Source organism: Sminthopsis crassicaudata, chromosome 2 (genome assembly GCF_048593235.1).
Source record: "Sminthopsis crassicaudata isolate SCR6 chromosome 2, ASM4859323v1, whole genome shotgun sequence".
Lineage (NCBI taxonomy): Eukaryota > Metazoa > Chordata > Mammalia > Dasyuromorphia > Dasyuridae > Sminthopsis > Sminthopsis crassicaudata.
This window is the reverse complement of record NC_133618.1, coordinates 271,015,546-271,137,441: the sequence shown is the minus strand read 5'-3', so window position 1 is coordinate 271,137,441 and position 121,896 is coordinate 271,015,546. Positions and strand designations below refer to the sequence as shown.

Below are 121,896 nucleotides of genomic sequence, written 5' to 3'. Positions count from 1 at the left end.
TGACATCACTTCCGGTCACAGGACTCCTCCCTCGGCAGTTGCCGAAGCTGTGAACTCTCGCGACATCTGTTAGCGCGAGATCTGCTGGCTCACCCTGGCTACGTCCTCCTCCTCCCCGCAGCCTTTCGGCAATCTCCGCCAGTCCCAGCCCCAACCAATCTGTAAACCGATAACATTGATCAGGATCACCTCGAACCCCGATCTGCGAGGGGCGTCAGGCGGCGGTAGTGGAGCGCGAGCTGTGCGAAGCGGGTAGCCGTGGCCGTGACGGCTGTCACGGAGCGAGCGGCGGGCAGGGGGCGCGGGAGGGGCGACGACGTGTTGGGCGAGCGGCGGCTCGATTGTTCAGGCCTGGCCATGGCGCCTCTCCTCCCCCCCGCCATGGCTCCCCGTGTCCCAGCTCCGCTCCTCTCAGTGAGTGAAAGTGGCCGCCGCCGCCGCCGGCCCAGCGCCCGCAGCCGCCTCAGCGCCGCCGCCATCTTGGGGTCCCAGGAGCCGCTGAGCGAGGGAGCGAGGAGCGTCCGCGCCCAGCGCATTCACCGAGCCGCGGCCCCAGCGAGCGAGCGGCGGCGCCACCATCGGCGGGGCGACCCCCCCCTCGGCCCCCGCCCGCACTCCACTCACTCCCCCCCCTCCGCCGCCGCCGCGGCTGCGGCGGCGGGGCCCGGCGGCCGGAGGTGAGTCCGCTAGGCGTGGGCAGGCGGCCTGGGGGGCGTAGGCCGCACTGCACCCCCCCTCCGCTGGCAGCTACAGGGCCGCGTCTTAAAGGGGCCGTCGCCCCCAGCCCTGGGGTTTTGGGGAGGGGGGAGAGGATGGGAAGTTAGGAAGGAGGGGCGTGGGCACTTTTGCTGTCTGTGAGACTTCCACACCCGAGACTTTGCCCTTTTCTACCTCCCCCCTTCGGGGACCCGAGGGTCACGCGGTGACCCCGGCGACCGCGAAGGTCCGTGGGGCGCCCACACGTGGGCAGTGTATTGGACCGAGCGCACGTGGGACCCGGTGGGGCGGTGTCGGGCTAACACGTGTGTGGGCGCTAGGGCGGAGGGGGGGGTGCAGCGAATAGGGCTGGAAGAGAGGGTAGGGGGTCCCAGGCGGAGGCGAGCGAAGGGTTCGGATGCCATCCCAATTTAAAGTGGCTTTTTTTTTTCCAGGCCTTGTCATGTGTCACTCCATGAGGGCCCATCGGGACCTGGGCGCGCAGATGGTTGGGACATAGGGTGGGGGGTGGGCTCCGGGATCCCACGTGTGTAGGTTTAGTCGCGAGTGACGCCCCCTCACGTCGTTTAGCCGGATTCGGGGTATCTCTGCAAGTGTCATTGTATTTTGACATTCCTTCCTGTGTTGGCTGGTGAAAACTAAACTACTTCCGTTGTCACTGAGGGTGGAAGCCCCCTACAGTTTAGAAAGGATAGGAGCCCTAGGAGGGGCCCACTTGCTCGGAGCAGTGCTGGCATTCCCTCCTTGTGTCTCGTTTCTAAGTTTGTTTCCTTGTTAAACCCTGGAGTGGGGGGAGGGAAATTTTAGCGTTGACCATATTGATATGGACGACTCTGTGAATGACTTTTATGATTTCCTTCCTCGAGGGAATTTAACCTCCCTTTGACTTGGCAGTTTGTTCTTTGGATTGGAAGTCGTGATTTCTCAAATAACTGAAGCTAAAAATAGAGTTTCTATAGTGCTCTGGACATAAATTAACTCATTTAGTCCTCACTGCCTGGTGAGATAGGCTCTTTATGATCATTCCTATTTTGCATATTGGGATATTGAGTCACAGAGAAATTAAGTGACTTGCTCAGGGACTTAAAATTGGTCTGAGAGAGGATTTGAACTTTGTTCTTATCGACTCTTAACTCCTAACCTCATCTATTAGGCAGTCTGGACTGTTTCTCAGACCTTTTCACACCTACCCAAATAAGAAGCACAGTAGAATTCAAGATCCTCCTTGTTCATTTGTTCATCTTCTGGATTTCAAGCATTTGTTAAGCCCCTTCCACGTGCATGATTCTCTGCTAGTTTTCTGATATATGGAGTCTCCGATAAATTTTATTCTGAATACTCTACAATTTTGCTTTACCATTTACCTCTCTTAGAATCTTCGATGGAACAAAACATTTATTTAGTTGTGTGAACAACTCCTAATTGAAAAACTTCTCTGTAAAATCTTAGGACTGACTAGACATATTCACAATTAATAGATTATTTGGGGTCGAGCCAGGTGAAAACATAATTATAAAAGAGTAGCAAATTTCTCCAAACATAGACTGCACACATGAGATTGTGAACTCATCCTAATCAGCAACCTTTTAGTTTGGTACTGGTAGTAGTGGGCTAGAGAGCTGGCAGAGACATAAGAAATCATCAGTTCTTTGAAACCAGGATCCATGAAGGGCAAAGGCTTCCCCAAGGTCAACCAGCTAGTTAGTGTCTGAGACTGGATTTGGACCCAGATCTTCTTACCTGGGGTCTTAAGGTGGTTGCTGGGTGTGAATAGTGCTAGATTTGGAGTCAGGAAGATTTGAGTTCCTGCCACAGGCACTCATATGATCCTGGGCATCTCCTAATTTTTTTATCTGTTTCCTCATTTGCAAAACAGGAATAATAATACCAATTATTGTACAGAGTTGTAAGGATTGAATGAGATAACAAAGAGCTTTACAAATCGTAAAAAGTCACAGAACTGACTAAACATTCACAATGAATAGATTATTTTGGGAAATATTCACAACTAACAGACTATTAAAATAAATATTGGCTATTTTGATTGACATACTATACTCTCTTGAATGGCTGCAAAGAATCTACAGTCTAGTAGAATACAGAACCTATGTAGACCCTAGCCCACACATAATTTTAAACAAAATATGGAATGGATTCTCAGTACAGAATGATGAGAATAGGCCAGGTCTTTTAGACAAGTATTTCATGGGGAATAATGAAAAATAGTGAAATGGAGAAAAAAATTTTAATGTGGGACAGGAGTTTAGGTTTAACTTTACTTAAAAGAATTAAGAGGCCAACAAATTGAAAAAACATCTTGCAAGGAATTGGTTGTAATGAGAAGTTCTTCAAATAATACCCAATTTACTGGTCTCTTGATGATTAGAAGTGACCAATAGGGAAATACTTGTGTTTCCTTTATAATAGAAGACAACAGTGTATTATGGCATCACAGATACAGAGTTAGAAGAAAACTCAGGCCATCTGGTCCTTGTCCCTGATTTAGAAAATTGTTGTGGGGAAGGGATAAGTGACTTGCTAATGTCAGATAAGCAGTAAACATCAGAGGTAGTATGTGAATTTAGTCATCTGTCTAGGAGCTAGCTGTCATTTGTTGCTCTTGTTATCTTCTGAAGTAGACAGATTAGATAATGGATAAATAACGGGGTCTTATATTGCTAGTTGATAAAAGATAAATAAATCGTTGGAAGAATAGGATATGGGCACTAAGTTGTGAAGGAATATAAGATGTGGAATCATTGACATTTAATAATGTGTGGTGCAATGGACTAACATAGTAACTGACATCCTTGGGGTGTCATGGGGGGACTTCAGAGGCTGTAGAGACTAGTGATTCACTCAAGTCTCTAAAATGTCAGGATTGGAGCAAATGAGCTCCCTTTCTCTCTCTCCCTACCCCTGTCACACACACACACACACACACACACACACACACACACACACACACACACACACACCCTCTCTTTCTCTCTCTCCCTACCCCTGTCACTCAATAAACTTCAGTGGCAATTTATTACCTTTACAATCATATGTAAAATCTACTTTTAGTATTCAGCGCCCTTCATACCCTGATTTTCTACCAGTGTTCAATGTCCAGTATTCAGTGACACTGACCTCCTTGCTCTTCCTCACAGAAGCCATTCCATCTATTGATTCATTGGCTGTCCTCCCTGAAATTCTTTCCTTCAAGTTCCAGCTAAAGTCCCACCTTCTACAGGAAGTATTTCCTGATCCTCCTGAATTCTGATGCCTTCTCTTTGTTGATTATCTTCACCTTGTCATGTATATTTTTTGTCCCTAACTGTTTGTATGTTGTTAGATAGTGAATCTTTTGAGAGCAGATACTATCTTACCTTCTTTGTATCCCCAGCACTTAGCACATTATTTGGCACATGGTGCCAGGTATTGATAAATACTTGTTAATGTTCATTTCTGGATGTTTCCACCCACTCGTAATTAAATCCTTTCTTGTAACAAAGAAAAACAGTTAAGCAATAACAATCTCTACAGTGACTTCATTGGACAATGCTACAATGTTCAACATACCTTTCTTGCCAAGAGAAAATAGGCATATTTCATTATTTGTTTTCTGAGACCAAAATTGATTAATAGTTATTCAGAGTTCTCTGTTTGATATTCTTTTTATTAGACCATTGTATTTATTATTTAGATTGTTCTTTTAGTTGAACTGATTTTTCTCTGCATCAATTTATGCAGAGCTGATGTTTCTCTGAATTCCAAATTTACCATTTTATAGTACATAATAATCTTTCAATTCATATTTCCCAATTTGTTCATTCATTCCCCCAAAGATGGGCAGCACCTACTTTGTTTCCACATCTTTGCTACTACTATGAATATTTTGACATACTCTGGAACTTTCCTGTCTTTTTCTTCCTTGAGGTGTGTACCCAGTAAAGATATATCTGTGCCAAAAGATGTTAATTTAGACAGTTTTTTCTTTCTAGAACAGAGAACTGCTTCATCAACAGTGTATTAATATGTCTTATTTTTCTACTGTTCCTTTAGGTTAATGGCCATTTTTTCTCACCTTTGCCAATTTATTGAGTCTGAAGTGAAATCTCAAAAGTTCCTATAATTTGTACTTCTTTTATTAGTACTTTGGTATGTGCTTTTCTATAGCCATTAATAGTTTGTAGTTCTTGTTTTGAAAACTTTGTTTTACTGATTATCTGGATAAAGCTCTTGGTCTTTTATATTTTAGTAAATTTTCATAAATCCTAGATGTCAGACTTATATTAACAATACTTGCTACAGTGATTTTATTCCTCTCAATCTATATGCACTGACTTTATTTGTGCAAAATGTTTTTTTTTGTTAGGAGATAATGAATTGATGCTTTAAAATCAGAAGACCTTTATTCAAATATTGCCTGTAGTGCTTACAGCCTTTCTGAGTTGGTGTTTCCCCAGCCTCAATTTCCTCTTGTAAAATGAGAGATTTGTTGAAGTAGTTGAACTCTTGAGGTCCAAATTAAGGTGTGAGCGGATGATTTTTCTTATATCACTTGATACTCCCAACCTCCCATCTAGAAAGGCCTCTCTTATAGCAAGGAATAAAAAGGGAGGCAAATTTAATCACATCAGTTTAGCCTGAAAATGTAGTACTCTACATCCATAGCCCTTAACCTTTGAAAAGATAAAGAGAAAATTCTTAACATATAGTTGTGAAAGGTACCATGGAAATTCATTACTTTCTTCTTTACCAGGCAATCTCTGGAGAAGACACCAAACTCTTTTGGGAGTCCTGGGTCAGTAGGAATAACTGCTGAAAAGTTTTCTGTAGCTAACTAAACTAACAGAACAGTGTAAAATATTTGTTACTAGTGTTCCCAAAGTATAATGGTGAGTTTAGGCAAAAAACAAACTATTTTTCAATCAGTTAATAAATATTGATCAAGTGCCAGGCCTTATATTAAGTACTAGGGATAGAAAAAGAAGCAAAAGACAATTTCTGTCTTCTAGGACTTCACAATTTAAGGAGGTGATGATATGGAAACATATTCAAAGCAAGCTACATGTAAGATTAATTAACAGAGGAAAATTTGGAATTAAGAGAGTCAGGGAGGGCTTTCTATATAATGTGAGATTTTGATTGGTATGTAAAGGAAACCAGGGCATTGCCTCTGTGCCTCTGACAAAAACCAGAGAAAATGCCTGGAACCAGGAAATGGAGTGTCTTCTTCATGGATCAATCAAAAGGCCAGTGTCACTAATTTGAAGAACACATGTAAAGTGTAAGATGACTGGAAAGATAGGAGAGGGCTAGATTTGTGAAGGGCTTTGAATAGAGCACTTTTTATTTGTTCCTGGGGATAGTGGGGAACCAGTGGAATTTATTAAGTAGGAGAGTGACATGATCAGATATATACTTTAGGAAAATTATTTTAGTGATTAAATGGAACATGGATTAGAGTGTGGAGAGACTTGAGGTGGCAGATAACACCCCACAGCAGGCTATAGAGTGTGAGGTGGTGAGAGCCTGCACTAAAAAGATGGCAGTATCAGAGGAGAAAAGGGTCTATGTTCAAGAGATGTTGCAAAGATGAAATCGATGGGCCTTAGCAACAGATAGTCTATGGTACTTGGAAGTGAGAAATAGAGTTGCATCTGAGGTTTTAATCCTAAGGAACAGAGAAGATTGCTTTGCTCTCCATAGGAATAGGGAAAGTAAGGAGGTGGGGTAGAGGGAAAGACAACGAATTTTGTTTTATACATACTCAATTTTAACATGTCTTCTGAACTTCAAGGTAAGATTTTTAAAAGTCATTTGGATTTCTGAGGTTGAGGGCCAAGAGATAGATTGAGATAGGTAGAGTTGAGAATCACTGACATATAGATGATAATTAAATCCATGGGAGCCTATGAAATCACCAAGTGAAATAGTGTATACAGAGAGAAGAAGCGGGCCCAAGCTAGAACTCTTAAGAGACAACTGATTAGAAGGTATCATCTGGAGGAGGATCCAACAAATGAGACAGAAAAGTAAGTAAACTTGGTAGGAAAGTGGGGAGAGAATGGGAGTCCATAATACCTAGAGAAAAGAGTATCAAGTAGGAAGGAGTTATCAGAAGTGTCAAAGGCTGCAGAAGAGATCAAGGAGAATGAGGATTATGAAAAGGACTTTGGGTTTGGCAACTGAGAGGTCGTTAGTAACTTTGAAGACTAGAGGTTTTGGTTAGAATACTAAGGTCAGAAGGCAGATTGTAAGGGAATAAGAAGAGAGAGGAGAGAAAGTTGAAGACACCTATTCTAGATGTCTGGTAAGCATTTGTGAGAAAAAGGAATTGTAAATAAAACCAAAACTATAGTTGGGCAAACTAGTTCTGCTTCTATACCTAAACCTACTTCATCTCAGTAAAAACATAATGAATCTGAAGAAGTTTCAAAGACTAATAGCTGAATTTATGGAGTAATTTACAAAGATTTGCCAAATGCTTTGCCAAATGCTTTCTATGAGATAGGTTCTACATACAAGTAGTATCATCCCTATTTTATGGCATTCTCCATATTGAATCAGAAGCAAAAAACATCCTGGTCCTGAAAGAATTTATCTCTTCTATCAGCATTATACAATATGTATCCAGTCAGTCTTTTTTTTTTTTTTTTTTTTTTTTTTTTGGCTGAGGCAATTGGGGTTAAGTGACTTGCCCAGGGTCACACAGCTAGGAAGTGTGAAGTTTCTGAGGCCATATTTGAACTCAGGTCCTCCTGACTACAGAGCTGGTGCTGTATCCACTGCGCCACCTAGCTGCCCCCTAGTCAATCTTAATAAGCATCTGTTAATGTGGTGGACACTGCACTTTGCAGGGATATAGAAACAAGTACTCTCTTGGAGCATACTTTCTTAAAGGGGAAACGCTTTATACATACATAAGTCTATATAGAACAAACACAATATAATGTAAGAAAGAAAGATTTTAGTAGGAACATAAAGGCAGCTAGGTCACACTGGATTAGTAGGCTTGGAATAGGTAGACCTGAGTTCAAATATTGCTTTAAACACTTGACTTTTTGACCCAAGTATAGAAGCATATTTTAGTAAAACCAAAAATATTAATTTTTTTCTTCTAAAGGTCCTTCCAGATTCATAGGAAAAACCCTTCTGAAAAGTTAAATGATGGATCTGGACAAGAGATTTTGTTAGTTACCAAATATTAGACCTTTCCCTTCTTTACCTTAGCTACCTTCAGTGATTGACTTGCTAGCACTCACCCTTCTCTGATGCAGGGTTAAGATAATCAAGATTAGGAAAGAAGTCCCTTTGTTTTAATGGTAGTTATTCAAATAAATGGTATGGTAATTTGGTTACTCAGCTAGTCTAAAAGTTAATTCCAAGCTGTATTTTTACGTACTGTGATTAAATGTTAATCAATAATTTTCTTGGACTTTATCTGAGAGTTCATTTTTCAGATGCCTTGAACTGGCATGAGGGATCTCTCTGCAAACTAGAAATGGGTTGGATATAGATTAATGTTAAATAAAACCATTTCTAGCAGACCCAAACTTACAAACAGTATTCGAGTATAAACAGTATTGGAATACAGTATGATATCTTTTTTCTTCAATATACTTGAGCAAGTATATTTTCCTCTCTCAGACTTAGTTAACAAGTATTTATTAAGTAATTCCTATGTGGCAGGCACTGTGCCAAGCCAAGAAAGCCAAACAAGAATGCCTATTCTCAAGGAGCTCACAGCCTAATTGGGGAGGCAACTTGCATACTACTGTGTACAAACAAGATATACACAGGATAGATTGAAGGTAATCTTAGAGGGAAGGCACTAAGATCAAAGGATACTGGGAAAGGCATCTTGCAGAAGGTAAAACTTTAGCCTAGGCTTTGAAGAAAGCTAGGAGGTAGAGATAAGGAGGGGAAAACCATTCCAGGCATGGGGGACAGCCAATGAAAAAGCTCAATGCAGGAGGTTGAGTGGCTCAGGGGAAGAAGAGGAAGGAAACGAGTATTAATGGATTGCAGAGGATTTATGGGGGGGGTGTAAAGTGAAAGAAAACTAGAAAGGTAGGAAGGGGGCAGGTTACAAAGGGCTTTAAGAGCAAACTGTAGTTTATGTCCTGAAGGTTATAGTAGTAGGAAGACCCTGGAATTTATTGAATGGGGGAAGGGTGACATGATCAGACCTGTACTTTTAGGAAGATAAGTAATATGAAAGGGGGGAATGGATAAAAATTGTAGGGAGTGAAAGTGAGGAGTTAGGAATGACAACTGATTAGAATGTGGGTTACTGTGAGGATGATAGGACTCTCAACTATAATAAAGAAGATAGAGAACAGGAAAGATTTTGAAAGTTGAAAAGTGAGTTCAGTTTTGAACAGGTTGAGTTTAAGATGTCCCATGGTTCTCTATGAATGTAAACATTCATTCATAGACTCTTCTGTTGGATTTTCATTCAGGTCCCTTCCATTAATTTTGGATATTTCCCTAGGTTCTACCCTGGACTTTTCTTCTCTCTCTTTAACATTTCATTTGATATCTTGATCAGTTTCCCTTTTTGCAATTATCACTTTTATGTAGAAGACTCAGATGTACTTGTCCAGCCTTAACCTTTCTGCTGACCTCCAGTCTTGTATCTCCACCTGCCTATTGGACAATTCAAACTGGATAATTGGACAGATAGATCTGAAAGAAGAACTAGGATAGAAAAGTATCATGAAAAGCTAGAAAGAAAAGAGTGTCAAGAGTGATCAGCAATGTCAAAGACTGAAGAGAAATCAAGAAGGCTGAGGATTGGAAAAAAAAGACCTTTAGATCTGGAAGTTAGATCATTAGTGACTTAAAACAAAAACAAAATAATAAAGCTAGATTGTAAAAGAGTTTTTTTTTTTTTTTAATGTCTTTCATTGTCCATTGTAGCCATCAGGTAAGTTGTTCTCCTGGTTCTTCTCACTTTCAATCTTGTTTTATCATTTTATATAATACTTCCCAGGTTTGTGTGAATCCATTTTTTGTGCCTTTTTTTTTTAACAGCATAATAATATTCCGTTATATTTGTGTGCCAAAATTTATTTAATAATTACCCAATTGTCAAGTACCTATTTTGTTTTCCATTTTTTCCTATAACAAAAATGCCATTATGTATATTTTTATGCACTTCCTATTGGTTTGACTTTTACCTCTTGAGAGATGGGGCATATTGCTAGTAGTGGTATCTTTAGGTCAAAGGGTATGAGTAACATTGGGGATATTTGGAATTGCTTTCCAGAATACTCAGTGCAATTCACAACTTCTACCTATGAATTTGTGTTCATAGCTTCCCATAGTTCTTCTATCAATTGTCATTTTTCTTTTTTTTTTTTTCCTTCTTTCTTTCTTTCTTTCTTTCTTTCTTTCTTTCTTTCTTTCTTTCTTTCTTTCTTTCTTTCTTTCTTTCTTTCTTTCTTTCTTTCTTTCTTTCTTTCTTTCTTTTCTTTTCTTTTCTTTTTTTTTATCTTTACTAATCTGATGGATGTGAAAAGTTTTTTTTTTAATTTGTATTTTCTCACTTATTTTTGGAACTTTTTTTATGTAGTTGTTGATACTTTGCATTTTTTCTCCCCCCTCCCCAAGTTTTATACTTTTTTACTATCTTAATAGCTTTTTATTTTTCAAATGCATGCAAAGATAGTTTCTAACATTCAAGGTTTGTAAATTTCTTGTCTTCTATCAACTCTCTACATACTTTGACTATCAGGTATTTGTTAGAGAAATTCACTGATACAGGTTAAGTTTCTTTATGACACAAATATAGTTAACAAAAATTTCAGCATAATAGAAGTATTTCTAAATTAAAGGTACTGTAAGCAAATTAGGAGAATAAGAGATAGTCTGCCTCTCAGGGAGAAATTTATGGCCAAAGAAGAATTAGAGAACATTATGAAATGCAAAATGGATAATTTTGACTGCATTAAATTAAAAAGATTTTGTACAGACAAAACCGATGAAGTCAAGATTAGAAGGGAAGTAGAAAAGCCAGGAAAGAATTTTCACATCCATTGTTTCTGATAAAGATCTCATTTCTAAAATATATAGAGAATTGAGAATTGACTCAAACTTATAAGAACATAAGCCATTCTCCAGTTGATAATTAATCAAAATATGAACAGGAAATTTTCAGATGAAGAAATGGCTATTTCTTGTCATGAAAAAATCCTCTAAGTCACGATTCATCAGGGAAATGCCAATTAAGACAACTCTGAAGTACCACTTCACATGTCTCAGACAGGATAAGGATGATAGAAAAAGATAATGATAAATGTTGAAGGGGATGTGGGAAAACCAGGGACACTGCTACATTGTTGGTAAAGTTGTGAAATGATTCAGCCATTCTGGAAAACAATTTAGAACTATGCCCAAAAGGCTATCAAACTGTGAATACCCCTTGATCCAGCAATACCTCTACTGGATCTTTATCCTAAGAAAATCATAAAAAGGACCTACATGTGTACAAATGTTTGTAGTGGCAAGGAACTGGAAACTGAGTAGATGTCTCTCAATTGGGGAATGGCTGAATAAGTTATGGTATACGAATATAATGGAATATTCTATAAGAAATTACGAGCAGACTGATTTCAGAAAAATCTGAAAAGAATTATATGAACTGATGCTAAATGAAGTGAGCAGAACCAAGAGAACATTGTACACAAAACAAGATGATTATGTGATGATCAGCTGTGTGATTCACTTGGCTCTTTTCAACAACAGGATGATTCAAGAAAATTCTAGTAGATTTGGGATGGAAAAAGCCATCTGTACCCATAGAATTATGGAGATTAGATGTGGATCAAAACCATTAGTATTTTAACCTTTTTCTTATCCCCCACCTCCCCTTTTTTCCCTTTTGATCTGATTTTTCTTGCACAGCATGATGAATGGGGAAATCTGTTTAGAAGAAATGTACATGTTTGACATGTATTGGATTGCTTTCTGTGTGGGGAAAGGAGGGAAAGGAAGAGAGAAAAATTTGAAACACAAAGTTTTGCAAAGATGAATACTGAAAACTATCTTTGCATGTTCTGGGAAAATAATAAACTTTTAAAAAGTAATGACCTACACAATTTGAACTTGGACTGCATTAAGAAATTTTAGTGTGTAGAGCCAAGGGAGTTCTCTTTCTTCTGTATAGGCATACCTCAGTTTCTTGTACTTTGCTTTACTGCATTTCAGAGATCGTGGATTTTTTGATTTTTTAACAAATTGAAGGTTTGTGGCAACCCTGTATTGAAAAAATCACTTGGGGCCATTTTTTTTAACAGCAGATGCTCACTCTGTCTTTGTGTTTTGGAAATTCTCACAATGTTTCAATCTTGTCATCATTATATCTGCTGTGGGGATCTGTGATCAATCTTTGATATTACTATTATTGTTGTTTTGGGGTGCCATGAACCAGGCCCATATAAGATGGGGAACTAACTCGGTGGATAAATGTTGAATTCACCCACAGGACAGTTCTCTGTCTTCTCAGGCCTGCCCTATTCTCTGAGACACAATATTGAAATTATGCCAGTTAATAACCCTACAATGGCCTCTAAGTGTTAGGATGAAAGGGAGAGTCAATTGATGTGGCAGATGTCATTTTTGTCTTATTTTGACAAACTGTCACCTCAACCTTCAGCAATCATCACTCTTATCAAGTCAGCAGCCACTTGCATTGAGGCAAGACCCTCTACCAGCAAAAAGATTATGACTTCCTGAAGGCTCAGGTGATGGCTAATCCATCATCTTTTTTTTTTTTTTTTTTTAACAATAAAGTATTTTTCAATTAAGTACATAACTTTTTTTTTTTTTAAGACATAATACTATTCTGTCCTTAATAGATTATAGTGTGGTGATAAACAGAATTTTTATATGCTCTAGAAAGCCAAAAAAATGTATCACTTTAGTTTGATATTTGCTTTATTGCTGTGGTCTAGAATTGAACTTGTAACATCTTCAAAGTATGCCTGTACTAGCCCTGATCAGACTACATCTATAGTGTTGTAGTTTTTGGGTTTCTTTGGTTTTGTTTGGGTTTTGCCTTTTTTTTTTTTTTTTTTTTTTTTAATGTATTTCTGGTGCCTATTATTAGTTTTGAGTATCCCTTTTTTAAAAGGGTGCTGATACAAATTGAAATGTGTTTAGCAAAAGATAACTCCGATGTTGGTAGTCCTCAGGTTAATGCCATAGGATATTGACTTGAAGGGAATAAAGATGTTTAACTGGAAGAAAAGAAATTTTCTTCCCACCAATTTAATCCAGCTGCTATATTTCCAAGTATATTCAAAATAACTCAGAACTAATTCATACTGTTACAATTAATTCCAAAGATACAAATTCTTTATAAAAATATAGATTTTAAGTGTTGGAAAGGAATTTGGGAACCATCTAGTCCAAACTCTACCTGAAAAAGTTCTCCTGCAACTAATAATCATCCACAGTGAGGAAGAATCTCCTAAGATATTTCACTTTGAGATAGTCCTAATTGTTTGAAAGTTTTTCCTTAAATCAAGTCTAAATTTGTTTGTTTGCAACCTATCTCCCATATGAGAAAAACTTGTTCCTGGAAGGCCAGGCCATGTCCCTGCAAATGGATACCATCAATACTCCTGCTATGAGTAGATCCTGGTCTTCTGCAGTAAGAGCAAAGATAACATTATGGAACTGGATGCAGTCATCTAATTTAGAGAGAAAGAGAAACTCTCATTCTAGGAGATGATGGCCAGTTTGACCTTCTGCAGCCAAAAAGAGGTGTTGATTATTTGTGATGAGCATGAGGCTGTCCTCCAGAACATTTTGAAACACTGACAGAAATATGATCCTGTTTAAAAAGGATTTTCAGGGCATAACAGTATGCCATTCATGCCAAAGCTTACCCTGGATGTGAGACAGTTTTAGACTCATGCAGCAGAATCAGGAGGGCTTTGATATTGTGATTACTGCTTCCTCAGATCCCATGGCTGTTGCCAAGAGCTTGTTCAAGGAGAATCATCAGTGGTTGAAAATAGTGCTCACTCAAATGACCATGTTCTCTGCTTCTGGGTGGGTGCCAGTAGTTGGATCTGATTAATCAGTTCTGTAATTCTGTGTTATATTGTAGTGTCTACTGTATTGTCCCCACCTATGCCAATAGCTTTGTGCTCTACTGAAAGGTCCCAAGCAGTAACCTCTAGGAGCCAATGTAGCAGCTAATACAAAAACAGAGCAAGATGAATCTGAAATTCTTGGACGTTTATCGTGTAGGCTTTATTTTGCCAGAATTTGCTTGCAAGGCCCTGAGCAGTGCCTGAGGATACCAGAATGCCCCCTCCGCTATTCTTAAAAACTTTAAGCTAAAAGCACTCACTTGGGATGCCTCTCTCTATACCTCGGAGGGCACCTGCTCTTCTCCCTTTTTCCCAAAAAAATGGAACCTCATTTGTTTATCATTCCTCTTTATCAAGTGTTATCAAATATTAAGATATTTTCAAGTGCTCCCTGTATTAGTCAAAGCATAGTGCAAGATCTTATCTTTGCCCTGTCAATTGTCTTTAATATTTACACCTTTGTACTGAATGCTCATCTCTTCTAATTGATCTCTCTCTGAACAATGGATTTGTAACTGAAAAACAAAACAAACAAAAAGGTATTTATTGAATATCTAGATCTATGCTAGGGGTGGAATCTTAATTTTTGGTAGGGCTATGTTGGTAAGTGTTTTAATAAAGGGTGGGCAGGATGTATAGCAGGAGGTACTTTTAAGTTTAATCTTTATTAATAATTTCTCCATCATTTTCTTAAGCCTAGAGAATCAGAATAATATATCAAACCCTTGTAGTTAGCTGATTTTGAAAGTGTTAATGCTTACACCGAATAATTTAAGTAGGACCTACCTCCAGGACACACTTGAATATAAGTAGGTAGTTTTTTAAAGGTATGGGTTTAGAGGAATGTTCTAGCAACAATAGTAGTTTTCCCTAATAGAAAAGTCATTAAAAGATATAAGTAGTTCTCAGAAAAGGATAACAGACAATTAAAAACCATATTTTAAAAAGAACTCGTTCTTTTAAAAAGTGCATAGTAGAAGAGTCCCATGGTTTTGCTTAATACCTTTCTCATTGTTGTTGAGGTTTTAGAAAGATGAGTATACTAATATATGGTTGGGTAGAAAGGTAAATTAGCACAGCCATTCCCCAAAAAGTTTGGGAATTATGTAAATAAAATGTATATGGCTGTGCATCCATATCCTTTGACCCAGAGATTCTACTCCTATGCATAATATTCAAAGTGGTAATTAATTGTTAAAATATTTATAGCAGTTTTTATTTTTTTATTTTTTATTTTTTTGGTAGTAGCAAAGGACTGGAAACAAAGATTCCATCAGTTGGAAAATGGCCAAAGAAATGGTAATATATGACTAATTGAATTTTATTGGACTATAAGAAAGATGAAAACAAAGAAACATGGAAATATTTACATAAACTGATTCAAAGTGAAGTAGGCAGTGAAGAAAACATTTTACACAGTGACAATAAATAATGGTTATGGAAAGAACCAAATAAATATTGACAACCACAACTGAAAATTGAAAAACTATAAAAAACAAACTTGGCCCCACTGAAATGATGTAACAATATAGTTCCTCTTCCCCTTCCTGTAGAGGGGGTAAGGGCTACTCAGGTGTGATTTTTGCTGATTTTCCCCTCTCCTCTTTTTTTCTGTTACTATTTTTAGAAAAATTTTTAAAGGATGATTCTTTGGGAAGGAAGAAAGATAGGAATACAAAAGGGAAATGTAAGCATTGTAAAAAGAAATGTTATCATTAAGATTATTTCTTAAAAACTATAGTGCATTACACTATAACATTTTTGCATATGTTCTCTGTTAGTCCCTAAAATAATCCAATAAAGTATTATAAATATTAGAATAATTTTACAGATGAGGAAACTGAAGTTTAAAGAGCCAGTTACTTCCCTAAGATTCACATTTCCTAAATGATAATGATGAGGTGTAACCAAATGTTGAGGTTATAAATGTTAAGGGATACCTAAATAAAATTAAGATTAATTGAGGTCTAGTGGCAGGTTCGGGGTACAGGGAGTCAAATGGAACTCCCCTGCAACCCCTTTGGATTCGGCGCAAGGATACTAAGGTATTAGATAGAGGAAGAAATACCCCAAAAGTGGCGGGACAGAAAGTCTGATTCAAAGCATGGTGCTTGCATGTTTCAACTCTCTGCCAAGAGATGATTCCAGCTTGGCTCTTTTATTTTCTTGAAGGGTCGTAGGGTGGAGCCCAGGTTGATTCCTCGAGGGCCAGAATCCACCAGGTAGGGGTTGGGCTACCTGAGCAGATAGTGGGAGCTGAAAACCCAAGCCAGCTCAGATCCGGTGGGGGCTGGGTACTACCCAAACTCCCTCAGATCCAGATCTCTCCCTTTGGAATACAAAAGGGTGATTTTGACTAGATCTTGTAAATCAAAGGTCAGTCCCAAAGGAAGTTGGAGGTCAGAAAAGTTATCTTAAAGGGGACTACACCCGCATCAATAAGAGCTCAGATTTGAATATTCTGGGTGTGCTTATATCTTTGTCCACCTAAGCAACATTGCCTCACCTTAGAGTACATTTAAAAATTATTAGGGCTGAAATGGACCTTCATAATCTTTTGAGTTAAACCTCCTCTTGATTTTAATTTATGCACTTTGTTGTTATATCCATTCTCAAATATATCTATTCCCTCAACTTAGTGTCCCTAACAAAAATAGGAAGAAGAAAAGAAAAATAAGCAGTTCAGTTAAACCAAAGTACCCATTGACTTTTCTGACAGTGTATACAATACTTCATCAAGATAGGTAAAAGGAAGATACATTTTCTCAACTCACTCTTCTAAGATTAAACTCTTATTATACATTTAGTTTTGTGATGGTTCTTATGTTGTTATAACTAGTAGTCTTTATCTTTCATGTGAGAAGACTAAGGGTCCAGAAACATTAAGAGGATCATAGGTTATAGCTGGAAGGGACCATAAAAGATCATTTAGTTCAACCCCTTCATTTTACAGATTGAACAAATGAAGTCCTAGAAGAAGTGAAGTGACTTGTCTGAGTCTAATAAGATAGTAAATAGCAGCTGTGACTACCATGTGATTGTATCCCTTGTCTGTGTGATTAAAAGCTGAGGATTTTTTAATATATACTCAAACTTCACATATTTGTATGTGGTTTATGTATGTCCTTGGAATAAATGTTCAATATTAGACTAAAAATATAATTAGGAAAAAATAGATTTTCAGTATACCGCCAGATAGTTTTTAAAAGAGTACTTAGATGGTCCACTTTTCTTCAATGTCTGTATTACTATTTTATTCCATCCTAGTTAACACTAATAGATGAGTCATTGTATTGGCATTGATAAACATCCAATATCTGTGGCTTTTTGTGTGTGATAATCAGTACAGTACATTAATGTTAAGTGTCTATTATGTGCTAAGCACTGTAGTCAGTGCTGGGGATACAAATAAAATATATAATCTATCTTCAAGCAGCTTGCAGTCTAAGGTCAATTAAAGTATAACTACAAAAGAAGAAACCTCCAAGAGGAGCCTGATGACCCAGTTGATACATAATTACTTTATTTCAATTCTTTACTGCCACAAGTGCTTATATAATTATTTTGGTATTTATGAGACTTTTCTTTTGATCTTTGTCTTGAAGTACAAGACCAGCAATTTAATCTCTGGATGAAAGGCTATGGATATTTTAGTTACTTTTAAAGCAAAATTACAAAATTTCTTCTACAATAGTAGGTCAGATAAATAGCCCCCCCACCCGTGTGTTATTAATATGCTTCTCCAACATGTACTATTTCCATTTTTTGTCGTCTTTTGCATTTGATGAATGTTTTGGTTTTTATTTCTCTTTTTGATATTAGTGATTTGGGGCAAATTTTCATATAGTTGTCAATATATTTCTGTTATCTATGTGACTTGGATAGAATCTGATTGGAAATCAGATTATTTGAAAGCAGATGATTTTTTTTCCTCCAACTGCCTGGTTGCCTTCTGATCTATTCCTGGGAGGAATGGACAAACGGGAGTTTGAATATTGATTGTCCTTTAGAATCGGTTATTATATTGGTAAGTTTTATTAATGTACATTTTTTTTCCTCTTTTAAAAATTCTTGGTTATTAAGTGATAGCTCAGCAGGTAGGAAAGGGTTGAAAGATATATTCAAAAATAAAATTAATAGGGGCAGCTAGGTGGCGCAGTGGATAGAGCACCAGCTCTGAAGTCAGAAGGACCTGAGTTCAAATTTGGCCTTAGACACTTAACACTTCACACTTCCTAGCTGTGTGACCCTAGGCAAGTCATTTAACCCCAATTGCCTCAGCAAAAAAAAAGAAAAGAAAAATAACACCAATGTTAAGACAAAAACTAGCAGTAATTTTTAAAAAAAGACAAAAGTTAATAAGAAAATATGTAAATGGTGAGAATCATTGTAAAAAATTAAAACATGAGTTTTCCTCATACCTATCAAAAATAAAAAAGAAAATTGATAAAATGGAAATGTTGATGAGGTGTAGAGAGCTAGATACATTATTGGTGGAACTATGAATTGATCTAACTGTTAGGTGAAAAAATTGGAATCATGGAAGAGAAATACATTTTTCATGTTCTTGAGCCAAATATCTCGCCATTATAATCCAATGGTTTAATCCAAGGTTAGTGTTAAAATACTATTGTGTAGTAGCGAAGCAAACTGATAAATAAGTGAAATACAATATTGGTTAGTTGTTTTTTCAATCATATCTGACTTTGTGATCTCATTTGATGTTTTCTTGGCAAAGATCCTGGAGTGGTTTGCAGGTTTCTTTCTCCAGTTCTTTTTACAGGTGAGGAAACTGAGGTTAAGTGACATGCCCGGTGTCACAAAGCCATTTAATATCTGAGACTGGATTTGAGCTCGCAAAGTATTCTAACTTAAGGTCCAGCATTCACTGTCACATTGTTGCTCTTTGAATGGAATATTACTGTGTGGTAAAGAATGATTAAGAAAAATTTAGAGAAAAAACAGGAAGACTTAGTTTGCATCAAGCTGTTTTGCAGTTTTGGTTGAGAATTCTCTATCAAAACAAAATATCAAGAAAAATAAAACAGTTTTTAAGGACATTGAAAATAGTCTTCTGACTTTGTTCATTTAGCTGTAATCTATTTTAATATTCACTTTTAGTATTTTCCCTGCATTCATTTCCTTTCCTCAGTATACCTAGACAGATTTGAGTTCACTAGCAATTAAGGGAATAAGTATTGTTTCTCTCACCTTTGCCACCCTCTTTAAAAAATTTAATCTATTCCTCCTATAGTTGCCTTCTCCTTTCAGCAAAAACAAACCAACAACAATAATAAGATAAATATATTGCATAGTCTGACAAAACAGATTCTTACATTAGATGTGTCCAGAAATTTATCTTTTATTAAAGTATTAAAAGATTAAAGTATAATAGTGAAGATTATGAATCAAGGCTGCCATTTTATGTGCTTTATTTTTAGTTTTTACCAATAACTAGTAATTTATATTTTCAGAATACTTGTCTTAAATCTGTCAAGGATAATAGAGGTATTTGCTGACCAGGGGTTAAGAATGACAAGTTTAGCTCCTAAGGAGCTTATGATATAATAAACATTATATAACAACATAACAAAGACTAAAATTTAGAAAATAATGCTAGTGGAAAGGTGTAAATGATGGCTTCTTGAATTGTGGCTTATACTTTATTCAGCTAATATTGGAAAAACAGAGAAATTCGAACTAAGCCATGTCTGAAAATTTTAGATTCCCTATGTATATGGATATTACTACCTGTCAAACTCTTTTATAGAGATAATATAATAATAAATCCATTTAGATCCCAGTTAGAAAACTCAAATCCATACTGGAAAGTGATTGCTATGCAACAATAGCTAAAGTAGATCTGTAGACAACAAAAAAATACATATTTAAGTTAATATCTGAAAAGATAGGTGGTGTGTTTTTTATATAATTTTTTTTTTGTTTGTGGGTGAACAATTAAAACTAGAGCTACAACTATTTCTTGAAAATGGGATATTTTTATTGATTAAAACACCTCTTCCCCATTTTTCCCCCCATTCAGTTGCCTCATTATTCAAGTTCTTTATTTTGATCCTGGGGGGCAAGAAGACAAATCTTTTATTTTAGAAAAAACAAAGTTACTGCTGTATTAGAACAAAAGTAAAAACTTTAGCAGACTAGAAAGTTCTGATGTTAGTTGTCTGAATATAACTTTCCAGCCCCCTATAATCCCAGCTCCCAAGCCAGTATTCATATTTGTGATTCCCATTTTGTTATTTGCAAACACTAAATAATTTATCACAATGATCTAAGGGGTTCATAATAAAAACCTTTGATGGTTTTTAAACAGTAAATAAATAATGAGTATTGTGTTGGAATCATTGGTCTAAAGTGGGGAAATAAATATTGTTGTGGATGTGATTCTAAGATCACTCATCCTTTTAAATCCATGGTGCATGCTGCTTCTTATTTTAATATTTAAGGAATCTGTAATTTAGTCCAAGTTTCTCTTTTTTACTGATAATACAACTTGATGCCTTTAAAGAGAGTCTTTGTTCTTAGGACCATGAAGGATACACTTGATACAACACTGTACTTAAGCTGTTCCAGTTTGGGAGGATCTATCAGAATTTGTATTTCACTTATATAGCCTTCTTAAGGATCTACATTAAATAAGGCATCAGAGGATTTTTACTGGAGGCCAGTACCATTCACTCACTGCCAGACCCCCCCACCCCCCAAAAAAAATCTCAAAACAGTTACCTTCATATCACTCTTAACTCAAAAACCTTCAATGATAGCACTTTTCTTTTCTTTCTTTTTTTTTTTTTAAGGTCTATCCCTCCCACAATAACTCCCCCTCTGAGACATTTAAAGACAATAAAGTCCTCAATACATAGATACATACAATATATAGATACATAGTTCAGCAACATAACGTTCCCATATTAGCAGTGGCCAGAAATTATGTTTCTTCATTTGAAGTAGCATGTTTAACCTATGTTCTTTTAGATTCATTTCACTGATGAGAGTTCTGAAGTCTTATAAGTTATTTTTCTTTGTAATGTTATCAGTGTATAAATTGTTTTCTTAGTTCTTCTTTTTTCTTTGCATCCATTCATAAAGGGGTCAGACAATTTGCTTGTAAGTCAATTTGCAATACATATTTATTAGCCAATCAAGTATTTATTAATCATCTACCAAGTGCTACACACTATGATAGGCATTGAAGTTATAAATACAGAGAATGAGACCACAAGTATAGCCAATACTCTTCATTCAATGTAATTGTGTTCTATAAAGTTGAGGCAAACACTGAGTTAGTAGTGAATATTAAACCATTACTCCTAAGGGGAAATAAGAGGGCAGGTTCATTTGAGCCTCCAGTTACTACATTTACTTGAGCATTTTCTAGCGTAGCCTTACATACAGATTGGTAAATTTTCTCTTCCTTTTTCTTTTGTTGATTTCATTAACATTGAACTCACGGTCAACAGCCCTATTAACTCTTGCTTGAAGGAAACTTATCTAATACATCTAATCAGAAAGTCACATTACAACCTTCTTGTGCTTAGGAACATTAGAAAATACTTCTGTCTTCAGCTCAGCTTATGGGTTATTTTAAAAAGGGAAATCAACAAAAAGCACAAAAATGTGACACGACTACAAAAAGGTAATTGTTTACAGTATGAGAAATGAAACAAGAAGGCAGAACATTGTCTTGCTTAACTTCCACTGAGAATATGTTGGAAAACTCTGCACGTGTTCCTAAATGAACACCAAAATGCCACAAATATTGATTCTGAAATTGCAAATAAATTTTAGTGAATAGGCAAAGTTGTAAATCTAGAATATTTGAATAAGAAGGAATGACTGTTAATATAAAAATGTAGCATAAATTTGAAATGGATGAATACAAATATCTAAAAAGTTAATGTGAAATAGATTGAAAAGGAGTGCTTAATGTAGAAGATTGTGATAGAGCTTTGTCTTAAAGGAATGAGAGATTCTGTGAAGCAGATGATAAGGGGGGGAGTGCATTTTAGGTATGGAAGACAGCCAGTTCAAAAGCACAGTGATGGGAGATGGAGTGGTTTTGTGTGGTTTTGTGTGTGTAATTAGAAAATCAGTTTGGCTGGATCCCAGGGTGAGCAAGGAATAGTCATATACAATGGAGAAATAGGTTTGGAAGGTCTTTTAAAATTAAACAGGAATTTATATTTGATTCTAGGGACAAAGGGAATACATTGAAATTAATTAGAGGAATGATGTGGTCAGATCTTTATTTAAACCAGAGGTGGGGAACCTTTTTTCTGCCAAGGGCCATTTTGGATGTTTTTAACATCATTCAGGCACCATACAAAATTATCAACTTAGTGAACTGAAGCAGTAGGATGTTGCTGTACCTAGCTTTCAGCTTATCACTTGCAGTTGCCTTGGCAGGGCCCAACCAAATGATTTTGCAGGGCTCATATAGTCCCTTGGCCAGACATTTCCCACACCTGTCTAAGAAGAAATTTTGGGCAGTAGTATATAGAAATAGACTGAGGGCCTAAAACTATTGCAGTATGAATAGAAACAATAGGTCAGATTTTAAAGATAGGAAGGGGAATACAGTAAAATTTTGCAGCTGTTTGGACATGTGGAGAGTGAGAATGAGTTGTGGTTAACGCTGAAGTTGTGAACCTAGAAGATTTAAAGGATGATAGTTTCTTAGACTGAAATAGAGGAATAAAGGGATAATAGAGGATTTCCTAAACATGATGCAGTCTGGATCTTCTGTTTGAAGGAGTTGAGGGGAACAGGATGGAGTTGGAAGCTCTGTCTTTCTTCCTTTCACTGTACTAGCTCCTCACACTGTTTTTTTTAATTCATGTCATAAAGGACAAATGATAAAAATAAATATATATAATTTTAGATTATGGTCTGGTGGTGTTTATAAACCCTTATTGTATGAAGTAATTGCCTTGAATTTCTTCTTTGATGAGGAGAAAAAAGAAGAGAGGAAAAGAAGAAGCTAAGAATTAGGGAGTCCATTGTGAACATAATATTATATGAGTATGACATTAAAGTTTACTGGAAATTTTCTAGTTTGTAGGTTAGCCTTAGAAAACACATTGATTTGAATTTTAGAAATTGAGAGTATCAGTTGTGAAACATCTTAAAAATCATTAACACCAAGAGAACATCTTTGGGGTATTAGCATGCAGCTAATTTAAATTTAATAAAAATTTAGAATTGAAACATTTAACAGGTAATTTTAATGTACTTCCCTCACAACCGTCATGTGATGAATATAATTCAAATATTGTTATTTCAATTTTATTGTTAAGAAAACTGAGGCTGTAAAACAAGTTAATGGTGGTCATCTAGTCAATCAACAAACATAGGTTTTTTTTATTGTGCTTTTTTATGTGCCAGCACTGATAACTTGGTGCCTCGGTATTGTTTTTCTCAATTCTGATACTATACTACCTCTTGACATGATACCTTGAGTATATTTTAGATTAAGTTCTAGACCACAGTAAGATAAAGTGAATCATGTGAATTTTGGGGTTTCCTAGAGCATGTAAAATATTTATCACTATATTGTAACCCCAGGCTGGGGTTAAGTGACTTGCCTAGGGTCACATAGCTAGGAAGTGTTAAGTGTCTGAGATCAGATTTAAACTTGGGTCCTCCTGAATTCAAGGCTGGTGTTCTATTCATTGTGCCACCTACCTGCCCCGGGACGATGTAGTATTAATTAAAATACATTTTATTGCTTTAAAAAATGCTAATCATTATCTGAACTTTCAATAAGTCATAATTTTTTTGGTAGAGGGTCTTGCCTCAGTGCTGGTGATTGCTGACTGGTAAGAGTGATGATTGCTGAAGGTTGGGGTAGCAGTTTGTTAAAATAAGACAAAAATGACATCTGCCACATCAGTTGATTCTCCCTTTCATCCTAACACTTAGAGGCCATTGTAGGGTTGGCCTAATTTCAATATTTTTGTGTCTCAGAGAATTGGGGAGACCTGAGGACAAGTGAGAGAGAATTGTCCAATAGGTGGAGCAGTCAGAACACATTCCATATTTATCCACTGAGTTAACTCCTCATCTTATATGGGCCTGGTTCATGGCTCCCCCAAACAATGACAATAGTAACATTGATCACTGGTCACATATTCCACAGCAGATATAATAATGATGAAAAGTTTGAAATATTGTGAGAATTGCAAAATGTGATACAGACACAGTGTGGGTGCCTGCTGTTGGAAAAATGGCCCTAGTAGACTTCCTCAACACAGGATTGTCACAAACCTTTAGGTTTTTTTTTGTTTGTTTGTTTGTTTTTTTAATGTACTATCTGTGAAGTACAGTAAAATGAAACAAGAAAATGAGGTGTGCCTGATTGCAGGGGAAAAAAATAGTACCTGGTAAGTAGAGATAGTGTGAATGTGAAAAGAAAAGAATGAATTGTATAATTAGAATATTTCATCTTTTATTCATTATCTTCATTTAATAGCTGTGCGATCAGAGACCTCTGTGCATGAGGAGAAATTTGTTCTATGGCCTCGGAGCTGGGTGCCGGGGATGATGGCGGCTGCCCAGAGCTGGCTAAGCCCCTCTATCTTCAGTACCTGGAGAGGGCCCTGCGATTGGACCAGTTCTTGCGACAGACATCAGCCATCTTCAACAGGAATATCTCTAGGTATGCTTATCTAGTTGAGTCAGGATGGATTGCCATCATATCTAGTTTTCTTTTAGACTGTGGTTTATCACTTGTGTTTTAAAATATGTATTTTTTGTTTTAAGCCCCCAGACACTTCTGAGAAGTAATAGTATTTTTAAAGTTAATGTATGACAGAAAAACATGTTAGAAAGAAGCATCTTTATATGTTTTTTGAAGTTGCAAAGCAGTTGTTTTATGCTATCCTTTAGAGACTGAAGAAGAGGCCTGATCTTGACTGTGGTTGGGAGACAGGAGAGGATTCCATTGAAAACCTTTTCTGTGCTTCTAATTGCATTTAACCTCTTGGCTCCTGCTCAGCTTCCTTCTGAAAAGATACAATATCATCATGTTTCTTGTTTAGCATTTTCATTTTTGGTGCTCATTGATGGCATTATTTGTAATAAAATTGCTACTTTATGATTTGTAAAATAAATGGTAAAGTGGATAGAGAATTGGCCTTGAAGACTAGAAGATTTAGATTCTTCTAGTCCTGCCCCAAACACATCCTGTCTGTGTTAACCCTAGCAGATCACTCAGTATCTCGATATTTTTGGCAAGGAAGATTCTAAGCTGAAGGAAAAGTGCTCATCTGCATTGTAGAAGGAACTTCATCACACAGGAGTTATATACATCAATGAAATCACAGGTCCAATCCCTATTTTAATATAAAAACTATCAGTCAGCTAACTTTAACAAAAATTTCTTGTGTGCAGTCTATAGACTGGTCAGTGGTTTGCCTTACCTGAGTATCTAATTATTAACATTTCTCAGCTTTGATTGTGGACTTAGCCTTTTTCGTCTTCTTAACAGTGATGACAGTGAAGATGGACTGGATGATAACCCTTTGTTACCTCAGTCTGGGGATCCCTTAATACAAGTTAAGGAAGAACCCCCAAACTCTTTGCTTGGGGAAACCTCTGGAGCAAGCAATTCTGGAATGTTAAATACATATTCTCTGAATGGAGTCCTACAGTCAGGTCAGTCTGTGGCTTAATGTCTTTCCTGCATCTAGAACTGTCCTTGTAAATCCATTTATTATTTTATTTTGCTGTTCTTTGTGTTTCTTTACACAGAGCCAAAATCTGAGAAAGGAAATTTATATAACTTCTCCAAGCTGAAAAAAAGCAGAAAGTGGCTGAAGGTAAGGGTTGAGATGATAGAGGAAAGCAGCATTTATAAATAAAGATAACCAAGTTTGATCATTGGAAAAAAAGAATTAAAAGGCTTAAAAGATAGGATCTATTCATTTGGATTCATTTTCCAAGATAAATTCTCTTTAAGGCAAGCATTAGATTTAGGAAGAAATTTTAATAGGGGTTTGAAAAATGCTAGTCTACTTTTCTCTGGTCACTGAGATTACATTAATATTTTCTTGATTATATATAATACCTTCCCGCTCAAGTGATTGACATTATTTAATATATATTAATAGCCTTATGGTTCATGGATCTATAGCTGGCAGGGATTGTAGAGGTCATTGACTCCAACCCTCCTTCCAGTTTGTAAAGAAGGACATTATGGGCTAGATCAAGCATGTTACTTTTCCAAAGCTCAGGTCCCTGATTCCAAGTGCTCTTGCTGCCCTTCAAGTGTCTTGGTACATTGAGGTTTAATTATCATACTTTTTTTTCTTTTTCCTTTTTCCCCCCATGCTTAACTTAACATCAAATAAAAGTAACATTTCCATATAGATCAAAAAATAGAGGATTGTAACTGATTTTCCGTTATATACAGCTTACTTTTTAACAGATTAAATCTCTATTTCAAAACTGTCTTGCTTATTTATTTTCTTCTGACTTTCTGTTTATTACTCTTTTGGGAGGGAAGGAAATCCTTATTTTTATTTATTTTTTAAAATTTTTTAAATTATTTTTATTTATTATTATTTATTATTGTTTTTATTATTTTTATGTTATAATAATATTACATTATATATATTACATATTATTATGTATTATATAGTTACAAATTGCTTCTCAGAATGACTGGATCAATTCACAGTGCAGTTAAAAGTCTTGATAAAATTTATTTGCTGGCCTTTTCAACATTAAACTATTTATTGACCCACTATGACTCTGGTATTGTGCCAAGTTCTAGAGGCCCAAAGTGAAAAATGCTATTGTCTCTTCCTTCAAGGATTTTATATTCATTCAGGGGAGATAACATACATTTATAAAACAATTAAAAAATATTTGATGATGGAAGGTTCCAGCAGCCTTAAGGAAGAGGAGAGGCTTAATATCAAAGGTGGCACTTGAGCTGAACTTTGAAAGAAACTAAGAATTCTGAAGAGATGGAGATGGAGTTGAAGAAAAAATGAATTCTAGGCATGTGGAGTTGTCAGTTCAAAGATTCTGAGCCAAGATACCTATGAGGAGCAGTAAGCCAGCTAGTTTAGCTGACAATGGAGTATGTGAAGGATGGTAATACATGTATGGTGCTAGAGGGGTAGATTGGAGCCAGCTTATGAAAAGGCTTTCTTTTTCCAGAACAACTGGAATTATTTTTGTGGTTGCAATAAAATCCTCAATTAAAATCCATATATATTCATTTATTAAGTGTCTAGTATATGCAAGTCTCTGGGATTTTTCCAGGGATACAAAGACATCCAACATTTCCCATTCTTCAGGGGTGTATGGAAGTTTTGGAGTGTAATCAGTATGTAAGTAACTTCCCATTCCTACTCATATCCCTCTCTCCTCTCCAGGGCATTTTGCTCAGTGATGAATCTAGTGACACAGACTCTCCAAGTGAAGAAGATGGGGATGATGAAATCAACCTCACCAGAGAGGAGCTCCACAATATGTTGAGGTTGCACAAATACAAGAAACTACACCAGAATAAGTATAGCAAGGACAAGGAGGTGAGATTTAAGTAGAATCCTCTGCTCTTAGCAAGCAATATCTGGTTTAGATTGTGTCTTATTTGTCTTAATATTTTAAAATTATTTTCTTTTAAAAACCCAAAACTTCAAGCATTATATCTCAAAGTATGTTACCATCCTTTGAGACAATTCCTTTTTCTTCATGTATTTGCCAGCTATGAAGTATCTCACTGAATAAGATACCAGTACTCTGGATCACATTTTATATTTTTAGAAATGGCTTAATATATATTCACCAGTAACCCAGAAATGGTGATCTAAACAGTATATTCAAAATTAGTCAAGTGGTAGCTCCATCAAAAAGTTCAGAGAACATTGAAAAACCCATTGAAGTCTACAAAGGTGTTAGAGAGGTGTTTTAATCTATCCATTGTGCTTCAAGCTTTGGCTATTCTCGTTGTAAAATGCTATTTCCAAAGTAAGTTTGGAAATTGTGTTCTGTCCTGAGGCTCTTAGTTTTTGAAATAAAAAAGTTTTTCCTTATTGATTATTTGCTAAATAGAAAATGTGTTTTGTGGCAAATTAGCTTGCTATTCCTTGAGTCTGAGTCTCTAACCATGAATAGCTTATTAGGATAAATATAGCCTTTGGAGGAAAAAAAAACAATACAAAAAGCAAATTACATGTGACAATCATTTCATTGATTAAAGGAATATTTCTGCACTATATCCAGTAAGAAAAAATTAGTCGTTATCTATTAACAGAGATTCTGTAGAAGCATGTCATTATTTAATACTTAGCTGATCTAACCTTGTTAAAAGTAGCTTTTAAGACTTGAAGTTGCATGTTTATGACAGCAGGACAAAGGAAGGAGGAGAAACCAGAATCTCCACATGAAGAGAGCATGGCATAGGGGAAAGGTACAATAAAAGGTGGGAAAAGTTCAAGGCCCCCCTCCCCAAAAAGAAGAGCATCAAGGCAACTGCAAAAACCACATTCTTTTCCCTTGGGAATTGCTAGATCGTCAAGATGTAATGGTCTCCTTATCTACAAGGTCCCAGCTATACAAACCTCGTACAGACTGTCTGGCACTTGTATGGACTCCCAAGGACACATAGGGTCCAATTTGGGATGCCAGCAATAAATCATGTCAATCAAAGGGAGATGGGGGAAGGGTTGGATTCATCCCTGACAAATTCAGAACCTCTTTCATGCTTCAGGTCTAGTGTTTCTGGAAAATATGACATCTCAAAAAGACAAGTTAAGTGATCCCTTAACAGCCCTTAACATTTCTCCTGTTAACATTCCTGATACTAAGAAAGAAAAGATCTCTAAACAAATAAGCTATAGTTCTCACACTGAAGCCCCAGGACTAAACCAAACATTTCTGAAGCAGCAGCATTAAGAATTTTCCTCTTCTAAACTGTTTCTAGCATTTTGCTGTAAACTTATTTTCTTTCTTCATATTTATGTAAATTATGGGATTATTGAGTTACTAAAAATGACAGTAGAAGACAGTTGTCTTGAAGATTTTAAGCATTACTTTGATAGCATTCTATATTGAAGAATTTGTACTTTTTTAAACTTAGCTGTTTAAACTAAAGGTTTAATTGTGTTGAGAGAAAAGCCAAATCTATCTCTCTATCTTTTTTCAGTTGCAACAATACCAGTACTACAGTGCAGGACTACTTTCCACATATGACCCTTTTTATGAGCAGCAGCGGCATGTACTTGGACCCAAGAAAAAGAAATTCAAAGAGGAAAAAAAATTGAAAGGCAAGTATCCATATTCATTTTCTCATTTTCATCTTGTACTCTTTGTGTTTGACCTTCTAATCTTGTTCTGTGGTTTAGTTCAGTTTTAAACATCATAAATGTGTTGAAAATGTTCTCATATATTAGTTTTTAGTCTTCTATGTGAGTAGTTTACAAAATATGCATAGTTATTTTATGTTGTGATATTAGAAAACTCTATGTCCAACATTTGAGGAATTTAATTTCTTATGCCAGACCACAACATATCAAAATCCTATGGGGAAAGTTGTAATGTGGAAAGGATAACTGTATAGTGATAACTATTGTAACATGAAATAAAGAATGCAAAGAAATAATAAAAAGACTTAAATGATTACCATCTGATGATTCTCATTGGGAATGTTGTGGTTGTGTTTTTGCCAGGAAATGTGGTTTCCTTTCTTAATTGAACCCTTAGCAGCTGGAAATCTGGAAGGAAACAGGAAGAGAAGGTTATGAACTATCTATGTGAAGCAGATTTCATTTCACTAAAAGTCTGAACTCTAAATATGAAGGCTATTTTCAGACATCTTCCCCTCTTTATTCTTTTCCACATGCCTCTTGTTTTTCTCCTTGACTTTTCCTCATCGTTTTTCCACTTCACACACTTTTGTTTCTAACTCTTAAGTGTTCTACTGAAGTTTTGATTTATTGCCAGTCAGATCTTTTTTTCCCCTCTTATGGCTGTCAGTTCCTGTTATTCACCCGATGTTCCCACCAGGTTGAATAAATCCTCTTTCCTGATGACTGACTGATTTGAAATTAATATTCTTTAAGCTTCCTTTTTTTTTTTAATTCACTTAAACAATATTCTGTAGTCTGTATTTTTTATTCACTTAAACAGAGGGCAGAAGAAATTTATTTTCTAGGTTACTAAGTTCTTCCTCTTGGAATGACTATGAGTTTGAGTGTGAATACAAATATTAGTCACAGTTGGAAAAGAGCTTGAAACCTCCGTCAGATGAAAAAATATTGCTTTGGATTTCTTACCTGTGTGTAAGTAAAAGAGAAAAAAAACCAAAGCTTTATAACAATGTGTCCCCTTTATAGCTAAGTTGAAAAAAGTGAAGAAAAAGAGACGACGGGATGAAGAACTTTCTTCTGAGGAATCTCCACGGCGCCATCATCACCAAACCAAAGTCTTTGCCAAGTTCTCCCATGATGCTCCTCTCCCTGGCTCTAAGAAGAAACACTTATCCATTGAGCAGCTGAATGCTCGTCGTCGGAAAGTATGGCTTAGCATTGTGAAAAAGGAGCTACCAAAGGTGAGTGATCTTAACCTCCAACCATGAGATGAGACAAGTGAAAATTTGTTAAATTAGTGTTAAATTAGCAGAAAAAGACAAGAAAATCAGATTTCCTCACAAGGAAGGGGAAATTTTATTTTATAAATTGAAAAAATTGTGGAAGAATTATCAGCTCTTCTTTTTAGGTTTGAGACTGAAGAGGTTTAATATTTACTCTCATGTGTGGCTTGCCTTTCTTTAATGGGAAAGAAGACCTAAGTGATATATTGACTGTATGTAGACACTTTAAGGAAAAAATGAGATTTTGACAGCATCTTGACAGTGATGCCAAAGGAACAGGGAGAAAGCCAGGTGATGATTTTTGTAGAGGACTTGAAAATATTTTGATGGTCTTGAACAATGACAAATAAAGATAGAAGAATGTTAAAAAATCAAAACAGTGATGCTTAAGAGAGGGTAATAAAGAATTTGAAAGGAACAATTACCATTTTAAAAGAAGTCAAACATCCCTAAATAAATGGGTGAGAATGGTCTTTAAGGGTCTCCAAGTTGTATTCTCTTCTTGGCATTTCTAGATATGTGAGGACAGCTGTACAGTGACTTACATATGCCATTCTTTTTTACTCTTTTTTTCTTTTGTTCTTCCATACACTATATGAAATCAAACCTTAATGTGAGACTGGTAAGATTTCTCACTTGAGGGGGGTTGTTTGTGGTGAAGATGAGGCCGGAGAACTTTAAGACAATCCACAAGGTAGGAAAGGAATGCTAAACTGACAAGCCACATTACTAGCTCATCATAGGCTAATTTTAACTTACATGATGGCAAGCATTGAATGGGATTGGCCACAAACTACAAACCCAAGGCAGCACTGAATGAATAGTTCTAGCAAATTTGTCCCCAGCATTTCCTTACAGAATAGATTTGAAGAGAGTGGGTTCTGATTGAGATTAGAAAAAAAGGCACACATGGGATTTGAGGATAAAGGGAAAATAAATCAGTCTTTTTTTTTTTTTCCTTTCCTTTTTCAGGCTCTACATATATTATAACTTAGATTCTTTATATGAATCTACCAAAGGCTTGATTTTTTAAAAAAACAACTAAAATTCTGGCCTTTCTTATCTTGATAGTAGCTTAATGTTTATTAATAGCTTCAAGTGTGATGATGAAATTGGAGCTCCTCTATCAATTTCAATAAGAAGTCTTTGGGGATTAGCTACTTTATTTTTTGTTTTGTAAGACCATTTTTTAAATTGAATAATAACTTCATTGCCTGACTATATCATCTGGGAAAAAGTTGATCCTAAGTGATGTGTTTTTCATTTAATTTTTAGGCCAACAAGCAGAAAGCTTCAGCCCGTAACTTATTTCTTACTAATAGCCGAAAGGTAAGCTTGAGTTTTTATTCTTTTGGCATGTTTTATTATTATGATTACAATTTTATCCTCTTGATCTATCCTCTCTATCTCTCCTTGGTTCTGTTGTCTTTTTGCTGATTAACTTATTCAGCAAACTGAACAATGCTAAAGAAACCAAAAGGATTGCTGATCCTTATACTAGAGCCAAAGCTTTAACTAAAAGGCACACATGGGATTTGAGGATAAAGGGAAAAGAAATCAGTCTTTTTTTTTTTTCCTTTCCCTTTTCAGGCTCTACATATATTATAACTTAGATTCTTTATATGAATCTACCAAATGTGTCTTCCAATTGGTAAATAAGGTTTTCTTGGAATTTTGGTCAGTGGGACAATTTTTAGGTTTTAGTTAAAGGTTTGGCTCTAGTACAAGGATCAGCAACCTTTTTGGTTTCTTTAGCATTGTTCAGCTCGCTTCTCTGTTCAAAAGGGACATTAAAAGATTCAGTTCAGATCAGCAAACTTTTCTATAATGTTTTAAACTAGTATTTCAGAGAACCAATCTGCATCAATTGATAGAGTACATTTTTTATTATCAATAAGGCAAAAAAAAAATTAGAATGAACATTTTTATTTCCAAACAAAATTATAATAATTTTCCATCAGTTGATTATTAGTGATCATTGTTCTTGAGTCAGTACTGTCTAGTACTATCTAGTCTTAAGTTTCAGTTTTATGCCTCAGTTCAGCAATAATAACCCTGTTTGTGACTTGACGTTTCTCTTTCTCTTTCTCCAATCTCATCCTTTATCGATAATCAACTCAGCTCCATGTTGTCTGTTCCTTTAGAAATCTTTTCTTCTCAGAACTATTGCTATTCATTCATTACCTGACAAAGTTTTGCTCTGAATTATTTCCATCAACTGCTTAAATTTATACTAGCATGTTGGTGAAGGGAGCTGCTAGAAATCACAATCATGCAAATTTTATATATATATTATCCGATTTCAACTGAACCCTCTCAACAGCAAGGCCATCCTCTTATTCCTTCTAAACGATTCCTTCTATTACTCCCCAAAGAATCCATTCCATTTTTTTCTCTTTTTTTCTTTAGGCTTCCCAAAACTTTCTCTTCCCATTCTCAGTTTGTTGAGAAAATTAAGACCATTTGTGTTTAGCTCTCTTCATCAAACCCCTTGATAACATCCTCCATGATCTCTTTGTTTTCTCTAGTCTCTGATAACCTCTTCTTGGCAGGCCAAGCCCTTTCAGGAGTCCTTTATTCCACCGTCTTCTGTCTTTTTCAGCAGACGACTGCCTTTATCAACTGTTCTCTTTTGTATTTATGTCTCTGGTTTATATATTCTTGGGGAATATAGGAGGCACTTAATAATTTGTTAACTCATTCATTTTCTATAATCGTCAATCTCTACCCACTTACCTGTCTCTCCCTTCCTTAAAAAAGTCTTCAGCAGATACTCCCAAACTATCATCCTCTGTTTCCTCCCTTTCTCTTTCCTAGAAAAATCTCAACTTCCTGTCATGTCACTATCACTCAAACCTCTCCTCTCTAAAATTACCAGGGACCTCTTAAGTAAATCTCATTTCTCCTTTTCCTCTTGTCTTCTCTTTTATATTTGATTCTATTGACCACTTTTCTAGATACTTTCTCTGGTTTTTTTGTGATATTGCTGTTTTTATTTCTGTCCTCCTTGTTTGACTATGCTTTCCACCCTTTGAATTCAGGGTATCCTTTCTGTTCCTGAAGATCTTTTACCTTTTCACTCTCCTTATAATACTTCATTGGCCCTCTTTGACTGAGAAAAGGCCTCATTCTCAGAAGATGAGTAGATTGTTGGGAAGGGAGGTGTGGGGGTAAGGAGGGACAGTCACTTGAGACCTGCTCTTAACATAATGGCTTTTTTTGGGGGGGTTAAGGCAATTGGGGTTTAAGTGACTTGTCCAGCATCACACAGCTAGGAAAGTTAAGTGTCTGAAGCCAGATTTGAACTCAAGGTCTCCTAACTTCAGGGCTAATGCTCTATCCACTGTGCCACCTTGCTGCCCATAGTGGCATCTTTAAAAAGTTTTATTTGGGATGAAGACAAGACACCACTGATACTTGTTCTTTTCTTTCTCCTCATCAGTTTCTAGGAATTTAATTATATTTCTGCAGAAGAATTACTGATTTACTTTTAAACATTTCAAACTAAATGTCCTGAAGTCATTTAAAATATATATAAAACAGATTTTAATGTCTTTCCCCAAAATTCTGCTTTTCTAAACTTTAAGTTTCTCTGGAAGGTACTACTGTTCTCCCATTCTCCCATTTTCATAATTTATAGGCATTATCTTTGACTACTCATCCTTCCTTACTCTGCATATCCTTTTAATTGCTAAATCTTACTGTAACTCTATAAACCCAATCCTTTTTCTCTCGTCATACAATCTTAATTCATGTCCTCATCGTTTCTCATCTAGATTGTAGCAATAGTCTAATTCATTTCCCACTATGGAAAGTTTTTTTTGTTCGGTTCTATTCTGTATGTTGTTGCTAAAGTGATTATCTCCCTCTCCCAAATTGCCTTGTATGTAACTATCTTATTTTTAGTGTTTATATAATATCATTTGCATCGTCATAGTTTTGTCCTTAGTGCTTGTATCCCCAGGTCTAATACCTAAGAACTTGGATTTGTATAGGTACTTGATAAGTGCTTGTTGATGGATTGATGGTTGCTTTTCTCTATATTCTTTATTTACCATTTTCCTCTTCTACATTTCCTTTCTTAGATTTGACTGCCATGCCTATGGCACTGTTTTACACTGTCTATTGGGTGCTTAAATTCTACTTTTTTTTTTTTTTTTTTTTTTGGTATTCCAGAGTGTCTTGTTTGATAATGAAGCAATGCAAAATGAATATGCTAGTATTTAAGTGATGTTATTTATAATGAATATGGATACAATATTTATGATTTCACTAGTATCGATGTTTATTATACAGGGAGAACAGATGTGTAGTATTTTGATTTTTCTGTTATTTTGATTCTTTCTGTCTTTTGCAGCTTGCTCACCAATGTATGAGGGAAGTACGACGGGCTGCCATCCAAGCTCAGAAGAACTGTAAGGAGACCCTACCCCGAGCTCGCCGCCTCACAAAGGAAATGCTTTTGTACTGGAAGAAGTATGAAAAGGTGGAGAAGGAGCACCGTAAACGTGCTGAGAAGGAAGCCTTGGAGCAGCGTAAGCTGGATGAAGAGATGAGGGAGGTAGGATGAAGACACAAATCTTAGCAAGCTCTCTTTGTACTACTAGGTCACGATTGCTCATTTATTTCATTGATTCTAAATTGAACTTGGCATATTATCAAATTTTCCTTTGTAAGAAGCATGATTTTTCTTTAGATTTTAGTAAATGTGATTATAGGGATATGTTGCAAGATAAAGTCCACTTAAATGTTTTTGTGCTTTAATTAGGCTATTCCTTTTAATCTTTATGTTTCCTTTACCACGACCCTCATGCTTACAATCTAGATGGGGAATTGGCTTGATTGAATGTTATAGTGCTGTCAGTTGCTATTTGGATCTAGTAGACAGGCAAAGTGCCAGAACAAATCAGGTGTCTTTTGTCTCCCCTAGCTATCTGTGTTGTTCATTCTGTAGGCTACACATTTCCTAAGTCTATAGCTAGCAGAATTGGATTGGGATATACATGTGGTGCTATGTGTATACTTAATAGTAGAGTAGGTAGCAGAAGTATGGATATAGCTAGTAAAGAGAAAGAAGGGATGGACTAGGAAAGTATGAATAGAGAACCTTGAGACATTCTCTGGTGTGAGCATCCAGTTTTCATGTGTCACAATTGCTGCCCATTTGGAACTTCAAGAGATATTTTAAATTTCGCAGTGCAACTTCAAAGCCTTGACACAGTGTAGATTGTGACATTTCTCCCAATTGTCCTTACATTTGCATTGAAAATTTGTAGAAATAGCATTTATCTTTGACCTAAAGTCTTTTTTCCCTTAAAATTCAAACATAGCTATTTTTGATAGGTATTTATTGTTACCTTAATAAACTTATGATTTTTTTCACTTATTCAGGGAGTATGCTTTCTTGATAAAGGTATAGGAAGAAGTTATTTTCATATGCTTTCATTGTGAAAAGTTCAACTCACCCAAACACTTTAGTGTTGCAGCAGTGGTCATCCTATAATAAACACCAAGATATTCTTCAATTCTGATGTTTAATTTTTTATTTCAGTCTTATTTTCCATTCTGTTCATCTTATCATGTCCTCCAATTTGTGTTAGTCTACTTGAAAAACTTTTTTTTTTTTTTTTTTTTTTTTTTTTTTTTTTACTAAGCTGGTCTTGATTGTTCTTAGTGAGTTCATAGCAGATTGGATTTAGATTGCCCAAATTAACCATTTTTACAGGCATTGTTTTGAGTTTTTTTAGGTAATGCTGGAGAGTCTCAGCTTCAAAAAGAATCCTGTTTCTTTGAGAAAGCTATTGCCCTTAGAATTAAGTCTTGTCATTGAGATTCAGAATTCTTGCACATCTCTGTTGTTTTATCATAAAAATTACTGTGATTAATGCTCTTCAGAATTGAATGTTACAGCTAAAATGGCTCAGTTGACAGAATGGCAGAATGGCAACTTCTTTATCTATGGGTTTAAATCTTAATTTTGACACTTAACTAGCTTTGTGACTTAATTTTTCATGCTTTGGGCATTTCCCTAGTACTTATGTAATAGGTCAGACTATGTTAACTTGGTGGAGTGAGGTCCTACTCAAAGGTTCTTCTTGTTGACAAAATCATGGTGTCTGCTTAAAATGTGTTGTATGAAACACACGTAAACCAGCTGTGTTGGTATTTGTGATGTAGACTTTGGTTTCTTTTTATATTTGTTTTAATAATCACTATTAAGTGCATAGTTGTTAGCACATGTGTCTGAGACCTAGCCTTGGCTATTTCATTTTTAAATTTTATGTCCTTAGGCATACCTTTTGGGTCTCAGTTTTCTCATTTATACAATGGGTATATTCAATGAGATAATCTCTTGGAAAGTCCATTGATACCTTCAAGTTGAGTGATGGGGCAGGAATTCTTGCTTTTGTATTTTTTTAATTCATAGTAATAATAGTATTAATAAGTATCATAAGCAAAAAGTAAGATAAGCATTTCAGACAAAAGCCTCATTGATGAATGAAAAGGTTATATTGCACTTTTTAAAAAAAGGCAAATTTAGGATTCTTTACACTTCTGAGCAAAGGCAATTCTTGTAACTCTAGAATTAAAAATTAGAATTATGGATTTCAACAGTTTTGCATGTATGTTTGACTGGACTTAAAGATACACCATGAAAAATTAAATAATCTAAGCTTTGATGTTTTCTTATTACTAGTTTTGAGATATCCAAGTGAAAACTAAACTAAGTATCTTTTGTTTGTTTAATTTTTTTTTTTTTTAATTAGGCTAAAAGGCAACAACGTAAATTAAACTTCCTCATCACCCAGACAGAATTGTATGCCCACTTTATGAGTCGCAAACGAGATATGGGACATGATGGAATACAGGAAGAGATCTTGCGAAAACTGGAGGACAGTAGCACACAGAGACAAATAGACATTGGTGGAGGGGTCGTAGTTAACATCACCCAAGAGGATTATGGTGAGACCTGTGCCTGGAACTATAGAAAGTTAGGATAGTGGCCTAGTGCAAAACTTCTTCAACTGTGCGTCATGGTGCTATATTGGGTGGCATGTGGGGGTTGTAAAATTTTGGGTTATTGTCTATAAATATTTGATTTTTTAAAACACTCAGAGTCACATAAAATTTTGTGGAGCAAATAAGGTGGTCCAGCAAGTGGGAAAAGCTTGAGAAGTCCTGGCTCAGTGTATTATAGAAATAGTATAGAATTGGAAGTCACTAGACCTGGATGTCAGCCCTGCCACTAATTCTGGGGCCTTAGTTAAGAAACTTACTTGCTTAGTCATTGTTTTTCTTCATCTTTTTCCAGTGGAAGCATTGAATTAATGTTCTCCAGGAGTATTTTCAGTTCTGGTTTATGAAGTGGCTATACTATTTGACAGGAGTTGGCACATATTAGAAACATCAGGGCATGTGTGTTTGTATGAATGCTTTTTTAAAAAGTAATCTACTTTTAAAAATGTTGTATGGGTTTTTACTTTTAGATAGCAACTACTACAAAGCCCAAGCCCTGAAAAATGCTGAAGATGCTTACCAGATTCACCAAGCTCGGGTGAGTCTTATAGGTTAAAAAAAAAAACAAAACAAAACGACCCACCAGAGAACTTTGTAACTGAGCATCTGTTGGTCACATTTTCTATGAAAGATTCTAAACATCTTCTTTAACCTATCTCAGTCAAGTTCACTATTTTCTTTTGGAAAATTAAGAAAGTAGGACAGCAAAAGAAAAGGTAACCCCATGGTCAAGTTGTGGGGGTGTCTTTATTGAAGTTAGTCCTGTTTTCCGTTTTTTTGTCCCATCATATTAATGTAGAAAGCAATTCACTATGGTTCAGTTCATTAGAGTAAGAGGGTCCCTGGGCTTGGTGGGGGAGGAAATTTTTTTATTCACACTCATCACTAACTCAAATTTTACATTTCCTTTCATTATTAATTTTTTTTTAACAGTCTAAAAGAGAAAACTGCCAAAGGGTCCATGACACCAACAAGTTAAGAATCCCTGCATTAAAGCAGATTTGGTTGTCAAAAGAGCATTAGGGTGATTCAGGTTTTTTTTGGTTGTCCTGATTCTTATTAAATTACTTTGTGCTTTAGTTTTCTCTGTACAAAATAGAGTTGTTTCTCATGAGACACCACTCTTACTGTGTGATGGTGACATAATACTACAAATTTTTCTTGGAAATACTGAAGTCAAATTAAGAGAGAAGAAAGATACTTTAAAATTCCATGCTGGAATTTTTCTTTTAGTATCCTAGATTGTCATATGATTATATTACAAGTAATTGTTATAGGATTATATTATGATGATGATGACTTTCTGTTGTTTAGGTAAATGAACTCTCTTTGGCTTCTAAGATTTATTAGTTCATGAGTTTTTAACTTTTGTTTCATGAATCTTTTGGCAAATTAGATCATGCTTATGGATCCTGTCTCAGAATAATGTTTTGACATGGTAAGCTATACAGGATTACAGATGAAACCAAAGATAATGAAATGAAGTTATCAAGTTCATAGGCCTCCCACCCCTCCTCCAGTTAAGAACCCTTTATTTGGGTTCTTAACTATTTTACCAAATTATTAAGTATAACAAGTATAATTAAGTATAACAAGTAATGTTGAGGTAGACGTTCAGTTTATATAGGATTTTAAAATTATATTTTCATTGTGATTTTCTCAGTACTTCATGGAGTACTGTTATTACTTTAAGACTTTTGCTAGCATTTTTACCTATTTTTAATTTTTTTTATTTTCCAGACAAGGTCATTTGACGAAGATGCAAAAGAGAGCCGGGCAGCAGCCTTACGGGCTGCAAATAAATCAGGCACTGGATTTGGGGAGAGTTATAGCCTGGCAAACCCATCAATTCGAGCTGGGGAGGATATTCCACAGCCCACAATTTTTAATGGCAAATTGAAAGGCTATCAACTGAAAGGCATGAATTGGTTGGCCAATCTGTATGAGCAGGTGAATTTAAGAGCTGTGGCACCCTTTGTACCTGCTTTCTTAAAGTCAGTCATTGACCCAGGTGATTGAGAAGTGAGCACGAGGAAACTATTTTAGATTTAAAGCCTTTTACAAATATTTTTGTCTTTTAATTTTACAAGAAACAGTGGTAGCTAATCCCCTAAAATTATATCTGACTTTATGAAAATGGATCTCGTACAAGCTGTGTTCTACTTGAGAGGTTTATTTAAGATGTTTGTTTTCATCCATTTTGTGTGGGTGTAGTAAACACAACTTTATGCTCATTTGCTCATATTAGATAAATGAGTAAAGATTTGGTGAATATACTAAATCTCATATACTCTGGTATTCAGTTATAGCTGTATAAATACATGCTAGGAGTGGTTATTCCTATACACATTCCCATGGGACATTGCATCTTGGCTAAGTTAACTTTTGTAATATCTTAAATGTTAGTGTAGATTGCCTAGGAAAATAGTGACTCTGTGTTGGGTTTTTGTTATTGTTGTCTTTTCAGGGCATTAATGGAATTCTGGCTGATGAGATGGGCCTTGGTAAAACAGTGCAAAGCATTGCCCTCTTGGCACATCTTGCTGAAGTAGGTGACCTCAGTTTCTTTATCTTATTGCTTCTTTCTATCTGCTTTATGCTCCCATCCAACTGGACTAATATTCCTGACCCTGAATGCATCCTCTGTTTTTAATCTCTTGTGTCTTTGTTCATACACACTGCTGTTCCTTGTATATGAATTCCTACTACCCTCTATTTTTCAATAAAACATATTGATACATTTCATTTTGATTAAATTATACAATTCCCTATAAACAGCTTGATCCCTTCAAACAAGCTATATTTCTGAAAACAATTAGTTTTTCAATAATTAACAGAAAAGAAGAGCCCTTTAACTTGTATTGCATGGTAGTAACATTGATTGTTTATTGCATTGACCAGTTTTCTTATATCCCATGTTTTAAACAGTTCTATATAAACATGTTCTAATCATGAGATATGCAGTTCTTCTGGTTTTATTTTTTTCATTACTTCATACAATATCCCATATTTTTGACTTGTCATCTTAATGGTTAATTAATATTCCATTATTTTGAAATTTATAATAAGATGGATTTTTAGATATTACAATCATAAGATCTTGGCTAAAATCAAAAGTACTATTAGGTTGTGAAGTCAGTCTTTTCTCACTGTATTATATTTGAACTGAATGGCTTTGTAGCAAAGTATGTTAACTATGTTATTTTCTGCTAATTAAGGCTATAAAAATTAAATGGATTTTGTTACAAGGCCATATTAGACAATTTGTAATCTAACTAAACAACATGTTTTTGGAACAGTACTTAAAAGAAATCCTGTTGACTAGCATTTTTGAAATCCTGTTGAAACATTTTGTTACAATCTATACTTAATACTGTGGAGCTATTCTCATTTATCATAATTCTCTATTAAATTGAATGAGTCTTTTGTTGTTCTTGCAGAGAGAGAGCATTTGGGGACCTTTCTTAATCATTTCCCCTGCTTCTACACTCAATAACTGGCATCAAGAATTTTCAAGATTTGTGCCTAAATTTAAGGTAGTTAATGTCTTTTTTGTGGATTCTAAAGAATTTATTTATTTTCCATAATTAATTTTATCACATGACCAACTGGTTTAAATTGCTAATAATAAGGTTAGTTTAGGATTCTCTCCCCCATTCTTTTTGTTTCCAGAGCACTGTATATTTATTAATGGAATTGCTTTTGATTTCAAAAAGGATATTAATATTTTGGAATAGGATTGTAACTATAATATGGAAATAGGAAACTTAAGGATCAAGACCAAGGATTAAGTTGAAGGAATTGTTCAAGGGCATATAGACCATTACATTCCAGTGGGGAAAGGTACCACACAAAAAAGGATTGGTGTTTTATGGAACAAATTTGAGGAGTCCTGGCTGCACTGTCTTAGAACTGAGTGTGAGGACTTCAACAAAATCTTGCCTGGGACAGAAGTCAAAAAGTAATCTAGGAGGCTTTGGGGCTGTGGAATAATTCCATATTTACAAAAGTATATCTTTAGTGCAAGAAGTCTTGTGTAAACTGGTGTGATACAGAGCAAGCAGAATTAGAAGAATGGGTCACACGACTGGAGTAAGGCAAAGTCAAAGGACACTGTACATTTTTTTTTTTTTAATCACTTTGATTATCAGCTAAGAAAACTAGGCTTAAAATTACATTGGGAGACTATTTTCTGATTTTAAAAAAGCACTTCTCTCTAAAATGCTTTGTCTCCAATTACATAAATTTGTTTTTGTTTTATGGGACCTATTCTATTTACTTATTTAATTATGGTAGCATTTATTTTAATTTTCAAAAAATATGTAGATAGTTTTCAGCATTCACCTGTGTAAAACCTTGTATCCCCAATTTTTTTTTTTTCCTCCCAACCTTTTCCCTAGATGGCAAGTAATCTAATACATGTGAAACATGTCACACAGTTTCAAAACCAATTGATTCAGGTTGCCATTCAGGGGAACTTGGGAAGAAGCACACTTCTTTCTTGATAGAAAAAGATAGATTCTGAGGATAAAGTAAGGCAGTTTAGGCGTGGCTATGTATTGATTTGTGTTTCCTAATACTATTTTATACAAGGAGAGATTCTAATCTAGTATGTAAAAACGAATCATTAGGAAATGGCAATGATATACCAAAAAAAAAAAAAAAAAAAAAAAAGGCATTGAGAAGAAAAATGTTGTCGTTTATATACAGAAAGGCAATTGTGAAAATATCAGTAAATGTTTATACATCTGCCTAACATTCTTAGCTCTGTAAAAATCTTGAATAATAGATAGCAATAAGGGCATCCTTGGTGATGGTATGAAAAGGGAACTGGCATGCTTCTGCAACTGACATTTCATAACACCAATTCTTTAATCTTTATAGTTACATTATTGACTGAAAAGTGTAGAAAGTGCAAGATTTCTCTTGTTGAAAACTTTTTGTAAAAACTCATTTGGTTTAATAGTATTTTAAAAAAAATTAGTCTGCCTTTAACAGCTGTATTCCATTAATATATTTTCCATTCATTATTTTAAGATTTCTTGAAATACATAGCAACAATGATAACTTTATAATAACAGAAAACAGAGGGACATGTAGTTGCCAAACTTTTTAATGCTGTAATGGAAGATGTGTAAAGAGAATTTCCTATAGATGTTCAGATCCTCCATATGCTGCCTTGTGTTTATCACATTGTCTTGATTATATATTGGTCTGGTCCATTGTAAAGTCTCTTAAATGTGGAACACATTCACTCAGAAAGAGTCTCACCTATCTAAATACAAAGGAAAAAACAAGGAATTGATGAAAATTTTTTATCCAGTCTATGACAAGTAATTAATTAAATGGACAGTGAGGTAAATGGACCCTGAATTGACTGGGAACAAAGAAAATGGACTGAATAAGCATTAAGAACTTGCCTTATTTCAAGTTTTCCCTAAAACAAATGTTCTGCATTGATAGTATATGATTGTGAGTCATGAAATAATATAATCTCTGTATAATTCAATTTTTAGATCATTCAAAGGAGATTAAAAGGAGAGATAGGTAGTATGCATGAGTATAAGGGAGCTTATTAACCAGTAAGAAAGTGTATATAAGAAGCCATGTAAAATAATATCAAAGAAATATTCACCCAGAAAAAAAGTGATCTGTTCTCATAGTAAGATTAAGTAGAAGATATCCCATTTATTCTGTTGCTGTCAACACAGCCTCAAAAGTTCTAAAGGACCCTTACACATTTGTCAGTCTCCCTATAGATTATTTTCAGGAGAGAGTGGAGAAGGTGTACAAACTGAAGAGAACCTGAATTAATGATAAAACATTAAGTGCTTACTATGTGCCAGGCACTGTAATAAGTGGTAGGGGTACAAATATAAGGAAGCAAAATGGCTCCTGCCTTCAAAGTACTTATATTCTACTGAAAGAAGATTACACTTAAAGGGCAGCAGCTGGAAGGTAGAGCAGGGCAGTCTTGGACACAGTGATATAGTTTGGAAATGTCCAAAAGTCTGATGCTGGGCAAAAGCACACTTCTCTGAACCCAGGGTGATTCTGATGTCAATTCATAGTACCCTCTAAGGGAGGGAGCTAGGAATGGTGACCTGATATGCATGGGTGGTAATCTACTGAATTCTGTGAAGTAACCACATCATTGAGGTCATAGCTTCTTTGAATTGTGTCTAGGAAAAAAAAAAAAAAAGCTGAGATGTCCCAAGAGTCACTTGTGTATTTTGTTCCTATTTTTGAACTTCAAAATTAAATGCCCTTCTATTTTCTAGAAAACTTTGGTTTCACAGGTGTCAAACATGAAATGTAAATTTATATAATGCCACAACATATTAGCTATATATGAGATATATATTAATGCTATTTTTGCTGGAATTTTAGCTCCTAGAATGTAGAACCTATTTTGTGATAAATAGCATATTACAAATACTAAGTGTTATATGTCTTTTAAAAATATCTACTATGCCACTCAAGAGCTTTCAGTTGTTCCTTTACTGTCCAGTAGATGGAAGTATTATACTATGTAATTCTAGTATTATTCTTAAAATTATTCTGAGCCTCCCTCTCTTTATTGATCTAATTTGACTTAGGACTAAAAATGTTTTATATTTCATGTTTAGTTTTCTCTAGCTGGTCTGCTTGAACTTTTTTTGTTGTTTATCAACGTCAAAAAAAGTCCTTGGTACCTTACAAGAGGATATGCTTAGATATAGACAAATTTTCATCTAAATTCGAATTTAAAAGCACTGTATTTATGGAGTGATTTACATTCATCCTCTTAGCTTATTCCATATTAGCATTCTAATACTAGTTGCCATGATGTTACTGGAAAAAATAATCTCAATAATTACTTTTTAGGTGCTGCCATATTGGGGTAATCCTCATGATAGAAAAGTCATCAGGAAATTCTGGAGTCAGGTAACAATTAACTTACTCTTGCTATGGATGCATTAGCCCCAATATTCATTCAAAATATTACATCTAATATTTAAAATCTGAATGTACAATTTTAGGCATTTTACAAAAATTTTACTTTCCTCCCTTTTCTTCTATACTTAATCTTGGAGGGATTAACCAGTCTTGACACCTTAGTAGTTTGGATAGGATTAAGCAGAAGCCTTTCTTTTTCAAATTAGTTGAATTGAATACCTCAATTTCTAATGAATAATAGTGGCTACTTTTAAGCAGTTAAATCTCATTTCTTTTATTCTTTGTTGTCCTACTTATAATGGGAGAGTTGGGCTCCTACTATGTGACTTTCCCTCTTACCACTTTTTAAAAAGTTCATCCTTCAAGCACTTTACCTTAAGGATTCTCAGTTGTCTCTTTATCCTTTCCCTTTTGTGTTTGCAGAAGACCCTCTACACTCAGGATGCTCATTTCCATGTGGTGATTACCAGCTACCAGCTGGTAGTTCAGGATGTGAAGTACTTCCAGCGGGTAAAATGGCAGTATATGGTATTAGATGAGGCCCAAGCTCTCAAGAGTAGTTCCAGGTAACACAAGGGTTAGAAACTCAGCTTTTGTAGAGAGCTAGCTGCATGGATTCTGACCAAAAACAAAAAACCTCAGATCTGAGAAGTTTTAGAATGTGGTGTTTCATGCCTGTGTATTAGTCTTGTACCTTCATAAAAAGTAAATGATAATTAGGGTGAAACATGCATACTGATGCTGGGCTTTTCATGACTTCTTCCTCGTTATTATATATTTCATAACTATCTTATTTGACAATCAATCCTATTTGTTCTCATATAGTGGTGCTCAGGGAATACTGCTTTCTACACAGAAAGTCTCTTTTCTCTTTAGGATTTTTTGTTAGATTGCAAATGCTGAAAGGAGTGGGATAAAAAAATCTAATTGAAGTAAAAGCCTGTGTTGTATAGAAAAATATTCTGTTTCCAGAAGATTTCTTTGGGGGGGGTTCAAGAAGACTAAGTAGCATCTAAGTTGTTTTTCTTTTTTAAAAAAACTAATGTTTAAGATACAATTTTACCACAGTAGTCAAAAACTGATGGGTTCAAAAATAGATAGTAAATAAGGACTTGAATTAATAGCAGTTTAGATGTTCTTATTATATATCATAAGTATAACTTTTTTTGCTGAGGCAGTTGGGGATAAGTGACTTGCTCAGAGTCATACAGTCAGGAAATGTCAAGTGTTTTTGAAAAGACAAGTTATCAAATGTAGATAACTACAATGTAGAACTGAATAACTGAAGAAAGTATCCCCCATAATAAAAGATGAAACCATTGTCAACCTCATGGCAGAAATGTAAAGGTCAAAAATAATTGAGTGTTATTAGCATTGTCAGATAAGATCAGTACATTGCCTGTTTTTATTAAATGTCTTTTTTATAGCAAGAAACATTTCAGTTTAGGAATTGTAGCAATTGATGAAAAGATGAGAGAAATCAGTAAAAACCTTTTTTAAAATTAACAAATAAAAATAACTTACTATTTTGGGTAAAAAGGATCAGGTATTACACTACCATTCCATTAACTGTGACTACAGGTTAGTAAACTTCAAAAGGAATCCTAAGAAGATATTTGGAACCACATCTCACTATCTAGCAAACAATTCTAACCAGTAAGAACTGTTGGAAAAAACTAATAATATTTCAGTTGCAGATGCAGAAATAAGTTTTTATTAAATAAATAGAAGATACATAGGAACAAGATGATTTATAGACTTGTTTAGAGATTATGAACTAGACTTATGATTTTTTTTTTTTGGTATTATACTTTATTTTATTGTAGTCTTACATGGCAACATTATAAGAATTTACCATTTATTAGGGCATAATATCCTAGTTCTCTCTGTGGGTGCAGATGGCTCTCTTCATCATAAAATCATTTATGATTTCATCAGTATAGATGACTCCCAAGACAGACAATGCTGTTTACCAATTCAAGGAGATTTAAGAGAATTGACTAAAATAAAAAGCATCATATATATGACTTCAAGAGTCCTACATATAACCTGAAACATATTGAAATGTAATTGGAACATTTTAATAAAATAAATTAGTACAATAATACATAAGTTATAAAATAATTTACCTGTGGACACATAATACATGTCAGAGGTTGGACTTGAGTCTAGGTTTTTCTGCTTTTAATATTAACTCTATCTATACCATATATCTATATATATCATATAGATATATATATATATATATATATATCATATATCTATATATATCATATAGATATATATCATATATCTATACCATAATTCTCTTGATTACATAAAATTTAAAATTTTGTTTATAGCAAAAAGAGTATGTAGATCAAAATAAAGTTTTGCAAAGAATTTACAACAAATACTAAAGTTAAAAAAAACTGGTCAAGGACAAAAGTAAATCTAATGAGAAACATTCAAACTATTTGAACGGTTCTGACAGAAAGAAATAAAAATGTAAATAGCCACTTGAAAACCATTTACCCTCATTTGTAAATAAAATTCTTGTCTTCTACCTATTAAAATGATCAAATCATGACTTTTTTTTTTTACACTATTTTCCACACACATACGTTGGTGACACTTTTGTAGCCCTACCTGCCACAGATAAGTGAATTCTGGTGTAGTCACTTATTAGATAATCTTTGACAGAAGGTTTGTCTCATGGAAGAAACATGCAAAAAAATTCATTTTAACATTTCATTCTTAGTAATAATTTTCCTTCCTAGGAAAGACCCAAGTTTTTTTCATATCCTATGGCTCAAGTGTTATCTCAGAATGGTCCCCTTGTGGTTTTCTTTTGTCAGGCAGTATTTTTATTGGTCTTTTGTTCTTATATCAGCTCATTTCCCTCACCCAAGCAACCAACTCACCTTGTAACAACAGACTAAAAAAAGAAATGGGATGGGGCGTGGTCAGGAAGGAGTTGAGCAAAACTATGTGTCATCCAAGTATGACAATATATGCTTATGTCCCACATCCCTAGTTCCCCACCTCTGAGAATAACCTCTGAGAAAAAATGCATTTTCAGGACATCAGGGATAATTCAAAGACCAAAACTGATCAGAAGAGTATATTTACATGCTTCTTTGATGGTTTAGTACTTCAATAGAGTGATAACAGAATGAATTTAATTTTGCAGGTTGCGTAAAGAATTAGAAAGTACACTGTGCATTAACTTAAGTCTGTGATTTTTCTCTTTGGCAGTGTTCGGTGGAAAATCCTCTTGCAGTTCCAGTGTCGAAATCGGCTTCTGCTCACTGGGACCCCTATTCAGAACACTATGGCTGAGGTGGGCACCAGATAGGAACAGAAATGTCTGCATTCATTAATACAGCATCTAAATATTGTAACATGCTCACGTTTTCACCCTATAGTCTTAAATTAAGGAAAGATGTCTCCTTCCATGGTACTGACCCTCTGCCCGCTTTCTTTTCTTCAGTAAAGGTGGTGTGGGTGGATAATTCACTTTACTCTCACTAACTTAACTATTGATTTTCTTCATAACTGTTCTGTACATACTTAGATAAGTATTTGTTGTTTCCATATTAGAATGCAAATTCATTGAGAGATAGGGTTTTGTTTTTCTTATATTTGTATAGCCAGCATTCTGTACAATATCTGTAGTTTTTTTCATAAAAAGAAATTGATTCCTTTATATAATAAATCAGATATGAGTAAACACTGTATATTTTTAAACCTTACATATAATTTATCCTCAGAGAGGGAAACACACTTAGAAACCCTGTGGTCTGTACCAAAATGAATGCAAAATATCCACATGGTACCTATTGGCATTTAACAAACCTTAAGATATTTTGTTAAAAAGCACCTGTCTCTTTTTCTGATAGTAATTCTTCATTTACTCCTAGCTTTGGGCTCTACTACATTTCATTATGCCAACGTTGTTTGATTCCCATGAAGAATTTAATGAGTGGTTCTCCAAGGACATTGAAAGCCATGCTGAAAACAAATCTGCCATTGATGAGAGTAAGTTATTGATATGTATCTTCTCATTTTTCTTAATCAGTGTAAGGAACCTCGTATTTGTAGAGCTTTTTTCCTTCTTTAAATTGAGTCATTGTGAAGAATCCTTTTTATCCTTGTACAAGGGAAAGAACTATAAGGTTTTTCTCCGTATATTCATTGTTACATTCTCAAATAAACAATATTAAGGCAAAAAAGATGGTAGCTTTTTGAACAGTATGGTATATTTTCTTTTTTTTCTTTGGTAGCACATTTAGAACATTGAGCAGATTAGAGAAGAGTATGTGGGTATACAACTCTAAAAAGTCTTTTTTTCTCCCCAGAAGAGATCATGACAAAATATAGACACATTAATAAAGGAACTGTAGAAATTTTATATCCTTCTTTTATGGTGAATTCTTACACTGAAGGCAAGCATTGTATGAGTACTGGTCCAGGCAGTGAGAGGAACATCCTGGTATTTTTCTCCTTGTGCTAACTCAAAATTCTGTGCTGTTGGGGTGTGATCTGTCATTTCAGATCAGTTGTCTCGGTTACACATGATCTTGAAGCCATTTATGTTGAGGAGAATCAAGAAGGATGTGGAAAATGAATTGTCAGACAAGGTGAGGAAAGAACATTTTGGGGTACCCTTCCTCTCTCCTTCCATAGCATTACCCCTCTGCCTTCTCTCCTTTTTTCAATAAAGAGCATGTAGATGGGTAATTCACTTTGTCCTTACTATTTTCTTCATATTTATTCTATATACATACTTACTTGAGTATTTGTTGTTTTCATATTAGAATGCCCATTCTTGAGAGTTGGGGTTGTTTTATTTATTCATTTTTTATTTGTATAGCCAGCATTTTGTACAATATCTGTACTAGGAGACAGGTGGGTAGCTCAGTGGATAGAGTGTTGTGCCTTGAGTCAGAAAGATCAGAGTTCAAATCCAACCTCCAGACATTTACTAATTATAAAACCTTAAACAAGTTACTTAACCTCAGTTTGCCTCAGTTTTCTCAACTGTAAAATGGGAATAATAGCAGCACCTACCTACCCCTCCAGGTTTGTTATAAGAATTAAATGAGATAATATTTGTAAAGTGCTTGACATATACATCATTGAATACTTTTTATTTGTAAAGTGCTTGGCATATAGTAATTACTGAATACTGTTTATTTCCCTCTGTCCCAAGCACAATAGTAGATAGTTAATAAATGTTTTTTGATTGATGCTCTTGTTTCATGGTAACAGCAAGGATCCTTTATTCCAAAGAAAAGGAGGAAAAGTAGCCTTTCTCTTCCATTCTTCGTTGATTATCATGGCCATTTGTGCTGTCTCATGACTTATAAACCATGGCATCCATCAACAAATTAATCTAAGTGAAGAAAATGTGTTAACTAGGCAAAATCCAGGAGTAAATATCTCATGCTAACTAGATTCTCATTGCATGAGTGAACTTATGGCTCTTTGTGCCACATTGTCCCTCTTCTAGATTATCCTTAACCCAAGTACGGATGAATTTTGACACAAAGAATATTGGAATAGAAGAAAGTAGTGTTATTACTTTTTAAAAAGAAATCTTGCTGGTATTCTAAATCATAAAATTAGAATTATGGTGAATATTTCTTTATGGCATATTCTGGTTTAAGTTTTTGTGACCTTTATTCTTCTATTGATCTCTTAGGAAATGGTATGTCTACACCTTATTACTTGCTCTTTTTTCAGATTGAGATTTGGATGTATTGCCAACTGACCAGTAGACAGAAACTGCTGTATCAGGCTCTAAAGAACAAAATTTCTATTGAAGATCTGTTGCAGTCTTCAATGGGCTCCACCCAGCAAGCACAGAATACCACCAGTAGCCTCATGAATCTGGTCATGCAATTCAGGAAGGTAAGACCTGCTTAGTACTTGGACCAACCACCCCAAAAGTCAGTTGGCTAATCTCACACATCAAACCATATAGTTTTTTATAAACAGAGCTTTAAGATTTCTAAACACACTCTAAAATCTTATAAGGAGATTGAGTAGTGCCCTAATTCTAGTATAGATACAAGGCCCTATGTTTATGAGAAGTATTTCATTGATCAAAGAAGAGGGAATGGGAAAAAAATGATGACTATAAATGGGAGTCACTAAATATTGAAGTTTTCCTTTTCTAATGTTTGTTTACCTGAATGATTGTTTTCAATATAATGTGGCAACTTCATATTTGGCTGTTTTTTGTTTCATTTCCTTTTTCAGGTGTGTAATCATCCAGAGCTCTTTGAACGGCAAGAAACATGGTCCCCATTTCATATCACTCTAGATCCATATGAGATTTCCAAGTTTATTTATCGTCATGGACAGATCAGGGTCTTTAATCATTCACGGGACAGGTCAGCAAATACCAAACTCTTGTTTACTTTCCATTATTTAAAAAAAAAAAAATCGGATTCTCCTTTTCTGGGATTTGGGGTTTAAATCATAATTCTTTCAGATCAGGGCATACTCATGAAACATGTATGTGTTATATGCAAAAGAAACCAGATGGTGCATCTTTATGCACTTATCTTGAAAATGCTTTATGATTGTTTTTAGCATATGCACACGTGTTTGCGTATGTCTGTATGTCCCTGGCAAAATGTAGTCTTGTCACTAAACAAATAACTCACTGTGTTCACAAAATAGGGTTTGTACTTTCCCCTTGTTTTTTCTGTCCTGTGAGCACTATTTGAATTCCATTAAATGAATTTAGTTTCTCTTGAGAACAGTAGTGATAGACTAGTAGGGTAAAAATGTAAGTGGTCATAGAACAGATGTAAATGATATTGTAGCACATTTTGTATACCATATATATTCTGGAATAAAGAATCAAGTGGAAAGGAATTTTGAATTTTTTTCCCCTTTCCCCTTGGTATATCATAAAGAATAATTTATCTTCTTTCCACAGAAATACATTCTTTGTGAGGGGTTAAGGAAACTCTTGTTATAGAGAAAAAAATAGATATATTGTTTACAAAAGCAGGTAGTACTATGCTTATAACCAATTATCTGCCTTAATTTACTGGAACCAAGATTCAGACATGTTGCTTGGATACAGTTTGCAGTTTCTAACCATGACAGCACTTGGCTATTAATTTATCTAAAGTAATTGTGAATAACAGACCTAAGGTACTTTGTTAAACACAGGTTCTAATACTTTCAGGTCTGGGATTATGTTCTTCCAAAATATAGTACAGAAACAAGACAAAACACTTTTCTGTCCTGGTGTCAAGTATGTTTTCTTTTCTGAATACTTTTTATTCTTTTAACTTCATGCAATTTTTTCCTACTTAATGAAAATAGCAAGTTACTAAGCTCTAGGGTCTGCTACCTCAAGTTCCTGGAAGTGGGAGCATAGCAGAACCTAAAAATATTTTATAGTTTGAGGAACCTAGTAGCTTAGTAACCTAATGTTGAAATTTCACATTTTGTTTTAAACTGTTTTGTTTTGTAGGTGGTTAAGAGTTCTTCTTTCACCTTTTGCACCAGACTATATCCAACAGTCTCTCTTCCACAGGAAGGGTAGGTATTTTGTTGTTAAATATAAAGGCATTTGAAGGGTTTCTCAGTATATTAGCTGTTTTATTTAATAAGTATTAAGAAAAATAAAGAGATAGACTTCTCTGTAGAAAAGATTTGCCTCAATTCCTTGGCCTGTGATTGCTCAATTGATTAGTTTGCTATCATTTTTTTTTAAACCTTCTTTAAAACAGTTAAGTAATCTTAAGTGAGAGAAGGTGAGGTAAAATATTCTATCGAACTCATTTCCTGATTTATTGTCATGGTTTTGTTGTTGACTATCTTTGCGTTGTCTTATATAAACCAATCAATTTCCCTTAGGAAAATTTCGACTTATAGTCATTGCATGAAATTTTAAAATGTTTTATCTCCTTTCCTTGTCATGAAATACTTTCCAACAAAAACCTAGGCTTAAATTTCCATAGCAGGAATGAAATCTTACCTATTACATTTATCCAAATATAGGCTATGATTTTTTCCAGAATGCGAATTCTATAAAATCTGAGTGTGGCCTCCGATTACTTTGACTTTTAAATGTTATTATTCAGTTGTGTTTTAGTCATATCTGACTCTTCTGACCTCATCTGGGGTTTTCTGGGCAAAGATCTTGGAATGCTATTTTCTTCTTCAGCTCATTTTACAGATGAGGAAATTGCGGCAAACCATTACATGACTTTCCCATGATGACAGAGCTAGTAAGTGTCTGAGGCTGAACTTGACCTCAGATCTTCTTGACACAGCACTCTGACCACTGAACTATCCATTTACTCATGTTTTCTCTTTAAAAGGCCTTTTTGGAAGACTTCACCTTATAAATGAAAGATAACCCATGTTTGAATCATTATGGTAGACAGAAATCCTAACTAAGGTGTCCTAGTTCTTAGGATCCAAATTTTAGCAAGATAACTTGGTGTCCTTTACTCCACGATTTAAGCTCACTGTTGGAATTAACACCCTCAATTTGTTCCTCCAGGTGTTAATGAAGAAAGCTGTTTCTCTTTTCTTCGATTTATTGATGTGTCTCCTGCAGAGATGGCAAACCTCATGCTTCAGGGACTTTTGGCAAGGTAAGCAAAACTTGCCTTCTTGATTAGTGAAAGGTGAATTGGAAGGTTGGTTAGCTAAAAAAATTAAAAAGATGATGTCATAATTCATGTATAGATATCATGTAAAATCAATCTATCCTTTTTATTTTCTTGGCCCTCTCATCTTTTTAAAAAATATATAACCAGCTGACATGGAAGTAGAAAATAATCAGGTGTGTTTTTAAAATGCTTGTCCTTTACAAGTGAGATGTTGTTCATGTGTACCACACTGAGGTTCAGTCATCATGAAGCCTCGAAGCCTCTCCTTGGAGCGCTGAATAAGCACGTCTGCTGTGGTTTATTTCAGATGGTTAGCTCTTTTCCTGTCTCTGAAAGCCTCCTACAGGCTCCATCAGCTGCGTTCCTGGGGAGACCCACAAGGGGAGAGTCAGCAGAATCCACGACATCTAAGGAATAAGGATTTCCTCCTTGGGGTTGATTTCCCCCTCTCCTTTCCCAACCTTTCCAGCTGCACCTTGTTACAGGTAAGCCACAGTGGTGACCACTCCTCTCTGAGCTTAAGGGAAGCAGGGAATCAGACATGGATCTGGATGTAGGGGCACTGCTTGCATGTGGAGCTGCTCACAAGCTTGCTCCAGTGTTATGGCAGGAAGACTTAAGAGGATGACAGGTAATTGTAGATGAAAACAAAAATAAAAGTTTGTATCTTAAAAGAGCCAGCTCTTGTTCTAGCTTTGTGACCTGCTGGTATTACAGCAAAGGCAATTAGGGGACACAGTGGATGGAGCCCTATACCTGGAATCGGGAAGACTGCCTCAGATACTGCCTCACTGTGAGACCATAGACTTAACTTTTTTTTTTTTTTAATTATAGCTTTTTATTTACAAAACATAAGCATGGGTAATTTTTCATCATTGCTAAAGCCCCCAAATTAAATGATCACACAAAACTTCAGGCCCCATGTTTCCTAGGGGCATTGAGTGTGTTCAGCAAACTTCTTTTATACCAGCACTAGAGTCTACAATGGATATGTGTTGTACCTGATAGTCTTCTTTACACATTGGAAGGCTAAACAATAGAACAATGTTAATTAAAGGGATGGTTTATAGGGTTTATAAAGACAGATTGAAGGTTGGAGTTTGGGAATGCAGTGAAATGACTGGACCATCTTCAGATACATAAATAAGTGTTATATAAGGAGGTTATTTAGTTTAGTTTTTTTTTTTTTTAAATACATGTTAAATCCAAGGTATGTATACATATTTATATAGTTATCTTGTTGCACAAGAAAAATCAGATCAAGAGGGAAGAAAAAGAAAAACTGAGAGAAAGAAAACAAAATGCAAGCAAATAACAACAGAGAGTAAGAATGCTATGCTGTGTTCTAACCTCTGTTTCCATGGTTCTTTCTTTGGGTATAGATGGCTCTCCTCATCACTGCACAGGTGAGCCTGGTTTGAATCATCTCACTGTTGGAAAGAGCCAGGTCCATCAGAATTGATCATTGTATAGTCTTGTTGCCATGTTTAATGATTTCCTGGTTTTGCTCATTTCACTCAGCATCAGTTCATTTAAGTCCCTGCTGGTCATTTCTTACAGAACAATAATATTCCATAACATTCATATACCATAACTTATTCAGCCATTCTCCAGTTGATGGGCATCCATTCAATTTCCAGTTTCTGGCCACTATAAAGAGGGCTGCCACAAACATTTTTGCATCCATTCCCTTGTAAGAAGGTTATTGACCAGGTATGGTTGGTTTCTGTTGAAGACAAAATGTGTTTAACATGTTTCAGAGTTTGGTTTGAAATAAGGAAATATGTGTAATTGATATAATTAAAGAACGAGTTCATGAAGCGTTATTGCAAAAGGGATTATTGAGAGATAATGAAATTCTCCAAGTGGTTCCTTTTTGAAGTTAAGATTGTCCTGATTAGAGCAGCTAGATTGTACAGTGGATCCACTGACCCTGGAATTAGGAAAACGTGAGTTCAAATGTGGCCTCAGACACTCAATACTTTCTAGCTGTGTGACCCTGGGCAAGTCACTTAACCAAATTGCCTCCCCCCCAAAAAAAGATTGTCCTGATTTCATTAAGCCTCAGAATTCTATAGGCTTTTGGTTTGTTTGTTTTTCTCCCCTGCTTTTACCTTCCCATCCTCCTACATATATCCTTCTCCCTTATGATTATCATAGGAAAATTAAAAGGGATGGGGGAATGCCTGTTTATCCAACTGTTATGTGCAGTTGGAAGTCCATTGAGTTAGGCTACATCAATGTATATACCTGGACAGGTACCATAAATGAGCATTGATTTGAGCATAGCATTGAATAGGCTAAGTTGATTGCATTTGGCCTCTGTTCCCCATGAGGTCTCTGATACACAGTTCCATCCTTTTTTTTTTTTTTTTTTTTTTTTAATTAGTATTTAATCATGAACTTTTTTTGATGTGCAGAATAACAAAACTAATATATGGGATCCTAAACAATCATTGCTTCAATAGTTGTCAGGGTATATTCCTCTGACTGAACTTTTCGACAGGCAAAAAAACTTTAATAAGTTTTTGGCTGGAAGTCAGAAAGGTAAGGTAATTATGCCCAGACTTCAAGAAGAGAGCTTTAAAAACAATTTTTTTCCCCAAATAAATGTAAAAGCAATTTTTTTTTCCTGAGGCAATTAGAGTTAAGTGACTTGCCCAGGGTCACATAAAAGCAATTTTTAAGCTTCATTTTTTTACAATTTTTCTTTCCTCCTTTGTTTTCTCTTTCATTGAGAAGGCAAACAATTTGAGAATGGTTACATATGTGCAGTTACACAAAACATTTCTATATTATATTATATAGTCATGTTATGGAAAAAAATATAGACGAAAAATATAAAATTGAAAAAAACTCAGTATGCTTCAATGCATATTCAGATTTCATTAATTCTTTCTCCTGAAGTTGATAGCATTTTTCATTCATAGGTTTTTCAGAATTGTCTTGGGATCTTTGTGTTATTGAATAAAGCTAAATTATTTGTGGTTAATCATTGTACAATATTGTTGCTGATTATGTATAGAGTTCTGGTTCTGCTCACTTTACTCAAACAGTCAGTTTAAGTTTTTCCATGTTTTGTAGCCATAGAATTCCACCTACCTTCACTTTTTTTTTTTTTCATTGATTCCCTTAATGTTCTTGAAGTTTTATTCTTCTACATGAATTTTGTGCTATTTTTTCTAGCTCTACAAAATAACTTTTTGGTTGTTTGGTTGATATGGCATTGAATAAACATATCAATTTAGATAAAACTGTCATTTTAAATTATATTGACTGAGTCTACCCAGGAACAGTTATTATTTTTGCATTTGTTTAGATCTGACTTTATTTGTATGGAAGGTGTTTTGTCTTTGCGTTCTTATAGTTCCTGGGTTTGTATTGACAGATAAATGGCCCATCCTTTTAAACTAGAATTTTCCTGTTGGTGTTCTTTGGCTATAAATCATGGAACAACCATCTCAAGAATAAAGAGCAATAAAGAATCACAGGGTGGTCACATGGGCTACATCTTATTACCAACAGAGATCTGTCTGCAAGAGGGGACTATAAAAGAACTGCATAATATGTAATTCAGATGAGTCATTCATGTAGCAAGTTGTTAAGTAGATAGGTCAAATGCTGTACTGGTCCCTATAAAATGATTAAAAAAAAAACAACTAGAAGGCCTCCAGTACATTGAGTAGATACACTTTGGAATATTTATTAAAAAACTAGCAAGGAAAGATATAGTTGGTAACGAGATTGTAGAAGAATTTTAAAATGTACATGTAAGATTTGGTTAGTTATTTTTATTTTATCCTGGAGGCAGTAGTGAGCCATGTGACTCAGTTCACATGGAGAGTGGGTAGCAAGCAAAGTCAAGATTTGAATTCAGGTCCTCAGTTCCAAATTTGGTGTACTTTCTCATGTACCATAGAATTGGGCTATTAAAAAGAGAAAAAAAATATAGGAAGCAGGTATAGGTTAAGGAGATGACAGAATCAAAAAAAAAAAGTTTTACAAGGATGGTGGAGACTTAGGCATCCCTGTAGGCAGCAGAGAAAGAACCAGGGGATAGAGATTGATGGCAAGAAAATTGTTTTTAATCCTTTTAATTCTGTAGAAATTGCATTGGATCTGTTGTTAAATCAATTTAGTGAGTATAATCTCCAGGATAGTAACTTTCTTCCAGTGAAATCATGTATTTGGGACTAGAAAGAACCCCAGAGTTCTTTTAATCAGATCACTTCATTTTACAAATCTGGAAACTGTTTGGGGTCTTTTCCGCACTTCACAGCATTCTCTCTGGAAATAAAACTATTTCAGCTTATAGTTTTTATGACTATTATAAGTACTTGCTCCAATCTGACTACAGCAATTTTTTTTTGTCTGTATCTCAATGGTTTATGCTATTTTTGACTCACGCCATTCACTGAATCAATCAGAATAATATTTGTATACATGTAACAAAAGGAAAACAAAACAAGACAAAACAGAACATTGTCATGGGCTCAACAGAACGTTGGGAGGATTCAATATATATATATGTAAATAATAAATTTATCAATTCAAGAAAGGATATATAATAGTAGAAGAAATTAAATTCATGAGTGTCCATCTTTATTTCCTTGTAGGTTGTCCTTTTGTTCTCTGCTGCATATTTTTTTCCTTCTTTTATCCTTCCCACATCCCACCTCCCCTAAGAAAACTTTATATAAAAATTGTTATCTTTGATGAAAATTTGAGACAGGAATTACAGATTTCTTTAGCAGCTCATGTGTGTAGATTATATTTTCTTCACACCTTAGAAACATTTTATTGATGCTCCCTCTCCCCAGTAACTTTCTCACTTTCCAGTAACTTCTCACCTGGTAGCACTCTCTCTTATAACAGGACAGCTTAGTTAAGCAAACAAATCTAGCTTATTGATCATGTCATTGGCGACTTTCTCATTCCATGCAACTCTAATAGAAGGTGAAACATGTTTTCTGAAGGTATGTTTGGTCTCTGCATTGATCTGAGTTCTCTTTCATTGTTGTTTTCCTTCATATTGTTTGTCACTGTATACGTTGTTTTCTTGGTTCAAATTATTTCATTCTATGTTAGTTCTTCCGATTCTTAACGAGTTACTCTCAATTTGTTTCTCATAGCACGATAAGATTCCATTACATTCACATACCATAACTTATTTGGCTATTCAGTGGACACCGAATTTTTAGAAATAATGGTTGTACCCATGGAATTTTTGAGAGAGAATATAGAAAAGTGGGCTAAGGATAGAGCTCAGGGGTGCATCCACACAAAAGATGTTAATTCAGTAGAAGAATGTAAGAAGAGATGAGTGTTATGAAAACACAGAGAAAGGATATCTTAAGGAGAGTAGTCAACAATGGCACGGGCTATAAAGAAAATATTGCTTTTCATAAGTGAGAGGTCATTAGTTTTGGAAAGGATTATCTCAGCAGATCTTGAGGTCAGAAGCCAGATTGCAGGAAACTAAGAAATGTTATTTATGAGGAAGTTAAGTGGAGGCGATGCAGACAAAAAAAAGATGACTTTTTCTAAGAGTTTGCTTTTGAAAGAGAAGACCTAGAATGATCTCTTGAGGGGATGCAGGGTCAGGCAAAGATTTCTTCAAAATGAAGATCTTTGGGTATTGCTAGTATAGAAAGGGCTGCTCTGAATTTATGAATTGTATTATTGTGGAAGTATGGGATGGGGGGGTACAGTTTGGGAGTGATCTATGATAAGGAGAATCCAGGAAAATAAAAAATAGTATGATATAATAGATAGAGCACTAAATCTGGAATCAGGAGATCTCATCACATTCTACTTCAATTACTTGACCTGCAGGGTGTTGTCTCTAGAGAAATCCCTACACCTTGCTGTGCCTCAGTTTGCTTATCTTTAAAATTATTGGATTGTTCTTAATGATATCTAATGTACCTTCAGTTCTCAATCTCTGATTCTAGAGTTGGTATACATCAGTGAAGATACAGTTGTGATTACATGACAAATTTATGACAGACTTAGGCAGCATGGTTATGTGCCTTCAGTATGGTATTTCCTGAGAAGGACTTTAAAAGTTAAATGGCGATGATTGTATATGAACAGCTATTCAAAGATTGAGACAGCCTTAAGTTAAACTGAGTAACTGTCATGTCAAGATAGTGAAGTTAAGTATTAAAGAGAAGACACAAAGAAAGATATGAAAAGGGCTCTCATTGAAAGTATTTGGTTAGTTCTGTTTTAAACAATGAAATCCACATAAGTTTTCACTGAGATGGTAACATGGATTTGAATCCTGAACTTTTTTTTTTTTATTACCTTTGTACTCTTCAAAAAGATAATTACCCTCAGAGCCTTTGTGTCCTCTTTAGTAAATGTTATTCGTTTTAAAAATCTATTATATGCAGAGCTCTGTGCTTAGAATTGGAGGAAATCCAAAATTAAAATTGTGATACTATTCTTACTTTTGTGGAGTTTATAGTCTGTTTCTTTAGAAGAATATAATAGCACACAAAAAATTCATGATAATCATCCTTTGAGAGGCAATATGATACAGTGAATACAGAGCAGAATTCAAGTTCTGCTTCTGATAGCTATTGGTTTTGTGATCTTGGGCAAGTCATTTAACTTTACCCCCAGACAGTTCTTAAGATTATAAATTGGAACACACTTGTCAGATTGGCTAGAATGACAGGGAAAGATAATGCACAATGTTGGAGGAGATGTGGGAAAACGGGGACGCTGATACATTGTTGGTGGAATTGTGAATATATCAAGCCATTCTGGAGAGCAATTTGGAACTGTGCTCAAAAAGTTATCAAGCTGTGCATACCCTTTGATCCAGCAATGTTACTACTGGATCCCAAAGAGATTTTAAAGAAGGGAAAGAGACCTATATGTGCAAGAATGTTTGGCAGCCCTCTTTGTAGTGGCCAGAAACTGGAAACTGAGAAGATGCCCATCAATTGGAGAATGGCAAAATAAATTGTGGTATATGAATCTTATGAAATATTATTGTTCTGTAAGAAATGACCAACAGGATGTTTCAGAAAAGCCTGGAAATACTTACATGAACTGATACTGAGTGAAATGAGCAGGACCAAGAGGTCATTATATACTTCGACAACAATACTATATGATGATCAATTCTGATGGACGTGGCCATCTTCAACAATGAGATGAACCAAATCAGTTCCAGTAGAGCAGTAATGAACTGAACCAGTCACACCCAGGGAAAGAACTCTGGGAGATTACTATGAGTCACTACATAGAATTCCCAGTACCCCTATTTTTGTCCACCTGCATTTTGGATTTCCTTCACAGGCTAATTGAACGTTATTTCAAAGTCCGAATAACTGTTTGGACATGTGTATATATATGTGTGTGTATATATATATATATATATATATATATATATATATAGAGAGAGAGAGAGAGAGAGAGAGAGAGAGAGAGAGAGAGAGAGAGAGAGAGAGAGAGAGAGAGAGAGAGAGAGCATTTAATTTATACCATAATATATTTAACATGTATTGGTCAACCTGCCATCTCAGGGAGGGGTTGGGGGAAGGAAGGGGAAAATTGGAACAAAAGGTTTGGCAGTTGTCAATGCTTTAAAATTACCCATGCATATATCTGGTAAATAAAAAGCTATAATAATAAAATTTTAAAAAGATTATAAGTAGGAGGTTGCCTATCTATATGAATTGAACAAACTATCTCATTATGAGTTTCTACATTGATAGAATCAGTGGGCCCAAGATACTCTTAGTTGAAATTGCCGAATGAGCTATAAAAACTATGTACAAGGACAGCTAGATGGTATAGTGAATAGAGCACCAGCCCAGAATCAGGAGGACCTGTGTTCAAATCTGGCCTTAAGACACTTAACACTTCCTAGCTGTGTGACCCTGGGCAAGTAACTTAACCCCAATTGCCTCAGCAAAAAAGCAAAAAACTGTATACACTTAGACTCAGTAGTACCACTGCAAAGTCTGTATCCCAAAGAGATTAAAGAAAAATGGAAAAGGACCTATATGTACAATACAAAAATATTTACAGCAACTTTTTTTGTGGTGCCAAAGAATTGGAAATTGAGGAGGTGCTGGAGATGAGCAAATGGGGGAATAACTGAACAAGTTGTGGTATATAATTGTGATGGCTATAAGTGATGAGCAGAAAAACCTGAAAATACTTAAATGAGCAGATGAAGATTAAAATGAGCAGAATCAGGAAAACATTGTACACAGGAACAGTTATATTAAATGATGATCAACTGTGAATGATTTGGCTAATGAGTTAATTTGTAGTCCAAAATTGTACTGTAGTTTGAGATCATAGCTATTATGCCTTATTTTGGGAATTTGTCTTGGACTACAGATCTGATTCTAATATTTGTCCCATCCTCACTTTCTCCTCGATAAAAGAAGAAACCCATTCCTCTCTCTGGCTTCTTATGAAAGTTTACAAACCTTTTCTTTACTTATCGGAAGAGACTTAATCTGGTTCGGCTTTCCTTGACTTTCAGATCTGTCTACTACTATTTGAACAGAGACCCATTTATCACAGAAAAGATATAAATTCAGGAACTTTTAGTAGGGAATACTTTGCAGATAAGCCCTAACTTTACACATGGGAAGACATTAGGTATATATTCTGGGCAATAAATACATTGTATCAACTACCTCTCCTTCTGCCACATAGGTGTCATTGCTGAAACATAAATGGCATCTTCATTTGTCAGTTAGCTTGTGTTAACTTTTCTCTAATTCTAGAAATTTTATTATACAAATTATACAAAAGGATCATAATTTCTTTTTCTAGTAGTAGAAAATAGAGTAGCTTTGTTTATATTCCTGAAGTATATTTATATGTTTGGGAATTTTTATAAAGCAGTATATAAGCAATTCCCAAAATTCATTTTCAGAAACATTATTTAGAAGGATAAAATTAAGAATGTAGGGCAACCAGCTAATTGGTGCAGTGGGATAGAATGCTGTATCTGGAGTCAGGAAAATTCATCTTGAATTCAAATTTGGCTTCAGACATTTACAAGCTGTGTAACCCTGGACAAGTCACTTCACCCTGTTTGCCTTAGTTTCCTCATCTGTAAAATGAGCTGGAGAATGACAAATAACTCCAGTATCTTTGCCAAGAAAACCCAAAAAAAGGTCACAAAGAATCAGGCATGACTGAAAAATCACTAAACAACAAGATTAAATGCAGTTTTTGCGAGCAAATAGTACAAGAGGCAAGAAAAAAAGAAAAACTATGTATTCAGATTCCTGGTGTCAGGAAGAGCCACTTCCCCCACAGATCCCCTAATTTCCCCCTTGTTTGTCTCCTTCAGTAATGATTACAGGGTTCGAATGAGATGGAATTCAATAGTTCTATTCTTTCTGATAAGAAATAGGACCACCAGACCTTGCCACCTGTACTATCCTCTGCCTCTTCCCACAACTGTCACATAAGTAGCTTAGGACTTTTGGGCCCTACTATTCATTTCCCATCACTTCTGCTGGACATTTGGGTCTTTGGACTTGTTCTATAGCTAAGCTTCCTTTTATATGCTGTCTCTTCAATAAGAGACAGTATACCTTTGTTTGATATTTGGGCCTTTACTAAGCACATAAGTTTCTTTTTCATTCATTTATTGAAACAGATGTCTATCCTTACTCTTCCCCTGTACATTGCACATAATCAGCTTATTCTCAGAGAAAATAAGAATTGTTTAGTGAGATGCTCATCCCCATTTCCAGTACCTTGCACACACTTTTAGTTTTGTCAAACTCTTATAGCAGAAAAAAAAAATGTATATGGTTCCTTGCCTCTCTCCCCCACCCCTTTTCCTCTTGTACCATCAACTGGAGTAATAGGGGTAAAATTTTCTGTCAGCAGTACAGATGCTCAAGTCCTGATATTTCCCCTTACTGCCCTTGGTAAGCGAGCTCAGGTCACACAGTTCCTAGACTTTATTCTGTAACTTTATCTGGATCCCCCTCCTGTGGATGTGAATCTGGGCTGCTGGGAAGCTCTTTTTCCACTGTATCTCTTATACCTTGCCCCAACCCTGCAGTGAATATTTAATTCGAATTCCGTGTGACAGGGTTCAAGGAGGGACAGTTCTCATATGACAGAATTGGAGTTGATACACGAGTCAGGAAAGTAAGACCTAGACTTCAGACACGGTTCAATGGGCATTTATAGATATTTTGGTTCTTAGGGTTAAGTCATTTTCTTAAAAATGAGTGCCTCTCTATGAATTGTATATTTTTTGTTGTTTTCTGCCCAGTCTCACCATTGAGAAATTGAGGGAGAAATAAACCTCAGCACAAAGTGGTGTGGTTTTTGTTTGTTTAACATATGGCTTAAATTTCTTTTAGTACTAATTGCCTCACCACCACACACACTCCTGCCCTAAATGGGATGATAAGACATCAGGAGAATGGGAAAAGATAATGGGTCACCAATAGCTGCAAGTGACTGATTTATAACTGAATTACATCATCTATGATACAACCTTCTGTCTAACTGAAGTGTAGACCATAGTTGCTAGGTTTTGAACGAAAGTGATAATGAATTTGCTTTGCCCACCCAGAATATTTGAATGAACTTGTCATTAGGATATATAGTTGCCTGTTATGTTTAGCATGAAAGAATAATGCTACCATGTGGTATTTAGGGACAAAGAAAGATTCTTAAAAATCAGTGTTAACAAGAAAATAAATGGGTTTACTGATTGAACTATTCTAAGGCAAGCAGAGTATCCAGAGAATTTGTTATACGCTATGTGCTATGCCTTTCGTCTCAAGGAGTCATAAAAGCCCAAACATCACATAGAAATTGGATTTCCTAAAAGACTACAATCTTTACATGTTTCTCATTAAAAGAGTAAATTCTACCAGTTGAAGATTAAAGCTCGAAGTTAAAAAATGTTGAGACAGATTTTCCCTGTAGTATCATACTTTGTGTACTTACATACCATCACCATATAGAAAGAGTATCCTAGATACAAATAAGAGAGAGAGAGAATAGATTTTTTTGGTCTAGTTTCTCACAGAACTATAGGATTGGGGAGATTTCAGTCTGGAAATATGTGTATTTCTACAATCTTTTTTTCTTAGTTCTTGGTTTTATAAATCAAGAAGTCACAGAAGGGTTTTTTTTTTTGTTTGTTTGTTTTGTTTTCCCAACATCTGTATATTTCTAAATGAGAATGGAAATGGTCAACATAGGAGAGAATCTTATAATGAAGCAACTTAAGGAGATCTGGGATGAGTGGCATTAACTTTCACTTTTTATTTTTTAGTCTCTAGTGTTCAGCAGCCACTGTAAAGCAGTGAGTGGTTATTCAGACCAAGTCATCTACCAACGAAGATCCGCTACCTCCCTGATTCGATGCTGCCAGGTCACCGAGCTGCCATCTTTTTTATGTGTGGCCAGCCCAAGAGTAAGTGCTACAAAGGGAAGAGACAAAATAGATGGTACTAAGAAATTGGGATCTGCTTCCTCTACATAACTTTAAATTATATAGTTTTAACAAACTTGTAGATTTCTTTATATTTAAAAAAAAAGCAAGTAGCTTCTAGGTCTAGGTCCCAAAACATAAAGCTTTGCCATTTTTAATTATGTTGGTATGGTGAAAGCGTGAGATAGACAGAGGTGCCCTCCCTTCTTCTGACCAAGTCTTTGCTTTACATCTCCTTTCCTTCACCCTAGGGCTCTAAACTACAATGGAAACCAGCCATCTGTCAGGTGGATTATCACCCAACAGCAGGGCCAGGGGCAGGGGGATATTTGAAGAGGAGAGAGAGCCGTTTGTCACCTGCATTGAGGTTTTTGAGGGTTTGTAGAGGGAGGGAGCTGGCTAAGAGGGGGAGATTTGATCTGGCCTTATCGCCTCCACTCCATCTCCAAACAACAAAAGGAAATACAACACTCCAGCATCAAGAAACTTCTCAGCCTGGCGTGTCCTGGCTCTGCAGAGCTAGGCTGTGGTCTGACAAGTGTGCTCAATTTGAGCAAAGACTGTCACACCACTGCCCTTGTTTCCCTGCTCTCCTGATCCTACCCTAAGTTGATAGTGGTTAGGTTCTATTGTGGTTTCCATTTTGGCCAACTGTTCTGATCCTGTCTTAATACCCTGTTTATCAAAAGGGGGTGTTTCAGTGACTGCTGACAGTATCACTTCTGAAGCTTTTCTCCACATGTTGAAACCATTTACTTTCCTTTTGTCCCTTCCCCACCTCTACCCCTGCTGGGGTGCTCTTATTCAAAAGTTAAACAAGGCCCTCTTTTTGCACTCAGTTTCACAAGCTAAACAGTATCCTGGCCCAGTCTCCTGCATTATCATTCCAAATCATTCCTGATTATCATTCCAAACATTATACTATTGCATTCTGTAATAAGACATTTAAAAAAAAAAAAAAAAAACTATGTATAAAATCCTCACTAGTTAGAAAAGTACCACTTTCTCAAATAGGTAAGATATTTGTGTAGGCCTGGATAAATTAACAAAGAGAATATTTTACTTCCTGTGAAGAAGTATATGGAAAACGGAAAGAAGACCTGACTTGTAAGTCTCAGCAAAGAATAAAGGTTATATCTGCCAGGGATCTTTGCCTTATTTTATTGTTAATGGGCATCCTTCTGGGAGAAAAAAAAATACTTGTTTTCTCTCATTCTGATCTCTCCCTTTAGTAATCTCACTCGTTGGAATATAGTAGTGGAAGAACCTGATTTGACTCCAGGGATCTATTAGGATTTGTGTCCCTTCAGTGAATTTTGAAAGTTAACATTCATTTCCCTTCATCTTGAAAGGGGAAGAATTATATATTGTCCCTTTGACCCTTACATATACCATGCTTTGTGAACATAGTTCTTTTGCCAACAAGTATGCCTTGATTTTTTTGGTTGAAACTGAAAGAAGTTTAGATTGTGGATGTGTAATTTTATTCCATCCGTTCTGAAGCTCAGAAGCTTGAATTGTTCTCTCACCTCTCAATTATCTGGTTGAATAAGTTCCCACCCTGCTTATGTGTTGCAAGTATACATAAGAACCCAGTAAGGAGGAAGTTCATGTTCAGGAGATATTTTTCAAGGCAAATATATTCCCTTTGTTTTATAGTTCCAGTAAAAAAAAAAAATAAAAAAAATTTTACAGCCTCTATTATAGTTGTGTTTATGGACTTGAAAAGTCTTTGTTACCTTAAAGACATCCAGAAGTTTCTTGCAGCCACCTGCTCTCAAGGAGCGTCCTCTTTCTCCCCTCCCCCCTTCACACACAAATACATACACACCTTAAGTGTACTAGTGTCATGACTTCAGATAAACCAGGAATAAGGACATCTGCTTCCAATTAGCCTGAACTACAATGCCTGGTGTCTGCTGTTTGCTTAAAGGGCAATAAACCCTCAGCATTCATGGAGAAGTAATAATAGTCATAAATGTACAGTAGTAGGCAGGGAGCAGAAGAAAGTTCTTATATTTAGCTGAGCTTTTCTCCCTCCCTCCCCCTGCAATCTAATCTGTATTTATAAACGTTGTCTTATACAGCATGGACAGTTAAACTTGTAAATATAGATAATTATGCTGTGGTATCTGGGGATGGAAGAGTTGTGAATAACCCTCTGCAATTTGGGATCAGATGTCTTCTTGAAGAACTCTTCTTGGCCAAGCCTATAGCTATAAGTATAGGTTTCTAAGAACTTCATCCTGGAATCAATTTGCCAACCTATTCATGAAGGGAAAGAAAACTTTTATTTCTCTTGCTATCATCTCAATTCTAATGTGGAAATGATCAAAATAGACTTTTTAATCTTTGCATTGGAGTTGGAGAATTAGATCAAAAAGAGTTTTTCTACTAAAGATGACAATGGAAAATGACCTTTTCATTGAGGAATAAGTTGTACCATTGGCAATAGGTCCCACAGTGTTAACAAAAGAACTGAGGCATCACTTTACCAAGCTTGGATCCTTCACGCTTACTAGAGAGAGCGAGAGCAATAACATACCCATCTTTTAGATTAGATGCACTAAATGCTTGAGGGAATGTCCCATGATAGGTGCCATAATTTGGGAGTTTAATGAGGCATGAGACAAGGCTGGATCATATATGGCAAAAAGGGGTGTGTATATCCATTTAGGGGATGTGTAGTTTGATACTTCATGCTTCAGCTGCCCCAGCTTCTGAGTAGTCTAGAAGGCAATTTGGCATTAATGAGACAGGTGATGTCTTTCAAAGTTACTGGTTGCTTATGAAAAAAAAAAAGGATTAGTTCTGTTAGAAATAGACATGAGCAGCTTCTTTTTCTTATTGACCCCATATTTGCATTACTTAAGCACTCATTGAAAGGTTTTAGGAAAATTATAGAACAAGTTGTTGGTGTGAGCTGTGGTGTTGATTGAACCTTTCTAGTTGACCTGGGTTCCAATGAGTTTTCATGTATTCTAATTCCTAGCTTCTGACCAAATAAATTTATCAAAATACAACTGTTCCCAAGAGTTTTGTCCTTCATATCTCCATATCCTCAAGACGTTAAAGTGCAAATTGGAAGATTAGTGTTGTTTGTGAGTTGACAAATTGCTAAAGCTTATTGCCCTGTAGCTGGAAATGAGGGTTATGAAGGTTATATTAGGCATGGGAAAGCTTTGGATTCTTCATGTTGTCTAAACTTCCTGTATTACATGTATATTCCAACATTTGATTTCTCTTCATCTTGGGAATGTGAGTGTGTTTCATTTCTACTACTATTAAAGCACTAGTGATGAAGGTTATTAATCATTGCTAAAATTTAAATAGTGTTTTAAGATTCCAAAGCATTTAACAAACATTATCTCCTCCGATCTTTATGACAACCTGATGAGTTTGTTTGTTTGTTTGTTTGTTTGTTTTTTGAGAGGATAACATTTGGAAACAGGATTTGCTACACTGGTGTGTCTTCTTATTCCACCACCAGTTTTAGATTTATTTCCCCTGAAGCCTCTCTTTGGAGCATATTAATTGTTACGACCCATAAGTCCTAGGTGTAGGCCACTGCTGGCAGGTTGTCAGTGTTGCCTTAAACTCAGAGGCCCACTTTTAGAATGTGTTAGTCATTATTTTGCCTTTGCTGAATTTCAGTTTGAAAAAAAAGCGGCAATTTGGAAGCATGGAATTGCTCTTCAAATTAAAAGAGTAGACATGATAGTTACTATGGCCTACTGAGAAGTTTTATTGGGGTTGCCATTTCTATAAAGGATCTTAATATCTGTAGTTTTGTTGCTTGGCTGTAGGTGGCACTGCTACCTAATAGATCCTATTATGAGCTATATCTAAAACTTTATTCTGTAATTACCGTATAGGACATTATTGAATGTTCCTCTTAACTCATTTTATTCAAATCCACAATGATGCCAAATAGTCTCATAACCTATATAAGCTTCTCGTCTTACCTGTTTATGCTCTCGAATCCTAAAAGTTAGTAGGTAGAAGCCTAGAAAAGATGATCTTTGAAAGCCCCTTCAAACCATATGTATAAAAGTACATACTTACAGTATCTCTTTGGAGATGGCAAGGAATTGGAAGCTGAGGAAGTCCCCAATAATTGGAGGATGGCTAAGCAAGTTACTGCATATCTGTATATCAACACTATTTTGCTATATATAGGAAATAAGGAAGAGCACAGTTTTAGAGTAAGCTGAGAATGAATGTGTGAATTGATTGTGAAAGAAATGAGCAAAACCAAGAAAAGAATTTAAATAACAATCTTAATGTAAAGACAATTTTACTTGAAAAACTTAAAATCTCTGATCAATAGAATCACTATTCATGATAAAACTACTACCTACCTATTGATAGAGGAGTGACGGACTAAAACTGTATATATTTATAACAAGCTTTTATTGCTGTTATTATTGGAGATTTTTTCATTTGATGTTTTTTGCTTTATGTTCTTTTTTTGGTTTGTTTTTTGCTTTTTCAGTAATAGGGGTAGGGGAATGCTTATAGAACAGAGAATGGAAGGAGGAAAAACAGATTTTTCTTTGAAACTAGGATAAAATGGAAGGCATGAAAAGTTTATGTAGCAGTAGAAAGTTCTTCTACACTACTCAGACTATTTTATTAGTAGGTAGAAACTATTAACTCACTCTATTGGACTTTAGTAATTTAGTATTTCCTGTGTTCCCCTTTTTCTGGTCCCTTTCTTGGAAGAAGATGTAAGTATAAATCTGACTGGGAGTTAGTGAGGGACATTGTTTGAATCAGTTATCAACTTCACAGAATAACTCTTTAGCCTTCTATTAGCTTGGACAGTAGTGATAATCATGGGCTCTGGCTTTTTACAAAAGTCAGCCTTGTCTCTTAAAATTAGCACCTTATCACAGACTTCACCGCCATCCAAATACATGGTTGTTTGGCTCACTCAATGCCTTCCATTCAGTCACTAGCAAGTATCGAAAACTATGATGGAAGTGGGTTAAGAGAACTACAATGGTTGAAGCTTATGTTCCTGATTTGACAGAACCACCTTGCCCAATTGGATGAAAACTTTCCAGTCTGTTGGTATAAGTCTAGTGGAAAAATAGGGAATTGAACATATCTAAATCACACTTATGCTTTAGCCAGGAAATGAACCAGTTAGTCTACTAAAGGAGGGGGCTGTCTCCCAGCTTGAGTTCCTGAAAGAAAAAGAAAAAAAAAACTGGCTCTCTTATCTTTTGTTTCTTCCTCTTTGTTGTTTCAGTAAACAGCCTGGTAAGGGAGGTAAAAAGTGTCAGCACAATTGGGTAATTTGGCTGTAAAATATTAAAATAAATAAATAAACTAGAGAAACAGCAAGGCCAGCCATTGACCAAAGAAAGCCTTGTCAAAGACAAAATCGCTAAAGGAAATTCCAGAATACACAAAACTAGAATTTGTTTAAATTTGTTAAGATTTGACCAGGCTGGCATTATAAGGGGGCAGACCTCTTACCTGAGAAAGATCAAAACAAGTAATTGTCAAAGGACAATTCTGTCAAAAGGCAAGATTGGTTATTTCAGTTGTAGGTCTGCTGAAAGAAAACCATCAGCCCCAGGACTTGTACATAGTGGTTTTACTTGTAAATTTCAGTTTCCCAAAGAAAAATTGTTTGTGGAAGGAGTGAATGAACCATCTTGTGTGTGTGTGTGTATGTGTGTGTGTGCCCTTTTCTGTAGGTTACAGCAGTGCCATTGGATTCCTATTGCATTGACCGAAGTGCAGAGTATGAGCGCCGAGTCCTAAAAGAAGGAGGAAGCCTGGCTGCAAAGCAATGCTTATTGAATGGAGCACCTGAGCTTGCTATGGATTGGCTGAATCGACCCTCTCAGTTTTTCCCACAGCCACCAGGAGGATTGTGGAGCATCAGACCTCAGAATGGCTGGTCTTTCATTAGGATTCCAGGTAGGTTTTGGATTCTCTTTTGGAATGTATACCCAACTTCAGGAAAGTATTTCTGCTTACTCTTTTATTCCTTCCTTTTTCCCCAATGGGAATAGATGGTTTCTAGTTTATCAATATCTCTTGCAGAAATATGGGAATAGTATCCTTAGAACATACAAATTAGTCATATCACATCTGTCCAAAAGAATATATGTGACTTACAGTAAATATATCTATAGGAATATATATATCTGATATCTATATCTAATGAGAACATAAGCCTGAGTATAGGTTCTTATGAGAAAAATATGTAATGTAAATCTTTGCTTAAATTTTCTTTTGAGGGGTCCACGGTAAATGGAGTATGGAGAAAGCTATTTCATACTATACACAGGAATATTAATAAAGTGACTATAGGAAGCCCAAAGCAAGTGTCATGTGGAGTTTGGTTGCGTGAATGAGAATGTCGTCATTCAGCAAATTGCCTGGCTAGAGCAGCATAAACAGTGTCCTGCACGAAGCCTTAGAGATTTGAATGATAACAAAGAGGAAAAACAGGGTGTTCTGTGCCAGAATGCTAGCAGATTCCCAGACCCCCTGGGGTCAAGGTCAAGGGTTTACAGGAAGCTAGGTTTATAGATTGCTTCAGTGGAGTTCAGTGAGGCTGCTTAGAAAGACACTGCATACAGATGGATGGCGGGCAAAGTACCTCCTCCACCTGCTAAGAGACACTGTAGAAATTATACCAGGTTTGGTCTTTGCAGCCTCTCTTAACTATCAGCATGAGACCTTTGTTAGTAAAGTTAAGCTGGAACTTCATTGAGCATTGGAAAAGAGATTTGTTTTTTAGTTTTATCAGAAATCTAAGAGATTTATGTTTAAGAAAAGTATTTGTTCTTTGGAGAGGACATTTGATTTGAGCTTAGTACACTTACATTCAGCTTCTCCCTTCTCTGCTTTATAGCTTGGTGGCCTTTAGCAAATCACCCTCTCCCCAAACCTCAGTAATCCCATCTGGAAATTATAGCTGATACAGTCTACCTCTATACCTCTCTTTTGGGGATATTTATATAACTTTGTTTATAGCTCTCATAGAATATAACACAATGTATTGCACATGCTTTGTAAATCTCATTGGTAGAATACTTCCACTGATATAGATCACAACTCTTCTTTGTCTTGTTGAACATCTTCGTGAAATGCTATAGCCAGAAAACTAATCACTTGATAGCAAGCCTTCTGGTGAAGGGCCAATTGAGATTCACCTAGACTGATGCTTAGAAAGCACTTGATGTCCCTACTCAGATTGGTTTAGGATTCTTCTGCATTATCATTGGCATAATTTTTGAGATTCCAGAGTTACCTCCATGCTTCAGGAAAGGCATCACACATAGTAAGTTCTGAATGAATGGAATTCATTTAGAAATTATAACAAGTAATAATTGTTTTTTTGAGTACCCAAAGCCTTTTCTTCCCCTTTGCCCTCAGTTCTGTCAAAGATCTGAGGGGTTCTGTCTGGAAGTCTATATAACCTCTGTCAGCTTTTTTTAGGCTTTAGCTTAATGAATAGTACACCTGGGAATTAGGTAGCCTTTGAGACACATGAACACATTGATTTATGGAATACAAATTGAAGTGAAAAGGAAAAGCCTGAGTGTAAAGGTAGTCAAACTACAAGTTTGAATGGAGGAATAGAGTCCATCAAGGATGAAAAGCTAGAAAAGTTGAGCCTTGTAGATGAGTACTAAATGAAAACAGTTTCTCCCTTCCCTTTTCCCTGTGACTCCCACGTTCCCAGTATAGGGGTAACAGTTCCATTGCTGGCGCTGTGGGAATCTCTTGTGGCTTTTCCTGTTCTTTGAAAGAAAAATGAGCCTTGTTTAAATGGCAGGAAGCGTCTGAGTTCTTTTAGCATCGATAAAAAGTACCGGCTTCACTGACTGTTTACTGTGAGAGCCAACTAGCTCCTCACTGATCCTATTGTGCTTTCCAGACTACTAGGGGGGTCGCTGGGACCCGAGCTTTATCTTTCTTTCCTCTATACTTTTGCATTTTCTATTTTCCTGGGAAGGGTCAAAATTTCATTACATTTACTGGGAGGTTAGCCAGAGTCTTCAGAGGCTTACAAGCTGAATGAGTCTCCATTTTCCATCTGTGACAATCTACTGTTCCCTAAAAAGTTGAAGGGTTACTGTTTAAAACTATTTTAATGTTTTGGAATTACACTTATTCTGTTCTTTTACTGATTAAGACCTTTCTGAATGGACACCAAAATGTATATTTAATGTCCAGCAACATTGTGTTGTTAGCTAACATAGGATAAAAGATTTTTGAGAGATGTTTGTGCCCACATTTCATCTATACAACCAGCCTGTTCTGTTAGACACTGCTTCTGCAAGTTAATATTGCATGTCTCCTCAGCACCAGAAGGTGCTCTTGAAGCATGAAAACTTGCCTAGCACTTGAAAATGTTTAAGTAATGGATATCAAGTCTCAGAGACCACAGATAAGTGCTACCTTTTTCTATCTAGAAACTTGTACAGTGCATTGTCAGCATTTTTTTTTAACGTCAAGTAGCAGCATCTAATTTCTGACTAGTATACTAACCTTTGAATTCTTATATTTTGTAAATTATATGTTTTTTTAAAGACTTTAATTTTGTTCATCTTAGAAATTACTTGTGGGAATATTTCTTAGATATGATCAGAGAGTTAAAATCCATTTCAGTCCATCTCTTTTCATACAATAAAAAGTCATTAATACTCTGATGTGGACACTTTCTACTCCCATTGTTAATTATGGTTTTACCTTTACAGGTTTCATTCATACCCTCATCTATCTTTGTAATTGTAGTTTATTAGTTCAGGGAGGGGGGTGTTTGTGTTTGTGTGTGTATTTGTGAGACAGAGAGAGAGGGAGAGATCTGAAGAGGAAGGAATGGCTAGAGAATTAGAGAAAGCTTTTGAACCTTGATTTAGTGATAAATTTTGTTCTTTACTAAGTGTAGATTCAAAACAAAATATAGATTTAAAATATTTTCTCCTCTGGCTATGAACAGACAAAGAAGACAAGACTATTGTTTGAACTGGGTATAGAATGTATACATACAGACTTGCCTTGGAGATTGTCAGGCCATAGGATAGCATGGAGCTCTGCCCTGCAACATTTTAGTAATCTAAGCAAGACTAAGCAAAGAGCTTTAAAAAAAAAAAAAAAAAAAAAAAAAAGTATATGTATAAGCAGGAAGGACTAGTGGAGGGAAATATGGCCTAGTAACATTCTGAAGGTGGAAAAGCAAGCTTATAGGGCAGAGGAGTCAACATCCAGGGTTGAGAGTAGCTATGATTTGTGATTGTACTGTCAGTACATCCGTTCTTATTTAGTTTATACAATAATTGTACACTTAGCAAATGTGGTGAGAATGAAGAAAGGAATACTGAGAATTGTTAGATTGTTCTTAATAACCACCCCCTCTTTATTTAGTACTGAATTTTCCAACATGAGTGGAAGCTTTGGGTTCAAGCCCAAATGTTGAGAGTGGTCAGTGTATTTTTCTGAACATTCCTTTTTCTTTCAGGTTGTAATTATCTGTATACTCTATCCTTCCTCTTTATACTCCCCTTCTAGTCTCTTCCTGGTCTCCCCCTTCCCCCCCCCCCCCAGTGGCAGCACATTGTTCATGGCATGTTTATGGACCCACTCTACAAACAGGAAACTCTACTTCCTGAAGTATTATGGCTGTTGAGTGATGCTGAAGAATAGGAGATGAGAAATTAAGACTTGGTCATTTTTAAAGTTCCCCAACCGAAAATACTTCTTCAGAAGAATTTGGAAGAGAGAAAGAAGCCTCATATTAGTGGGTAGAAGCATGTTAACTCGGAGAGAATCTTTCTAACCAAACCAAATAAGTCTCTGATATTTGGTAGCCATTAGAGATCCCATGGGAATCAGGGTGACAGCCCCAATATACTTGTCAAATTAATTATATCTTATAGTAAATTATGTTTGTTAGCTTAAAAAGCTGCCCTTTTGAATCTTTGGATAAAGAGAAGAAAATGTGCATTTCTTGGTATATTAGGATATCTGAAAATGAATGAGGGCAGTATTTATTTCCTTGTGTTTACATGCTGCCAGAATATAAACTATTTAACCACAAGGCTTTGTTTAACAGAACTAGATGTCTGGAGTCAGAATGATAATATTATTTGTGACAAAAAGAAGACTCTTTTAGGCTAATTAAACAACATGACAATCATGGTGTACAGGTGACTTTTGGCTTGGAATCAACCAGCCTTACTAATATCCTCTGAGAGAATCTGAGGAGAGACAAGGAAACTTGGGCACTGCAGGTATCCAGCAGGGTGAGAACCTTGGGTCTTCTTTCCTTTTTAGGAAATGCATTGGTGGCATGGACAACAGTGCTTACAAATTTTTTCTTCAGAACATTTCTCTATTCAGTACTCCCTTGGAATAAGCCTCTTTATTATAGTGATCTTGGCTGCAACTAGCTTTGCAACCATGAATTTCTCTACTCCTCTTAAAGAGTGTCTCCCCCATCCCCTTTTTCTTCTTCTCAGGCAAGGAAAGCCTCATCACTGACAGTGGAAAGCTGTATGCCCTTGATGTTCTCCTGACTCGGCTCAAGTCTCAAGGACACAGGGTCCTTATCTACTCCCAGATGACCAGGATGATAGACCTATTGGAGGTAGGAGAGGACATTGGGGACAGGCCAGTTTGTCATTTTGCTTGTTTGGATCAGGTGTGTATGGCCTATTTTGGCATTATTCTAAAGCCCCCAAAACTCCTCTCTGATCTTTACAAGTATAAATAGAGGAAGGAGTTCTTAGTGTGAGAGTATACAAGGGAATTTTATTTTACTCATTATGTTTATGTAGAAAAAAACATCAATCCCCTACCCTTCATCTGACTTCCAAATAGAATTGGGACCCTAGACTGTGCCTGAGAAGTCCTTTGAATTTCTTTGTGGGAAAACTTAAAGTTTTGGACTGACTCCCTAATTTAAAATTTAAGAGACCTTCTCGGCCTGATTGATGGGTTGGAACTATAATCATCAACAACATGGCATATTTGCTTCTTGTACCTGTTAAAACTCTTTTCATTAGTATTAAAACTCTCATCATTACCTTCTGTTGACAGAAATGTATTCTCAGGGACAATGGAGAACAAAAAGTAGGCAGCAGAGGAAACTAAAAATAAAGATAAATCATTTACACACGGGCAGCATGGCAGAGTTGGAGAGCCACTGACATAAAGGCCACATTGGGGCTCAGAAATATAAATGTTCTCATCCACACTTTTTATTTGTTTGTTTGTTTGTTTGTTTACCTTCTGAATCAGAGGATCAAGTCTTTAATGAATGAAAATCAAAGGGTAACAATAAGAAGGACTTCTTTGCACTTTGATTTTATTGACTCTAATGCTGTGTTTACTTAAATTATTAATTAGCAAAAGTCGAAATCTGACTAATTATAATGAAACAGTCTTGGTTCTGGAGAACTGAAACTTTTCCCATTACAGTAGTGAAATAATGACTCAGGATGCAAATGTGGCATTGATTATCCAAAAAAAAAAAAAAAAAAAAAAAAGGTCACCATTGATTTGCTTTGCTTTAATATTTTCTTCCATTGAAAGGTTCATTGTGGGGAATGGGCTATTTAAGAGAAATAATGGTGTAAAAAAAGGGCAAACTACTTTTTTAAAAAATTTTGGTTAATAAATTGAGTGACAAAATCCTTTTAAATTCCCTGAAAAGTTTAATTATGAAGGTACATAACAAATTTCATTTACAGACAATTTAGTGAGCAAATCTTAGATAATATATAAATTAGTGAAGTGTCTCTTAAGAGCAAGGTTCTGGCCTGTGCTGTAAGTTGCACATTTAAGTATTAGTTTTATTGAAGGCTTATGCAAAGACAGTCCAAAAAGTGGCCAGCAGTCTCTAGTATAATTCTACAAAGGTAGTTTCATTGTCCAGAAGAATATAAGTTGCCTACTATAGTGAGCTTCCTTTTGAATAAATCATTCTTGCCACTATGTCATATAGAGAGTTAGAAATGTAATATTACAGTGATTTGCAGCTACTATGAGTTGTAGTGATCCATCAGGGAATTTAGGGAAATGATTAGTAGTCTCTTTCCAAGGTGAAATCAAGAGCAGGTAAAATTCAAAAAATGAGTCATGAAATTACAAAAGTTGGTTTCAGTATTAATTGTACGAAATAGAACACAAACTCAGAAAACTCAGTGCATACTCTTCTGATTGTAGAAAAATCCTAGGCATAGAAATGAATATAAGTAGTTAGGACAGAACTGTTCTTCAGCAGAGAATTTCATTTAGTGCAGGGCTTTTTAAATATTTTTCATTCTTGATTCCTTTTAGCCCAAGAAAATTTTATGTGATCCTGGGCATATAGATATGTAAAAGTTATATAAATCAAACATTTATTGATAATAAATTATAGGTGCAGCTAGGTGGCACATTGGTTAGAGCACCAGCCCTGAAGTCAGGAGGACCTGAGTTCAAATCCTACCTCAGACACTTAACACTTCCTAGCTTTGTGACCCTGGGCAAGTCACTTAACCCCAATTGCCACAGCAAAAAAAAAAAAAAAAAAAAAAAAAAAAAAAAAAAAAAAAGATAATCATAAAGAAATTTATTTTTAAAACATTTTTTGGTATACATAGAATTTTATTATTAAAGACAAAAGCAAATTTGTGTATTAATGAAATGGATGTTTGTTTATTTTTACATAAAGAATTAAATCTTGGTGGCATATTTGATATCTTTTATTGTTGCCAAATTTTTCCTGATCCCCACATTCAGTTAGTTGTGTGACCCTATATGGGGTTGCCACCCACAGTTTAAGAAGCTTTGATTTAATGTATTGCATATAGAAGAAGCTTTTTATAACCATGGAAGTATCACTTTGCAGTCCTGGGGTGTGGGAAAAATGACAGTCCCTGAATGGACAAGACACTGAGCTCCAGATTTAGACCCAAGCCCCAGCTACCCATAATCTCTGTTTTCATTTTTGAACTAGATACAAAGTCAGAAAATTAAGGCAACTTTTTCTAGATGATTAGTAGTGCCTTTCTCTGGTATCTTTGGATAATCCTAAATCAAGAGAAAATAAAATATATGACCTAAATTTTGCAATTGATAGTGTAACCCGTCTTTGACATACATCCTCAAAGTTGAAGCTAGAAAATGTTGCAACCTATTGACAGTTAAGAGCATTAATATCCGTATATCCAGTCCATCTCTCCTATGAGTATTAGTTCCATATTACCATTTTTCTATCAAATGTTTCATTAAGTTTGAGACTCGGACATCTCAGACTCAACTTGCCCAAGACAGATGATGGTTTATTTCCCCTACAAATCAATCCTTTTTCAAATTTGCTGATTTCCGTGGAAGATATTACTGGTTGTTCCAATTTCCCAGCTTTATAACCTCAGCATTACCCTTGATTTTTCCAACCCCTTATCCCATATATCTAATCATTTGCCAAATTTTACCATTGCTACTACTATAAATTCTTATATTTGTTCCCTTTTTTTTGCTCATTAGATTCCCTGCCTCATCTCTCCTCACTCCAATCCATCCTGTATACTGCTGCAAAAGTAATTTTCCTTAAATATAGATTTGACCATGTAACTCCCTTAATTTATAAATTCCTTTTTAAAACCCTCTACTACCTGACTTCAGCCTGTTTTTCCAATCTCAGTAAGACATTAACTTCCACACTCTGCAATCTAGCACACTTGACCACCTTTCTCTTTCTCATACTTTCCATTTCTTGTTTCTGTGCCTTTGCAATTCCTGTTGCACCCCATCCTGTACCTAGAATGTACTTCTTCCTCACCCCCATTTAAGTAAGCCTCACCACCTACATAAGCCTTTTCTGATATACCCTACCTCCCATATGCTAAAGCCATTTCTCCCTTTCAACAGATTCTTTTATTTAACTACTGTGTATTTATTTCTATTTTGTTTATATTTTTTATATACTCATCTGCCTCATCATATAATGTGAGTCTTTTGAGAGAAGTAATTTTTTGGGGGGGGGGCCATAATACGCAGCAGAGTACCTGACACACAGTATTTAATAGATGCTTATTTTACTGAAAAATTTAAGAACTCTACCTTATGAGGCTGTGGTCTAATTTCTGCAGAACTCTGTCCTTCTTTAAGACACAATTTCCTAAATATTTTTTGATATTTAAAATGGTTTAGCCAATTTAGCCATCTTTCTTATTAGTGTTCTTCTTTGTTAGTATAAGAGAGTCTTTCTTTGTTGGTTTGTTAGTAGATTAGGAAGCAAAAAAAATGGAGTATAACCAGATACAGTACCAAGTATTCAGTAAATAACTGATAGTTTGCTGAAATGTAATAGTTCATACTGTAAAATGATTTATTAGTTTGTGGTACTTGGATATAGTATTCAATCATATTGGATCCCCACATTTATCTTCAAAATGAAATGACAGCTGTAGTAGAGACTTCATATTGTGTACATCTCCTTCAGGTGTAATTCAAGAATTATGTCATATCAAGGCTTCAGGTATGTCTTCTATGGAGTTCACTTATCTTTGGATAAACTTCAAAATCAGTACCCTATCTTACCATTCTTTGTTCTTAAAGTCACCATTCTCAGAATTACTTTCACTTTTGATTCTGTACCTTCAGTATCAAAAGAGAGAATAAGTAATTATTCTGTGTAAAATAAGAGATAGTTTTTAAAACATCCATCAATCCCTTCCTTTCTATCTTGATATGTGGATGAGCTTTATAGCTTCACTGTCTGTTTCACTCAGAAGAACTAGAAGACTGTCTAGACCAATTTTAGTATCTATTTTTCTTGTTGTTCTTTAAGGAAGCTCTACATAGTACATATTTTTATCCTATAGTAAATGACCTACATATCCTGCTTTGGCCTATGAGTGCTAGAATTTACATTAAACTGTATATTTGTATAAATTTCTCTTCTAGTGATAGTTAAATAAGATTGCTGAACTATAATGCAAGCCCTCTAATTCTTAATGTGTCCCAAACGTGTAAGAAATTAATAGGTAGAATTTGGCTGATTAGCAGATGTTATCATATATAACAATTACCGTTGTTATTGTTGAGTTTACATTTTTTGAGTACCTGCAATATCGTAATTGGACTGTGTTCAATAAAGTATTCCCTCTCTTATGGCCTAATATTTTTGTCTAACTGGTATCAGTTAGCAGATTGTCACCCAATTCCAGGAGTAAGCAACTGTTATAGAGTATTTTATAATGCCCCAGGTTGAAACTGACACATCTTGAAATAAAAATTCACAGATAACCAAATTTAAGACAGATGAAGATTGTTATCTATAAAGTCATCTGCAAAAATGCCTTATTGTGGTAATTGGGGATTCATCACAACTGTATTTCTCTTCAGTGGGCCTAATGGCTCTTTGTTTATCCATTTTCATTTTGGAAGCTTTAGATCTGAATGAATTGGAATGCTAGATACATGTTAGAATATGGATTTGCGTCTAGGTGGGGTTTTCATTGGGGTTTAGAAACGACAGAAAGAAATTGATCAACTGAGCATTTAGGGTGAAGAAATCAGAAAGATTAGTCTAAAAAGGAGGAATTTGATCTAGCTAGAATTTCATAAAATTCAGAATAGGGACCTTAAAGGTCATAGAGTCTTGACAACTTTGTTTCACACATGAAGTAACTGAGACACCCAGAGAAATGATTTTCAGAGAGGTCACATGACTATGTGGTAGAAGAGCTTAGACCTAGAACAGGTGATCTGATTCTGATGTGACATTGGAAAGTAGCTGAAGCTTTTAGCGCTTATTCTTTATCCATCAACTTCCATGATGTTGTATGAAGTCAATACTATAGAGTAATGGAAAAAACAGTGAACTTTAGAACCAGGAAATGTGAGTTCTGATTACAGCTCCACAACTAACTGACTAGTTGGCTTTGGCTAAAAATTTCAAGCCTCACTTTTCCCCTTGTATAAAAATGAATGAATTAAGCCACTTGAATTCCTTAAGATCTCTTTGCATAACATTCTTTGTCTCATGTCCCTAAATTTTTTCCTTAAGAGTGTGAAACTGATTAAGCACTGGCTAGTTCCTCTCTGATTTTTAATTTCCTTTATTCCTCAATGTCTAGTTTCCTATTGTTCTTTGACATTCTTTACTAAAATGGAATGTAAACTTTACTAAGCCTTCTAAAATCCCACTGATCTCTTGGGTGGAGAAGTAAAGGCTTCTTGGTGTGAACAGAGGGGTTGACTTCTATTGCCTCAGTAACGGACTCTTCTACAATCAGACTGGCTTCTTTATTGCCCTGGGTTAATAACCGTGGGCCTTGGTGGCTGAATGATATTCACAGCAAGGTTTTCTAGAAGATTCATTCATAAGTACTCTCTTGAGATTAGTCAGCTCTACTTAAAAAGAAAAAAAGTATAACAGGGGCAGAAATTCTTAACCTTTTATACATCATGGATTTCTTTAGCAATCTGATGAAGTCTATGGATTCCTCAGAATAATGTTTTTAAATGCATAAAATAATAGATTTGCAGTGGAAACCAATTATATTGAAATATAATTATCAGAGTAATAATTTTTAAAACAGGTTTACAGATCCCAGGTTAAGAACACTTGATTTTAGGGGAAGGCACAAGGTCCTGTAAAGGATCAAACATGATATATCCCAAGATTTCATGGCCTGAATGACTGTAGCTCCTTTTGTTGCTCCATTTCTAGATATTAGTCAAGCTCTGGATTAGCTACCAAAGTGGTGAACTTCTGAAGGCTATAAAGATATCATGTCCCCTATTATCTCCCATATCCCTTTTAATTTACAACATCCTGTTTCACCACCATGTCCTTAAAGCCATTAAAAAATTATGCCACTGAATACTAGCTTAATGTTTACTTAAAAAAACCCAAAACAAGTATCCCCTAAAGGTAGAAATGCAATTGTCTTATTTGATTGGTCAATTTCAGAGCTTTGTGGATGCCTTTAAATTCTCAATAATATAGCCCAAAGACCAGCTCAGAGTGAAGAATGGAGAAATGGGATACTTCATAAAAAAATTTTTTTTAAATGACTATTTAGAAAAAATGAGAAAGCTTTGGAAATTTATCCTGATGCTTAGACTTCCCATCATCCATCACACAAGTTCTGAATGAACAAAGCACAAAACAGGGGGTTAATATCTTTAGTCATAATTTACTGGGGCAAAAAGAAACACATTGGATTGTGTGACTGTAGCTGAGATCAGTATAGCTAGTAGTTCCCTTTCTAAGGTGATACACTTGTGGTGTGTGTTGATAACACATTGATTGATAACATTTAGAGTTCTTCAATAGCTGAGGTTTGGAAACAGGGCAAAGAGAACTTTTCACTTAGTTAGGAAGAGTGGTTAGTTAATAATATGAAACAACCAGAACTGGGGTGATCTCCCTCACCCAGCCCTACCCTCACTTCCTTCCAAGTAGATTTGATAGCAGTGGCCACAAGCCAATATTCTGGGTTCTCATGCTTTCTACTCTTCCCTCACCCAACCTAAGGACACTTGTCCTGGCTGCAGTTTATGGTACTATGGGGATGGGGCAAAATTTTCTACTTGCAGCTCTTCTAGCTATTTCCATGGTTACAAAAAATGTCATTGATAACATGGTTCATGATAAATGATATTAGAACTTAACAGAAATTCTTATGTGCAGTGTTTAATACTTTTTCTGTTCTCTCTGCTCCTCTCTCTTTCTTCCATCTCTCAGTTTGGTTTTTCTAATTTCTAGGGATTATGACCAACCCCAATATGGAAAAGGAAGGTGGTTGGGTTTTTTTTTTTATAAGATTTGGACTTGAGTAATTTAGATTAAGCCTCACTATGTTATTTGACTCCCTTTGGCAGGAATACATGGTTTACAGGAAGCATACATACATGAGGCTGGATGGTTCGTCCAAGATCTCAGAGAGACGGGACATGGTAGCTGATTTTCAGAACAGGTAACCAGAATGGAAACGTTCAAAGTTATATGTTTTACAGTTCATGTTGGTTTTCCTCTACAATTGCGAAAAATGGATTTAAAAAATTTTAAAGGTGCTGTGCGCATCTACATTATTCAGCAAATAAAGTTTGCTCATCAATCTCAGATATAATTCCCACTATCTAATAGTAACCAAATCATTTTGTAATAATGCATATGGGAAAGCTGTATATAAGAAGAAAGACATGCAAAAAATTTTGTGCTTGAATAATACTTCTTTACTCAACAAATGAATATTATTTAGTCATTGATGGAAATAATTTCAATTCAGATCAAGAATGCCATCCCCTTCTCTTCTCCAGAGCACAGTTTTATATAAAGGATCAGAGCATAATTACTTAGGTGTGTATATTGAATTCTCTTTATTTGCCTGATTCTTAAACTCACTTTTAAAATAGGAAAAAGATTTTTTAGAGTTGAAAAAATTAGATCAGCTTTCCCTATTGCTAACTTCAACAATTTTGGGGACAGCTAGGTGGCTCAGTGGATAGAGCACCAGGCTTGAATTCAGGAGGACCCGAGTTCAAATATGATCTCAGACACTTAACTCTTCCTAGTTGTGTGACCCTGGGCAAGTCACTTAACCCCAGCCTCAAAAAAAAAAAAAAAAAACTTCAACAATTTTGACATGTCACCATTTTGAACACTTATCTTACCTCTAAATTGACATTCCTAAAAGAAATAACATAATGTTTCTTTAAATTCTTTTGTGCCAGACCTCCATGCTTTTTCAAAGGTGCCATTAAAAGTTTGTGACCTTTGCCATTAGGCAGCAGACATTCATACTCCATTTGCACACTTGACTTATTCCCTGGTGTCCAGTGTTATGTGACTGAATCCCTATTTCACTGTGATGTTTCTAAATTTCTAAATAATTTCTAAATGAATTGACCTTTTGCAAATCCAGTTGCAGATATTGACTGATCTTTTAACTGATAAATTCCAGAAAAGTGTGTTTTGGAAGACTTAAGTATAGTATATTCTTCAATGACCTCACTGGGAAATCACTGACCTAACTTTGAGATTAGTAGCATGTAGCCTTCAAGTTACTCTAATATCAATAGTGAAGTAAAAATGAATAACTTTTAGTGCTTTCTTTTAAAATTTTAGCATTTTTTCTATTCATGACATCATCTGATCAATAAATTGATCATGAAGGAGAAATTTGTTGGGATTTGTTTGTGTTTTCCAAAATTAGCTAAGAAAAACCTTGTTTGCAGCTGAAAGTTCCAGGTTTCTCAGGGAACAGTAGGCCTATTAACTAATCATTTGGCCTCAACATAATCATACTGTGTACAGTAAACAAAATAACAAGAAAGACTTTGATGAGTGCATTTTTTTCAAGCCTTCTGAAAAGAAGATCAGTTCCTTCTTATTCAATGTTAATATCCTATCTGGTAAGCTAGGTTCTAAGGTCATAATTATGACTAGGAAACAATTTGTAGTTTCTTATCTATAATATCTGAGTGCAATGCTGAACACAAGTTTTTCTCATTGGGGAGAGAAGCTTCAGCTTAAGTGACTCTCTATTATTGGTTTGGTTTTGGCAAAGCAATTGGGGCTGTGACTTGCCCAGGTCATACAGCTAAGAAGTGTTAATTGTCTGAAGATAGATTTAAACCAAGGTCCTCTTGACTTCAAGACTGGTATTCTATCCACTAAGCTAAATGATTATACCAACTCAATACAAATAGAGAGAACTCTTAAAAATAAAAACATTTTTTGGAAGAGGAAAAGACCTTCCTTATCAAATACTTACAAAATAATGAAGATACATCAAAGGAAAAATTAGTTTCAAGCTCTTAGGGTATTAAGGTCAGCTAGAGTAAACAATAATTATTACAAAAGACATTTTACATTCCCTGCATATGAGATTTATTTAAAGGGAGATGGGAAGGATGTCCTTCCAGGAAAAAGTAGGACTGAGTCTAAAGGATATTTGACCAGAATGTCCTAACTAAGCAATATTAGGAACATGTGACCAGCATTTCAGAGTAAAAATCATTCACATTTCTATATAATCCTGAACTTCATTCCCCTTCTTCTCATCCCCTAACATTTATAAAATACATCTCTTAGAATATTTTGTAAGACCATGAACCATTAAAAGCATATGACACATTTTGTTTTGCCATAATAATTTGAGTGTTCACATTGTATAGAATATGTGATAATAATCATGACTTGAGCACTTTTGGTAAATAGTACAGGTCATTATTAGGTTTCATCACTGTCATGCCTTCGATCTTTTTTATTCTTCCTATGACCTGTAAGACAAGAAATCTAGAACTGTTCCAGAAGTTCTCCCCATATTCCTTATTTTGCCTCTAGAGGGCATCCAAGCAACCACATTGTCCTGTGGGATTCTGTTCTCCCCAGTGAAGTACAGATTTCTGTGCCTCTAATTAGATGTTTCACAAGAATATACCATGATTGTTGATGACAAGATAAAATGGAAAGAGAGGATTTATTAAAAATCCTGGAGAGCAGATTGAGAGTATTGTATATTTCAGCAAAGTATAACATTACTACATAGTTTGGAATGTATTTGCCTCACAGAGTTCATTTGTGAAATGATTGGTTTGGACTTAATGAATTCTAAGGCTTCTTCTAGGTCCTATGATAAACAGGTATCTTAAACATACGAAGTTCATTATCTTAGAACATGAACTGTTAACTTGGTGTATATGAATTTGTTTGGTTTTTAAAAAATGTAATTTAAAAAATTCTATGTATTTTTATCTCATGCATTTAAAAACACTATTCTGAAAAATAGTCCATAAGCATTCTTAGATTAGGGTTCCATTACACAAACAGATTGGAAACCCCTATCTTAGAGGAATTTTTTCCAACATTGACTTTCTTATTTAGCTTAGCTTTTAATCCTGGCTCCCTTACATTTTATCAGTATATTTTCTATATACTGGCAGTTCCAAAATTACAAATTCACTATAAAGTCAAACAGCAAGGTTGGAAATTTTACTTTCTAGACTACCCATCTACCATCATTCCCCAATAATACCACTAAAGATTTTCCTCTCTTTCTCCCTTTTCATTTCCCTAGGTCATTTCCCTCTTATAATGCCAATCTTCCTACTCATTCTCCTAGTATTACTCTGTTCACATTCCAGTCCCATCAAGTACTTCCTCCCTAATTGACCTCTGATCTCTGACCCTAGAGTCCCTAATGTCTTCAAAGGAACCACTATAGACGGTTTTCCCTGACCACACAGGGATAATGTACACCTCCTGTTCCAGTAGCCAACTACCTTACTCATCATAGTACTCTTGACTTCCTACCTCTCAGACCATGTGCAAGACCCCACACATCAAAGTCATTGGGAAACAGGTCCTATGTGTAATATTTAGGGGTCTACAAGTTCTCTTCGTGGTAAAGTTAAGTGTTCCTGTAAGAATGACTCATTTTCTTTAGCATTGAAGATACTAATATGTGCTTCAGCTAAAATATCTTTAAGCCAGCTAGGAGCCTAATCATTCAGAACCATTATCCTATAAAAACCAGTTTACAAATGAACTTTCAAATGACCAACCTTTTGCAAGTTGGAATTAGCCTTTTGGTTATATTATCTTAATTTTCCTTTTGCCTTAAATAATTTGATTCTGTAGAAGCAATAACATTTTTAAATTAGCATTTTAATTTTGTTGTTGTTCAGAGATGGAAGGCAGACAAAACTTTGTAAGTCATAATCTAGAAAAGATGTCTAGAAATGATCCTGCCTCCAAAAGCATCAGAAAGAGGGCCGAACAAATAGGTAGAAGACCTGGAGCCTAGTCTTGGCTCTGCCACTAACTCTTTATTTCTTCAAAGTTTCTTCACTGTTAGGCCTTAATTTAGGTTCCTGACAACTTTTCAAATATTGTTTTTCTGTGATTTTACTTTCTTGCAGGCAAGATTGTATTTAATCCTCCCAAGTAGGGGCCAGATTAGATTAGCAATGAACCTGGTTGCCTTTTTCAAGGCCTTTTTAAGGTTTTATTTTACTAACTGGGATTTCTGTGAATTGGGTCATTCTTATGTAGGGAAATTGAGATCTAAAGAAGTCTAAGGATAAAAAGAACATTAGATTTGGAATCAGAAGATTTTAAGTTTCAATCATGATTCTGAAATTTGGTATCTATATAATCCTGGGCAAATAAGTTGGTCTTCCCGGACTTGGTTTCCTCACTTGTAAAACGATTGATTTGGACTAGACAATCCTTTCTACTTGTAAATAAAACTATTTTCCTATAATCCTGGATCAAGTGATACAACCAAATTCTTATATCAACTGAAATATCTTTATTTTTTCAATAATGGGATCTAGTTTCTTGGGAAATTTTGTGAGTATTTTGTTTTCTTTTCCCCCTCAAGTCTTGTCATTTGTTCTGGTGAAAATATGAAAAAAAAAATTTTAAAGGCATTTATATATTAAGGGATGAAGATGTAAATTTTTCCTTGCAAAAAATGGTAGTTGTTTCTAAGATCATGTTAACACAAATGAATATAATTTCTGCAATGTGCAGAGCAAATGTTTTTCAGCAGAAAAGGGGTATACCATCTTGTAAAGGGAACTTTGCTTCTATTCCTCCTGTTTTGGGACCATACACTCACATCCCAATCAGAACAAGGAGTAACATTTTTGATATCCTATAGTAGAAGCAGAAGTTCATTTGATTACAAAATTTGTAGCGGAAAAGTAACTAAAAAAGATCTAATCTAAACCCCCTTTTACAGAAATAGAAATTTCCCTTTAACATTTGCTAAGACACATTTGGTTCCATTCTGCTGCTTCTCTTTATTTTAGGTAACTTTTCCTTTTCACACTAATTTTTAGTACCATATACTTCTTTTTATCAGGAATGACATCTTTGTATTCCTGTTAAGTACAAGAGCTGGAGGACTGGGCATCAACCTCACTGCTGCAGATACAGTAAGTAGCTAGAATAAGATCAAACCTTTCTTGAGAAACATCTATTGTAAACAACATTTTTGGCACCAGTTTTCCTCTATGTGTCCCATGACTTTTCTACTTCTTGTTTATTTATTTCATTGAAAGAATATTAATTATTTAGCTGTGATTTTTGAACTATCCTTTTGGAGTTTTCCATCTATGGTTTTTTTTTTGTTTGTTTTGTTTTGTGGGTTTTTTTTTTTTTTTTTTTTTTTTTAAGGCTGGGGTTAAGTGACTTGCCCAGGTCACACAGCTAGGAAGTGTTAAGTGTCTGAGATCATATTTGAACTCGGGTCCTCCTAAATTCAGGGCTTGTGCTCTATCCACTGCACCACCTAGCTGCCCCTTTCCATCTATGTTTAACATTCTTAATAAGTTACTTAGTTTTCAAATTTAAAAATAAAACATTTTCTTTTTCTTTTTTTTTTTTTTTTTTTACCAGAAGCTTTGCCTAGCATTCTTAGGACCTTCAGAGACACAGGGTTTTTGTTTGTTTGTTTGGGTTTTTTTAAAACACTCAACAAAAATTTATTAAATTCTACTATATGCCAGGAGATTGTGCTAGATACTAAGAATACAAAGACAAAAATGAAAGAGTCCCTAACTTTAGGAGCTTACATTCTTTTTGTGTGTGTGTGTGTGTGTGTGTGTGTGTGTGTGTGTGTGTGTCTTTTTTTTTTTTTTTTTTTTTTTTTTTTTTTTTTTTTTGCTACATTTTTCTATTTGATATTTTACTTTTTCCTCAGTTGCATTTAAAACAATTTTTAACATTTGTTTTTAAAACAAAGTATTCTTTAACCTTTATTCAGACACAATTAGTTCTTCTGGATAGCATTTTTTATTATAAATCCTTCAGAGTTGTCTTGGATCAGTGTATTGCTGAGAACAGCAAAGTCATTCACTTTACATTATTGCTATACTTTGTACACAGTACATTTTACTTTGCATGAGCCCGCAGAAGTCTTTCCAAGTTTTTCTGAGAGCATCCTGCTCATCATTTCTTATAGCACAAGAGTATTTCATCATAATCACATACCACAATTTATTCAGTCATTCCACAGTTGATGTCCATTCCCTCAGTTTCTAGTTCTTTGCCCTGAGAAAAGAACTGCTTTGTAAGTATTTTTGTACATAAAAGTCTTTTAAGGAGCTTACTTTTTTCTTCTTTTTTTTTTTCTCTCGAGGAAGAGAATATTTACATGGGTGGGTATGTGTGTGGGTGTGTGTGTGGGTGTAAAAATTATTTGGAGGGAATAGAGAAGGCTTGGGGAAAGAAAAAAGGCTTCAGGTAGAATATGGAGCTTGGCAGAATTTTAAAGGAAACTAGAGATTAAAAACCTGGGTGAAAAGATACATTCCAATTATGAGGACAATTAATAGAAAAGTACATTTTCTGTAAATATCAATAAGGAGACTATAGAATATATGAAGGGACATAATGCATAATAAGGCTAGAAAGTTAAGTTGGAGCCAGTTTGTGAGGAGTTTTAAATGTCAACAAGAATTGCTTTTTATCCTAAAGGCAGCAACAAGCTTCTGGTGTTTTATGAAATGGGTACGATACAATGAAACCTGTGTTATTTAGAATAATGTCATTGATAGATGTGAAAGATAGACTGGAAAAGGATAATGACCTGAAGAAAGATGATGAAGTAGGAGGCTTTTTGCAGTGAACTATGCTTACACTAAGATGGTAATCAAATAAATGTAGAGATTCTAAAAAGTGTCATAGAGGTGGAACTTGTGAGACTGCAAGTGAACATTGAAATGAGAGTGAATTATGGCATCACAGACAAAAATAATAGTCAGAAATGGGAGCAAGTTTGGGAAAAATAAGTGACCACAATTCTATGTCCCTGTTAAATTAATAAATCATTTTACTCACAATAATCCTGTGCAACTAAGAGGAAACATTTTTTATTACAAGAGGAGTAGGTTGTAACTTTCCCATGTTACGTGGTTAGCAACTATCAGATTTAAACTCGGATTTCTCATAACTATAATCTAGGGTTCTCTGGGCAGAATGAATTTAAGAAGTTAATAGGATATCCAAGTGGAGATGTCCTAAAGGCAATTTGGACATGAAAGTCCTCATCAACAATGAATCTACTTTCTTTCCACAAAAACACTCTGATCACTTTCTGGTTGAAATTGTAGATAGCAAGACATAGAACTGGTGACCTTTGCAAGTATCTTTTTCCAAGTTGCTTCATGGTCCAAAAAGAAATCATTTAGGCACAGAAATAGACTTTTTAAAGGGAATAGTTATGGATGTTAAAATACATCTTCATGAAATGCATTTTTTATCTAATTTTTATCTAATAATTATCACCACCTAGATAGTAGCAAAGCATTATTACATGTATTTTCATGGAATTTAGCAAGACTAAAATTAGTCAGCCAATAAATTAATATTTAATTTCCATGAGTAGACACAAGACTTTGCTATTTCCCTTCTACATTTGGAAAATCTGATCAGCTTTATCATCTTCAGAGACAAATATCAGTGCTAGGATCAGTAATGAATTTACAGGCAAAAGACCTTAGTGAACTTTTGTTCTTCAAAAAAAAAAAAAAAAGTCCTATTTTCTCAAAGATCTCACTATTTACTTTGTAACTATTTTAACTTATAACCAACCTCCAAAATAAAAAAAAAGCAAATACAACAATTCCCCATTAATAAAACACTTAATGTGCTGTATATAGCTTTGTCATTAAACTATTAAGTCAGAAGTTCTCCTTAACCTTTATTTTTGTGTGTATCAGATATTAGAGATTCCCATCTGTTTTCTCAAATTTGCTTATTCTTTAGCAATTAATTAAAGTAAATGAGAATGCAAAATATTCCTAATTTTAAAGTCCTTAATATTTTACTCATCTTATTCAGGAGTTTCAATTTTCTCAGTAAGAAAAAGAATTAATTTAGTTATAATTCAACTCTATATATTCTTTCTACTTCTCTTTACTCTTTCTACTTTTACAGAAATCCTGTATAAGGAGATCTGTACAGAGGTTAATAGACTTTTATGAAGTGGGATGTAAAAATCATCTGAGCCAAATATGAATGGTTAGAAAAGGAAGTGGAAACCAAATTATTTAAAAAGGAAAAAAAGGGACCTTGTAAGAAATGGATGAACATTTATTTGGTTTCCAAGTTAAGAAAATTAAATTGGAGAAATGAAACTTAAATTAGAAAATTGAAAGTCACAAGGACATCAAAGGATAATCAAGGGGTAGAGGTTTTCTTCCCCCAAAAGAATGTAAGAATATAAGTTCCTTGGGTACAAATTGGGTTTTATAATCTGGGGTGGTAGCCTGAGATTTGAAAAGAATCTTTTGTTCTTTGTCCTTAGCCCCCCACTGTTATCCTCTCCCTTCTAGAACGTAAGTTTCTTGGAGGCAGAGATTGGTCATATAAGCCATGTGATTCGAGATGGAGATTCAGGATGTAATATTCAATTAATGGGGTCTCAGAGGAGGGAATTGTGCTTCCAGGCTGAAAATAAAAATAAAACCGAAAAAAATATGAACTGAGTTTTTAATTATCTATTTGCCCCATAGAGGAGGCCTGTCTATTCTCTGTATCATTTTAAATGTGAACTCAAAATATTGAAAAGGATTATATGAATTAATATAAAGTGAGCAAAATTAGAAGAACACATATATACAGTTGCTACCAAGCAAATTGATGAAATGGGAATCTTTCCCTTCTCAATTTTATTCTGTTACTAAAAAGGACAGAGGGTTTTAGAGGAACATCACAGATTTCACAATCTTAATCTAAGAGAATAGATATTGTTCTCCTATTAAAATATAACTTGCCTTTTTTCTTGCAGTGGGAGGGGGATAGATATGAAGCAAGGGTGCTACAGATACAGAATGTTGCATCCTTTGAGATGTTGCTGATTATAGATTGATTTTGCTTAACTGTTTTTGGTGTTTTGTGAGCTTTTTTCTTTTAGCTATAAAAGAGGATTCAGTACAGATTGAAAATTCTTTTGGGAAGTAGCTTCTATTAAAAGAAAAGGCATGAATTTTGAAAATAATATATTTTCAAAATAAAATTTCAGTTAAGGGAAAAAAAAAAAACTCCCTGCCCTCATACTCCAGCTTCTTTTACACATCTCCCTAATTCATAGTCACAAGCCATTATTTTTGCCCTTCGATGTGAGACTGTATTCTAGTCTGTAAATGTTTTCAGGAGAATCCCCCAAAGTTTATTATCAGCACTTGAGAAAAATCAGGACAATTGTTTAATCCTACTATATTCTTATCTGTCATTGTCATCTTTCCTTTTAGACTACCAATACACTCTGAGATTCCTAATATACTTGTGCCCATTATAGTATGCTGCTGATCTTCATAATTGAAATCACCTTCCCTCTTAAGAGAGTTCCCAAGTAATTAGTGGCATGGACCAAAAATTAAGGAAAACCATTGTGGGGAGCCGCTGTTCTTCCAGCTCCTACAATCCATACTACTTATTCCAATGTTCTTTACATAAAAATGCTTTTCTTAATCTGTGTTGTTCCCCACAAATCCTTTACCAAGTAGCAGAGAAAGATGAGAAGGAAGGAATGATTTTCTGTTCACCTTAGGGGGGATATGGCATTTGGCATCAAATAATTTTAAAATGAACTTTTGGAACATGGGCTCATTTATAAGCTGATTGCTCCCTGAAGGAAGTGAAACACTTGAGGCCTTGAGTACTATTACTCAGTTATTATTATTCAAATATTATTACTTTCTGATTGAGCTCAATAATGCCTCCAAAAGTCAGGTTTTATTTTCATCTTAGTATAATTAGTCCTGAACTTTCCTTTTGGAGCTGCAGTTCAGCTTTGGAATATCCATAGAAACACTTAGGAATCTAGGGAACAGTCTAAATCATTGGGGAGAAGTAGTATCTCATAGATTTGTTCATGTTTGTAAATAGATATTCTCATACATGGATGTATATCTGACACGTACTTGACAGTTATTTGAATTCATTGGATTTTAATTCATGGAAATTTTCCTTGCAATTCATTTTTTTCCCTTGGGTTTATCATTCCTAAAGTAGGAATAGCTGTAGGAACAATCCACTGTTGTTTATATTTTGGGGTCAGACTCAGTCTGAGTGTTTATACTGTGAAGAAGAATGAGAAATCTGTTTCCAGGATAATGATAAGTGTAGTGGTGTGCCCTTGGGCATTCTAATGTTGATTTTTAAGCCACATGAGGAATAAAATTGCCTCCCATTCTCCTGGAAAAAGTAGTTCCTCTTTCTAGGTGTTTGATCAAGCTTTTTTTGGTGTTTCTATGATTTCCCTGTTCTTTATCTCACACACAGAATATTTATTCTTTCTGGGGACCCCGTTACAAGGTTCCTCCCTCTTTCTGTTTACAACTTGTGGAAGATGCTGACTGTTAATGTGTTTCCCCTTAGTCATCGCTTGGCCCAGCTCTACAGATTGAACTACTTTAATCTTTCCTAGTTAAGTCAGTCTCTATAGTCCTCTAATTGTTGTTTGTTCTTCTTTGGAATTTCTCCCTGCTGTCTATAAACTTGAGTGCTACATACAATTATTGATAGGCACTGCCTAACCCTTTCTATAGCATGGTTTAATTTGTTTCATGTGTGTTTAAACTTATTTTCCCTAAAAGAGTAAATTTGTATTTTTATAAACTGAAGCCTGCTTTGTTTTCTTGTTCTCCTTGTTTCCTGACCTCTAAGGTCATTTTAAAAATAGTTATCAACTGCATTTTGTTTTACTAAATTAGAATTATATACCTGGGGCTATGATCTTATGATCTATGTATTAAATGTAGCTTAAGGATGAGTCAGTGTTTGAGTGCCATGAGACTTTGTGGGGAAAAAATGTAAATATTCAGTAAGCAAATATGAAGTGATTCAGCATGTGTGATTCCCCATTATGTGCCCTCTCATTCAAGTGTGTCACAAGAGTCTAGTTTTTACAATATGTAATTATTTAGGTCTTCTGAGTGAAGGTGTCCTGGCTTAATAAACCTAATTAGCTAACTGTATTTTGTCTATTTTTTCCTGTGACTTAGACTAAATATGAGAATATGTTTTACCTCCCTAATAAGGCTCTGAATTAGTGTATGATGTTCCTGTTTACTATATTTTTACCTCCTCCAAACTGGGTGAGGTGTTACATTAGTTGATGGGAAAGGATTTATAAGAAAAACAGGGTTCATCATGGAAACTAATTGTTGTTTGGTACACATTTTCAGTGTCCATCCAGTTCTAGCCAAACCCCTTTGATTTAGATGATCCATCAGTTAATCAAGTATTTTTTTTTTTAATTTTCTGTATGCTAGATAGACCCTGTAAGGAATAGGAAAGAAATATGGTCTCAGTCCTCTAAGTAACTTACAGCTTAAATAGGTAAACAGCAGTAATAACCTGAAGTCAAGAATGAGACAATTCGACTTTATAATTTCAAATTTAATCCTATTAGATTGGATTGTAAGGAATTAAGGGGGAAAAAGAGAAGCTATTATGTATAGTTAGAAAAAGTTTAATAGGAAGGTGGTATTTGCACTGTACCTTGAATAATGGAGGTGGAATTTGATAACAGGCAAAGTATATGGAGAATATCATGAGCAAAGCCAAATGAATGTGACATTGAAGAAACCATTTTTACTGGAAGGTTAGCTATGTGTAGAAAAGTGATAGAAACTGAAATTGGATAGGTAAGAAGTTATGTTATAGAGGGCCCAGGAACCATCTCATTTTCTGTAATGTGATAGAAGTGTTTTAGAAAAAGTATATTGCTTACAATTTACAAATGGATTGGACTCATAAGTATAGCTAGAAAGCTGTTACTATTATCTAAGCATGAGGTAAAAAGGGCCTGGATTAGAATGATATTTGTAGAATAAGAAAGATAGGAAAGCTCTGAACTAGATCTCTCCCAGAAAGTCCTTTCTGGTTGGTTTCAGCCTTATAGGATGTGGATAGCAAGCTATCAGTTTTTGAATTCCCTTGGAAATGCAGTTTTGTTTTTTCAGCACTAATAGGTATGCCCCACATCCCTGAAGCTCATTTCCCCCTTATCTTAAGTAAATCCAATAAAGGTAGACTGAGGTACAGACTCCAAGCAAGAGACATCAAGAATCTTCAAGAGAGGGGAATCACCTGTAACAAAACAATCCTAGAAATATCAGAACTAGTATTGACCAATATGGCATCAGTTTCATATTAATGATTTAATTATTATAGAATTTTTGCTTTTGGGCCCCATACTATATATTTCTTTGGCAAGGAGGGAGGGGTTACTCTTTTATACTTGATTCTTTTATGCTAGAAACCCTGAATGAAGACAAAAACATCTCCCCACTCTGTGATGGGGGTGGGGGGTGGAGGTGGGGAAGATTGGAAATCGGAAAGACCTATCAGGGGTTATCAATATGGTACAAAGAAGATTTGACTTCAAGAAGGGACAAAGACCTAGATGACTGGATGTACATTTCTCAGAATTCCTGGTCCTGCCACTTGGTGGGGCTTCCCCGGGGCTACACTGTCATCTTTCTGTGCAGGTAATCTTCTATGATAGTGACTGGAACCCTACAGTGGACCAACAGGCTATGGACCGAGCCCACCGGCTGGGTCAGACAAAGCAGGTGACTGTATACCGGCTCATCTGCAAGGGCACCATTGAGGAGCGCATTCTACAGAGGGCCAATGAAAAGAGTGAGGTAAGCACATGAACATGATCTCTGAGAAAAGGAACTGGGCTGGTAATGGAAGAAATTGCACATGAGAAGGTGTTTACTTGTGCTGAGATTGTTAGGAGGCATAACATGGACAGTAGGTCAGTTGAAGTGAAACTCATAGCTGAGACTTCATCCTGTTGCTCTACTCACCAAAATTATCTCTAGATTTTTCTAAGTGAGTCTCTTCCCCTAGAGTTAAAGGGAGCCTTTCAACAGGCCTGTATGAAGTACTAACTTTAAGATGGAGACAGTTCTTCATGATTGAAATGTTCACACATTTCAGGGGAGGAAATAAGCATTTGGCCTCTGTAATTATCAGTTCAGTGAAGTGCAAGCTCTGAAAAATTTCCTAACTTTGATTGTCTACTCCATGTTAATCTACTACTGGAATACTCTGTCAGGCTGAAGATTCCCCAAAGAATTGTGACTTTTTCATTGTGAATGTTGGGCTTAATATCTCTCAAGTGGCAATGCCAGGTAGAGAGTCAAGATTCTGGCTCAGTAGATGTGTAATTTGTGAGCCAGAAGTATCAAGAACCTCCCCTCAAGGCAGCTTGGGAAAAATTTATATATTTCCTATGTTGAATTGAATTAGCCTAAGAGTAAAATATTGCCTTTGATTTATTGTAGATCCAGCAGATGGTGATCTCAGGTGGGAATTTCAAACCAGACACCTTAAAACCCAAAGAAGTGGTTAGTCTTCTACTAGATGATGACGAACTGGAGAAGAAATGTACGTGACCCAAGCCTTAACTGGTGCCTCTTCCTTTTGGAAATTTCTCCATAATATATAAATACTTCTCTTCCTCCATACTTCAACTTCAAAGAACAATGGTTTTCAACTGTGCTTTCTAGTGTACAATTTGAGGACTTTTGGCCATATGTGAGCTTTACAGCAAGAAAAATGTCAGAAAACTGGAGTGCTGAGTAGAAAGAAGGAAGGGAAGACCCAAAAGTTATAGGAAGTTGAATTCAAGGACCCAAGTTTTTTAATCTGTATATTTTATCTTTGGCCTGTTCTTACTGGAACTAGGTTACCAAAGGTGGGAGGAAATATTCAGATTTAGAATTATAGAGCACAACAGCCTTAGTTGTGGATTATGATGATTCAAGTTAGAAACATCTTTTAAGGCATCTGAAGGTCCATTCTCAATAGGCATTTACCAGATTTAGGTGTAAGGCATATTCCTAATGATACTACATCACCCAATTGAATGGTGGACATAATTTTATTTATTTTGAGATGCTACATCATATACAAAGGTAAGAAATCAGATTTTATATGTGGAGTGTGGCTGCTATAGGCAAGATTATCATTCATTCTATCTTATTTGTGTTTCTTGGTAGTGAGGCTTCGGCAAGAGGAGAAACGACAGCAAGAAGAAACCAACAGAGTGAAGGAGCGCAAACGGAAAAGGGAAAAATATGCAGAAAAGGTACATCAAGCAGAAGATGGGGGAAGAGGGGTCAAAAAGCACCAGACCTATCTGTAAGTGACTTGCAGTAACAGACTCACTTTTGGTCATGGTGAAATGGCAATGGTATGCAATGGTATGTTTGGTATTCAGTGGCTATCACATTGATGTTTTTGGTTCTGTTACATGATGTGCTAAAGATGGAGAAAGACCCCCCCATTAGTGGTATCAAACTCAAAAAGAAACAGAGACCACCAAACTGAACCTGTGGACCACATAGTTGACTTAGAAAACTGCATTTTAACATTATCTGTGTTCTATTACATTTTATTTATTTTTTAAAAAATATTTCTGAGCCCTGTCCTGATAGGCCATTTGTTTGACACCCTGTTACTTAGGTCATGAATAGTTCACTTTATCATATGTAATGCAGTCAATTTGCAACATTGCGTTAATGTGGGGACCCAAAGTGTACTTTCTGATCTCAGATTTCCTTTCTGATCCAAGCCCCGAGAAGTTTAGTTCTGTGGGTAAAGTGGGGTCTTCAGCTCCTAGTACATGTTAGGAAAGAAGATATAAAGAAAATTAATTAAGAGCAGTAGCCTTTTATTTTCTTCTTTGCAGATTTTCAGAAAATCCCTTTGTTTGATATGTTTTGATGTTTCTTTGCTTATGTTTCCAGAAAAAGAAAGAAGATGAGCTGGATGGTAAAAGGAGGAAGGAGGGAGCCAACCTAGTGATTCCTTTTGTTCCTTCTGCTGATAATTCCAATCTCTCTGCTGATGGGGATGATTCTTTCATTAGTGTGGACTCTGCCATGCCCAGCCCTTTCAGTGAGGTGAGCCCTTTATAATCTGTAGTCACAGACCCTTCAGTTCAGAACAGGATAGACTATATCCAACACCCCTGGCATCTTTTGCTGTGCTTAAAGTTTACCTTCTGTGTAGTCTCACATCCCCAGAACCAGACAAACTCCAGGAGGGGCCTTTGTTGGAGTCACTTTAAAGACTGGTCTCATGTGGGTTGTGAGCTGAGATTGTCGCTTCTTTTACCTGCAGATTTCCATCAGTAGTGAACTACATACTGGTTCCATCCCTCCCGATGAGAGCAGCAGTGATATGTTGGTCATCGTCGACGACCCAGCTTCCTCAGCACCTCAGTCCCGTGCTACCAATTCTCCTGCTTCCATCACAGGCTCTGTCTCAGATACCATGAATGGTAAGCAGAGTTCCTGTATTGTACAACATGCCATACTCAGTGCCCGTGGTCTCTCACAGCTGACACTTAAGTGTATTGCCCTTGAGTCCCATACTGCTTCTGTGGTTATTGTTTAATCCTCCCATTCCAAATGAAGTAGGAAAACAACAGAGAAATTACAGCTATTCATTCTTTCAGCAACCCTGTCAAGAGTAAAAGAAACAGAAATAAGGAGGGAACTGGACTTTATCAAGACTATAGATCTTTTTTATTCTTAAGCATGCCTGTTGACTTATTCCAGTATTCACCTAGTCTACTGGTTTTGGTCAGGTTTAGATTTTCCTCACTTTGAGAGCTATGATCTTGTACTCATTATCTCTTGGGGAAGTCTGGTCTTTTTATATTTCAAAGTAAGAAATCAGACTTATGTGTCCCAGAGTACAGAATGTCATTTTAACTGTGACTTGAGAATGCCTATTTATTCCTCAGTTTCCCACCCCTATTAAATGGAAATAAACTCTTCCATAGGGTTCAGAAACCAAATATAAACATCCCCTGGACCAGTTTTCCCTATCAGTGCAGAGTCACTCTATGGCTTTAGAAATTAAATGTTTTCTCTTTTCCCCTTGTTCCCACAGGAATTTCTCTTCAGGAAATGCCATCTACAGGGCGTGGCCACTCAGGCCGAAGTCGGGGCCGCCCCAAAGGTTCAGGCAGCACCTCAAAAGGAGCAGGGAAAGGCAGGAGCCGGAAATCCACAGCAGGCAGTGCAGCTGCAATGGCTGGGGCCAAAGCAGGGGCTGCGGCAGCATCAGCAGCGGCCTATGCAGCATACGGGTACAACGTGTCTAAAGGTACAGCACAGCTAGTGGACTGAAGTTCCAGGCTCCCACATGCCTGGGGCTAGAATAGGACTATAAAACAGTAAATGCTTCAGAAGTTGTAAGGATGAATGGGACTTGAATAAGTATAAGGTAAGGTATACCCTAGAAGGAGGATTAGGCAAATTGTATTTTGCTGTGGTGAGACTTTCATGGAGAGTAGTAGGACAAAAAGTTATAAAAAGTGAAAGTAGGCCTCTTAAATAAGACCTTTAATGCCAAAGTAAGAAATTTATTTTAGCCTATATAATTTTAATAGGAAGTTTTGAAGATTTTTGGGCCAAGGGAATGACTTAGTGAAAGTAATTGGAAAAGGTTAACACTTGCATATAGAATAAATTGAAGGTGATAGAAATTGAGAGGTCATCAAGACGGGTTTGGGGGGGGGGCTTATATTCAATAGTCCTATCATAAAAGCTTGGACTCCATTTGGTACTGTGGGAATGAAAGAGAGAGGATGGAGATGGGAACTATGGAGGATACAAACAATAGAATAGTGATATTAGCTTGAGGTGGGGGAGGAACCACCCATGGGAAAGGGAGATGTCAAAGATAGAACTGATGTTTAGATCCCTCTACTGGCTGTTACAGATATCTAAGCACAGCTCTGACCCTCAAAGAGCTTATTATAATTTTTTATGAGGAAGATATTAACATATTTAAAACAATTAGAGAAAGTGAGAGGTGGGAGGAGGGAGTGGCCAGCCCCAGTACAATGAGAAGTGACTAGGATAGATCCAAAAAGTCAAGGAAAAATTCATAGAAGAAAGGTAGACTTGAGCTTAAGCCTTGAAATGTGGATTGAATTTTAGAAAGGTAGAAAATGTGAACAGGCATTTCAGGCAAGGAGAACAGCACAGACAAAAATGGACAGTAGTCAGGCATGGTATTCTCTAGGTTTCCTATTGGAAGAAAGGAAGGTCTGCTAGTCCCTCACATTCTCTTAAAAATGCGTAACCAAGGAAGTATACTTAAAATCTTAGAATATTTACTAAGATGTCATCATATACAAATTCAGCTTTCTCCCATTCTACTTACAGTGTGTCCTTCTTTGCCTATGGGCATTGAACTAAGATTCAATATTAGGTATATTGTGTATAAATTAGCTTTGTTTTTCCTTTTAAAAAGCTGATGCCTGATTCTATCCAGGGAGTAATGTTCATCACATGAGAATGTATCTAGGGAAGGCAAACATGACCAAGATTTCTAACAGAAAGGCAACTTGAGTGGTATGTAGGACTGATTTTTTTATTTTCTCTTACTTTCTTCCCCTGTCTCTAGGAATCTCTGCCAGTAGCCCTCTACAAACATCACTCATTCGACCAGCTGGACTTGCTGACTTTGGACCTTCAAGCGCCTCTTCTCCCTTGAGCTCACCTTTGAGCAAGGGAAATAGTGTCCCTGGGACTCCCAAAAGCCTCAATGTTACCAGCAGCCTGACCCCTGACCCACTGATTCGGAAACAGGGCAAAGGACCTAATCCCCCTGGGGGACGATAACCACCTTGGGCCTCTCAAGCTTTTTTTTTCTACCAAACTGGGGCCCCATGCCCTTCCTGCCAGCTGATGGCTCTGGATGATTGCCCTCTTTGGCATCCTGCATCCCCAGGGAGGGAATGGAGGTGAATAATCACAGCACAGTGAGGACAGGCAGGTGGCTGATGTGAGCACTTTCATCACCTGTTTCTCAAAATGATCCCCTTCAGGATGCCTATAAGAAGAGGTCCCAGAGGCAGGAATCAATCCACCACATCTCAAATGAACTTTACAGCCAAGTCTTAAACCTCTCACTGGGAAAGGGCCATGTTTCATTGCCACCCTCAATCCCACAAACTTCTGTTCTTCCTGCTTCTTCCCCTTTTTCTACTCTCTACCCTCTCAAGATGGAGTGGGCTCTACCTGAGACTCTTAGAGGATCGGTGTCCGGCCTCCCAAGTCCCCTGGAGGATCAGTGGGAAGGTGCAACCTTCTGCCCCTGGGCATGTCCCTTCTAAAGAAGCACAGGGTACAGTGAGTAGGTCCTGTGCCTGTGAGGAGTGTTCCACAGAGATTTTCTGAAAGGGCAAAAAGGAGGAAATCATGTATTTAGCCTCATTACCACAGCTTAGTCCGTATAAATGATCTCTAAGGGACCTCCCTCCTAAGGTCACCAGAAACTCCTCTCTGGCCAGAGTCGGCTCTGCTGTTGCACGGTCCTGCCCTCAAAATGGCAGCATGGTAGGCGTTGAGCATTGAGTACCAGAGGAGGTGGCAGGGGTATGGGTTAGGTGAGAGTGACCAGGGGAGAGTATGAGGTGTTGAAGTAGCACTTCCTTTGGGCCTTCTTTGCCTAGACCCCCTGGAGAAAAGGGCTACAGACCTTCTGTTTCCTGTGCAGAGCGATGGTCTCCCATTGTACTCCCACTGTCCATGGACAGTCTTCATTGCACCCTCTTGTTCATTCCTAGTAATCTCTAACTCTATCCCAAGCCCCCAGCAGCATCAGCAGCTCCCATCCAAGGGACCGTCAAGAGGCCAGTAATGAGAACAGGGTCATCCAAATCAGGCTTCCCTCACTGATCCTCTCCCAGACTCCCTCTACCCACCCTGAATGCACAGTCTCCCCATCCCCTACCCTTTAATCCCCTGCTTGGCTGTATGCACTGTCTGTATTGCACTGAGAAAGGGAGGGACATCGGGAGTGGGGTGGGAAGGGAGAAAAGGAGGAGATCCCCATACTGACACCACACAGCCCAGGGACTGACCAGTCTGGACATTCTGGCTCTCTGACAGAGGGTGGAAAGAGGAATGGTCTTTGCTGTGACCACAGAAGATGGTTTTCCTGCCTGCCTCCCAGCCTGATGTCTCAGCGTGAAGCAGGTGCTTCCAGGCGGCTCAGCCTCTAATTTGCACACCTGAAAATCGCGGAATTGAGTTTAGTTAGATTGATTTTAAAGCCCTTTTTTGGGAGGGGAGTGGGGATGAAGGGGAATCGTTTAACTTAAATCATTAAGACTCCCCTGCCTAACCCAGACTCCCGTGTACAGATGCTATTTAGAGGGAATCAGAAAAATGCCAAGCCTTTTTTTCTCTTTGAATGTGCTGTCTATTTTTATAACTGAACTTGTACATATGTATAAAGAGAGACACATCTTTCTTTTACTAACTGGAGAAAAATCTTAAATAAAATGGAGTGAGATAATTTTATGTAAATTGGGATCTCTGTGGTTTGTGAGCTACCTTTCCTTCAAGAACCAATGTTCTTCTATGTGGGTGTGGTTGGAAGACAAAAGTGGCAAGTGGAGAGCCCAGCACTGTTCTTATGCTATAAGAGAAGAAGGTTTATGTGACAAAGAATGAGTTATGAGTGCTGCTCCTGTGTGTGTGTGTGTGTGTAATTGGACCCAATTAAGTCATTACCTGTAGTACTTCATGCCTGGGGCTTTTGATGTGTGGGTCTTCCAAATACCACCTAAGACTTTTGCTTATAGTTTGGATCAGACTCCCAAGAGCCCAATGAGAATTTGCTCAAATACAACAAAACAGTTTTGTCATATTAATAAGTGATATTCTAATAATCACACTATGCTAATGTCAGTTCTCCAGCCAATGAAAAATTTAGGGCACCAGCATCTACAAAAGCTAGGTGAAGTTGGTTTATATATGACATAAAGCAAAGCAGTTATTTATACATTGAGAGATCTATTTATAGTAAATCACCTTTTGATTTAGAAAGTCTAAAAGAAAGATAGTTCTGGTGCCTTGTATTTGTCTAAAATGTTCAAAAAGCATTTCTTAAACCAGACACCAGAGATATAAGAATGAAAACCATAAAATTGGTGCCAGCAATTCTACTATTTGAATGACCTTCATTATGCCCATTTGGATAAGAGAAAAAAAGTTCTTATACCACAGCTGATGCTGCTACAGTATCTTCCTTCCCATCTCCCCAGCCATTAAATCATTGACAATTTTGAAAACTGTCCCAAATCTCCTTGGCTTTCCTCTTTCCCAGAACTTTAACTAGGAGAAAACATTCCCTCCTCCTATTAACAGCAATGGCAGAGATGAGGTAGCTGACTGCACAGCTGCAATGATATTAATCATGCTTTTGCCATTTCTGAGGAGTGTCTCGGACCTGTGGCCATCAATGGAAGAGGAACTTTAGGTACCGGTCCTTGTTTTTCTGGTCTAGAGCTCTAGCCCATGGAAGTCTTTTGAATTCTTGACTCTCATTCCATTGTGTCAGCTTGCCTATCCTGATGTTAACCTTTTTGATCAAGGTCTCAGAGATCTGGCTTCAGAATTCTCTTACTCCATTCTGGTCCCCAGCAACTCTTTATAAAATATCATTTGTCCTCTCTAGCTTCCATCTCAGCTAAAATCTGGATTTGTGTGCTTTCCTAGGCTCTGCTGAGATTGGCCCCTCTCTGGGAAGCTGATCCCATCAGGGGACCCAGATTCAACTGGTGAGTGGGTTGAAAACCTCATCAATGATAGAGATGATGGTAATAAACATATCTTCTCATTTTCTCCCCTTTCCTTTCAGCCCCAGTAGAAACATCTAAGTTTTCCAGAATTAGTGCTACAACAACACCTTGGTGATGGATTTTGTAATGAACCCAGAATCTTAAAGGTGAATGCTTCATTCTTTTTTCTTTTTCTTTTTTTTTCTTTTTTATTTTTTTCAAAGCTATTTTTAATACTCTAGGGTAAGCCTCATAGGAATAAAAACCACTGGGTAGACTCCTCATTCCCAGGAATGCCCTAGAGCAAGCAGGGGTGCCTGGGTGGGGGAGGGAGAAGGATGCACAGAGGAAACCCACTGCCATCAGTTCAGGGCCCTGTGAGCACTACAAGAGGATGAGAGCGCTATAGGATTGGCTCTGGGCACACAGAAGATGGACATGAGCCATAAGCTTATTTGGGCTCATCCTCAGTGGCGTTTTTCTGTTTCTGTTGCATGATCTCCACTGTATTTTTGAGTTATTGGTGGAGGGGAATATGGTGAGGCTAGATGCATAAATAATTTGTATGTAGAAGAATAGGTTTAGTAGGGCTGAGAGGGCTATAAATGGTGGCTATTGTGATAATGTCATGGTAATAAGTTCTTGTAGGAGAAGTCATTTGGGTATAAAGCTGGTGAGAGGTGGGAGGCGCCCCAAGGAAAGAAGTGTGAGAGCCATCATCCCTGTGTGTCTCTTTGCCCGAGTCCCTTTGCATTTTTCATGTTCTTCTGGCGGGGCAAGCTCATACTGGTTACTGCAGGTCATGGTGATGACAGCAGATCTGGCTCTATTCACTGGCGTCCCTTCATTCTTTCAAGACACATTCGTTGAGTAATCCAAAGTACTCTGCATTCACTGGAAATACAAACAGAAATGCTTAAAATACAATAGAGAGAAAAAACAGATATATGAAGAGTTTCTACAAAAGAGATGACTTTAGGCAAAGCATAGATCCAAGTCCAAAGTTGGAATGTCAAAGTCAAATAGAAACTAGGGCTCTTGATCTGGACTTAAGCATCCTTGTCAGCTGCAAATTGATGTTAGGGGTTTTTGTTTGCTTTTTTATAATTTTTATTTTCCCTGGTTACTTATAAAAAAAAATTGGCCTATGTACATTCATTTTTTTAAAACATATTTCCTTATGAATCGTGTTGGGGGAGAAAAATCAGAACAAAAGGGGGAAAGCACAAGAGAGAAATAATAGAAACAACCAAAAAAAAGTGAACATAGTGTGTGTGTTGATTTAAATCACATTCAGTATCTCTATAATGGATACAGATGGTGATTTCTATTCAAAGTGTATTGAGATTGCCTTGGATCACTGAAAAAAGCCAAGTCTGTCATAATTGATCATCATACAGTCTTCCTGTTGCTGTGTAAAATGTTTTTCCTGGTTCTTTCACATAATCAATTCATGTAAATCTTTCCAGGTCTTTCTAAATGACATTTTAAAATGTGAAATTATGCCCTATGTTTATTATTTTTATAATATATCCCATCTATATTTTCAGTCTGATTCAGGCCACACTCTGGAGTGTTGTAGACCCAGCTGGCCTTGTGTTTGACACCTCTAGTCCAAGGTAAAGTGCTATGAAAAATTTTTGAGGAAGAGATTACTTTCAACCCTCTTCTGGATCCCCTTATAAGTCGATCCCCACTCCAGTCCAGTCAGACTGACTTATTTGGTAACCCTTCCAAGGATCTCAGATCAAATAGCTCAGTTCGATATGGGTGTCCTGTTAATCTCCCCTAATTAGAAGAATAAAAGGAGTAAGCAATGTTGTACATGATATTCTATTATCTCCTATCTCCATGACTTTCAGAATTCTCCAGATCCCTTCAAGAAACCTGATTTCTCTAGTTCTGAATGCTCTGGCAATTTATTGTCTGCTGTTTCTTTGAATATGTATTACACCTTTAGAGGGCATTTGGAGGTCTTTTCTATTTGCATCCCTGGCACTTGGCCCATAGTACATGCTTAATAAATATTTATTGCTTGGCCTTCACTTGGGAATTGAAGGAGGTGAGAGGTTTCCACAGATGAAAATAGAGGTAAGTGATTAGGATCCATCTCAGATGCAAGCAGCATGAGAAATAAGATGAGAATGTGGAATTTTAATAAAGGTCCAGTTTGCTGGAATGTGGTATCTGAGAAGGGAACTAACACAAGAAAGGACGAGAGGTAGATTGATGCCAGATTATGAAAGGTTTTGAATGGAAGAATGACCAATCAGAATGATGCTTTAAGATGATCTTTGATAAAGGGTGGAATTGAAGAGGAGATGGATTAGAGGCAAGAGAGCAAATTTATATGTAGTCTATTTGGGTAGAAACAGTGCCCCAGTTTAGGTTATAGGGAGGCAGATATAGACTACATGCAGTGGGAATGGAAGGCATGGAATCCATTTGAGTAAAAACGTTACCTAAAATGAATCTACAGGATTTGGATGTGAGGGATGGAGATGGAAAGATGAAAAATGACTCCTGTGTGGCTAAGAATTCACGTATACAGAAAGAGCCATAAGAGGAAAGGGTAGGTTTGGGGAGGGAAACAAGTACAGGGAAAAATCCAGCAAGCAATAGGATATGTGACTGGAACCCTTGGTAAGGAAAACACTGATTTAGGAGTCAGTTGCAAAAGTGAGCTCAACCATAAATCTAGTCCCTAACTGCCACTCATCACTTTCTGGCCCCCACACAGATTTTGTGGTTTCACTACACAAAAAAATTTAACTCTAGATCATTCATTCATTCCACAAGCATTTATTAAGTACTTATTGTGTGCAAGATAATGTACTAGAAGCCAGGGATGCAAATAAGAAAAGAAAGGGGGAGAAAACCCTCCTGCCTTGAAGATTTTATATTGGAGGTCCTGGGCTGCAGGTCTAAATGGACTTGGTCATACCTAGAAAGATTTCCTCAGTTTACTGTTGTCTTAAAAACATGCTTGAACTCTGGCACACACTAGTTTAAATGGAAACTAGGGTTTGCTTCTAGGCCAGTTCTAGGGGGGAAAAAGCCCTTGAATTAGCCCATCCACCAGGTCAGTTTTCCCAGTAGCCTCCAGGTGAGTCACCTGGGGACAAGAACCAACACCAACTCCTCCTGCAGGCTTTTTTTTTTTTCTTCTGCATGAGGTTAAAGTCCTGAATTCTGACCTGCCATCTGTGACTTCCAATACAGGGTACTTGATCCTAGCCAGGAAGCCATGTCATTTGGGGATCATATATTATTAGCTCTGTCTGACTAACATAACTAGGAAGGAAGACTGCCTCAGAGTTTTGTTGTTGTTGTTTTTCTTTTGCTCTTATTCTTCTGCTCTAAGAGAAGCAAATAACTTCTTAGGGAGCAGAGTGGCCCAAGGGGAACCTAGTTGCAAATCTGTCTTGTATAAACTGCCTGAGCCCCTTAGGTTGCTGCCTAACATTACCCACCTGACAAGTTTCCATTCTTAATGATTTTCCCCCAGTTACCTTGACATTATCTGGCAGAGTGTGATGATGTCAGGATAAGCTTAATAGTTGCCTAGCATGGAGGGAAGCTTTTCCCCCAAGGACCCAAACAACAATAGGTGAAGCTTCCCTGACCTTGGGGGTAGGGGAGAGGCACTATTTTGAATATCCCCTTCCCCAAGACCCAAAGCATTTTTCCACCTTTAAGGTGGCTTGCCTCACTTTAAAGTTTCTTCCCTCAAATTAGGGAATTTGAGACCTTTAGGGGTATAATCCAGCCAATTGTTAATTTTTCAGTGGGAACATTTACACTTCAGAAATTGACAAACACTATAGATCAGAGCTTGACTTACTGTTTTGTAACCGCTGATTGTCTAGACTTAAGAATGTGAGGGAGAAAATATAGCAATACAGATTAAATTTAAAGTGTATAGTAGGTGATCTTTCCCCCCTTTTGCCGGTTCCCAACCCTCTTAGAGAATCAGTTGTTAAACATTTCCCAGCATACTACTGCCGCTTACTATTCTGCTTACCACCCTCTGGACATTCTCCAGTTTAGGAGTGTGTTTCTCAAGCTGTAGTACCCAGAACTAAACACAACATTCCGGTTGGGGCCTGAACAGGGCATCTCTTCCTAGGAGCTCTGCCAGTCTCTGTCTGCCACATCATATTGCTGACTCACATCAAACAAGAGTCCATTAAAACCTCCATATCTTTTTTTAATTTTCTAATTTTTTATGTTGTTAACCCATCTTTTTCAAACAAAAAGCTGTGTCTAACCATTGCCTAGTTTGGCTTATAATTATCAAGTTGATTTTTTTGAGGGTCCTTACTGTAAAGACTTTGCATGACTTATTGAATTTCATCTTACTAGAGAGATTCAAATGTTGTAACTTGTCCAGATCTTTTTTGTTAAGATGTGACTTTGGTTTACATGTTAGTTCTCCCCCACCCCAGGTTATGTAATCTGCAAATCTGCATATGAGCATACCCAGCTATGCCTTTCTTCAACAGCACTGAAAAAGTTAAATACACAAGCCAAGGACAGCTCCTTGAGGCATGGCACTAGAGACCTCCAGGCAAATTGGCAAAGAGTGCTTAATAATTGAATCTGGTCATTCAACTAGTTATATCTAGTATCTAAGTCTTTAGATTGAATCTCTTTCCCTGGGGTCTCTGCTCCCAGAGAATCAGAATAAATCCTTGCTTTGCATGTGGCAAAGACTCACTTCTGTACCTTTGCACAATTCCTGGGGGATGTGTCTAGGAAATTACAAAGATGAAGAACACTACAAGATAGGACCATCAATTTTCACCTATCACCCCAAGCTAATTGCGAATCCATATGGATGGGTGGATGTATATATAGCAGAGACTATCACCCCAAGCTGATTGCGAATCCATATGGATGGGTGGATGTATATATAGCAGAGACTACATAGTTTCGAGGAATTGCTCAGTTCCGACTTAGGAAAGTTCCTAGTCTGATTGATTAGTCTGAATGTGACTCTGATGTAAAGAAGAGTAGACGCTGGTCCTGAGCAGTAAGCCCTTAGCCCAGTCAACTGAGTGTGGACTGTTCCTTGAATCTTGGAGTAAACTGAGTAGACGGTTAATGTTCTTAGCTGCCCAAAACCCTCAAAGACCCTGCATGGCCAAATTTCCCCATAGCCAAGGGTGACCCCCTTTAGTCAACAAACTTGCACTAAGCATTATGTTGTTATTGTGTTGTTTGATGACATCACTGGATAATGTCTTGACTTAATGTGTGATAAGCACAAATACAAAGATTTAAAAAAAAAAGCAAAAACTAAAAAACAGTCCCTTGTTCTCAGGCAATGGAAGAAAACATAATGCAGACAACTATGTACAAATTATAAATATACATATATACAAACAGGATAACTTGGATAGAATTAACTGTAAACACCAAAATGTTGTCTTTGGGAAGTGTTTTTTTAATCTGTTTTGGGCATCTTTCTAAAAGACATTGCCAAAAAAAAAATCCATATAAATAAATAAAATGCACTTTACATTTCTCTGCCTTCTTAAGCAAAGGAAAAAGATCTGTAGGTTTTAGTGAGCCACAAGTTTAATATGAATGAACAGGTAAGTTAGTAGTTTAAAAAAAAAAAAAAAAAAAAAAAAAGCAGGCTCCATTAAGAGAAGATAGCTTCTAGAAAAAGGAGGTTATAATCCCATAGTCCTCAGCCGTAGTCAAAGTTGGTCTAGGCCATTGTGTGCAGTCTGAGGTACCAGAAGTGTTATTAAAAAAATGGAAAACATTCAGAGAAAAAAGTTCTCAAGATCATGTCATATGAGAGAAGTTAAAATATCTGGACATGGTGAACTGGGAACAGTTGGCTTGGTGGGGAACAACCTTGACATATTTGAATGGTGGCCTTTTGGACAAAGTATTAGACTTGTTTTTCTTCTTCTTCAAAGGTCAGAACTCAGGCAATTCAAAACCAACAATCACTGCCTCACTCAGGGTAGTGATTATACCCTTAACAGGGAAATTACATAGGGACCTCTTTTGGAGATAGGGTTTGTACTGGAAAAATGCACGAAATCTGATATTTCTTCCAACTCTGAGGTTCTCTGACTTGGGGATTCTGAATATAATGGACCCTTTGCTTGATGCTATGGAGTCATCATTATATCAATTACATAATACTGTAATAAAGCATTGCCTTTTGAGACCCTTTGCCCTTAACACTCAAGAACCCCAGGATGTTCTGCTTGTTTTGTATTTCTTTGTCCCCATGTGTCCATCAGCCCTCAGTGGGCTTGACTACAGCAGCTTGATTCCCTTCTGACTCAGCTGTCAGCTTCTTGTATTTGAGTTTAAAACAACAATACATTATTGTTGTTTCTTGACTCCAAGACAGAAGTTGAAATATTATGTATAAAGACAGCAGATCTATAAAGCTTGTTTCCTCCTTCTGGGCAGGAGGTTTGAAATCAGAGTCTATCTGGGCCTCATATCTGGCACTAATACTTATTAGCTTCTCTTCCTGGCAGAAACTAAAGTCTCCCTTGAAGAAGGGGGTGAAGGATCAAAGGAGAGGCAAGAGATATTCCTGTGAACCACATCTAGACACATCCATGTGGACGTACATTGGACGTACAACCTGGCCACCTTGTTGAAGTGCCAGATGTATGCTTGCCAAAAAAAAAAATTTATGTTTTTCAAAGAGAACTGATGACATCACTGGATAATGTCTTGACTTATGTGTAATAAGCACAAATACAAAGATTAAAAAAAAAAAAAGCAAAAACTAAAAAACAGTCTAGTGCTCACAAGGTGTCAGAAAAAGCAATACAAGGACACTCTCAGGGTCTAAAGAACTTAAGAATTGATTGTATGACGTGGGAGTCACTGGCACAGGACCACTCAACCTGGCATGCCCTCATTAGAGGAGGGGCTGTGCTTTGTGAGCAAAACAGAATGGAATTAGCCCATAGGAAACCCGGGATGCACAAAATTAGAGAAGCTGCCCCAATGTTCATAGGTGCCTGACCTGTAGCAGAGCATTCTGAGCTCATATAGGTCCGATTGGCCGCAGTCAGACCCACTATAATGTGACTCTAACATAGCGATGTCATTTTGTTCTTCTTTGAGCATGAAGGACAACAACCACCACATAATCTACCTAGGCAAAACATCATTTTACCATTAACCTTTCCAAATCTCAGTTTCTTCATCTGTAAAACAGATAATAATATTCATAGCATCTACCTGGCAGGATTGTTCCTAAGATTTAGTGAAATAATGTACGTAAAATGTTTTGCGAACTTTAACATGCTATATAAATTATTATATTTATTATAATTATTATATTTATATAATATACATTTTATATTATAATTATTTACATATGTCTCCTTTTCCAACTGGTTCACTATGGCATGTGAGTTTTGTTTATTTTATTCTGTTATTCTATCCATGACTGAAGAAAGAAAATAAAATCCATAGTGGAATTCAAAAACAGCATGTAACTTGGTTAATTTTAATTTGAGGGGCTACATGTAGTTCCTTTTGGCAAATCCCTATTGAGAAGTAGTAGGGCAGACTCAGACTCTCTTGGAGACACAGAGAAAAAGAAGGGTCTCCTGAGAAAAGCTGAGGGCCTCCTGGTCTGGCCAGTCTTGGGGAAGGAGGGAGGAACCTGGTTATGGGTCTTCACTGTCAAGTAATGAGAGGTATTTTTAGCTGATCCACTGGTTCTCCATTACTAAGCCCAGAGGATCAGGCTATTAGTAAACACCCTGGAATGTCCTGGTCTGTCAGCTTCCAAAGCCTGAGCTTCCTTTCCCCACCCCCTCCCTAGGAAGACTGGGGGAGAAGGAAGGATTTCAACCCAAATTATAGGGTGAATGAGGTGATACTTGGGGGTACCAGTTCCAAGGGACCCATTTATAGAGCCAAGCCCAAAGAACATGTGTGTAACTTGTTTTTTAGCCATCTTCCATGGCTATTTGGGTAATTTTTATCATCACTTGGAAATGGATATCTTCAACATAGAGAAGAGCTAATCCAATTCCAATTGATCAATGATGGACAGAATCAGCTACATCCAGAAAAGGACCACTGGGAAATGAGTGTAAACTGTGAGCACTGTTTTGTTTTGTTTTTCTTCCCAGATTATTTTTAGCTTCCGAATAAATCCTTCCTTTGCAACAACAACAACAACAACAAAATTCAGTTCTGCACATATATATTGTACCTAGGATATACTATAAGATATTTAATATGTATGGGAATGCCTGCCATCTAGGGGAGGGGGTGGAAGGAAGGAGGGGGAAAATTTGGAACAGAAGGGAATACAAGGGATAATGTTGTAAAAAAAAAAAAAATACCTATGAATATGTACTGTCAAAGAAAATGTTATAATTATAAAAATTAACAAAAAAAAGACAATAATATGAAAAATATAATAAATGTGATAAAAGCTAAAAAAAAAAAAAAAAAAAAAAAGAGTGAGCCCCTTCAGAAACCCACTAATTTGATTTGATTTCCCATTTCCTTTGGTGTTTTCATCTCCCTTCCTGAGATGTCAAGGAGGACGTGATCACCTCCTTTTTATGATGTTTTCACTTCCTTGAGAAGTCAGGGAGATCATACCACCTATGTTCTAAAATCAAAAGAAATTAGGAAATGTTAGGATTCATACAAGGTGCTGTCAGTTATCTAATTTAGCACAGTACTTAACAGTTCTCTAAATGTACTTATTACTTACTAGAGTTCTACAAGATTCACACCTTTAAGAGAGCAGATATGAGCTAGGAGCCTCAACCAGGATTCAGTCCTGGACATTCAGAAGTCAGACAGGACAAGCCTACTCTTGGAGGCAGAGTCAGATTCATTCCAACTTTCACCTTTGTGCTGGATGGAGACATTCAGAGGAAGCTAGAGGCTGAAGCTGGCAGAGGCAAAGGACTGGTAGCAGGAACTTAAACTCTTGGAACCAAGGAGAGAGATAGGCCTCTAAGAAAGCTAACTGGGCCCCAGGAAGGAGACAATACTTGGAAAGAGAAAATAAAGGATTTGGGCTTTAACTCTGGCTGCATTTGGGGTGACAATAGTATTAATAACTCTTCATTTGCTGTATCTCAATTCATCATCAAATTCCCAGAACACACACCCCTAAACTCCCCCTTTTCCAGGGTTAGCAAGCCGATTGGCCAGTGGAAGGACACAAAAATGTCAGGGAAAGAGAAGAGAGGTAAATACACTTCCTGAGAAGTTCTTGTTGGGTCATGTTGTCCCTGACTGTCAACAGAACAAGAATAGCCTGCAACAGTAGGAGGGAGAGAAGAAAAGGATATGGCAGAGACAGCACCTGTCTTAGCTGAGCCTGAGATCTAACAAGGAAGACCAGAGAAAAGCCCACAGGGGAAGCCCTGGCCCCTGACTATTCTCTGCCCATTGGTGGGCCTGTTTGAGAGGTGGGGTCTATGGGGTACTCTGGGAGGACTAGCACCTCTGGTGTGAGGTCTTGCTGAGCACTTTTTAGGGTTGCTCATTTACCTTTGGTGTTCACCTTCACCCAACTCTCACCTGTGGCTCCAAGAAGCCATAGTTTATGCAGTCACTATACCCTGATAAAGCCATCTCAGCAAGTGGATCAAGATAGGCCTTAAACCCACCAGTGAGGTAAGGGGATAAATATCCCAAACACACAAAGACTTCATCTGGTAGAATGGTGGATGAGAACGATGTGTTCTAATGATCCAGAAGGTAACTGAGGCAGGGGCTGTGGAAATCTGAGATCCTGCTTAGCCGTGGAAGATGGCAAAGTCATCCAGTGCATTCCAGGTCATAGCTAGTTGCCCTGATTTTTGTCTTGCCACTGAGCTTCGACAACCATGGGAGAGAGTGCAGCTGATGACTTTGTGCAATTCTGCCTCATTTAAATCCAATTCACTTCCTGATCAAAATATCACCCAAAATATCTTTGCACTATCTTCAAAATGAAGAATAAAAAATAGGTAGATCTGTTCCTCCATGTGGACCCCCCCCAAAAAAAAAAAAATGTCTTCTCCCACTGATGGTGAACACAGATACGAAAATGCCACCAACATGTGCACTGTGCTAGGCACTGGGGAAAAAGATCTAAGAAGGAGACAGTATAAATCAACACATGCTATGTTCACTTTTTTCTGGTTTGTTTTTTATCTCTCCCATGTTTTTTCCCTTTTGCTCTGATTTTTCTCTTCCAACATGATTTATAAAGCAATGTGTATTAAAAATAAATAAGCCTACTACCAAAAAAACTTCAGTCCTTGCCTTGTCTTTCAGGGAGTTACAACAGAGTTGAAATAGACAAAATTACATGAAAAATGCATTAGACAAAGAGTTTTGTAGAACTGAAGGAGAAGTTTGCGACTAACTTCATGAGTGGGGATCAAGGAAGGCTTTCCTGAGAAGATAACATTAAAATTGGGCTTTAAAAGATGGGTAGAATTTTCAGTGGGTAAAAGAGAGAGGGAGGCAATCCAGGTATGAGGAACCATGTGTGTAAAGGTATAAAAGCAAAAAATCACAGTATCCCAGGACAGAGAACAATAGGACAAAAGTGTGGACATAAAGCTAGTCTGTTTTCCTACTGATAAACAATCAAACAATATGAAAGAAGAAGGGAAGGAAGCAAAAAGGAAGGAGAAAGAAAGGAAATAATAGAGGAAGAAAGAAAGGCAGAGTTTGAAATTAACTTAGTAGTCAATAAGAATCCACTGAAGTTTTCTAAGCAGAAAAGAGACACAGGTTAATGTGTTAAAGATTTTTTAGCAGTACTATAATAGACAGCCTGTAGTGGAAAGAAACTGAAAGTAGAAAGATCTTTTAAAGGACCTGAAATGGTGGCAATGTCAAGAGAAAGCAAGCCCAAAACAATATCCTAAGAAATTAATAGTCACATATTTATGAAATCCTTATTCTATAACAGATACATAACTAGGACTGAACAGTGCTTATTCACAGAGCATCAAAATTTAGAGGGCACAAACATTCAACATATACATTCCTACAGCAGCATAGAAGCCACTGTAGTCCTTCCTACTCAACAGAATTTGTCTTAATTACTTCTTGTGCTATTTTCACACCATGAATTATGAAAAAGATTTGAGGACATAGGATTCATGTTGTTTGCCCGGGGCTATTTTGAGCTATTCTATTCAACAAGCATTTAAATGCCAGCTCAGTGGCAAACATTAGGCTAAATACAGGGGCTATAAAACCAAACAAAACACGACAAAATCTAGCCCTCAAAGAGTTTCCATTCCACCCCATACACATTAAAAAAAAAAAAAAAAGTACATACAATACAACAATGTCATCTATAGATATTGACATAGATGCCAAATTGATATAGTGTTCAAAACGGAGTCAGGAAAGGAATAAGGATTTCTGTAGCACCTACAATGTATCAGGTGCTTTAGTACTTAGAAACACTTTAACTGAGCCAGGAGGACACCAAGTTTCAAGTGACAGGGGGTAAGGAGGAAGAACATTCCAGTCACAGGAGATGACCTGTACAAAAACACAGAAGTAGAAGATAAAATGTCATGTATGAGGAACAGTAATTAGGTCAATTTGTTTGGAACATACAGTGCATAAAGGAAGATTACCCGGAAACAGTAGGGAAAAATAGCCTGGGGCCCAGTATAAACAGAGTTATTTTTATTTTATTATGGTGGCAAAAGGAAGCCACTGAGGCTTCTTGAATGAGGGAGTAATGTGGTCAGACTTTTGCTCTAGGAAAATCAAATTGTCTCAGACACTTACTGCTGTGTGACTTTGGGCAAGTCACTTCATACAATTGCCTTCCTCCCAAATACATAAATAAACATATTTGAATCTATACAGATATGTACACATACATAGAACACATACACATAATATGTTTATATATAATGTATTGTAGGAATACAATATACATATATGATGCATATAATGTAGCATGTGTACATACATGGATATATGTGTATATTTACATAAATATTTCATATAATATAGATATGTATATATAAATACATATGTGCATACACAGACACAAACACATATATACACACATAATATGCATATTTTTATATTTGTATGTGTATATGTGTGTATGTGTATATATATATATATATATAAAATTCTTAAATTAGATTTGAGAAGGGAAAGGCTAGCAGTCAGGGAGAGCAATTAGGAGGCAAGAGTGGTAGAGAGAATTGGTACATCCAATCTGAGGGCTGTGAGATAGACCTCAGAGTTGTTTTAATTGTCATTTCTCTAATTGCTAGTAATTTAGCACCTTTTTTTCCAATGGCCATTGATAACAGAGGTAGAAGGATTTGGGGAATGCTTGTCCTAGAGTTAGAGGAATTGGGTTTCATTCATATCCTGACACTTCTACCAGCGTGGGCAAGTCACTTGACTTCCCTGAGAACTGGCTTCATCTTTTAGAAAATGAGGAGATTGGAAGAGATGGCCTCTGAGCATCTCCATCCTCCCTTCCAGTCCTAGCTCTGTGTCCAATGGACAACTCAGAGTACATGAAAAGGGATGAGATCATGAACTAGAAGGGCTGTAGTGTGAGATGTATGTAAGAGATGTAGAAGATGGATCTCAAATCCCAAAATTCAAGTTGGTGACTGATTGGCTAGGGTGGAAAAAGAGAGTTTTAATTCTCCTCCCTTAGGATTCTTTCCCTTCACCAGAGATGCCAAATTGACTTGTCTTGGTACTGGTCTACAGCATAATGTAAGATGGTCCTGAGCCTGGACAGATCTATCAGGCCAGCATATAGTAAATAGTAACCCTTGCTATTCTTAACCAGAAAGCCTTCCCCAGACTAGGACCCTAGCTTTCCCATTTCTCCAAGTTTCCACACTTCTCTTGCAGAATGGATTCATTCACCAAATATTTATCCATTTTAATATGTTTTGATTTCTATCTTCCCCTTTGCTGAACTAAACTACAAACTATCAAAGGATTTGTTCTGATCTTTTTATTATTATCATAGCTTTTTATTTACAAGATATATGCATGGGTAATTTTTCAGCATTGACAATTGCAAAACCTTTTGTTCCAACTTTTCCCATCCTTCCCCCCACCCCTTCCTCGAGATGGCAGATAGACCAATACATGTTAAATATGTTAAAGTATATGTTAAATACAATATATGTATACATATCCATACAGTTATTTTGCTGCACAAGAAAAAATAGGCTTTGAAATAAGGTAAAAATTAACCTGAGAAGGAAATCAAAAATTCAGGCAGACAAAAATAGAGGGATTGGGAGTTCTAGGTAGTGGTTCATAGTTATCTCCCTGTTCTGGTCTTTTTTTAATTAAAAAAGAAAAAAAATACTGAAAATCAAGATCAGGGGTTTCAAGTCATTTACTAAGTGTTTGCTTTAAGACTGGTCATTTAAGCTGCCATTTCTCTATTTGAAAATGAGAGGGTTTGAACTAGATGACCTTTAAGTTCCTCTCCAGTTCCAGAGAATCTATGAATCTGTCCCCACCATGGTTCATTATGTTCAACACAGTGACAGCCTAAATTACAAGATGAAAGAGATTCAAATAATTGGAGCAGGTCCCAAGTTTCCATTACTGATAGAAACCACAACTGCAGATCAGGATGAGAAAGCAAGAGTGGTCATAAGAATAGGAAAAGGCAGTAGAATTTGGTGGTCCTTAGATTGGCTCACAAAGTGAGGGTTTAGAAAACAGCTGGATACAGCTTAGGGTATAAGAAATTGCAGTGGGTTAATTCAGAGCCTTTGTCAGCAAGGCAGTATCCTAGAGATGTGACAAGATTTTCAAAGCTCTGAGTAGTAGATTTTCACCTTCTCCACTGTTTATTTTGGAGGGGTTTTTTTTTGGGGGGGGGTGGCTGAGGGTTGGAGGCAATCAGGATTAATAAATTGCCCAGAATCCCATAGCTAGTAAGTGTCTGACACTGGATTTAAACTCAGGTTCTTCTGACTACAGGGCCAGTGTTCTATCCACTGTGCCACTTAGCTGTCCCCATCTATTAAATTTTTTTTTCCCCTGAGGCTGGGGTTTAGTGACTTGCCCAAGGTCACACAGCAAGGAAGTGTTAAATGTCTGAGACCAGATTTGAACTCGGGTCCTCCTAAATTCAGTGCTGGTGCTCTATCCACTGCGCCACCTAACTGCCCCCCATCTATTAAACTTTAATAACAACAACAAAAATATTTATAACAGCAGCTCACATTTTCCAATTAACTATCTCTTTATTTTTTCCATTTTCAAAATACATACAAAGATAGTTTTCAACATTCACTCTTGCAAATCCTTGTGTTCTAAACTTTTCTCCCTCCCTTTACCCCCAACCACCTTTCCCTAGATAGCAAGTAATCCAATATATGTTAAACATGTGCAATTCTTCTATACATATTTCCTCATTTATCACGCCTGTAGCTCACATTGAAAGAGCATTTTACAGTGCCAGAACATTTTTCCTATACCAAAACCTTTGATTTTCTATTGGTAACAGCTCTTTTTGTGGTGGCAAGGAAAAAAAAATTGGGAAATGGTTAAATAAGTTATGGTATATGAATATAATGGAATACTATTGTTCTATAAGAAATGATGGTCCAGGAGTGGAACCAAGATGGCAGAAAGAAGCCAGGAAGCTGCTTGAACTTTTCCAGTTTCCCTGGAAAATCACATGAAACCAAGTCTCTGAATAGAGACAATGGAATGAAACTACTCCCCAGCTCAAAATAGATAGCAAGAACTTCCAGAAAGGTCAATCTCACTGGGGTGAGAGAGGTATTCAGCCCAACTCAGCTGGGAAAGCCAGTAAGAAAGTCTTAATTCCAGTGGATCAGCAATTGAGACTCTGGGTCCTAGCTCAGTAGCAGAGCAGATCAGTGGGGCAGCTTCAGTCTCAGAAGAGAAAGCAAATAACCAGCTCAGGAAGCCAGGCTATTGTCAAAAAAGACCAGATAGGGCTACTACCTGCTTGTGAGCAAGACACCAAACACAAGAGGCCCCTGTACTCAAAGCTAATGTTCACAGTTGCACAAGAAACTTGGGACAGTGCACTCTAAGAGTAGAGTTTAACCATAAAAGTCATAAAATATGGGGGGAAAAGAAGGAAAATCAGCAAGAATCAGAAAAGAACCTTTTCCATAGATAGCTACCCCAGTGTCAGAGAAGACCAAAGCACCAACTCAGAGGGGAACAAAATGCCCAAATGGGAAATCTCAGAGTGAGATGAATTGGTCTCAAACCCAAAGAGGCCTCTTGTAAATGCTCACAAAAATTTTTAAAAGGCAAATGAGAGAGGTAGAAGAAAAATGGGGGGAAAAGAATGAGAGGTATGCAAGAGAGAGTAAATAGCTTGGAAAAGGAAAACAATTTCCTAAAAAACACATTGGCTAAATGCAACAACAACAACAAAAAAATCCCCTGTAGAAAACAACACCTTGAAAAATAGAATTGATCAAATGGAAAAAGAAATACAAAGGGTAACTGAAGAAAATCATACATTAAAAATTAGAACCAGGCAAAAGGAAGCTAATGATTCCATAAGACATCGAGAATCAGTCAAATAAACTAAAAAGAATGGAAGAAAATGTAAAATATTTCATTGGAAAAACAGCTGACCCAGAAAATAGATCCAGGAGAGACAATTTAAAATCTATTGAGCTATCTGAAGGCCATGACCAAAAAAAGGCTTGGATAGCATTCTTCAAGAAATCATCAAGGAAAACTGCCCCAATATACTAAACCGAGAGGCAAAATAGTTATTGAAAGAATCCATCGATCATCTCCAGAAAGAGATCCTACAAGAAAAAAACCCAAGAAACATTGTTACAAAACTTCAGAACTAGAACATCAAGGAAAAAATACTGCAAGCTACCAGAAAAAAAAAAAAAATCAAGTATCAAGGAGCAACAGTCAGGATTACCAGGATCTACAATAAAAAATTGAAGGGTCTGTTATACCATATTCCAGAAGTCAAAGGACCTAAGATTACAATCAAGAATTTAGTACCCATTGAGAATGAATATTATCTGTCAGGGGAGGAGATGGATCTTCAATGAAGTAAGAGACTTTCAATCATTTCTGTTGAAAAAAACAGAACTAAACAGAAAATTTGATCTTCAAACACAGGACTCAAGAAGCATAGAAAGGCAAACAGGGGGAAAAATACATATTATTTAAAGATTAAACTGTTTATATCCCTACATGGGAAAAATGACATAACTCTTAAGAACTGTATCTTTTATTGGACAGTTAGAGGAGACATGCATAGATGGAGGATATGAATAAGAATTGACACAAAAAGAAATGTCATTTAATGATATCGAAGAAAATGACATTAAGGGGTGGAAAAAGGATTATAGTGGAAGAATAGGAAATGGAAGATAAAATGGGATAAATTAGATGACATATAGAGGCACAAAAAACCCATTACAATAGAGGAAAAGAAGGAAGAGGATAAGGATTGTCTGAAGCTTAATCTCAATAGTTTGGGTTCAAATCAGGAATAACATTCACTAGGTTGGATGTAGAAATTTATCTTATCCTCTAAAGAAGTAGGAGGAGAAAGGGAAAAGAAAAGGAAGGGGATGGATAGAAGGGAGGGCAGAAACACTAAGAAAAAGGGGCAAGAGAAAAGAGAGAGGGTGATAGAAGGGCAGGAAGAAGGCAAGGTAAATTAGAAATAAAACACTACCAAGGAAGGACAGGGTGCAAAGAGAGAACTTTTTATATAGAGAGGAGAAAATAGTTTGGAGGGAAATATGCAGCTGATAATCATAACTTTTAATGTGGACTGGATGAACCCACCCACAAAAGAGAAATAGATAGCAGAGTGGATTAAAAACCTGAATCCTACAATGTGTTGTTTACAAGAAACACATTGAAACAAATATACATAAGAGAAAGGGTAAAAGGCTGGAGCAGAATTTTGCAGAAGCCAAAAAAGGAGGGGTAACAATTCTCACCTTGGATAAAGCAAATGTAAAAAGAGATCTAATTAAAAGAGATAAGGCAGAAAACTATATCTTGTTAAAGGATACCATAAATAGTGAAGTAGTAATTCTAAATGTATAAGCACCATTTGGTACAGCATCCAAATTCTTAGAAAAGAAGTTAAGCTAGTGAGGCACTTCAACCTCCCCTTCTCAGAATTAAGTAAATCTAACCAAAAATAGACAAGAAAGAAACTAAGGAAATTAATAGAGTCTTGGAAAATTTAGATATGATAGAGCTCTGAAAAAAACTGAATAGGGATAGAAGGAATATATCTTTTTCTCAGCAGTACGTGGCACCTACACAAAAATTGACCATGTATTAGGGCATAAAAACCTTACAATTAAAGTAGAAAGTCAGAAATAGTAAACGCTTTCCTTTTCAGATCACAATGCAATAAAAATTACATTCAATAAAGGGCCAGGAGGGGGCAGCTAGGTGGCACAGTGGATAAAGCACCAGCCTTGAATTCAGGAGGACCAGAGTTCAAATCTGCTCTCAGATACTTCACACTTCCTAGTTGTATGACCCTGGGCAAGTTGCTTAACCCCAGCCTCAGGAAAAAAATAAAAAAAATAAATAAATAAAATAAAGGGCCAGGGGAAAATAGACCAAAAACCAATTGGAAATTACATAATCTAAATTTAAAAAATAAGTGGGTCAAACAACAACAACAACAACAAAAATCATAGAAACATCAGTAAAGTCATCTAAGAGAATGATATAATAAAACAATATACCAAAACTTACGGGATATAGTCAAAGTATTCTTAGGAGAAATTTTATATCTCTAAATAGATATTTGAATAAAATAGAGAGAGATCAATTAATTGAACATATAACTATAAGAAATGATGAGCAAGATGATTTTAGAAAGGCCTGATGCTGAGTGAAGCAAGGAGAACCAGAAAAACATTATACACAGAAATAGCAGGATTGTGTGATGATCAACTATGACAGACTTTTCAGTGATTTAGTGATCCTGATATCTATCCCTCAGCTAGGCTGGGCTCAGTTAGAACATAAGCTCCTGGAGGGCAGGGAATATCCCTGGCAGAAGATTTTTGGATGGTTGTTGTTGACTGATGCATTTTCTCCAAGTCCACCTTGTCGAAGGCTTCAGGTGAGCTGCCCACATCTCATCAGGGAGGGAGGGACATAGAAGGCGGCTCGGTCCTCCCCTTGCTGCCCTAATATTCCTTTCCTGACTACTTGGAGTCCAGAACCCCTTCCATATCTGTGACAAGAGGCAGCTGGGCCCCAGTCATGCTCCTCCAGCCCCGAGCTAACTCTGGCTTTCACATAGGAGTCAACTGAGGGCAAGTACTTGGAGAACCCGAATAGAGAGCCATGGTCTGAGAAGGGCAGGTAAACACCAGTCCTGGGACATGGCAGCTGTTGAAGCAGCCCGACTTCCAGCTCTGGCAGGGTGGTAGGTCTGCGTGTCCTGCCAAGGCACTGAGCTGGGGGCAAGGCCAGAAAGAAGAATCCTGATGGTCTGAAAGAGTGGGGATAAGTCAACCTTTGGGCTCCCTCCTGCCACTCTCCCCAAGGAGCCCCAGTCTTTGTGGCTGCTCCCATCTCCTGCCCTTGGAGGCAAAGAGATGCAAAAGCAGGGTCATATAAAAGAAAACACCCATGGTCAGGGTACAGTCATGGGCAAGTCACTTATTTCATTTCATTTTTTATTGTAAATTTAGAACTAGAAAGGTCTAACTTCCCTAATTTTTCAGATGAGGGAACTGAGGCACTGAGATGTTACATGACTTCTCTGGGTCACACAGCTATAAATATCTGAGGCTGGGGCTCT

At 36.4% G+C, this 121,896-nt stretch overlaps 1 protein-coding gene across 1 annotated transcript; it reads left to right on the top strand.

Moving 5' to 3' along the window:
* Window positions 1–573: 573 nt before the first annotated feature.
* Window positions 574–101,829, top strand: INO80 (INO80 complex ATPase subunit). Its single transcript, XM_074289320.1, has 36 exons — window positions 574–677; window positions 24,307–24,492; window positions 25,324–25,490; window positions 25,587–25,654; window positions 27,221–27,376; window positions 28,993–29,113; window positions 30,182–30,396; window positions 31,714–31,767; window positions 34,796–34,999; window positions 37,206–37,401; window positions 37,926–37,993; window positions 39,196–39,405; window positions 39,923–40,003; window positions 40,896–40,991; window positions 44,323–44,382; window positions 44,818–44,960; window positions 47,632–47,716; window positions 48,297–48,414; window positions 48,931–49,016; window positions 50,122–50,289; window positions 50,641–50,774; window positions 51,875–51,942; window positions 52,913–53,006; window positions 53,332–53,509; window positions 64,321–64,461; window positions 70,191–70,416; window positions 74,973–75,100; window positions 82,336–82,430; window positions 87,330–87,402; window positions 94,969–95,127; window positions 95,776–95,878; window positions 96,493–96,581; window positions 97,243–97,398; window positions 97,619–97,778; window positions 98,396–98,611; window positions 99,920–101,829. Exons 2-36 carry the CDS (start codon window positions 24,350–24,352, stop codon window positions 100,135–100,137), a joined length of 4,677 nt encoding a protein of 1,558 aa, XP_074145421.1. The 5' UTR covers window positions 574–677; window positions 24,307–24,349; the 3' UTR covers window positions 100,138–101,829.
* Window positions 101,830–121,896: the final 20,067 nt, after the last annotated feature.

What these genes read in the sequence shown, in the direction of transcription:
- INO80 (XM_074289320.1), top strand. Translation starts at nt 24,350, where the DNA reads ATGGCCTCGGAGCTGGGTGCCGGGGATGATGGCGGCTGCCCAGAGCTG. An exon ending in CATCACCCAAGAGGATTATG is followed by an intron (nt 37,402 to 37,925) that starts GTGAGACCTGTG and finishes TTTTACTTTTAG; the next exon opens with ATAGCAACTACTACAAAGCC. An exon ending in CGGGTACAACGTGTCTAAAG is followed by an intron (nt 98,612 to 99,919) that starts GTACAGCACAGC and finishes CCCTGTCTCTAG; the next exon opens with GAATCTCTGCCAGTAGCCCT.